This window comes from Pleurodeles waltl, chromosome 6, assembly GCF_031143425.1.
Source record: "Pleurodeles waltl isolate 20211129_DDA chromosome 6, aPleWal1.hap1.20221129, whole genome shotgun sequence".
Taxonomy (NCBI): domain Eukaryota; kingdom Metazoa; phylum Chordata; class Amphibia; order Caudata; family Salamandridae; genus Pleurodeles; species Pleurodeles waltl.
The window spans coordinates 558,344,715-558,478,943 of record NC_090445.1 but is presented as its reverse complement, the minus strand read 5'-3'; the positions used below and the strand labels follow the sequence as shown (position 1 = coordinate 558,478,943).

Sequence of the window (134,229 nt, the reverse complement as noted above, 5' to 3'; positions counted from 1 at the left end):
GCCCACCACCACCAGGGACACCCCTCGGGCCCCACAGACCACCACCTCAGTCACTGGCCAGGACCCCACTGTGGTTATCATCCTCAGGTTTTTCAGGGGCCAGTTGCCAATTAGGTCTACTCAGGATCCATCTCCTGCCATCAGAGGTCTCCAGGGCCTTCTCACAGGCCTACTCCCAAGCTGACTCCAGGCCGTTAATATCTCCAACATCCCATCCCCTTGACCTCCATTTGCAGTTGCTCTCGTCACATGGGCCTTGTCAATCTCTTGTCACAGGCCAACAGAGCTGATCCCCCAACCTGCACCAAGAGCAGGCCACCACCACCGCACCTCTAGGGGCCTCCATGGTCAGCCTGGCCTTCTTTGCCACCTGCCCCAAGGCCCAAGATGTTCCAGCTTAACCCACGGTCTGCCATTCGCTGGGGGGGGGGGCCTGCAGGATCCCTGCCTTCACAGGGTCATGCTCCAGAGCCGAGTGCTCATACGGCCATCTTGTCTGCTGCCAGGCCCCCCCTCCCCCGAGCTGTGAGTCTTGTGTGCTTGGTTGTCAGTGTTATACAGTTTCTAATAAGATAATAGGACTGTGTGTTAGGATGACAGAACTTCAGAATTTGGGGACTGAGTCTATTCACACCATCAGAACCTTTAGACCCAATTCCTGTCTAGCTCACTGTTGCCTCACCTGAACCCCTAACCTTACCGGAGTGAAAGGTGATTATGGCAACCTGAACATGACACTCTGATCCCCAGAGGGACCGTGAAAACAGATCTCACCCTTTTGTTGTCTTACTCATGCATGCCCAGGAAAAACACATTTTCAATACATTTATTTAAACAATCATAGTCATGCACAGAGAGAGTGAGCTGCGATAAATAGGAAGATGAAACAAAGCAACGTTACCAGCATTATGAAAATGGTGAAAAGAATAAACAGTCTGACCTTGGCAAAATATTTCTAGGTATTCCTATCTAACACTAACCCTATACTGAGAGCATAGTGAGTGTACCATCTGCCTTTGCCTGAACTAAGAAACCCCATACCTGGAAGACTGAACCAGGGAACCTGCCTGTAGTGTAGATGGCAATCATTCCCAGCAAACTAGAAAATCAGCGCCAGAAAAGCTTCATGTCAAACACAGCATTAATCCCCATACATTCATGGCTGCAGTGCTCCTCAGACCCCTATGGCTCAGTTCACCACTTACACAATCAAAGCCACAGTGTGTTAGAGGCACAGCTCTGATGCAATGCTATCTAGATGTTAGATGCTGTCTCCAAACAGGCAACGCAAGAGCTAAGATATCTTGTATTGTGTTACTAGCCTTAAATAGAGTGTACAGGTTACATGTCAAGAAGCTCTAAATAAAAAACAAGCAGGGTATACAATATGTTTTTGGAAAATTGTTGTGCAAGCCTAAGGCCCTCATTTTAAGAACGGCAGTAAAAACCGTCTACCACTGCAGCGATGGTCGCCAAAAGACCGTCGCCACGGCTACCAGCCGTCTGCCATATTATGACCACAGCCGGATTTCCACCACAAAAATGGCGGAAATCCAGCTGTGGCCATACTGGCAGATGGCGGTAAGGTGGCGCTGTTACCACCAGCAGCGCCATGCCAGTAGACCACCACCAGCTGTATTATGACAGATAATATAGTCTGGCGGTGTTCTGCTGGCGGGTGTAGGAAAGTACCATCTTGCCTGGCATGTTACCCCCATATTTCACTGTAAATATGTTGTTTTAGTTGTATGTGTCACTGGGACCCTGCCAGCCAGGGCCCTAGTGCTCATAAGTGTGCCCTATATGTGTTACCTGTGTGATGACTAACTGTCTCACTGAGGCTCTGCTAACCAGAACCTCAGTGGTTATGCTCTCTCATTTCTTTCCAAATTGTCACTAACAGGCTAGTGACCAATTTCACCAATTTACATTGGCATACTAGAACACCCTTATAATTCCCTAGTATATGGTACTGAGGTACCCAGGGTATTGGGGTTCCAGGAGATCCCTATGGGCTGCAGCATTTCTTTTGCCACCCATAGGGAGCTCTGACAATTCTTACACAGGCCTGCCATTGCAGCCTGAGTGAAATAACGTCCACGTTATTTCACAGCCATTTACCACTGCACTTAAGTAACTTATAAGTCACCTATATGTCTAACGTTTATCTGGTAAAGGTTGGGTGCTAAGTTACTTAGTGTGTGGGCACCCTGGCACTAGACAAGGTGCCCCCACATGGTTCAGGGCAAATTCCCCGGACTTTGTGAGTGCGGGGACACCATTACACACGTGCACTGTACATAGGTCACTACCTATGTACAGCGTCACAATGGTAACTCCGAACATGGCCATGTAACATGTCTAAGAGCATGGAATTGTCACCCCAATGCCAGAATGGCATTGGGGAGACAATTCCATGATCCCTTGAGTCCCTAGCACAGAAACTACCTTTCCCGGGGTTTCACTGCAGCTGCTGCTGCTGCCAACCCCTCAGACAGGTTTCTGCCCTCCTGGGGTCCAGCCAGGCTTGGCCCAGGAAGGCAGAGCAAAGGACTTCCTCAGATAGAGGGTGTTACACCCTCTCCCTTTGGAAAAAGGTGTCAGGGCTGGGGAGGAGTAGCCTCCCCCAGCCTCTGGAAATGCTTTGATGGGCACAGATGGTGCCCATCTCTGCATAAGCCAGTCTACACCGGTTCAGGGATCCCCCAGCCCTTCTCTGGCGTGAAACTGGACAAAGGAAGGGGGAGTGACCACTCCCCTGCACCTCCCCTGGGAGGTGCCCAGAGCTCCTCCAGTGTGATCCAGACCTCTGCCATCTTGGAAACAGAGGTGCTGCTGGCACACTGGACTGCTCTGAGTGGCCAGTGCCAGCAGGTGACGTCAGAGACTCCTTCTGATAGGCTCTTACCTGTGTTGCTAGCCTATCCTCCTTCCTAGGTAGCCAAACCTCCTTTTCTGGCTATTTAGGGTCTCTGCTTTGGGGAATTCTTTAGATAACGAATGCAAGAGCTCATCAGAGTTCCTCTGCATCTCTCTCTTCACCTTCTGCCAAGGAATCGACCGCTGACTGCTCTGAACGCCTGCAAAACTGCAACAAAGTAGCAAAGACGACTACTGCAACCTTGTATCGCTGATCCAGCCGCCTTCTCGTCTGCTTTCCTGGTGGTGCATGCTGTGGGGGTAGTCTGCCTCCTCTCTGCGCTAGAAGCTCCGAAGAAATCTCCCGTGGGTCAACGGAATCTTCCCCCTGCAACCGCAGGCACCAAAAGACTGCATCACCGGTCCTCTGGGTCCCCTCTCAGCACGACGAGCGTGGTCCCTGGAACTCAGCAAGGGTACTCACTGAGATGCTTTTGCCATATTGTCATAAAAATAAAGTACCTTTATTTTTAGTATATCTGTGTATTGTGTTTTCTTATGATATTGTGCATATGACACCAGTGGTATAGTGCGAGCTTTGCATGTCTCCTAGTTCAGCCTAAGCTGCTCTGCTAAGCTACCCTTTTCTATCAGCCAAAGCTGCTAGACACCTCTTCTACACTAATAAGGGATACCTGAACCTGGTGCAGAGTGTAAGTACCCCTTGGTACTCACTACAAACCAGGCCAGCCTCCTATAGCGGGTGCTGCGGGCAGTAGCAGCGCCCTGTCCCATCTCCTGCCGGAAGACCACCTGGATCCAGGTAAGTCGGGTCTCCGACAGGGGAGGGCAGTGTTGTGTGTGTGTGGGGGGGGTGTGCATGTATGTGTGTGCGTGTATGCGAGTGTGTGTTTAGTGCTGAATGCGTGTGTACATTTACAGACATGTGAGTGCATGTATGTTGTGAAATGTGAGTGCGTGGCTGTGTGTATGTTTGGAAGTGTGTGCGGATGTGTCTGCAATTGGATGTATGCATGCGTGTATGTAAATGTGAATGAGTGAGTGTATGTGTGTGTGTATGTGTGAAGGGTGTGTGGATCTGGGGGGGTGGGGGGCTTTGGAGAGGTGGGGTATTGGGGGTATCTGGAGAGGTAGGGGGGACTCCTATCAGTGACACGGAAGCAATTCCCTGTCACTGATATCGCCTACCGCCATGGTTTTCGTGGCGTTATGAACGCCACGAAAACCATGGCGGTAGGCAGCGTCTCTAATCCTGCAGGCAGCACAATGGCGGCCGCCGGGCTACCAACCCGCCAATGTCATAATGTGGGGTAAGTACCGCCAGCCTGTTGGCGGAACTTACCGACACATTATCGCCGACCGCCGGGGTCATAATGACCCCCCAAGTGTGTAAAATGTCACTGCTAAAGGTGATGTCAGCTAAAACATGTAAAATGTTAAATATAAAATGAAGCTAAAATGGAGAAACTATGTGGGTCCAAGAAAGCTTCATGACATCAGCAGCCTAACTGAAAGAATATTCAAGGAAGACAAAAGGCCAGACCTCACCTAAACACTCACCTAAACAGTCCCTTCCATCTTGCAAACAGAATGTCTGCAGTACTACTCCTACCATTTACCTTAGGGCAGTGATTCAGAAAGTCTAATTAGTGGGCCCTTGCTAACAAAGTTTTCATTCACCAGCCTTCTCATCCCAGTGCCATGTATCTGGATCTCCAACCTTAAGCCACAGAAGTGCAGACAATACACTCCCACTGTCTGAGAGAGCTGTTCACGCCCTCCATCTTTTACAAAGCTACACTGAGGGTGTCAAGAAAAATGCATCCCACTTTGCTTTGTAAATAATCCTGTGAGCCAAACTTGATGATTGCAATTAGAAGATATTCATTCCAGCACTTTCAGAATCCTCTTTTTAGTGTTTGCTTTATTCCACACATTTCCTCAAATTGCCATGATCTTGAGATTAATGGTTTCTTTGTGTAGGGAATGCACCTTTTCTGCATGGTCGCCCCTAATGTTTCACCTTTTGTAGCACCTTATTTTGTTTCTGGTTTTTAGGCTCTGTACACGGGGCACTTCTTTTCAGTGCCCTCTATATGTGCTCTGACCCCCAAAGCATGGAGAAATGTGCTAATCTCTAAATAGCATATTTAACTTTACTATAAGACCATAGTACTTAGTGCGAAATACACAAATGGCAAGAAAATGAACTGTCACTTGTAGAGTGTACAACCTATTCTGCCTTCCAGTAGTGAGAAAAGAAAACATGACTTCAGGCCTACCATTTTAGCTCAACTGCTGCAGTGTAAAACCTGCAGTGCAACCTGTTAAAATAACCCTTTTTGACAGGCAAAACCCTCTTAGCAAGTCACCCCATGTGCGTCTTATGTAGGCATCGTAGCCCACAAGGTAAGGTGCATGGTATTTATAAGGGGGACATGGATAAAATGAATGTTACCATGTCCCCATAGTGACAATGCCCGAAAAGCTAGTTTGTCCTAGTTGTCCTATGTAGAAATCCAGAGTGCAGATTGAAACACTAATGCTACATCTCAGGAATGGGGCCAGCTAGAATAATGATTAAACTATTATTTTTAATATTTATTCAAAATCCAATTCAGTGGTGTATTTGGATTATAATAAATGTGAAAAAATAACTTTTAAAAAGTGACCTTTTTTCTGCATTAGGTTCCTTGAGGCTAATTTGCATTAGCTATCCTGCTTCTCTCAGCCTTACTTGGCCCATACAATATGTGAATGAGGTGTGAAATGTACCCGAGGAGCAAACAATTGGCTAACCCGAATGGATAGAGATAACTATTCTAATCTCTACAGAATATTAAGGGTTTGACTGTAGATATCCTGTGATACCACGTGGTCAAATCCTGCTTGACAGGTCTGTTGAGCCCCATATAACACTTGGGGCACTCAGAAAGGGTGCAAATGTGATGCCAAGACAATTCTTGTGCATCCCTTGTCTGGTTGCCTGCTTTTATCGTACTAGAATTCTGTCTCTGGGTTTGCTGTGGGTACAATTCCTGCTTCTAACTGGACTTTAGTGTTAGATTTGGGAGAACAATGCTGATTTCCCTCTGACACCTCCACACACAAGCCAAGCCCTTAGAGCCCAGGTTTAATGTGCCCGAAGACTTAAGCAATCTTGTAGATGCCATGACACTGCATTATGGGCCTGTTTACAGTAAAGAGAAACCACTGAAAAAGTGGATAGGGTTGGTCCCCAGAAACTCTTACCTGTTTGATTATGAAATGCACAGGAGTCACTCTGCCCAATAGCTGGTGCCACGATTAATGTGGCACCTCCAGGCACTCATTTCCAAACACTTTCTGGGCCTGTGGAAGAACATCTGTTTGTGACCGAAGAGGATCCCTGAAGGACTAGAACTGCCCCCTCCCATACCCAGGACAAAGATGGACTCAATGGTATGTTGAACGACCTCCTGTGTGGCTGCAGGGACACAACAAGCTGCAAGAGGCTTTTTCCTTGGCATACGAGTGCTCAGCTGATCAGTATCAACTAGACCTAGCCTGGGCCTTGCTGGTGGCCTGTGCTGGAGTGAATCCTGGCCCCTAAGTGTTTCCCCTGAGGTCCAAGGAGCCTAAGAAAGGACACAGAGGAGCTACTCCAAAATACTGAAATGGGGGACTTGGAAGACTGAGGCCCTCATTATGACATTGACGGTCAGGCGACCGCCACGCTGGCGATGGCGGTGGTACTGTCGCCAGGCTGGTGGTAATAACCGCCAAATTATGACCATGGCAGTGATCTCTCCCGTAGACAGCCAATGTACCACCCCAACCGCCAGTGCAGTATGGTCACTGACCATGGCAGTAGCCACCTACAGGCTGGCGGAAGACAAGGATCCGTCCAACATATTATGACACAGCAGACTGCCATTATTTTTGGGGCGTTAGCATCGCCACTAAAAGCCGGGAGGAAAAACATCATATAAAAGGAGACACTCATCTCCAGGGACACAGAGGAGTCCGCGGCCGCTGTGGAACCCGAACTGGAAGTCTTCTCGGTGCTGTACCACGAGATGGCCGTCCAGGAGCACCAATGACGACGACGGTGAGTACAGCTGCCTAGCACATAAGGGAGGGAGGGGAGAGTGAAACACACACACACACACACCAAATACACATGCCACACACCCAGAACAATCTGCAAAGTAAATCAACAGCAACATAACCCAGGAGCAAAGAAAGGGTCTTGAGAGGGGGGTCTTTGGGCTTGGGTTTGGGAAGGCGCAGGTCCTTGCCCTTCTCGGTGGGGGGTGGAGGAGTGGCCGTGGGACGGGGGGCCAGAGTGCCACTCTTGTTCCCCTTAGTGTCGGGGGAACCCTTAGGGGGAAGAACAGGAGTCGAATGGGAGATGGAGGTACTGGGCTGGGGGGGGGGGGGGGACTTTCCTCTTATGGGCAGGATTGGGAATGGGGTAGGAAAGGGGTCAAGGCAGAAAAGGAAAAGCTTCTTAGGACCAGTGGGGTGGGTGTGGGACGAGAAATGGAAGTGGAGGTAGAGGGTGTGGTTGTAGGAGAAGGAGGTGTGATGGACTTGGGTGCAGGTGCATGGACAGTGTGCATGTCTGAGGTGGATGGCTGTTGGGGGTCTGAGTGGGAGTGTTTATGTGTCTTTGAATGGGGGCAGACAGGGTGGGGGAGGACAAACAGGATGTGTGGATGTATGTTGTGGTCGTATCTGCAAGTGAGGTGGGTGTGCTGCATGAGGTGGTGATGGTGGTGACTGCGCTTGTGGTGTGTGGCGTGCATGCCTGCGTGTCTGCTGCTGTGGTGACTGTGGGCAAGGCTGTACAGGTGGCAGGATCTGGGACTGACGATGCAGTGTATGCAGGTGTGAGTGCTGATGTGACTGTGAGGGAGGAGGAGGAGGGGGGACAGTGGAGGCAGTGGCTGTTGTTGTGTGTGTGCACCTGGGTGTTGGCTGTGTGTATGCTTGTGGTGTGAACTGTGGAGCTTGTGCTTGTCTTTGCGAGTCCTGTCTGTTGTTTTGGGTGCATGCTCGTCTGATTGTGTGCTTGGGAGGGTGGGGGGAGAGGAGACTGGGACCAGCAATAGGTAGTTGGAGGGGGGGACAGAAGAAACAGGGACGCTGGCTGCCATCAGAGAGGAGGCCAGAACCTGAAACGATCTCTGTAGAGCCGCCAAGCCAGCTTGAATGCCCTCCAGGAAGGCATTCAATTGCTGGAATTGGGATGCCAGCCCCTGGACGACATTCACTATCTACAGAGATGGATCTCAGGAGGTCAATAGCCTCCTCACTGAGGGCAGCAGGGCTGACTGGGGCAGGGCCTGAGGTGCCTGGGGCGAAGGAGACACCCACCCTGCTGGGGGAGCAGGCACGGGCAACTGGGTGGGGGGTTACTGGAAGGGCAGTGGTGGTATGGGGTGGCGGAAGAAGAAGAAGCTGGAGTGGTCCAGAGGAGTCCGCCACCACCAAGGAGCTTCCATTGGAGTAGGAATCAGGGTCTGTAGTTGTTGCACCAGTCTCCCCCTTGGTGCTCCCCTCGTCCTCCAACCCACTGGTCCCCTTGGCGTGGGTGGAGTCTGCCTCCTGGCTCCCATGGGCTGCAGCTCCCTCACTCGCTGGTGCCCCTGCTCCTTCCCCAGATTATGCTAATGCACACATCAACAGGATAACAAAAGGAGAGAGGGTGGGGGAGAAAGAAAGGGAGCACAGGATCAATGACAGCACCACAGCACAGATGGCATACACATCACAATCACTCCCTGGGACTTACATTGTACAGTATGGACCACAGTGGCAAACCATTGCCTAGGTACTACAGCAGGAAGGAACCCAAACGCTACCATCTGCACACCTACTGCGACCAACTAAGCCCTGTCTGCCATGGTATGCTAGCTACCAAACAATACCAAAAATGCATACCACCCTACATAGCTAAGCAGGACCATGCGGGAAAGGCTAAACCGGCATATTGGGGCATCCACTGACTAAAACCTTGCACCCAAACCCCACGGCAGGCAACATATACAAAATACCACACAGTCTGAACTCACCCCCTTGTGGCTGCTGTGCTGCCGCAAGCGCCCATCCAACGCAGGATTGGCCACCGCCAGTGTGCGGGCCATTAGTGGGGTCAGGCTCCGATGGGCACGCCTCCCTCGTTGGGAGACTATCCTCAGCTGGGCCTCCACGGTCTTCCGGGCCCAGCGCCTCAAGTCCTCCCACTGTTTTCCTGCAGCGGGTGCTCTGCCAGCTCTGGACCTCTAGGGTCCGCACGTCCTGGCGATGACATGCCACAACCCCTTCTTCTGATGAGTGCTGACCTACAGAGGATACACAGACAGAAGGACACTGTGAACCATACAATCCAGCCTGTCACACAAATGGCTTACATACTGCATGTGCTCCTCAAGTACACACATGACCTGTACCTCTGCATTCACATTGCCTGCAGCCATACCCCCAAATGACACACTGCTAGCACACACATACATCTACATGCAGCCATGTGGTATGCAATGTACCCATGATGTACTTACCTGTTGGTCTGCAGGCCCACAAAACTGCCCATAGAGTGGTAGGACCCCATCCACAAGCTTCTCAAACTCCTTTGATGTGAAGGCTGGGGCCCTTTCCTCCATAGCACAGGCCAAGCAGGTTCCAGACACAGGTGACAGCAGCACAAGCAGTGGCGATGTTGTTGAATGGAAAGTCAGGAATCAAGTGAAGTGGTAGAAAGAAAATGGCAATCACGTCCGCGGCGGTGAACACCGTCACTGCCGGCATTGATCATAATTGGTTCCTGTACTCTTTAGAGCCACATGTTAGCCAATGAGAAATAGCACAGTGGTGCAGACTGCCTCCCGCCATGACGCCTAATGCCGAAAGAGTGATGTCACTTCCACCTGTCCCTGCATACAGGACAGGCGGCTGCCATTTCCTACTGCTAGTACTCATGTTTTCAATTTATATGTGCATCATTGGTGTCGACTGTACACACCTAGACAATTCTAGTGTCCTACATACATACATGCTCTGCGTACTACGATGTTGTTTGTCCATAGGTCCAGATGTCACACCCATTTTACTTTTGGCTCATATAGATACCAACCACTGCGGAGGAATAGGAGCAGGAGGCAAGCACCCATGTACAGACCCCTTATGGACTTGGCTAAACTGGATGACCTGCACATCATACTCACCTATCGTCTGGACAGGACCACAATCACAGACCTGTGTGCACAATTGGAGCCTGATCTGATACCTGCTATCCATAGCACCACAACAATTCCCCCTCTTGTGCAGGTACTGTCAATGCTCCATTTCCTGGCAACTGGTTCTTTCCAGGTGACAGTGGGCTTGGCTGCAGGAATGTTACAGCAAATGTTCTTGATTGCGCTTGGAAGAGTTTTGGCTGCCTTGCTCAAACACATGAGCAGCGGCATCATATTTCCCCAGGTTGATGATTTGCCCACTGTGAAGGCTGGATTCTACGCAATGGGACACATAGCACATGTGATTGGGGCCATTGACAGGACCCATTTGACGGGACCCATATTGCCTTAGTCCCTCCCAGGGCAAATGAACAGGTGTACAGGAATAGAAAGAGTTTCCTCTGTCACAATGTCCAGATGGTGTGCCTTGATGATCAGTACATCTTCCACGTCACTGCTAAGTATTCTGATCTGTGCATGATGCCTGTGTCTTGAGGAATAGCAACATCCCACAGGTGATGGCACAAATACAGAGGCACAGAGTGTGGCTTACCAGTGAGCTTGAGTCCCCAACCAATGTATGTCAATGTATGCCTACTGGAGTCATACCCCATGCCATTGTGCATGGCTAATGTGTGTCCCTCACTTCTTCCAGGTGAGTCCGGCTACCCAAACCTGTCCTGGCTGTTGATCCCTGGTAGCATTCCAAGAACAGGGGCTGACAATTGGTACAATGATGCACATGGGCGTACCAGGAGGATTGTGGAACGCACTTTTTGTCTCCTGAAGCCAGGTTCCGTTGCCTCCATTTAACAGGTGGATCCCTATGCTGCTCCCCTGAGAAGGTCTGCCAGATTGTGGTGGTCTGCTGCATGCTGCACAATTTGGCCCATCATGTGCCCTATCTTGCAGGAGGAGGGGGTGACAATGCACCTGTGACAGCAGTGGACACTGAGAACAGTGAGGAGGAGGAAGAGGAAAAGGAGGAGGAAGAGGACAACAGGACACATATAATTCAGCAGAACTTCCAATGCCACTCAGGTAAAACTGTTGATCTATACATGTCTCCATTTTAGTAACGTGCTGTGTAGCTGTTGTGTTGTGCCCGTCACTACCCTTGCATCACAATTGATTGTCACCTATGCCTTCCTTTATTGCAGATGTTGGTGTGGTTACAACACTGATGTGATGACTACGGACTGCTGAGACATATTTGTTGGCTGGATTCACACATTACAGGACATTTGCACAGAATAATGCAGTTCAATACAGTTCAATACATTGCACATTTCTTTCTGATAAAGCACTATTACTCAAGTTGTGTTCAAGGGTGTTTATTTGAATAACAAAAAAACAATGGAAAGTGCAATAGAGTGGGGAGATGGTTAGGAATAGTCCAGTGTAGTGGCCCAGTTTGTTTGTAGCACAGGCCCAGTGTCCATGGGGCCATAGGAAGAGGAGCAATGGCAACCCTAAGTGAACAAGGTGAATCAGTGGAACATAAGGGGGCATTCTGGAGGCGCTCATTTCCTGGCAGTGGTCTTGGTCCTGGCAACTGTCTCTGGTGTCTGTCTGGGTTGCAGGGAATGTTTGTGGGGTGGTTCACCTTCTGCAGGGGTTAGGGTGCTGGTGGCCTGTGAGTCCTGTGGCAGGGCCTCCTGTCTACCAGCTGCAGCAGATGTGGAGGGCTGGTCAGTACACTGGCTAGTGGAAGTGGCCCGCTGGTGCTGTGTACTCACGCATGATGTTTGTCAAGTCACTCAGCACCCCTGCAATGGACGCCATGGTGATATTTAAAGCCTGCAAATGCTGCATGACCTCCTGGTGGTGTTCCCCATGCAGCCTCTGGTTCCCCTGCATGATGTTGATCACCTGACCCATCATGTCCTGGCATTGTTGGTATGCCCCCAAGACATTTGTGAGTGCCTCCTGGGCAGTCAGTTCCCTGAGCCTGGCCTCCCCTTGGCACACAGCTGTCCTACAACTATCCCTGGCCCCCTGTGCCTGTGTCCCCTGAACGGTGTGCCCACTCCCACTTACACCAAGACCTTCATCGTCTTGCCTGCATGCTGTCGACTCGGGTCCCTGTACAGGTGGTCACACTACTGATTGACGTGTCCTGGGGACAGACGTTTGGGGCATTGGCTGGCTGCTGTGGTGTTTGAGTCTGCGGGCGCCCTGTGGTGGACTGGCGGTGGGATGTGGTAGCCAACTGACCAGTGGCCCCAGATGGGCCAGGGAGTTCATCCAGATCAAGACCTCTAGAATTACTGTCATCAATGAGGGCATCTTCTGTTGGGGGACTGGGTTGCCGTGGCACCTCCTTGCCGCTGACATTGGCTGGGGTACTTGTGGGGATGTAAGTGATTTGTTAGGGTAGTTGTCTGTCACATATTCTGGATTTCTTTCCTAATGATATTGGTGTTGTCTTCCTACCTTTGGTAGTGTATGGTGATGGAATGTGGGATTGGTAGTTCTATATGCTGTCCATGCATTACTGGTGGGTGTGCATGCAGAGCTGGGAGGGATGTGTTTGCAGTGGGTATGGCATGCAGGTGTAGATATTTAGGTGTGGTAATTGGGGTGGTGCACTGTGTGGGATGAAGTGGGGTGAAGAGAGTCAGGGTGAGGGTGTGACATGGCATGCACGTATGGGTGGTGAAAGGTTGGTAATGATGACTCACCAGTGTCCAGTCCTCTGACTACTTCAGTTAGACCCTCAGGATGCAGAATCACCAAGACTTGCTCCTCCCATGCTGCCAACTGTGAGGGAGGATTTGGGGGTCCACCGCCAGTCCTCCTGATTGAGAGCTGGTGCCTTGCTGCAATGGAACGCACCTTCCACAGTAGGTCGTTCCACCTCTTCCGAATGCCGTCCCTTGTGCGTGGGTATTGTTCCACAGCATCCACCCTGTTGATGATCCTCCGCCATCGATCCATCTTCCTGGCAATGGAGCTCTGCAGGTACTTGTGCTCCAAAAAGCTGTGGCTCTACTCTGACTATTTTCTCCTCATCAGTGAAACGGGGGTGCCTTTGTGGGGACATGAGTGTTGTGTGGTGTGTGTGCTGTGCAGCGGGGGTTGAGTGATGTGGTGCTGTATGTGGTGCATGATGGATGAATGGGTAGTTGTGGTGTGTGCAGTTATCTCTGGGATTGGCCTGGCAAGGTGTAGCGGTCTTTTTGTGTTTGCAAAGGATTGTGAGTGATGTGGGGGGGGGGAGTTTATAGTGCTGTTACTGTGTGTATTTGTGTCAGGTGTGGGTTTTTTGGGCTGGCCAATGTTGGCTTGTTTTGGTTTTGGGTGGCCATTTCGCCGTGGCGGTGTGCACCGCAATTGATTACCACCGTTGAATGTCCGCTGTGGTGATTCGTAGGTCATTATTTGGAGGGCGTTGTTTTTCTGGTGTAACATATGGGTGCTAGTTCCGACAGTTTTTCACGTTCGTTTGGTCTGGCGGATTTGTGGTTGTGGCTAGTTTCTGTCAGTTTTGTGTGTGTGTGTCATAATCTGGCGGGCGCATGTTCGCCTCCGTATGGTATGTTAGCGGCTGTCACCACAGCCATATTCGCAAAATACCACCAATGCCATAATGAGGGCCTAAGTCATAAGGTAAAGTCTTTCATTAAGATTAACCTAGTTGGTGTATCCAACCCATGCTCCATCATTGTCAGGCTCACATTGTGCCTAAGTCATTGTCCACCAAGAGCTTAGACTATCATTGGTGCTTTTTTGCCCTATTTCTAATTACAACTTCAAAAGTTATTATCTCTGGTTCCCCTTATTAGATTTTTGTCCTTTTGCTGCAATTTTCTTTCTTAAATGTTCTCTATTTTCTCTATTTCGGATTGGGATTTTTATTATTTGGCATTTTTATTTCATTATTGCTTTGGTACTACATAAATACTTTACACATTGCCGTAACTTAAACCTGTGTCTGCTCTGTACCATAGCTACCTGGGGGTTGAGCTTATGTGAATTTAGTGACTGGGATGGTTCACCCTGACACGAGATGTGATTTTTCTTTGAAGTGGGCTGTCACCCACCCCAAATAATATTCCAATTTCTTGCACTCTGAGTGTAGCCTAAAACTCTTGTTATTTCCCTCTATATGCTTCTAGCCATTAAGTTATGCTTCCATCTCCTTTCTTGGCCAGATGTCCTTGCGGACAGAATGTACATCTGATTCTAGTTCATCAAAAGGGCCTTGTAGGAAAATGCCACTGTTGGCATGGTTACCCCCTCACTTTTTGCTAAGTGTTGATGCCAGCTTTGATTGGAAGTGTCCTGGGACTTGCTAACCAGGCCCCAGCACCAGTGTTCTTTCCCAAAACTGTATGTTTGTTACCCAATTGGCAAAGCCCTGGCACACAGTTAGGTCCCTTGTAAAAGGTACCCCTGGTACCAAGGGCCCAGTGGCCAGGGAAGGTCTCTAAGGGCTGTAGCATGTATTATGGCACCCTAAGGGACCCCTCACTCAGTACATGCACATTGCCTTGCAGCTTGTGTGTGCTAGTGGGGAGAAAAGTAAAAGTTGACATAGCACTCCCCTCAGAGTGCCATGCCCACAAACCACTGCCTGTGCCATAGGTAAGCCACCCCTCTAGCAGGCCTTACAGCCCTAAGGCAGGGTGCACTATGCCACAGGTGAAGGCATAGCTGCATGAGCACTATGCCCCTACAGTGTCTAAGTCAATTCTTAGACATTGTAAGTGCAGGGTAGCCATACTGAGTATATGGTCTGGGAGTTTGTCATTACGAACTCCACAGCACCATAATGGCTACACTGAATACTGGTAAGTTTGCTATCAAACTTCTCAGCACAATAAACCTACACTGATGCCAGTGTGGGATTTATTGAAAAACTCACACAGAGGTCATCTTAGAGATGCCACCTGTATTTCAGCCAGCCTGATAGTGTAGGACTGACCGGTCTATGCCAGCCTGCCTCTTCCAGACGAGTTTCAGACCACTTGGGGTGAGTGCCTTTGTGCACTTTGTGGTCAGAAACAAAGCCTGTCCTGGGTGGAGGTGCTTCACACCTCCCCTTGCAGGAACTGTAACACCTGGCTGTGAGCCTCAAAGGCTCAAGCCTGGTGTTTCAGCGCCCCAGGGCACTCCAGCTTGTGGCGGCAAGTCCAGAGGGATAATGAGAAAAACAAGGATGAGTCGCCCCCTCAGCCAGGACCACCCTTAAAGTGTCCAGGGCTGAAGTGACCCCCTCCTTGAGAAATCTTCCATCTTGCTTTGGAGGAGTAGGACCAGTAGGGAAAGGGATGTCCCCCCCTCCCCATAGGGAGTGGTCACAGGGAGGGTGTAGCCACCCTCAGGGACAGTAGCAATTTAGTATTTCGGGGAGACCCTGAACCCAGCTCTTCAGATTCCTGACGACCTCAAGAAAAAAGGACTGCTGAGCTGAAAACCCCACAGAGAAGAGAAGGAGACACCAAGTGACACGGCCCCAGCCCTACCAGCCCATCTCCTGCTTCAGAAAACTGCAAAAGAAGAAGCAACATGTTCTGCAGGACCAGCGACCCCTGAAAAGCCTCCAGGGGACTGCCTATGCAAGTTCTAAGTATTACTATGCAAAGTACCTTTCCCTTTCATTTGATGTACTTACCTGCTAAATGAATCTTGTGGTTCTAGAAATAAATCAAGAAAGAATATTTTTCTATATAAAAACCTATTGGTCTGGAGTTAAGTCACTGAGGGGGTCATTCTGACCTTGGCGGACGGCAGAGGCCGTCTGCCAAGGTACCGCCGTCAGAACACCGCACCGCGGTCGAAAGACCGCGGCGCTGATTCTGACATTTGCCCTGTGCTGGCGGGCAGCCACCAAAAGACCGCCCTCCAGCACAGGGCAAATCAACCTTCCCACTAGGATGCCGGCTCAGAATTGAGCCGGCGGAGTGGGAAGGTGCGACGGGTGCAGTTGCACCCGTCGCGTATTTCAGTGTCTGCTGGGCAGACACTAAAATACTTTTTGGGGCCCTCTTACGGGGGCCCCTGCCGTGCCCATGCCATTGGCATGGGCACGGCAGGGGCCCCCAGGGGCCCCGCGGCACCCCCTACCGCCATCCTGTTCATGGCGGGAGAGCCGCCATGAACAGGATGGCGGTAGGGGGTGTCAGAATCCCAATGGCGGCGGAGCGCGCTCCGCCGCCATGGAGGATTCAGACGGGCAGCGGAAAGTCGGCGGTACACCGCCGACTTTCCGTTTCTGGCCGCGGCTGAACCGCCGCGGTCAGAATGCCCAGCGGTGCACCGCCAGCCTGTTGGCGGTGCTACCGCCGACCTCCGCCATGGCGGTAATTACCGCCATGGTCAGAATGACCCCCTGAGTGTGTGTTTTCACTTATTACTTGTGTGTGTACAACAAATGCTTAACACTACCCTCTGATAAGCCTAACTGCTCGACCACTCTACCACAAATAGAGCATTACTATTATCTATTATTGCCTCTGTCATGCCTATTGGGGAACCCCTCGACTCTCTGCACACTATGGGGGTCATTCTAACTTTGGCGGGCGGCTGAGGCCGCCCGCCAAAGTAACCCTGTCGAAAGACCGCATCGCGGTCAAAGGACCGCAGGGGTCATTTCGACTTTCCCGCTGGGCCGGCGGGCGACCGCCAAAAGGGCGCCCGCCGGCCCAGCGGGAAAGACCCTGCAACAATGAAGCCGGCTCCGAATGGAGCCGGCGGAGTTACAGGGGTGCGACGGGTGCAGTAGCACCCGTCACGATTTTCACTGTCTGCATCGCAGACAGTGAAAATCTTAATGGGGCCCTGTTAGGGGGCCCCTGCACTGCCCATGCCAGTGGCATGGGCAGTGCAGGGGCCCCCAGGGGCCCCACGACACCCGTTCCCGCCATCCTGGTTCTGGCGGTGTAAACCGTCAGAAACAGGCTGGCGGGAAGGGGGTCGGAATCCCCATGGCGGCGCTGCATGCAGCGCCGCCATGGAGGATTCCCTGGGCCAGGGGAAAACCGGCGGGAAACCGCTGGTTCCCCTTTTCTGACCGCGGCTTTACCGCCGCGGTCAGAATGGCCCTGGAAGCACCGCCAGCCTGTTGGCGGTGCTTCCGTTGCCCTCCACCCTGGCGGTCATAGACCACCAGGGTTGGAATGAGGGCCTATATCTCATTTTGATATAGTATGTACAGAGCCAGTTTCCTATGTCCCTCGTGTAGCACTATTGCCACATGCAATAAACATGTTTATTCTGCAGTCTTGCATGCTCAAATTGCATGCTATCTCAAAAGACATCCTCAATATTCCTAAAATCCAGATTGAAAAACTGCCCTTTGCTTAGAAACTTCGGATTGTCACCTCTCCTTTTTCTTTTAAAAGCCCCCCTTTCATTGTGTGCATGCTTTCTCTCTGAGCACAACATACTTTAAGGCACGCATGTTTGCCTTACTCTATTAATGTATTACTGCAAACTGCATACAGAGTATTTCAAAGATTATAAACTCTCCTTTGAAAGACATACCCCTACAGCCTTACAATACCCTGTAGCTCATCTTGTGTAATGCCACAATCCTTCTGCATGAACTCTCATCCATCCACCCCCACTAAGGTTCACATTTAACTCCTCTTAATGTAATGTACTACAAAGAAACCAAAGTAAATGTATTGAAGGGTTTGCCTGAGCACAGAGACTAATGTCAATAACCATCAATTCAAATTACACTGGACTACCACTGACCTAGTGTTCCTGACCAGCATGTTGTCAAGCATGAAGCGCTTCCAAGCCTCACCAGGAATAGTAAGAACTATACAAATGCAGTTACAATTACAGTTAAAACATCTATCTACCCAGAAATGCCCTTGAAATCCAAGCCACGAAATTGGACTTTTAAAAGATTTCCAAATTTCAACAGGGTGTGTGGATGGTAAACATGTTGCCATATGCCCACCATCGCACCTGGAATATATATTCTGAAACCGCAAAACACACATCCACTTAATATACAAGTGGTGGATAACCCACGCAACATCAGCACTGAGATTGTATACCATTACACCAGAAGCACTCATGATTCCTTCATGTTCAGGTGGCATCTCCAGACAGCTAGAAAATGGGGAGTTTGATGATGAATATCTATTAGGTAATGTAGTGTACCACAATGTGTAAAGAGTTGTATTGTGACATTAATGTAGTGACCAGACACTTGTGCATGTCTTCCACAGGTGACAGTGAGTATGCCTTATGACCCAGGATACTAACACATACCTTTCACCAGATAACCCAGTTGAGCAGCGCTATAATGTTGCAGATAAACATACCAGAGGGGTAATTGAGCAGAAGTTTTGGCTATTGAAAAACAGATTGTGGTGTTTACATAAGAGTGGAGGAGCACTGCAGTATGCACCAGCAACATCATGCAAAATAATAGCACCTTTTGCAGTGCTGCATAACATTGCCACCAGGAGAGGACTGCACATCACTTTGTCAGACTCTGAGTCTGAAGATGACGATATTGCACCTCTACCACAGCAGCAAGCACAAAAAAGTAGTCCAGTGTAGGGACGACGACGATGGGACCACATTACCAACAATTATTTTGGAAGGTAAAGTCTACTGTAAAAATGTATTTGAAAATGTTTTTTTTTAAACTACAAATGTAGATGTTTGAAATCAAATTCCCTTTAATGGCAGGTATGAATATTAGTTTCTTCATTAACAAAGATTTATCAAAGTATGCAATGCTGGTTAATGCACCAGACAACCAATTTCAAATATGAGAAACATGACAAATAACACATCAATGCTTTCTGTCCCTGTGGCCTGACGGTGTCCTATCATGATGTGTGGCAGCATGTGTCCGGCTGCTGCTGCTGCGACTTTGGGATATGGCATCGATAGTGGACACGCTACTGATGCTAGAGTGTTCCTAGCTCCCCTGACCATCACCAGCTGTGCCACCTGCAATTCAGCCAGTTTGTATTCCCGCAATGGCTGTTTTGACGTCACCTCTGAATCACCTGTTTCAACATGAACATTAACTGTCCTCCTACAAAGGGTAGTTGTGGCATGTGCCAATTTGCCAATTGAACAGCTTAGATTGTCCATTCTGTTGGCAGTGTGCCTCTCCTGGTGCTTTTGGTTCATGTCAGTGTCAGCTAGTTGGATACACAACTGCAGCTGTCATGCTGTCCATCTTGATGTCCATTTATTTTTGATTTTCTGCCACACATTGGCAAATCCAAACAACATTGTTGGTTGCATGGTGTGTAAATTCATGTTCATGATTTTTATTTGTTTTTGTTGCAGGAGTTGAACTTATAACATGGAATGCCTTTAAACACCTGGGTGTTGTCATGTGCTGTTGGATCTGACAGAATTGGTTGTGTGACAGATCTTGGCCTACGCCATGGTCTACATTGTCCCAAAAGATGCTGCTGGTGTGGTCTCACTACAGGAGCTAAGGCTAAGTCTGTGCAACCTCCTGTCCTGATGCAGGCTACGGTATACATAAAGCAATGCTGGTGTGCCTATGTGATGTTAAGGGTCTACAGTATGTGTAATTTTGTTTGTCCTTCTCATTCATATGATTAGTGTCATATCCCTCTCTCTCAGTCGCTTTTGTGTGCTGTGCAGTGTTGTCTGTGATGCAGAAGAAATGTGCAATTACTTGTTTGTGTTTGATTTGTAAAGGCAGAACATTTATTATTTGTTTCTGCACAATAAAATGTATCTAAAACCTACAGAATGTTTAATGTACTACATGTCCCAGTTTGCTTTGAAAGGACATTGGGCAAGATGCACTTACTTGGGTTTGGTCCTGCTGTTAAGGTGTCTATGTGCCTGAATCCGCCAACTGCTCAAGGGTGCCTTCCACTAGTGTTCCTATGGCTGTGGGACACTAGTGCCTTCCACTAGTGTTCCCACAGCCATAGGAACACTAGTGGAAGGCACTAGTGTCCCACAGCCATAGGAACACGAGTGCCTTCCACTAGTGTTCCTATGGCTGTGGGTGGCTGTACTCTGGAAGGTCCTCCTCCTGTGGCATGACTCTCTGCCAGACCTAAGGTTATACCACAATTTGTGGATTTCATCCACTGACAGCTGTGCCACTCCAACAGCATTTATTAAGGCCTGCATGTTCAGTCAGATTTTTTTTGGGGGGCCCCATCATAGAGAACTTGCCAAAAGCTGCTCATGGTTATTGAAGCATTCATCAGTAATGATTTCTAACTCCTCTTCTGAAAACTTTAATTTTCTTTTTCTCCCCTCAGACTCCTTCTTAGCGTACTGGCCATACTTTCAACAAGGTGTGTCTTCTCTGCCTGCAAACACACAGCTTGCAGCAAAAGTCTGCACCACATCCTCTCAGTAGACTCAAAAGATGGCAATGATGAGTGCCTCCTGGTTTGAGGGTTATTCCTCTGAACTAGGAACTACTTTTCTGTATTTGTGGGGACATGTGCAATTTGGGAATGCATTCACAAATTGGGAATCGTAATTTGCAATCCCATTTGTAAATTTGGTAATCGCTAATTGTGACCTTTAAATATGAGATCGCATGATTTGTAAATCACAATTCGGGATGCATAACCGTATGGACATTCCCTTCTGCGATTTCATAACTGCGAGTTACTACATTTTGCAATTAGGAAAACCGCAAAATGGAGTGTTCGTGCATCTGGCTTTTTGCACTGGCTGAGGCCCATGCTGTACCATAGTTGTGCTTGTTAGTTCACAAAGTGTTCAGCCTTGCTGTAAACGTCAAGAAGGTGAAGATTCAACAGGCATTGAAGGCACAGGGCTGAAGCTGGAGTTTTCACTCCTCTTTCCCCCACTTTTCAAGAACGTCTATGGTTTTTCATAAGACACAACAATGCTGTGAAATACTGAAATTAAAGGCATTAACTAATCATACACAATCTAGCAAATCAAGAAACTATCCAAATATCACACAAAATCACATTTAATGCAGAGTTCCTTAACCCACAGGGTGCTATGAACGTGGCCTTCATGTCCGTATTGCTCCCAATTGCTCCCAAGGGGGCTCAATAGACTTGGAGTTTATGTCCAAGCACCAAAGCAGTATCTGTTGTGTGCTGCTCCAGTGTCTCTATTTGTCGCACACACCTGGGGTGGAGTGCAAGACCCTCCCACTCATGGCTAGGAAGGTGTGACTACCATCCAATGACGCAATTGCATCATTGACGGGATCATGTCTTTGGCAATGCTGGCATCCAAGAAACCACTTTCTTGTTTTCCTGGGAGCGCAGAGAGGCTGAAAATAACCCTTTTCTCCACGCTCCCAAGGAACTGTGTCAAAACTGAGGTATCTTCGGAAATCGCAGAAACTCAGCTTTCCAGCAATACCTCCCTTTTCCCGCAGATGCCCAAGGAGTAGGATATGAGGAGGGAATGGCCATTTGTCCAAGGGCTTGTGTTCCCCCACCCCTTAACAAAATCATCCCTTCTACCTCCCAGGAGCAGATGAGGTAATTACGCACAATCTGCCCCACTTCCCCAGGGGGCAGAAGGCTTTCTAGATACCAGGGATAAGTGAAAAAATGTATTCATTAAAAAAATTAAGGGGTGAGGACATCCCACTATGTGGAGGGCTGTGCCCCCACCCAAAAAGTACACAGCCCTCCTGGGGAGAAGATTGGGGGGGGGGGGTTAACCCCAAATTGCAACCCAAGGGGTAGAAAGTCTACTAGACACCTGGGATATTAAATTTTTAAAAAGGGGTGGGGGTGACCCACAATGCTCAGGGCCATGCAGCCACCCAATCTAACCCCCAGGTGGGTGCAGAATGCCCATTTGACACCAGGGATAATTTGTCCAAACAAATGTGGTGGGGCAGTCTGCCATGCTTATAGCCATGTCCATGTCCAAAAAGGAGCAATGTAGTCTTTTCGTTCCCCGTAAGGGAGTATATAGGGTGATTTCCCTCAATCTCAGAGTTGGGGGATGCAGAAAGAGCCCACTAGACAGCGGGTTTTTACATTTGACCAAAAGAAAAGGTGCAAGCGTCCCACCCTGGCATTGTGCCATAACCCCACCTCAAAAAACCCAAGCCACTCTTTCTGCCCCACTGGGAGCAGAGAGTGAGGGCTTGCTCCCAGGTTATCCCTGGTTGGGGGCAAAAGCCCACTAGACACCAGGTATTCCAAAGTGGTGCCAAATGTGTGGGCTGCCTACCCTGGTATGGATCCAAGCCAACCACCCTAGAAGGAGCAATACAATCTTTCAGCTCGTCTGAGGGAAGATAGGAGGTGTGTCCGGATTAGGAAAGTTGCCCCTAGTCTGCCCTAAGGTGTTAGAAAGCCCACTAGACACCACAGATTTTATGTGGGCAAAGCAATGTTGGTGGCCCACCCTGGCAACGGGCCATACTTCCACCCCAACAGGGGCAAACCAGTCTTTCTGCCCCTCCTTGAAGGCAGAGAGAATGAGCTTGCCACCAGGGATTTCAAAATGACATCAAAACAAACAAAAGGATGGAGGTGGCCTACCCCAGCATTGAGCCATACCCTCGCCCCAGAAGGGTAAGTACAGTGTTTCTGTCCCCCTCAGGATAGATAGAAGGTTTGTTTGATTGAGGAGGTTGCCCCTAATCTGCCCCTTGGAGGGTAGAAATGGCACTTCACACCAGGAGTTTACATTAGGGCAAAGCAGCAGGCCACAGGCGCCCCACTCTGGCATTGAGTCTACCCCACACCCCACTAGGGACAACCTCTTGTTTTGCCTCCTTCCCAGGAGCAAATATGGGGTTTGCCCCAATTTGCACCATGAGGGGAGGGAGGTTAAGATCCACTGGAATATTTTCCCATCCATTGGCCCATCCTGACATCAGTCTCCCTCTCCAACCCTAAAGCCTCAAGAGTATTTCTGCTGCCCTGGGGACTAAATACCCATCCTTAAGACAAGGAAGAGGACAATTGGATTCTTTTGGGAGCTGTTTATACATATGGGCCAGCAGAATGAGTCTACCGGGCCTAGGCTTTTCTGACAACTAGACACTGAGGGGAATGCAAAGTGATGAGCCTTGTGTGGACCCCACAAAGTTTTCTTACCCACAATGTCCTGCAACCCTCAAACTGTGCCTAACGTCCCAATAAACATTTTACCATACTTGTGTATCTGGGCCTAGTGATACCATAAGTGTAAAAAAGCCTTCTGAGATCCACAGAAGTAACACCAACCTGGACTTACCCCAATATATCGTTTTCATTAATGTCCAGCGTTAGAAATGGGTCTCTAGTTTGCAGTCGGTTTGCACCCTCTCCAAGTAGGGACCCTCACTCTAGTCAGGATAAGGGAGATACCAAGCTCTGATAACCCCTACTCACCCCCTTACTAGCTTGACATAAGCAGTCAGGCTTATATCAGATGCAATGTGTAAAGCATTTGCACCTAACACACAGTAACACAGTGAAAACACTACAAAAGACACCACACCAGTTTTAGACAAATAGTCAATATTTATCAGTGTAAAACAAGACCAAAATTAGAAAAATCCAACATACCGTGCTAAAGATATGAATTTTGTAAGGTTTAACTTAAAATACAGTTCCTTGAAGTCGATAGCTCCACCTGGGGCTATCATGGTGTCGTGATCAACAAAACCAACAGTTCAGGCCGGCTGCGGCATTGCAGGCCAGCAACGGTGCCGGGAAGATCCACAAACAGTACCTTTGGATTTGCAGGGTGTTGTGATTCTCGCATGAGCTCTGGAGAGCAGCATCGCTGGTGTCACGGTGTTGGTTCCAGAGTCGTTGCGGGGGTCATCGGGCACTTGAAGTCACTCGCATTGAGGATTGAACTCCGGGCTGATGAAGTCAAGAGCACTTGCATGTATGGCGTCGGGGCTACGGTGCGAATCGGGAAGATGCAACGTGCAGTGCCCACAGGTCACGGTGCAGGCAGCGGCTCGGTGACAGCCATCCAGCGGTGTCGGTGAGATCAGGGCTAGGGTGTGAATCAGGGTGGAGTGACGTACAGTGTCACCAGGTCACAGTGCAGGCAGCGTCGTTGTTGCTGAAGCGATGTCGTTGGTAGGCCCGAGTCAGCGGTGCGGCACGGGATGGGTTCCTTGCGGCATTCACAGGTCGTGGTGCAGACAGGGATGTCTGTTGACCACACTGAAGTTGATGGTGCTGGTGTCGGTCACAGGGTCTGCAGTGCGGGACGGGACGGTGCTTCATATTCCTCACAAGCAGTGTGCACAGGCCACAGTGCAGGCAGCGGCGCTGGGGTCAGTAGGAGCGGCAGCGTTATGGATGCCCAGGCTGCGGTGTGAGCAAGGCGGGAAATTCAATCTGTCCATGTTGCATTTTGGGCCCTTTCCTATCCTGGGTATGAGGGCCACACTTACAAATAGGGTAATGCTTTTATCGGGACTTGAATGGCAACTCTGGGTCGTAGGAAATCTGTGGGTCCACACAGACTTCAGAGTTGTTTTTCACAAAGGAAGTTTAGTTGGGTACCAATTTTATGAGGAGATGGGTGGGAATGCTGGGTAGTAGGACGTGTTTTGGGCTCTAGTGACAGAAGAATGGGGGGCTACCCTTTTTATTTTTTGGGTGTCTTTTGTCCAGTTACCCCAGAATCGAGTGATGCAGCCTGAGCAGGAACATGATTCCTTTTCCCGCATGTCCCCTGGTGAGGGCCCTTCTCACCGCACCCTACCCCCTGGGGTGGATGTGTTGCTTTCGCAGGCTACCGCCCAAGCTCTAGCTCCTATTAAGGAGAGCGTGGCGCAGCTTGCGGAGCAAGTATCCAAAGGGCCAGGCATGTATGGGACGACGGGTGTTGAGTCGAGGACAGCACCCAGGAAATCACGCAAGCGCAACACGGGGCACCTTGAGGACACCAAGCTCTCCGCCGATGTCCCCAGTAAGAGTGCGCGCGTGCAGAAGTGCATACCCTTCCGGGAGGGCTCTCTACCCAGCATAATGGGTGAAAAGCTTCACCAACAATTAGACCTCGATGTGGGGTCACCTAAAGGCATCGCAGGTGACTTAGAAGGGGATTCCTCCTTGGTGGAGGACGAAGAATCTGGCCGCACTTGGCGCCCTTGGCACCCTGGGGCCTCTCTACCGGAGCCACAAGATATGGGGAACTCGGACTCGGGCATGTTCGAGCCTGAGGGTATATATCATCCTCGCTCTTCGGAGTGGCGGCCTGAACAGAAAGTGGCCGATTATGTGGCAAGCAAAATTCGGCAACCTTTCGATAAAGAGGTTCGGGCCCGCCTGAAAACTGAATGCCCACACCCTACTTTACCTGATAAGGTAGCTGCTACCCCAGACATAGACCCCAAAATGTGTACTTTCTTTGCTAAGTATGTCAAAGACCCTAAGAAGGGTATTGATCGGTCCTGGGGGGCGTGTCAGGACAAACTCCTGGACATCTTGGGACCCTTGACTCAGATCATTCAACTGGCGGAACGTGGCAAGCAGTGTAACACGCCTCTACCAACGGACGTCGTAGCGGGGTAGGCCCAGAGGGCAGTTTGTCTCCTGGGCAATGTCAATTGTGCCAATTTGGCCGAGAGACGCCGATCCCTGGCCATCAAAATAGATCCCAAATTGGGAGAATTGTCTTCCTCGGAGGCAGGGGCGGTTGCCCAGGGCCACTTATTTGGGGACCCTTTCGTCAAAGAGTTAGGAAAGTTTGTTGCTACCTTCTCGGGCCTTTACAGGGCACAGTCTTGGATAAAGAAGATTTTTGCGGGCAAGGTTTTTGCGGGGGCTGGACGCCAGTACCAGCAAGGCCAAGGAATTTTCTTCCCAATAGGGGCAAAGGGAAATCCAGACCGAACAGGATCTCCCGGGGGGCAGCCAATGCCCCAGGAGGAACTTCGGGTAAGGATTGTCCCTTCTTCCCCTCAAAAACTTGGAGGGAGGTTGCGTCTTTTCAAACACAATTGGGAGCTCATATCCTCCGATGCTGGGGTGTTGCAGACAGTGTCTGGCTTTCACATCGAGTTTTGGGGAACTCCGATTCAGGAGAAACCTCCCACTCCTTTAGTTTTGTCAGCAGTGGATTCCGCCCTTATAGATTCAGAGGTTCAGGAGCTCCTTCGCAAAGGAGCTATATGTGCCTCGGCTCTCCACTCCAGAGGTTTTGTGAGTAATCTTTTCCTGGTGGAGAAGAAGGACAAGGGGTTTCACCCGATGATCATCCTTCGTTCGTTCAACGACTGGGTGGTCTACAGACATTGAAAAATGGAGGGTATACATCTGCTCCAGGATATCCTCCTGCAGGGAGATTGGATGGTCCGCCTGGACCTCAAGGATGCGTATCTCACTGTGCCGTTTTTCCCACCTCATCGCAGGTTCCTACAGTTTCTGTGGAAGGGGCAGGTGTTCGAGTTCACCTCTCTCCTCTTCGGTCTGTCGTTGGCTCCTTGGTGCTTTACCAAACTTCTCAAACCGGTGGTGGAATTCCTCCATTCTCGGGGGATCCGCCTCATCATTTACATGGATGATATCCTCCTGATGGATCAATCCAGGTCGCAACTTATATCCAATGTAAACATGAATATTGCTCTCTTTCAGGACCTTGGGTTTGTGATCAACCAACAGAAATCGGAGCTGCTTCCTTCGCAGTTGATGATTTTTTTGAGGTTCCTCATAGACTCCCAGTTGGCATCTCTCAGTCTCCCGACTCCAAAGATCTCCAAGATCAAGAAGGAGTTAAGGAAGGTATTGAGGCGAGACAGGATCTCACTTCTGCAACTTGCCAGAGTCATGGATCTGCTCTCATCGTCGATCCAGGGCATTTTTCCAGGCCCTCTTCACTATAGGGCTCTCCAGCTCCTCAAAGCTCATCACCTTCGACGTGGTCTGACATACTCCGAACTGATTTCTCTCACCAAGGAAGTGAGAACGGAGTTGTGGTGGTGGCTAGACCACATGGAGGCATGGAATGGCAGGGCCATTTTCGGGGCCTCCCCAGACCTGGTCATAGAGTCGGATGCCAGCCGACACGGATGGGGAGCCCGTTGCGGGGACATCTCGTTCAGAGGACGGTGGACTCCTCAGGAGCTCAACATGCACATTAACTGTCTAGCGCTCCTAGTGGGCTCGTTTGTGATCAGATCCATGACTCAGGACAGAATCTCCTGCATGGTCCTTCTTCGGATGGACAATGTGTCAGCTATGCAATACATAAACTGCTTTGGGGGTACTCGGTCGAAGGCCTTGGCGGAGCTGGTGAAAGACTTTTGGCATTTTTGCCTCGAGCATCAGATCTCGGTCACGGCGGAGTATCTCCCAGGTTCCCAGAACACTTTGGCGGACTGGAATTCCAGGTTCCTGTTGGACTCCAGCGATTGGCAGCTGGATCCAGTGATTTTTCGGGCGATCATGGAACGGTGGGGTCCGTGTTTAGTAGTACCTCTGTACTTCAGCTGGTGCCCGGATCCGGGAGCAGCGGCGGTGGATGCGTTTCTGCAGAACTGGGGCCCACACCGGGGTATGCGTTTCCCCCCTTCCTTCTGATTTGAAGAGTATCAGCCCAGGTACGTCGTCAGGAAGCGACAGTGGATTTAATAACCCCTCTGTGGCGTTCCTAGGTGTAGTTTCCGTCTCTTCTGGAGCTCTTGTGCGACTTTCCAATCTGTCTTCTGGATTGTCCATCAATTCTTCAGGATCCGACAGGACACTTCCATCCTCTGGTCCTTCAGGGCCATCTAAAGCTGGTGGCATGGAAGATTTCAGGACTCGCTGGCAGGATTGTCGACTTTCGCAAGAGGCTAAGGACTTCATTGCACAAGCCTGGGCTCCAGGGACTGGTAAGCAGTACAGGTCCGCATGGGCTAGATGGGCTCGCTGGTGTATGGACAGGCATACTAATCCCATGGGGGCCCACATTACCAATATCCTGAGTTTTGGGGCGGAACTGGCTGGCGCAGGTTTGTCTTATTGCACGGTGAATTCCTTTAGGTCCGCCATTTCGGCGGGTCACCCCCATCTCGACAACCACCCAATGGGGGAACATCCTTGGGTATGTAAACTCCTTAAGGGTATCAGACTTTCTAGACCTCCGGAGCCTAGGTACTCGGAGTTTTGGGATGTCAACCTAGTTCTTCGTCTGTTATCCTTGCGGTAGGACAATCACTATCTTTCTAGTAAAGAATTATCAGCTAAACTGGCTATGTTACTGTGTCTTATTTCATGCAAAAGGGTGTTGGATGTCCGAGTCTTAGACGTTTCGGATAGAGTGTTTTCTCTGGAAGGAGTAACTTTCACAATTTCTCGAAGGACCAAGTGCAATACCAGGTCGGTATCGTACCCTGCGTTTCCTCTCGCCCCTAAACTTTGTGTAGTGCGGTGCTTAAAGGCTTACGAGGAAATGTCAGCTGAGCTTCGTCCTCTGTGGGAGCGTCAGCTGTTAATTTCTTTGAAGAAGCCTTTCAAGGCAGTTTCCTCCCCTTCCATTGCTAGGTGGATCAGATGGATCTTGGCGGAAGCTGGTATCAATATACAGGTGTTCGGGGCACACTCGGTTCGAGGCGCCATGGCCTCCAAGGCCATTCACGTAGGCGGTAGGTTGGAAGACATCTTGAATGCGGCAGATTGGTCCTCTGAGTCGGTTTTGAAAAAGTTCTACTTTAAGCCGATACACCAGGCAGCCTCTTTGGTGGTGAGTAAGCTTTGAACTTGCATAATCCTCTCCTCCGGTCCTGACATAGAATGCAAAATTTCCTAGCTATCGTGAAGGAAAGTTTCAATTCTATTAAGGACACGACAGCGAGGATTATCCCACCTGTAGAAGGCTGGCCTGGCTTATAGTGGGTACCTGATGGTACTTACACCTTGTGCCAGGTCCAGTTATCCCTTATTAGTAGATTAGAAGAGTTCTAGCTGCTTAGGCTGATAGGCGCAGCTATAGCAGAGCAGCTTAGGCTGAACTAGGAGACAGGGAAAGCTCCTACTATACCACTTATATCATATAGCACTATATCATAAGAAAACACAATACTCAGAGTTACTAAAAATAAAGGTACTTTATTTTAGTGACAACATGCCAAAAGTATCTCAGAGGATATACTCCCTTAGGAGGTAAGTAAAATACACAAAATATACATACAAACCAAAAGCAGGTAAGTAAAACACTTAGAAAAGTAGTGCAAATATTGTAGAACACAATGGAATGCAATAGGAGACAATAGGTCTAGGGGCAACACAAACCATATACTCCAAAAGTGGAATGCGAACCACAAATGGACCCCAGACCTAGTGTAGTGTGTAGAGGGTCACTGGGAGTGTAAGAAAACACTAGGGGTGTCCAGGATACCCCACCCCAAGACCCTGAAAAGTAGGAGTAAGGTTACCCTACTAACCCAGAAAGACAGTAAAGTCAAGATAGGGGATTCTGCAAAGACAACAACTGACTACAAAGCACTGAAGACGGATTCCTGGACCTGAAGACCTGCAAAGGAAGGGGACCAAGTCCAAGAGTCACGCAAGTGTCCGGGGGGGGGGGGGCGCAGGAGCCCACTAAACCCCAGATTAAGGTGCAAAAGGGCTGCCTCTGGGTGAAAGAAGCCAAAGATTCTGCAACAACGGAGGGTACCAGGAACTTCTCTTTTGGTCAGAAGATGTCCCTCGGCATGCTGGAGGATGCAGAGTTGTTTCCACGCAGAAAGATTGCAAACAAGCCTTGCTAGCTGCAAGAGTCGCGGTTGAAGATTTTGGGTGCTGCCAGGGCCCAGGAAGGATCAGGAGGTCGCCCCTTGGAGGAGGAGACAGAGGGGGCACACAGCAACATAGAAAGCCCATGCAGAAGCAGGCAGCACCCGCAGAAGCACTTGATTAGGCATTCAAGAAATCTGAGCATGGCGGTCGTCTCAGCACAACAAAAGAGGGTCCCACGAAGACGGTGGTCAACTGAGTGAGTTGAGCAATGCAGGATGGAGTGCTGGGGCCCTGGGCTGTGCTGTGCACGAAGGAATCCTTGCAAAAGTGCACAGAAGCCCTAGCAGCTGCGGATCACGCAGTAAACAGGATTACTGTCTGGCGTGGGGAGGCAAGGACTTATCCCGACCAAATTTGGACAGATGGACCACTGGACTGTCGGGGTCACTTGGATCCAGCTCCTGTGTTCAAGGGACCATGCTCGTCAAGATGAGAGGGGACCCAGAGGACCGGTGATGCAGAAGTTTGGTGCCTGCATTAGCAGGGGGAAGATTCCGTTGACCCACTGGCGATTTCTTCTTGGCTTCCAGTGCAGGGTGAAGGCAGACAGCCCTCAGACCATGCACGACCAGGAAACAGTCGAGAAAGCTGGCAGGATTAGGCGCTACAATCTTGCTGGTAGTCGTCTTGCTACTTTGTTGCGGTTTTGCAGGCGTCCTGGAGCAGTCAGCGGTCGATCCTTGGCAGAAGTTGAAGAAAGAAGTGCAGAGGAACCCTGGAGAGCTCTTGCATTCGTTATCTGATGAGAAACCCACAGAAGAGACCCTAAATAGCCCTCAGAGGAGGATTGGCTACCTAACCAGGTAAGAGCCAATCAGGCGGGGTCTCTGATGTCACCTGCTGGCACTGGCCACTCAAAGGTCTCCATTGTGCCCTCACACCTCTGCATTCAAGATGGCAGAGGTCTGGGACACACTGGAGGAGCTCTGGGCACCACCCCTGGGGTGGTGATGGACAGGGGAGTGGTCACTCCCCTTTCCTTTGTCCAGTTTCGTGCCAGAGCAGGGGCTGGGGGATCCCTGAACCGGTGTAGACTGGTTTAAGCAAGGAGGGCACCATCTGTGCCCTTCAAAGCATTTCCAGAGGCCAGTAGAGGCTACTCCTCTCAGGCCCTTAACACCTATTTCCAAAGGGAGAGGGTGTAACACCCTCTCTCAGAGGAAATCCATTATTCTGCCTTCCTGGAACTGGGCTGCTCAGGCCCCAGGGGGGCAGAAGCCTGTCTGAGGATTGGCAGCGGCGGTAGCTGCAGAGAAAACCCCAGAGAGCTAGTTTGGCAGTACCCGGGGTCCATGCTGGAGCCCCTGGGATGCATGGGATTGGCACCCCAATACCAGATTTGGCTTGGGGGGACAATTCCACGATCTTAGACATGTTACAATGCCATGTTTGGAGTTACCATTGTGAAGCTACACATAGGTACTGACCTATATGTAGTTCACGCGTGCAATGGTGTCCCCGCACTCACAAAGTCCGGGGAAATTGCCCTGAACAATGTGGGGGCACCTCGGCTAGTGCCAGGGTGCCCTCACACTTAGTAACTTTGCATCTAACCTTCACTAAATGAGGGTTAGACATATAGGTGACTTATAAGTTACTTAAGTGCAGTGTAAAATGGCTGTGAAATAACATAGACGTTATTTCACCCAGGCTGCAGTGGCAGTCCTGTGTAAGAATTGTCTGAGCTCCCTATGGGTGGCAAAAGAAATGCTGCAGCCCATAGGGATCTCCTGGAACCCCAATACCCTGGGTACCTAAGTACCATATACTAGGGAATTATAAGGGTGTTCCAGTGTGCCAATCAGAATTGGTCAAATTAGTCACTAGCCTGCTGGGACAATTTTAAAAGCAGAGAGAGCAAAAATACTGAGGTTCTGGTTAGCAGAGCCTCAGTGATACAGTTAGGCACCACACAGGGAACACATACAGGGCACAACTTATGAGCACTGGGGTCCTGGCTAGCAGGATCCCAGTGACACAGGCAAAAACAAACATACATACATGTAAAAAATGGGGGTAACATGCCAGGCAAGATGGTACTTTCCTACACCACCCACCACATGTTACATGTTCTTCCCACCCGGAGGTCCTTTGGAGCTCGTACGGAGGTGGTATTCATTTGTTTATACTGACATGTGTATGCATGTGTTTCAAGACTGGTTATTGCTGTAAGTGATCATATCTGGAATACTCTACAATTGTCGTTTTTCCTGCCATTTTATGGTATAACACACTAGAAAATCTTTAATTCTACAGGTTTCTTTAAGTATTGTTTAATGACTCATCATGGGTATGACCAGATTAATATTTCATGTTTCTCTGTAGGATCTGAGGCAGCGGCCACTTGAGGAATCAAGGTTCTCTTCTGAAGTGAAGACGAGGAAGAGTGGCATGGTCGAGGGCATTTATACAGTTGACAGGATCGGAGTCTTATTGGAAAATGGTTGCTATGGAAGCAGACTCATGGGATTTGTAGTTAGTATGTGTTTTTGTTTGAACTTTGAACTTGCTATTTAATAAAGAGTGAAGAAAGAACTGCATAATCCTCGCCTCCGTGTTCTTAATAGAACTGAAACTTTCCTTCACGATAGCTAGGAAATTTCGCATTCACCTGAAGAATTGCTCAGCTGAGCACTCTGCCTGCAGTGGGCGCTGCAACAAGAAAACAAAACAAGTCAATTGTCTTATTGACACACTGTAAACTGGTCAGGTAGAAATCGTGAGCGTGGCACTGTTTTTTTTAAATATAGTAAGAAACAAAAAGTCAGACTTTCAGTTCCAATCAAGCTCTGACTGCTTCATTCTCCCTGATCACCTGTGGTGCTTAACCAATAACTACACCTCCTGGATAACGAGGAGGACAGGGCAGCCACACATGGGTGAATCTAGCGGGCCTTACCTTGTCTTATTTAATTTCAGACAAGGCACTCTGTCACCATCATGCACGCAGCATATAGGCCCAGAGCAGCAGCAGTTGCTTTGCGTTTTTCTGTGCAGTTGCCTGCCTCAAAGCGACCCTGAGTTCTCTGCCTCTTCGCTGTGCTGGTAGGAGGTTTCTTCCCCTCTGACTCCTGTCTCCAGTACATCAGAGTGGCACTATATGAGCAGCTGAGCAGCTGCCTGCTGGGAGTGTGGCTCCACATACTGCCACCAGCTCAAGGCAGCCCGATGCAGCAGGCGTTTTTCCACCCACTGACAGTGACTCTGAGTTAGTAAGTCAAAGACCTGCTGGAGAGAGATCAGTTTTGTCTAGTGGCAGTTTTGAGTTGTCTCATGATAAGTAGCACAGAGGGTTAATATGACTGCTGCAACTAACGTGTACCACAACACCATAGAACTGTATTTTATGTAGATAGCTCAGTGAGTTGCTGCTTTTGCAACAGAGATCCTTTTGTTACTTGTACCTGAGCTAGGAGGAGTGGTGCTGTGCTGAGTCATAACGTAGGGGTGTAAAAGCTCCTGCTGGAGAGTTATTTGTGTGTCCAGCAGTTTTCAGGCAGCAATAAAAACATCAAAGTTAACTGATTAATGTCCCTGCAGGAGAGGGCTCTCTTAGTCCATGGACTAGGAGTTAGCATTGTTGCCAGGATACGCAATCTCTTGTTGGAATATTTCTACTAGGGTCAGTTTGAAAGTACTTATATTTCCTGCACTTAATCGCTTGGCTGCTAGGAAATAAGAAACGAGCACTGGCAAAACCAATTGGTCTCGTCTACGCAAGAGCTATTTGCTTTGCCAATGTGTCATAAGTGCCAAGGTTTCAGATTGCTTATGTGTGACATTTTCATGGTTTCAGTGTACTTATGTGTGACATCTTATGACCAAATTTGTGACACTTCCAGTGACACTTTCTTGCAAGCAATATAGCCATTAAGTCCATGGAAAGGTTATGTCTCAGAAATTGCACCCATTTGAGCAAGGAGAGACTCTACAAAGATCTTGAAGCAGGTGAAAGCACCTATTCTTTGTAGCAGTCATTTTAACCCTCTGTACTACTTTCATAATGGTGTTTGCAGGCCTGACAAAGTAATGAAGAATAGCCATATTAGACTTTTAAACCGAAATGCAGCGAGGCTTTGCTACTTTAGAATGGACTACTAGTATTGGGAAACTCCGGACTTTCATAGAAAAGCGATCAGATAAAATCAATAATTCACTTAAGTACTTGAGAATTCAATTTGTATCACTGTACTTTGCACCAAACTGCGGCAAAATATATTTCTAAAATGTCGAGGTAGATTACGAAGAGTATGCGTGTAAATAGTGGTTTTAAAGTGAAATGAAATGAAACCAAGATGGCGGCTACATTTGCGACCTACAGCCTTCTGCCTTCAGCCATCTAGTCCTTTCTTTGTTTCCATTTCCCTCGTGCAGACCTTTAGTTGAGCAGTATCTCTTCTGATGTTGGCGGACTAGTCCGAGGCTTGAAAAAGACAGCCTTCTTTTATTTCAATGTCGGTACAGCACAAGTAGTTCTTATCTAAGTCAGGGGAGATGGCGGGCACGAGTTTGGTGGCTGGTGATGTAGTTGTGGATGCACTGCCCTATTTTGACCAGGGATATGATGCCCCAGGGGTCCGAGAGGCGGTGAGTTGAGCTATTCGTTTTATGTTAATGCATATCCTTAACTGGATTGTGAAGGCTGAAGATCAGGCCACTGAAGAGAGTAACCGGCGCTGCATCATGAGTCAATGTCCATACAAATAGGGAAATACCAGAATCTAATGTTTTTCATGGGTGTTCACTTCTGCGTGAAAACAGACAATATGACAGCTCGGTTACAGCACGGTTAGAAGTAAAGTGTACCTGCCAAACGTGAATATTTAGTCAATTTCGTTTTGTATTTTTTAATACATGGGTAGTGTTGCGTTTGCACGTTAAAATGCAGGACCGCAAATATCGGAATGCAAAAAAAAAGATGGCGAGAATAAGCTGCTAATGTCCGACCTAGTATAGCTTAAGATCTGTTATGAGTGAATTAAAGCAGTTTGAACGCTAGTACATTGTAATCTACTTTATAGATTGCTGTTGCCTGGTTAATTATGGCAGAGCACAATCCCTAAAAAAAAAAAAAAAACAAGCATTGCAATGGGTCTCGAGTTTGCTAGTGTTAGAACTGTTAACGCTGTGAATTACTAAGTGGACTTTTCTTTCCCCATAAATTGAAAATTAAAAGTAAAACAGTTGACATAAGCGAGCCGATTCAAAGTGCCACTGCCGCCAGGAGCGCGAAGGAGAGACACAAAAGAAAAAAGTTTGCTTGCGGTCAAATTAATCGCAATTATCACAGTAACAGGATTGATGTCCAAGGCGGTAACCAAACTGCCCCAACGAGGGACAAACGTAAAGCATTTACCAATGATAAGGGATTTTTGTAGGGCAAGGCCACTAATAAGTGATTGTGAGGGGTGTGTGTGGTTAAAAGCCCACAGATGTATTACAGCAGGTCAGCACGCTTGTGAGCTCGACCTAAAAAGAAGTGGCAGGACTTGCCAAGTTGGGTAGTATGTAAATGACATTGCGAGTGACATCACAGCGCAGATCGTGGACTTTGCCTTTGGGGTCAGATTATGCCCCAACGCAGACCTATCGCAGCACAGGCAAAGGAGAGGCACGCCAACACTTTGCGCTTTCTTCCCACAGCGTGGGACGTGCCCAAGCGAAGAGCGGACCCGCAGGTGCCCAGTGGAGGCTGTGCAATCCCGTTTACATTCACAGACTCATAACGAAAAATGTGCAAGTGAAAATCTTTACATCCTATTGGCCTAGCTGCCTAAGAGGGATCTCAGAAATTGCAGTCTATCATCTTGTTATTACTTCTGCAGTAGGGAGCCTAAATGGTGAGGTTCAGACTGTGGTACAAAAACTGGTACTGGTGGTGGATCACCTCAATTGTACCACTGCTCCCCAATCAAAGGAGAAAAAGAGCAGGGAAGACTCAGGCTCGGTTTGTGGAAATACACAGAGGGTCCTCCCTCTAAGGAAGGATGACCAAGTCGGGTCACAGTAGCAGAGAGCCATCATGACCTAGGTACTTCTGCCTTTAAACTGTTCTTGCCTGCCAAGAAAGAGGTAAAAGCAGAAGAGAGGAACTAGAAAGAAGACTAGCATTGGGAGGGTTAGCCCTAACAAAGATAATACTGCCCCCTTGGCTTTTGTGGCCACCTTAACTCAAGATGTGAATGGGGAATCTAACTTGAACATCGAGTAATTTAAAGACGCTTTTTGAAACTCTGATGGAACAATTTCTATGAACAAGCTTAAAACTGTTATGGAAGGATTTTATGAGAACATGTTCGCTATAGAATCTCTTATTAAGAATCTAGGCATGGCCATGGCAGAGAAAACAATATCTTTCACCCACCTCATGGTACGCATGCTTCTGAATGATTCCCTATTTAGTCCTTCTAGTACTGCCAATAGATCGGTGCAAATCGGGTAGAGGCAAGCATACTTGAATTGGAGCTTTAAGTAGGAGGTGTGCAATCTCTGAGATCGCCAAAATCCCTTCTCTCCGGGCCCCTGCTAAGCAACAGGACCAACCTATTTCAAGATCTGGAGAAGCGATGGGGTTCGGCAGCTCTCCATTCGCTACTTCTGACATATCCGTGATAAACAGACATTAGTTATGGCTTCCACCAAAATCCACACCTCTGCTAGCTATTTTAGCCAGAGTTACGCCAGTAAGAGAAGGAATGAAAGAAATGACTCTTCAACTAACACACAAAGTTAGGCATTGGTGTGATAAACTGATTGGCGGAGGGAATTACCTAACAGCCCATATCAATATGTTCAGAAGAACCGAGTGGGTGAGTAACAAGGAGAAATTCTGGGAAGGGTATTGTATTATTATTAATTTTGACCAGCTGGCTATCACAGGGTATCTAGTACAGCATGCATTCCAGATTCATTCCCCCTCAACAGGGATCAAGGTGTTTCCATTAGGCTTTTTCCACCCTCTAAATGTCACTTTAAATGACAGAAATTCTAAGAAATTGATAGGGAATCAGCAAGATAATTTGGATATGGATGTGCTCCTACAGCTGACAGATTTGTTTTCTTCATTTAACTGGATTGTAACAACCGACTGATCAGCCTGGATAGAAATTCTCCCCCGCCCCCCACAAGGAGGGGTTGATGGCTAAATTACTAATCCGAGTCAAACCCCTGTAATTGAATAATATTCTTTTAATTAGTTACTGAGTTGGAACGTTGCTGGTTGCGACAACAAGAGATTGAATGATAGTTGGTCCAACTTTATTAAAGGTCATCATTTAGTTAGGTTACCAGAAGAATGTGATACCAATAGGACTTTCTACATGGATGAGTATACTTACTTCTTTTTCCAACCATACCTGCTCTAGCGGGTAGAGCCAGGAGCAGTTTACTCACCATGGTTTCTTTAACTATGACTTTTAAAATGTCCCGAGTTGACTCCGGCTCTCAGTTTTTGCTTGTGGTTAAGTTACATTTTAAACCCCCCCGCATGTTAGTGCTTCATTTGTACAACTGATTTTCACAGAATGAGCCCTTTGAACTCCTAATGTCCCTAAATACTTTTTTAGATGCCTATGCTGAAAAGCAAAATTCTCCATACAAAGTGGTCTTACTATGAGATTTTAATATTCACCCTTGTCATTTTTTGTGTCAAGTCAGCGACGAGAGCTCTGTGGATGATCCTCGCCATTTTGAATACACAGGTCAAGGAGATTTGCTTAGTATAATTTTGGCCAACCATAACCTGGTATTTTTAGATCAGAACAACAAATATCCAGGATCTGCAAAATGTACATTCATTGGAAGAGGTTTTCATTTTATTATTTATTATCTATTTATCTCTGCCTATTTAGTACAGTTTGTTATGCAATTTGGAGTTCATTTGAACCAGTTCAGTTATTATAATCCATGACTCCTTTTTATATAGTGACGATTAGAGGAGGAAGCAGTGGCTAAAGAAGGGCGCATGTCTCTAGACATTGTCTATCGATCAGAGGTGTATATTGAGGTGAAATAAGGTGTCTCCTATGTTCTTCCTAATTAACTTATATACTGAATGTGGTCAGGACATTAGTATTTTTAAGAGGCTTCTACTCAACCTGAAGCATTATTGACAGCTTTAAATAGGATCTGTATGCACATCTTGAAGAATCTATCCCGAGGTGACGCGAAAATCAAGGTGTTAAATAATAAATGGCTTGACCACAACTGCTCGGTAGCTCATCAAAGATTGCTAACAGCCCTAGAACAAAAAGCTCCAACAAGTAATACAGAAGTCACTTTATGTAGGAAGAGATATTAGCTGACTGGAAAAATGCAATCAGAAGTGAAGCCTGGAATCGGTTCCTCCAGGTTACCATCTTAAATGTAGAGATAGATTTTGGGAAATAGTCTATCATTTTTACTTCACAGGAGATGGCATTGGAGCAGTGGAGTGCCACATATCCCCTGATTGCTGGGTGCAGCATTCTCAAGGGGTATATGGTTCAGATACTGGTGAAACTATAGCTTTCAATAGTGAAGGTCCTTATGAAAAATGTATTATGGAACTTTTTGAGGAGTAGACAAATGAGGCAGTTATCTATATGTCCAAAAACAAAGTGCCAGGCCCTGATGGAGTCCCTGCTGATTTGTACAAAATGAACTCCAGGAGCTGGGCAAAAAACTAACCAGTGTTTTAAATGCCACATTTAAAGTGGGTATTCCTCCATCATGGTCAAGGTCAATAGTTAACACCTGTGTTTAAAAAAGGGCAGAGAAACGATCCCTGATGTTACAGGCCCATATCACTTATAGGCTCAGTGGTTAAAGTCATGGGATGTGTCATTCTTACCAGGCTAACCACATGGCTGAGCGAAAATAATGTATTGTCTAACCTGGAGTATGGCTTTAGGTCCGGCAGGAGTACCCTAGATCAGTGCTTGAACCTCCAGATGATTATAGGGAAATAAACGTTTTCAAAAGGGAGGCTCACTACTCCTAGACTTAATGGATCTCACGTCTTCATTTGACAGAGTCAATAGGAATAAACTGTGGAAAAAAAACTCCTTAACATGGGTATTGATAAAAATATATTGAACTTCTTGCATGAGCTACACAAGGGTTTGTCTACTGTAATGAGATACAGACTGGGAGCCCTACCTCATCAGAGGGTAAGAGATTGGTACATTTTATCCCCACTACTGTTTACATTAAACGTAAATAGCCTGGGCACAACACTATCCACTGCCTGTAAAGACATCTCACCGGCAGGATTGCAGCTTATCCCGGCCCTACTATATGCTGATGATGCAGTGTTGTTAGCACAAATCACAGTGGGATTCCAGCAAAGTTTTAAAACTTATGTTAGCTTTATGAAGAATTAGGATCTGAGTACCAGCTATAACAAATTTCACACAATGGCTGTGGACTCTAAAAGTAAGGGGCATAGAAGATGTACCATGGAGGAATGTGATCTTATCAGAGTGAACTTTTTGTATCTAGGGGTCCTGTTAGCTGAGAAAAGATATTTGAGCCCTTTGGAGAGAGCTAAACTGAACTCACTGGCTAGAGTGGCTGCATCTGTATTTGACTTTACTTGTCATTTGGGAATGAAGCCAGTTAAGGCTTTGATTAAAATCTATCAGTTCAGATGTATTTCCATGGCAAGTTATGTAGGTGATATCTGGGGTTACAAGGAGGATAGGGAAGTACAAGTATTTGAAAAGAAATTTAGGAGGTGCTTATTATGCGTTCCCCAATCCAAGGTCTCCTACATTGTGCATGAAAAACGTGGGACGGGTTATATTTAAGATCTTTTAGCATTGCAACCTTTGCTCAGATGGGTTTCGATATGGCTAAATCCAGTCTCGGGATTAAATCAAACTAAACTGAAGGATTGCATGTTACACTTGAGCAGGAGGGGAGTATTCCTTGTCTTAATGTATCAAATCCTCATTTCAGAACTGGGACATCCTGATTTATACAGGCTGCCAGAAAGGATTGTCTGTGAGGATTTAGTTTGGGTCAAGAAACATTACGTATATGTAGCTCAGGCCAAGAGAGAAGAGAGGGAGGAGTGTAAACCCTCTGTGTAAGCTTGTATTACTCGGAACTCATGAATGCTTATAGAACCCAATTTTACAGTGGTTACAAATCCTCCTCATTGCTTTATATTAACAAGATTTATATTAAATCTACTGCATTTGGCTTTTGGTCGAGCCTCTGGAGTGGAAAAAAATATAAACCTATGTCCTTACAGTTGTGATTCCTTCTCAGATCAAGATACTATGCATTTTGCAATTTATTTGTATTATAATGCTCATCGACAACAATATAGTTTACCTTTACTGAGAAGGAAACAATTTACACAAGTTAAGCCTGCTGTAACCTTTTTACAGATGCTGCTTCATGAATTTATATGTTTTAATCTGGCAAATTATTTATTTGAGGCAGTGAGACTTAGACAAAAATGAGATCCATAGTCCTAACGATGAGAGGATTAGTGGCGATACATGATGCTCATTTAATGAATTTTAACAGTACCTTTTTATCTTTCTTTATCTGACCATATGTATGTGGGAAATTTATTTTTTAAGATTTTAGGATTGTTTGATTTTTATGATAAATATTATGCTAATTTAGTTTGACTGCTTGTATCATTTATAGTTTTAAGTAACCAAATAAAGAGTATTTGATGATGCCATCACAGCGTGTCATTACTGCACGTGACATTTCACATGGCATCACAGGAAATTATATTACAAGAAGTGACTTAAGACCTTGTACAAATGTTTGGCATGTCTATCATGATACATTCGAGCATATTATTATAATATTTAACAGGTGAGATTTTGCATCTGGGTTGTGCCTTGTATGGCTGCATTCACAATATGCTTAACCATTAATTGAATTGCAGCCTAAGTGGGGGCTACACTCCTTGATCCAGAATAATGAGATCCATAGGAACCAGGAACCTCATCAGCATGACTCTATCCCATTTTGTGGATTCATAATGGCAGAGTATTTAGTTTTCAGCTAACAGGAGAAGAGCAACATTACCTGAAACAAGCAAAAGGCTGAAGGTGTACAGCACCTCTTTTTTTAAATAGGTTTCCCCTGAAACCAATTATCATTTGTAAACAGTCAATGCCAGAACACCCTGGCTATTTAATTACTGCCGCTCTGGTCACCCATTTGACATAAAATATTTTGTCTTTTGGTGCAAGTTTACTTCAGACACCATACAGCAAAAGAAAGTATTCTCACATCATAATTTATGATCCATACTCTGCTGGAAGACCTCCGCCTTACCAGTAACATGTTGGCCCAGAACCATGTGTAGAGTTCAGGTAACACCGTTTGTTGTTCTTTAAGGACTGCTAGAGCAGGCGTATGCATGCATCATGTTTAATTAAAAACCTTTTATATAAGAACGCATTCCTCACGCTGGCTATAGCAGACCTGTGGGGTCACTTTTCAAGAGGACATTTGAAATCTAACCTTAATCTTTCAGGTTTGGGAAACAGTGGTCAAACGAAACATAATAAGCAAGTGCATTGTATGCACCACTATTTTTTTTTGTATACATTTCTTATTCGGGTGGCTTCTAATATTTCCTGAGAGTTACTATTGTTGGAAAGTCGCCTCTTTCTATCATGGTTACCCCCACTTTTGGCCTGTTTGTGAGTGTGTGTCTGTGTGCTTTTACTGTGTCACTTGGGATCCTTCTAGCCAGGACCCCTGTGCTCACAGATAAAAACCTATATGTCGGTGTGTTTTGCCTGTCTCACTGGGATCCTGCTAGCCAGGACCCCAGTGTTCATAGTTTGTGGCCTAATACGTATGTCTGTGTAGTGCCTACTGTGTCACTGAGGTTCTGCTAACCAGAACCTCAGTGCTTATGCTCTCTCTGCTTTTACGTTTATCACTGTAGGCCAGTGACTACACTTACCGATTTCAATTGGCATACTGGACCCCCCTTTAAGTCCCTAGTATATGGTACCTAGGTACCCAGGGCTTTGGGGTTCCAGGAGATCCATATGGGCTGCAGAAGTTCTTTTGCCACCCATAGGGAGCTCAGACAAACCCTTGCACAGGCCTGTCACTGCAGCCTGCGTGAAATAACGCACACGTTATTTCACAGCCATTTTCACTGCACTTAAGTAATTTATAAATCACCTATATGTCTAACCTTCACTTGCTGAAGGTTAGGTGCAAAGTTACTAAGTGTGAGGGCACCCTTGCACTAGCAAAGGTGCCCCAGATAGTTCAGGGCCATTTCCCCGGTCTTTGAGAGTGCGGGGACACCATTACACACATGCACTACATATAGGTCAATACCTATATGTAGCTTCACAATGTAGCCATGTAACATGTCTAAGATCATGGAATTGTCCCCCCCATTCCAAATCTAGTATTGGGGAGCCAATTCCATGCACCCTGGGGGCTCCACCATGGACCCCCAGTACTGCCAAACCAGCTCTCTGAGGCTTGCAGTGCAGCTACAGCTGCTGCCACCTCACAGACAGGGTTCTGCCCTCCTGGGGTCTGGGCAGCCCAGTACCATGAAGGCAGAACAAAGCATTTCCTCTGAGAGCAGGGTGTTACACCCTCTCCCTTTGGAAATAGGTGTTACAGGCTGGGGAGGGGTAGCCTCCCCAACCTCGGGAAATGCTTTGAACGGCACAGATGGTGCCCTCCTTGCATAAGCAAGTCTACACCGGTTCAGGGACCCCCTTCTCCCCTGCTCTGGTGGGAAACTAGACAAAGGAAAGGGGAGTGACCACTCCCCTTTCCTCGCCACCCCAGGGGTGGTGCCTAGAGTGCCTCCAATGTGTCTTAGACTTCAGCCATCTTGCTTTTCAAGGTGTGGGGGCACTCTGGAGGGCTCTGAGTGGCCAGTGCAAGCTGGTGACTTCAGAGACCCCTCCTGATAGGTCCATACCTGATGAGGTAGGCAATCCCTCTCTCTGGGCTAGTTAGGGTCTCTCCTCTGGGTTCTCTTCAGATTCTGCTTGCAAGTTTCCTTCAGGAATCCTCTGCAACAACTTCAGACTCTTCTGACCTCGGATCAACCGCAGCCTGCTCCAAGAAATGCTGTAGCTGCAACAAAGTCTCTACAAGAAACAATTTTCTTCAGCAACCTCAGCTCCAAGTCAGTAACTGCAACAGTTTCCACGGTGTGCACGCTCTTGGGACTCCCTGTCTTCATCCTGCACCAGAAGAACCGAAGAAATCTCCAGTGGAGTGACGGAGTCACTCCCCTGCTCCAAGCAGGCACCTTTCAAGATGACACACAAAAAAAGGGAGCACACTGCCTCACACTCCAGCATGAAATAGCCCCAATGCATTATGGCAAATGCAGTATTTTGATTTAAAGATAGAGACATTTTTCAAAATGTCTTTCAACTTAAGTAGGTGCAGCAAGTGCGTATCTCTGGACACGTGTTTCTGGCTTTCGGCCGTCATCAGCAGAGAGAAAGTATATCTGAAGGGGTTGCTTGAAATGCCGCCGAACGTCTTCACAGGTTTTTGTACCACTCAGTAGGCGAACAGGTGCCTCACCAGAGCTCGTTAGCTCGTAGGCTCACGGGAGCCGTCAATTAGACGCACAAAAAAAGGGAGCACATGGCCTCACACTCCAGCATAAAATAGCCCCAATGCATCATGGCAAATGCAGTCATTTGATTTAAAGATTGAGACATTTTTCAAAAAGTCTTTCACCTTAAGTAGGTGCCGCAAGTGCGTATCTCTGGAAACGTGTTTCTGGCTTCGGCCGTCATCAGTAGAGAGAAAATATATCTGAAGGGGTTGCTTGAAATGCCGCCGAACGTCTTCACAGGTTTTTGTACCACTCAGTAGGCGAACAGGTGCCTCACCAGAGCTTTCAAGATGACGACCGGTACCCTGGGACTCCTAGGACACAGAGGGTGGACATCATCGACATAGACTCCTGAGGTCCTGCTGACGCATTTCAGAGGAGGTAAATTGCCTTCCCCGAGAATGGCGGTACCCCTGTCTACTGTGTCTTCTTCACCTCCTGAGGCCTCTGTGCGCTCTTTGCAAAATTCCTTTGTGCACAGCCTGGCCCAGGTCCCCAGCACTCCATTCTGCAACGTTCAACTCGCTGAGTTGTTCTCCGATGCCGTGGGACCTTCTTTTGTTGTGCTGCATCAACTGCGTTTTGCACCTCCTTTGATCCTGGTTCCTGTGACTCCTGGGGGTGCTGGCTGGCATCCTGAGGGCTCTCTAAAGTGCTGAGAGCCCCCTCTTCTTCATCCTCACACAGAGTTGAGGCCCCCAGGTCCCTCCTGGGTCCATCCAGCGACATTTTGATGAAAAATGCACTTTTGTCGTAGCCAAGGCTTGTTGGCGCCTTCCAACACGAAATCTCATCTGCAACGATCTTCACGCTGTGGGACATCTTTTGCATCACACAGGAACCCGCTGGCATCTTCCTAGGGTGCATTTCTGCAGTCTTCGACTAACCGGGGACTCTTCTTTTGCACCCTCTTCTGTGTTGGCAACGGCTCCTGTCCTTCCTGGAACTTCTTTCGACTTCTGGACTTGGTCCCCTTCCTTTGCAGGTCTTCAGGTCCAATAATCCAGCAGTTGTTCTTTGCAGACTTGGTTGGCTGCTGCAATATCCCAAAAACGAGGTGCAGTGTGTCTTAAGGAAACTTGCAGTACCTTACTCATGCTTTTCTGGGCTCTGGGGTGGGGTAATTTACTTACCTTTACTGTATTCTTACTCTCCCAGCGATTCTGCACACTTGTCTAGGGGGGAATTCGTGATTCACATTCCACTTTTTTAGTATATGGCTTGTGTTGCCCCAGACCTATTTCCTCCCATTGCATTATATAGGATTTCCTACTGTTTGCATTGTTCTGTGTCTATTTACCTGTCTAATTTTGCTGTCTAGTGTATATATTGTGTATAATACTTACCTCCAGAAGGAGTATTGCCTCTAAGATATTTTTGGTACAGTCACCCCAAATAAATACCTTTTATTTTTAGTATCACTGAGTATTGTCTTTACTTGTCTATAAGTACTATGTAACTATAAGTGGTATTGCATGAGCTTTGCATGTCTCCTAGTTCAGCCTAAGCTGCTCTGCTATAGCTACCTTTATCAGCCTAAGCTGCTAGAATGCTACTACTTCACTAATAAGAGATACCTGGACCTGGTATAAGGTGTAAGTACCCAAGGTACCCACTACAAACCAGGCCATCCTCCTACAGCTATCATCTTTAGTTTGTTTAACGTAGCTGGTAAACCATTTCTGTCGCCAAGGCTAAAGCCTTGTGGTCTTTGGGCTGGGCTGGGGAAGACAAGAAAGGAGATAAGGGCTCTCTTTTCTGCAGGTTTCTTAGTGGACAACCAGACTAGAGGATGTTTTTTGCTGTCAAAAAGTTACTACTGGCAGACCTGAGCAACACCTTCTTGGGTGTCTCTGATCTCTCTGTCCCGCAATCTACACTTTCACTCCCTGTACGATCCCCGATCTACTCTCACTTTCTGTAGTCTATTGTTGTTCATTTATCCTCTTGTATTACATTGTATTTCCAGTTAATTGTAAAGCAACATTTTCCCCAAATTGCAAGGTCTGTGTTATATAAATATGTTTAATAAGTAAAAATGGTAGGAGATATAATTTCTGTAATGAGAAAGAAAACCACTGTGAGTATTGGAAAACCAAAGTATTACCTCCTTTTTCCATCTTGTTCTATTCATTGCTATTTTGAGTAATACCTAAGGTGTACCTTACACAGGTCTGATTGACTTGTTTAACATAAATGCATTAAAACAGAACTGAGTATGGTAGAATGCATTGAAAATGCACCAAAAAATAAAAGGTGTGCCGACCTGCTGGTAGAAGCTTGGAGTTAGCATTGTGGAGACTTAGGGCCAGATCTATCAAAGGATTTTACCCATTCTGTGTCTATGGGAAAAAGCTTTAGTACATATGGCCCTTAATCCCCATTTTCTGCCATTGTCTACAGGATCATAGTGTGTATCTAGAACCGATCCAGCACTCACCTTCACACACACAGGTATGGATTTTATCAGAATACTTACTTGTCCATGGGACAGGCTATGTTATAAAACAAAATCCACTTGTCCCTTTGGTACCAATTAGTGCGGCGAAAAATTAAGACAGCGACTTCATTATATTAGAGCTCTGATAATAGCTTCTTTGTTTATGCTAGGGTTCATAATATAGTACGGGTTGAATACTAGCAATTTCCTTCTTTTGCCACCTTTCCAAAGATTATGTACTAGGGCTGGATCAATAGTTCCAGGGATGTAATGCCCTTTTTAAGTCCGTGCAAACCTACTAACTTGCATATTTTAGGGGTTGTCACCAGCTCTTTTCTAATTTTATCCCAAACTGAGAAATGTTTGAAATTTACTCCTGACAAGGACATAAGTAAAACTTCTTCCAGAGTTGGGGAAAAAAAGTGGTTGGAGGAAAGTGAACTTGTAAACGCTCAACAGATATTCGCATGAGCAGACCTACGCATATGTTTTTTTTGTACCAAAATGCAGTTCACAGATATTTTCTAGAAGTATGATTTGCTGGCCTACTTCTGTAAATTGTTGTGAATTCATAAAAGCCATAAATCTGCACAAATACAAGGGCATATACCATGGGTGCACTTTTGTGACTTTCTTTAAGAATTCGGCTCAGTTAGGTCTGACGTTAACCAAGACCTTTTGTTTTTATTAAAATTCTATCGGCTGGCTTCAGCATGAGTAACAGAATTCTGCTCTTTCACAAGGAGCATATTTGCACACAAAGTAGGTTTGTTCAATGCCAGGGAGTGAGGGGCAATGTGTGTTTTTTTAAGACCAAAAATATTTTTTTAGTTTTTCCATAATGGTGTAGACCTAGCAGCTCCCTCAACAATACGTTTTACAAAAATTATGTCAGAACAAGATACGCTTTGACAAACCAAAACCAAAAGGCTGACTACCAATGTCGAACTAGTTTATTTCATAGTAGTTTAACAAAACGTTTTTTTCGTTGTTGAACTTTTTATCTTGAAAACAAAGAATCAAACTTGCTTTCAAGTTTCTTCAAATATTTGCATATGATCAGAGAGCATTATGTTAGCGTTATGTTGCTTGGTGTTGTTAAACTTTGCAAACATGTGTCCAGATTTTTATAATGGAACTCTCAGTAGTGCATTCTAAGCTTACAACATTTCCTTTGAGCGCAGACCTAAATAATAAAGCCTTTGCATTAATGAGCCATAAATACAAGTTTGAACAGCATTAACCCATGGACACAGATATTCCCTTAACTGCAGACAATGTCCTTTCCTGATCCATAATGTGGTACTGTAAACGGGCAGCCAAATGGTTTGTGCTGCAGGGGGTTGGGTCTGCTTGTCCTAAATACAAAATAAACATGAACACCTGTCGTCCTTGACCTCAAATGTGTCCTGGGCATCAGGCTATAGAAGTTCCACACTCGTAGAACCAGTGCTGTTTGTAAAATAGATTAATTGCTGCTGCTTGTGCTACTCTTTTTTTGTGAGAGAAACATTTGCAGTATTAATGCTTATGTTTTGTGTGGAAGTCTCTGCATGTGCTGCGTACATAAGGCAACTGGTGTTTGTGTAAAGGTTTCACTTCTATTACTAGTGTGTCTTATGTAATGCAGTTTGAAGTAATTGTCCCTTTATATAATCTGAATTTGGGTTATTGGTACAATTCATTCCTCTAATTGGATGCATGTTAAAATGGATGAATAATTATTTTGGAATCCAATCATTTGCAGTAATATTTGGTAATCTTCTGTAATCAATGACCTGGTAAACTAATGAGCATATTCTCTTAAATGTTGTGACTACTAAACAAATCCACTTTAATAGAGCAAATTAATTTTATAATTTAATTCAGATCAAATTAATGCCGGATGAGCTATTCTTTTGTAATCTAATACAAAACATACTAGTACAAATAAAATTGACTATTTCTAATATGGTAAACGAATGATAGAAATCTTATTGTTTTTGACAAAGTACTTGGACACCTTTATGTGTTTCTTGCTGCAACCTCTGTAACTATCACTCAGTCACAGAGACATTTCCTTTGTGCCTGAAAACTTATTAAATGTAAGATATATAGGGATCTCACATAAATGTGAATTTTTTTTTTGAGTTTTTGTCGAGAAATGTGGAAAGTCAATTAAAGCCCACTCATTAACAATCTTAAGAAATTACTATAGACCTACTGGTTGACCCAGAAAAGAGGAGCTACAGCATGATGTTTACAAGTATTGAAGAGCAACCTGCCCTCAACGTTGTGGCCCATTAAAAGGGTTGGCGATGCTTTGAGACAGCACATACTGTAGTGTTGCCGGTATTTGTCTCTTTGATATGAGGCAGGACAATATTTTATGTAACATGTTTACATGCAAGAAGCTAACACTACTGATATTTCATACTTCTTTGATCTAAGACAAGGTAAAGAAAACATAATCTGTGTTCTTGTATAAAGGTGTAGTAACCAGAGGATTATAATGACCTGACCTCAAGCAGTCAAATACAGGGTGATGTAAACCGTGTAATCTCCCTTAATCTAATGTATGATACTAGGAAACAATTATACATTTTAATGTGTCAGGAAACCTACTCAGCGTTTGTTTCTCAGCATAATTGTTATAATGATACTTATGTTTGCATATAGTAAAATATTGAATTGTAATATTTCGGTAGAGCTTACTGCCTGTAATGATATCTGTATTTAATCACTGCTCCATCTTGACCACTGACCCCACTTTGTACTTCGCCTAGCTGCACACAGTTACATTGGCGACCACCAGATCCATTTTGATTACAGACTTCATTTTGTACGTAACTGAGCTTTAAACACCATGCAAGAATTTTTCTGTGCACATATTATCCAATGTGTTCTTCGCTCATGTTTTCACTCTGCGTGCTCTGTTGCTGGCAAAGAGATGAAGTGAATTCAAGTTTGCCCTTTGGTGATGAATTTTTAACTTTATTTTCTGCTTTGCATTGTGCATGGATACACTTTTAATCTTCTTATGCGGGCCTTGCAGAGTGCCGTAATAAATGTAATTCTCAGACCAAGTGTCATATTTCATAAATTCCTTTCTGTGTTTGCGTATTTCCTCTTGGTCTGTAGTGAAGCAAAACACTGCCCCTACGTGGCGCATGGAAGCTCTTGCTTACATATGTAGCACACTACACCGTGCAGTGAAAGTGTGTTGTGCTTGTTTTGATCCTCTGTGTTTCCATGCAATGCGTGAGTTCCACCGAGGCGCAGTTATTGCGTAATGGGATGCAGTGCTTAATGGTGTGATGGATAATGAAGTGTGAGAGACAGGTGTGCAGTTTATTCAGTAGGCTGACAGCTGGGAGCATCACTGCAGATCCCTTTATGATATTTCTTATGTTCATAGTCCACTTAGCTAGCTTTGGAATAGAGTTGTGCTTAAACTTTAAAAAAAGTTAGAGATCCTGAGTAGCATAGGTTATAGGGAGAAATGGTAGGGAGGTCTGCTGGGATCGACATTAATATCATACCATATTTGATTGTCATTGTGAGATGTCAAGAAGCGGTTGTATGTAGCTAGCAGGGACCTGCAGAGGTGGACTAAATCAAAATCCTCTGCAGGCATATAAATAGAATAAAATATTATTTCCTAAAAGGTAATTATTTTTTCATAATTTGACTTTATACTAAGACCCTTGTAACACTGTAGAGAGATGTTGAGTCACATAGGATGAACATCTCTACCTGACTGTTTCAGTAAACCACAGGGAGCAGGAACACGTTAACCATGTGAATGAAATTTTGATGGTAAAGTAGACTCTTTTCCATAGAAGGCTCAGTGCAACTGGACTGTGCCCTGTGGTAGTTTCTGTCGCACGTTTTGCCTTTGATCAATCAAGTTCATACCAGCATCGCAAGTGCCTCCTTCACCCCCTCTCTGTCTCTCTTGCAGTACTCAAAAAGACCACAGCACCTTAAAGAGACCTAGGCCTCATGTTGTTCCAGTGCATGGCTTGAACACAACCACTATGGCTCTTGCTTAGAAGGCCCCTCTCATCGATTGCTACATTAGTGGTGGGAGTGTGGCTAGCTCTGTGTGTAACTAGCTTGCTGAGACACAAGTGTACTGCTAATGTGTTTGCTGTAACTGTTAGATGTGTGTGATGGAAACTTGTACTGCCTGTGCTTGCGATATACCTATTGATTTCTATTATGTTAATGTTCTGTATGCTTGAGAAGCCTGCATGGATAATGCGTATTTAGTAGCTTTTCTGACTGTTACTGAAACTTGACAACATTTTCGCTGTACCAAAGTCAAAACAGCTGTTGGCAATACCAATAGGTCTGTCTTTAAGAGAATATTGTATGGTAATGTGAAGTGATAAACAGCATGTGTATTGGTATGGAAGCATAGAATTGTAGAATATTGATGTTGGTTAAAAGTTGCACTTGTCAAGCCAGACCTACCAATCCATGTATGTTTGACTGCCCTCCTTCCATCTGTACTGCTGCCAGAGAAAGACAAACACCATAAATTATCTAGTTATCTAAAACACTTTTACAGCATTACCTCATGTGAGTGCCCCTAAATATTCAAGCCCAGCCACCTGGTTAAGTAAACCAAAACATCACTGCTGATGTAAAGCAAGCGCTTTTTTGTGTGGAAGTAAAACAAACTTCTGCCTGATCAAAACCTGTACTCCTGGCTCCCAACATGTGGGCGGAGCCAAAGCCTGACTCTTGTCTTACCATGTAATTGTGCTGTCAAGTCAGACCATAATGACTGGCATTGTCAGCACTTGGCAATTTAAAAAAAAAATATTATAGTCCACTTCAGTGGTGGCCTTTGTCTGATGGAGCAAGCTTTTGTTGTTTTCTAATAATTTATTTCCATTAATTTCATTTCGTAAGTGCTGAATTCAATTAAGCATCATCTTATACTGTGAATAATGCAGATTTGTTGTCTTATATTCCATAATTAGGCCGCTGCATTGGTGGAAGAAGAAACCAGACGATATCGCCCAACCAAGAATTACCTGAGTTACTTACCAACTCCGGACTACACGGCATTTGAAGTAAAAATATTCAATTCTTTTAAACGTCCAATAGCTTGCATCTTAAAAGATTTGTGCTATATGAAATACACAACCCAGAAACTGTAAAATAAATTGTTTTTGCTTTGCAATGCTTAATTTAGTTGTGCTAGCTGTGGTGTGTCGTGTTGTTAGTCTGTCTTTCCTTGGATGGTGTGGACAGGCATTTTAGTTTGGTTCTTGAAAGTTGCTTATTTACAGGGATTTGTATTTACAGCAGCTAAGCAATGTATTAGAATAGGTGACACTGACTCTATGTGAACATAACATCCTGTCATCCTGTTTTGTAAAGTCTAAGCCTGTTTCTTGGGTGTTTAGAAACGCTTCATCCTGCTTCCAAGAGACTCTGTTAAAAACCCACTCTAAATTGTGGCAGCACAAAATTAGTTTTGCATTAACTTTCCAATTTATAGGTCACCGGTTTTCAAACAAAAGCATCCGATGTCTCAAGTATTTTTAAACCTTTTCATTTTTGTTTTTTATTCCTAATGTATTCAAAAAGTTCGGCTATAACCAACACGTTTTGTTCCTTTTTTTAGAAACTGTCTCATTTTGTTATCAACTACAGCCTTTTAATTTTCAATAAACAAACTTGCCTTCTCCAAAGCAAAAGGTTGTAGTTTCCCGGAAAAACATATTTTGCTCTGAAATATCAGTGTTCTTTTTAAGTATATCTACATTTGGTCCCCAAACATCAGCTTCTCTTTTCTTCAAGTACTTAAGTATACAGCAGCTCCAAATGGACAGCTTCTGCCTCATGTCCCTGTGCAACAAAATCACATGCCAAAGATGGCGTTTTTAATGCCAGTGACTCAGTGCAAACACTGCCCACAATAATGACCAGCACAATGCCGGAGCTACCAGTGCCGGGCTGTATAATGCCAGGAATTTCCACAAAATGTCAATATTGGCCATTATTATGGTAAGGAATTCCACCAATATGCCATGGAAGCCTTTGATTAGGCTAGAAAGCCACAATATGAAACATATGCACACACCTATGCCACAGTCACTATTATGCCATGACCGGACAGCATAATGCCTTGGAAGCCAATGGAAAATTGCAGTTGGACATCAGTATGTCAATCCTTGTGTTTTTCTGCTTATTACCCCCCACTTCATGTTCTATATTTCATTTCTGTAGTGCACGCTTTCGTTTTTGAATGTGTGCTTGTTAGATTCATTAGTGATTGCACATGTATAGTATATAACATTTGCTTTTATAATAGTCTGGAGTACATCAGTTATTCATGTATATGTATTCATATGGTTTATAGCATGTGACTAAATTCAGTAAAGGTACAAAGTGATGAATATATTAATTGCTGCATTTTACATCATTTTGCAAGAGCCCGAGTTTTTTCAGAATAACCAGAAAATGTATTTAAACTTTGTACAGACAATTATTAGGAGAGGGGAATCTCTGACTTCCTGTGAGACTTGTGGGACTTTGTTCATGCAAGCTGTCCTCAGTGAAGGCCCTAGGCTTCTTGGATCCAACCTGGCCTTATTGGCATACCCGGGAACACCATTATTACAATGCTGAGACAGAAAACAACCGTCTGAAATCACAGAACAGGTATCTTGTTCAGCAAAGCTATGTAGGAAAATAATCTACTGTGCTGTACTAGGCTAAAAAGGCTTGCTTTGTGCTCAGTTATCTCTGTTAAAAGACATGGAGTCCTCACCCAAACTAGGTGGCATGCTTCATGATAGGGTTCACACTTAAGCTGGTAAACAGACTCATCCCGAGGTCTTTTTTTGTGAGTGGTTTTGGATATATGTATCCTAAACTGGCCTATGTGAATATTAAAATTATATATTTGGTCGTGCTACCATCTTATTGTTCCCCTGTTAAGCCCTCTAATACATGTTTAAAACAGAAAGGTTGAGGTAAAAGTTAAGCTGTGAAACCTCCCTGATCACTTTGTTCATGGTCGACCTGCTTCTGCCACTGTTGTTTTGCCAAATTGGCAAAGCGCATTCCTCAAGGACCTTCCTAGCTGATCTCCTTTATCCCTGTGGTGTAATTAGTGTGTTGTAATGGTAGTGAAAAGGTAAACCTTTTTGCCAGGATTCAACAGGCTTCTGTGAATCTCCTTAATTAAGGGGCACACCTTAGAAGATTTTGGTGGAGCATTTTCATCCTTCGCAGGAATCAATACCCTTTGAGGTTGATGGATCTTTGGACCCAGCAAAGGGTGTGGTAGAACCACTAACACAAATTCAGATGTAGCTAATTTAGTGACACACCTTGACCAATGTAGCCATGGAAAGAAAACTCCAAATATGAAATTAAGTTAAGAGATTTATTACAAACCCAAGCTCATTCATGTAGACCAGTGGTTCCCAACCTTTTGATTTCTGTGGACCCCCACTTTATTATTAATGGAACCCGGAGACCCCCACTGAATCATTATTGGAATCTGGGGACCCCTCCACTGAGTCATTACTGAAAGCTGGGGACATAATGTGTTAATAATATTTACTTTTCTAAGCAGTTGCGGATGCCCTTAGGAGGCCTTCCGGACCTCCAGGGGTCCCTGATCCCCGGTTGGGAGCCACTGATGGAGACAGTTCACAAGACCAAGTTATAAAGATACAAAATCACCAAGGGTTGCCCAAGGCAACAAAATAATTAAAGCGGACTAACACTAATAAGACTAAGCATTCAAGAAGAATAATACAAAATATTAAGGAAATTTGCGATACAGAAATGAAACATTTCTCAGGTTCAGCAAGCATCATTCAGTTCAGCAGAGTTACACATCTAGCTGGACACCGGGAATACCGTACAGTTACCAAAATCACAGGAAAACGTGTGGGACGGAACTAATTTAGACAAAAAGATCAAAAAAGTCTGAAAGAATTTGGAAAAAGGAAATCTCTGGCAAAAGGCTACTAGCTAAGGTGGGCAAAAATATGTAAAAACTGAAAGTGTTAGCATGTCAGAAGCTCGATCAAGAGTTTTCTGAAGGGAATTCGAAGAAAGGTTCCTATGTCTCAAGAGGGCATCTCAAAGGGACAAAGGCAGAGAGGAAGATACCTCTCAAAGGGGCACAACGTGTGGGATTCTTATCTGCAGGGGCCTGGAGAATCTGAAAATCTGACTAAAGTCCAACTGTTCATCGTTATAATAAAGTTCATACTGCACTCTGAGTTGTCAAAGGTGACAATCCATATTACTTTGAAGTGGCATCATCCAATGGAAAATGATCATGCGACTCAAAACTGCGACATCAATAAATCTTCCCAGGCCTGTCATGGGACCATCTTCCATCCATGAAGCTCCACACAAGTTTGGAACAAATGTATATAATAACAGTCCATGTCTCAGAATGTTCCACACTCAAGGACGTTGTTGTGTTGCTCTTTGTCTAAAACAATAGAGGTCTGTTACCAAAGCTTGTCTTTTCATGGGAACGAAGTCTGTAAGAAAGTTCCCTTTAATTAAATGAATCAGCGTTCCCCTGCACAGTTACGAAATACAACTTAATAGGCCTTCCTTAGGCTAAGGCAATTAAATACAGCAGATTAATACCTCAAATAAAACACATTTAATATGCAAGCTATCATTTCTACATTAATTTTTCTTTATTAGCATTTAGATTCCTGCAACTTTAAATGAATAACTCAGTGCATTCAGACAGTGTAAAGTGGAACTACATTTCTTCTATTTTTGCGCACATTTGTTTAAATATATTCTGTTAATCTAGAGTCTACATTACACCATAATCTGAGTTTAGTCCATCTAACATTTAGTTTAATTCAAACAGCACCTATGTTGAACTCTACATTATAAACAAATGCACATTAATAAAGACGTGTCTGTGCAGCTTCTATATTCAAATTATTAGTACTTTGGTTAACATAAAGTGTACACTGTCACATATAGATGACTTTTGTGACATGAGGGACAACATTAAGATCTCAACTACATTGATTTCCTTAGCCCCCCACCCCCCAAAGGAAATCTTAATGCACCCCCTTCAGATGAAAGGGAAACAGACTGGTGTATCTCACCCTTACGTATGATGTAAGACTTGTCTGGATCCAGAATGTTTTTGAATTGGATACCCCTGCCAGCGAAGCTGTTATCTGCAGGGGTTATATGTAGCTGCACGAACCTTCACCTTGGCCCCTGAAACAATAGACACTGTAGGCAAGTACCCTCTTTTTGGCATGGTTACCCCCACTTTGTGCCTGCTATCAATGTGTTTTGACTGTGTTCACTGGTATCCTGCTAACCAGGACCCCAGTGACACTGCTCTCTCCCTCTAAATTTGAATGCTTAGGACTTAGCACACCCCACAACTGGCATACTGGTGCCCCATGTAAGTCCTTCGTATATGGTACCTAGGTACCCAGGGCATTAGGGCACCAGAGGTTCCCCATGGACAGCACCACGTATTATGCCACCCATGGGAGCCCATGCAAAATGTGTCTGAAGGCCTGCCTTTGCAGCCTGCGTGAAAAGGTGCATGCACCCTTTCACTACAGGTCACTGTAAATCACCCCTATGTCAGGCCCTCCTAGCCCAGAGGGCAGGGTGCAGGTACCTGGCTTTGAGGGCAATCCTGCATGAGCAGAGATGCCCCTACGAACTCCAGCTCCATTTTCCTGGACATCCTAAGTGCGGGGAAGCCATTTGACCCGTGTACTGGACACAGGCCACAAACTGTGTCCTGCTACATAATGGTAACTCCATACCTGGGTATGTTTGGTATCAAACATGTCAGAATCGTACCCCAGTACTGTTGCTAGTATTGGTTGTATGATTCCATGCAGTCGGGGGCTCCTTAGAAGACCCCCAGCATTGCTCCTATCAGTCTTCTGGGGCTTTCTGGGCAGCCTGCGTTTCTGCCACCCCACAGACATGTTTTTGCCCTCCTGCTGCTTGGCCTGCTCAGGCAGAAGAAGACAGAACAAAGGATTTCCTTTGGGAGAGGAAGGCAACTCCCTCTCCCTTTGGAAATAGGTGTTACATGGCTTGGGAGGGTTAGCCTCCCCAAGCCCACTGGTATGCTTTGAAGGGCACACTTGGGGCCCTCCTTGCATAAAGCGGTTTGCACCGGTCCAGGGACCCCCGGTTCCTTCTCGGGCGTTAAACTGGAGAATGGAAAGGGGAGTAACCACTCCCCTGTCTGTCACCACCCCAGGGGTGGTGCCCAGAGCACCCTCAGGTGGCCACTTGATTCTGCTATCTTGAATCCAAGGTGGGCAGAGGTCCCTGAGAGCATCTGAGTGGCCAGGTCAGGCAGGTGACGTCACAGCCCCCTCCTGGTAGGTGGTCACCCTACTAGGTGACCAATCCCTCTTCCTGGGCTATTTATGGTCTCCCTTCAGGGTGGGTCTCCAGATATGACGTACAAGATTCCAGCAGGACTCCTCTGCATCGTTCAGTTCATCTTCTGACGACCAGGACTGCAACTGGACCCTCCAGGAACAGACATCTGCTACTCCAGCGACAACTCTGCTCTGCAACATTGTTCCTCCGGCTACTTCCAGCAGTTTTAACATTTCCCTGGCTGTGCATCCTCTGAGGGCGACAAGTCTTCAACCTGCACAAGAAATAAGGAATTTCCCTTGGAGTGAAGGAGTCACTCCCCTGCATATACAGGCACCAACTGCAGCAACATCCGGCTGTGTGGAACTTCTCTGCTGGAAAACTGCCTGGATCCTGCAATGCAGGTGGTGGTCTGGAGTGGTCCCCTTGGTCCTCTGTACCAGCTGTCCAACTTGGGAGATGGTGAGATCATGCCTGTCCTTTCAGGACAGTACTCCTGTGCACCACGACTCTCGCATCTACCAAGGCTTGTGTGTTCCTCCTCCAATGGATTTTCAGGTTCCGTGTAGCCCTGGCCTCCAGCACTCTTCCCTACAAAAGCACAGTCTCCTGCCTGCTGCTCCAGCGACATGGGACTCTGAGTGGGCCTTACTGCACCTCCTGTGCCTGCTTCCTGTGAGTTGCCTGTGGGGGCTGCTTCCTCGTCTTCCGACTTCTCACTGCTGAGGGTCACCTGGGACTCCCTTCCTTGGATTCAGTCCCCCTGGACCTTGCTGGTCCCCTGCAGCTCTGCAAATCTTAAACTGCGACGTTTGTCTCTGCCAAGGCTTGTTGGGAGTTTTCCAACACCACTGACTGCCGCTCTTGTTCCGTCGTGGGACATCGACTTCATCGCTTCTGGGACTCTTCTCCTGCTCGAGTGCTGCACAGCTGATTCCTTGTCTCCATCGTCGACCTGGTCCTGCATCTCCAGAAGGGCGATAGTGGCTCCTGCCACAACTGAACACTCCAAATTGAACTGGACCTGGTCCCTTTCTTTTGTAGGTCCTCTTCTGTCAGGATCCACCTTTTGGTTTCTTCAAGTCTTGCTAGGGTCTTGCACAGTCCTTTTCCAAGGTTTACCTGTGGGCTTGAAGAAAAACCAGCTACTTACCTCTTCTGTCCTAGTCGTTGGAGGGCACTCTGCTACTTACCTTTTGGGGTTCTTAGTTCCTCCAGCTCCCTTATACAGATTGCACTTCCTTGGGTGGGGGACTGCCTTTTGCATTCCACTTACTTAGTATATGGTTTGGTCTCCCCCAGGGCCTTCACTATTTTCTATTATTTTACTGTGTGCTATTGCATTCTATGCTAAACACTGACTTCTAATGTGTATATAATAGTGTGTTTACTTACATCCTAGTGGAGTATTGCCTATACAGTATTCTAGTATTTGTGTTACCATAATAGAGTACCTTTATTTTTGTAACACTGTGTGGTTCTTTCATGTTTGTAAGTGCTGTGTATCTGTAGTGGTATTCCATAAGCGTTGCATGTCTCCTGGATAAGTCTTGGCTGCTTATCCACAGCTACCTCTAGAGAGCCTGGTCTTCCTAGATGCTGTCTACACCTCACTAATAGAGGAGACCTGGACCTGGTATAAGATAACACCATAGGTGCTCACCACACACCAGGCCAGCTTCCCTCACACAACTGTTGGTGTTTTAAATTAAAATATTAATTATTATGGACAATTAGCACATAGACCTTTTATATTAGAAAAACTGAAATTTTTATGGCAATCTCAGCAGTCCTAGAATATTGTAAACAGAAAATCTCAAATCATTTTACATCACACATCTCTCCAATTTGTAATTAATTAGTCTGAAGCTTACCTAATATCTATGTATATTTTATTCTCACCCTCAACCATGGTTGCTTAATTTGATGAGTAATTTAGTATTTTCCTTATCTAAACTATGCCCTGCCACATACTTTTCCCTGCATACCTAGGAAATCCTTGGTCCTGCAGTCGGATAATGGTGCTCCAGCATTTCTCCTCAATAATAAGGGTCTGGTGGGTGGCCCCTCTCAACTCTGTTTTCTGAACACCTTCTTACTAATAATGTATTGAGATGTGAGCTGGAGGTTTTGTGCTACCTTTCATATCGACAATGCTTCATCCAGAGTCACATTGAAAAAGCAAGCATATGAATCAGTTGCATTGAAAAGTTAAGTGAATGTATCCAACCTTGCTTCCTTACACATTTTTTCTCTGCAAGACTGAATGACCTTCCAGTGTTACCACATGAAGCTCTCCAAGCTGCAGAATGGAAGTTTTCTCTCCGCTGCATTTCACTTTTTTTGTTAGTGTGCCTAATACTTACCTGCTTCTAAAATAATATTGCACACTGTGCTAGCTATTATATCCATTAAAAGTATTAGTGTTCTGTGCCCTAGATCTTGCACGTTGCGCACTCTAAAGAGTTGGTGCATCTCGTTTTTGCCATGCAATTAGGCCTGACTTGTATGCATGTGCCATAGGGAAACCCATACCACTTAAATGCATCAGGCTTCATGATTAGGATCAAGTCATGTAGGAAATAATCATAAAACAGTATTAGTAAATACAAGCCTACAGGACACAAGTTATTTGAAGTTCATTACAGTATCGTACACTGATATGTGTGGAGAAACCTCTCTGAAGTGTATGTACTCATCTTTAACACCAGCCACTGGTACAGTATTCCACAGCTGGTGAAATCAAACAAATGTCACTTGTTATGTGACATTACAGTAGTACACTTGTTTGTACCCATCACATTGTAGTTTTTCAGTTATTTTACAAAGTATCAGACTAGCTGTGTGTTGTTTCTCCGAGAAGTGTGTGACTAATTTTATTGTAACTCTGTTTGATTTATCTTCAAGCACCCTGGTTTTGATTTTCCCCTCTTATCATATCCACATTGCTTAAACTGAAAGGGTAGGATATGAGGTACAATATGTTCTGGCTGTTACAGTTCATAAAAAGTTTGTGCTCTTTTCTGGATCTACGGACCATCTCAGGAATCTGTGATCATGTGGTATGTGTACAAACCTTATTTGGACAACTTCGTGTCTAATATCGATTCCCCGTTTTAAGGAAATCAAGGGTTTATGTAAATCAGATGTCTATAGTAAGAAGGCAGAAGCTAATCAATCAGCATTTGAATAGTGCAGTACTGTCACCCCTAGGGGTATCTGGGCTCTGTGGGTGTGGCATCTTTGATGAAAGAGCCAGGTCTTGAGTCTCTTTCTGAAAGCCGGCCAGTGACGGAGCCTTTCGAAGATGAAGGGGAAGGTCATTTCAGGTCTTAGCGGTTATGTAGGAGAAGGAGCTGCCTCTGCTGCGACAGATGCAGGAGGTGTCGCACGGCAAGAGAGGAGGAGCGCAGGTGTCTTACAGGTAGATGGAAGTTAAGTTGGTGGTTGATGTAGGTCGGTCCTTGGTCGTGTGGAGCTTTGTAAGTGTGCATGAGTATCTTGAACTGGCATCTCTTCTGGATGGGGAGCCATTGAAGGTTTCTGAGGTAGGGGGTGATGTGGGTGCGTTTGAGGAAGTCCAGGATGAGTCTGGCTGCAATATTCTGTATGGTCTGGAGTCTTCTGAGGAGCTGGGGTGGAGATTCTAACGTAGAGAGCGTTGTTGTAATCGAGGCGGCTGGTGTTGAGGTCTTGGGTGATGGACTTTCTGGTGTTGACTGGGATCCATCTGAAGATTCTGTAGAGCATTCAAAGGGTGTGGAAGCAGAAGGAGACGACTCCTTTTGACATGTCGTTTCATGGTCAGTTCATTGTCGAGGAAGATGTCTGGGTTCCTCGCATGGTCTGTATCTGTGGGTGTTGGTCCGAGTTCTGCTGGCCACCTGCTGTTATACCAACTGGAAGTGTTCTTCACAAAGATCAGTGCTTGTGTCTTGTTGGAATTGAGTTTGAGGCAGTTGTGTCTCATCCAGTTGGCTACCTTGGACATGGCATCGTAGACGTTAGTACTCGTGGTGGAGAGGACTTCGTGAGTGAGAGGATAAATTGAGTGTCGTCTGCGTAGGAAATTATGTTGAGGTTCTGGGATCTGATGATGTCTACGAGGGAGGTCATGTAGGCGTTGAACAATGTGGGGCTAAGGGGTGATCCTTGGGGTACGACCCATATGATGTCCTTGGGTTCACAGATAAAGGGAGGCAGCCGGATGCTCTTTGTGAATTCTATAAGGAAGTAGGCGATCCACTTGAGTGTTTGCTGTATGCTGTTTGCTGTATGCTGATGTTGTAGAGCCTGTTAATGTGGGTTATGGTTTTGAACTCATTAGAGAGGTCATGGAGGAACAGTGCCCCTGTGTCGCCACAGTCGAGGAGGGTTTTGATGTTGTCTATGGCCGTGATCAGCGCGGGCTCAGTGCTGTGGTTTGCACAGAATCCAGATTGGCGAGGTATCAAGTAGGTGATTGAATTCCAGGTTTTGATGGCCTTTTCGAGTACTTTGGCAGGATAGGGGAGCAAGCAGATAAGTTGATAATTTTTCAGTTTGTTGGGGTCGGCGGAGGGTTTCTTTAGGAGGGGTCTGAGATCTGTGTGTTTCCATCTGTCCGGGAAGGCTGCCGTGGTGTTGATGATGCTGGTGACTTCTGTGCTGATCGGGTTGGGTCCAAGGTTGAAGAGATGGTGGGGGGAGGAGTCAGTGGTTACCCCGGAGTGGATGGATGACATGATGGCCATGGTGGTCTGAGTGGTGAACAGAGACCAGGTGGTGATCAATCACTGGTGTGCGCTTGTTGGTAGAGGCAGCTGGTGTTGAAATCAGTGGGGTGGAGGTCGAGGTTGTTGTAGATGGCGTCAATCTTGCTGTGGAAGTAGTCCTAGATGGTGTCCAGAGTTCATATGAGGGGTGGATTGTGTTCTCTGTGGCTGCTGGGTTGGATAATTCCTTAGCCATTTTGAAGAGTTCTTGCGTGTGGTTGGCTCTGTGTCGATGTGGCTTTGATGGCTGCTCTTGGCTTCTTTGATGCATAGGTGGTAGGCTGCTTTGTGCGTGACTCGGTCGGAGGGGTTCTTTGTGGCACGCCATCATTTCTCAAAGCGGTATCAGTTGCATTTGGTGGCTCTGAGCTCTGGCATGTACCAGCTGGCTTGTTTTGAGATTTTGTTGGTTTTTGCTGGTTTCATTGGGGTGACTGTGTTGGCACATTTGGTGATCGATGCAGAGAAGTTCTGGACGGCCAGGTCAAGGTCTGATGAAGCTTCCCGTTGGGTGGTGCTGAGGGCCTGTGGTTCTCAGTTACCTTACCCTAGCTGTGGTGGCAGGAGCTGTAATGCGTGATGATGGTGTGCTCAGCATTGGAAATGGACGATGGCGTGGCGGTCCAGGGGAGCTCTGTGACTTTGCTGAATTTGATTTTGTCGCTTGAGGTGAAAATGGAGTCGAGTGTGTGTCCGGCTTTGTGAGGGGGTTCGGTGACCTGTTAAGTGGGGCGGATGTTGTACAGGTTTTCCAGGAGGGTGGTAGTGTTGACGCCATTGGTGGTGTCGGCGTGGAAATTGAGGTTGCTGAATAGGACATAGTGGTAGGAGTCAACGGCTGGGGGGGGCTATGAGACTGGAGATGGTGTCTCAGAAAACCACTCTGGGTCCCAGGGTCTGTATACAAGGATGCCTGTTATCGTGGTCAATAAATCAATCAAATAATTTCTTAAGCACACTACTCACCCGGTAGGGTCTCAAGGCGCGGGGGGGCAGTTACTGCTTGAAAAGCCATGTTTTTGGGTGCTTTCTGAAGGTTAGGAGTTCCTGGGTCTTGCATAGGTTGGTGGGGAGGGAGTTCCAGGTCTTGGCGACGAGGTGGGAGAAGGATCTGCCGCCGGAGGAGGTGCGTTGGATGCGGGGGACTGTAGCGAGGGTGAGGTCGGCGGAGCTGCCTAGTTGGTATGTGGAAGTTGACTCGTTCGTTGAGGTAGCCCCTAACCCATTATTCTTTTTGTGTACTTTCAGACTACAATTATGAGGAATGAATTTGAAAGACTGGCAGCTCGACAGCCTCTGGAACTTCTTAGCATGAAACGGTAAGTTGCATTCACTGATGTGCTACAATATTTCTTTACAAATTGTCAGTCTTGGCCTGGGAAAGCTATAAAGCTGACCACAAGCACAAGTCTTGAAATAAAAAAATAATCATGCATATCATTGTTCCGTACTATAAGATCAGTTCTCCATGGCCTTCACAACTCAGGACAGGTAGGCAATCCTTGTATTACGTTTGACCATTGACCCTGGAAATGAAGAAACCAGTTGCTACTGCGAGCTCAGTGAATTGCTAAGAACCTCCTTTTTATGCTTTATCTTCTTGGGGTACCAGTGTGAACAGTCAAAGGTTGCCCTTGGATGATATTGTAGGATAAAACCTCTAACTAGATGTGAATACTTAACCCTTGCAATAGAATGACCAAATAATGTTTACCTTTTAGGAAAAGATGACTTATATTCTTAGTAGGAGAGTATACCTAGAACTATAATTTTTTCTGTGACATAGTAGTATGGTTTGACTGCTTAACTGAACGTTTTTATACACTTGCACACATGAACAAGGGCTAAGTTCATAGCGATCATCTCCACTTAATTGCTAAGAACTGAGGCTGCTTTGGAGAACTTTACTTTTTGCAGTTTAATACTTAATAGTCTCTGTTATTGTCGTCAAGAGGCAGTGGGGGCTTTGCACAGGGACTTTGCTGGAGGGCAGCAGTCACACAGTGACTCGGTGTGGCAGTGATTGAAGACCATGCTGGAAACTGGGCAGTGGACACATGTGCCCATCTGTGTAATCGGTTGCTCGTAAGTGGAAGCAGGGGTGAGTGCAGGGAGGCACGCTGCCCTCACGTGCTAATCTTTCACTTAAAGATGTGCAGTGTTTGAAGACTATGGCTCACAGACCACACGTAGTACTCATTTGCCTGTAGAAATGATTTATTGAATGCTGGTGAATGTTGCGATGCAGGGTGCAACGCACATCGAGCCCACAGTATCTGCGCACTTATGGATCAAATCTGTTTATTGGCTTTTTCAATTGTAAAACATCGCATACGCAACACATCAGAATGATACAATTACATTGATATATAGCTTACTCCATGTGCAGCGACAGAAAACCTAAATACAACTTCAACTTTGTTCCCCCGCGGCTGGCATACCATACAACAATCAAGCGATCCCAGGCCTCGTTCTAGTGCAATCCCGGCCCTATGTATACATCTCTACTTCAAGTTCGGCCCCATTCGCTCAATTCAAATTCAGAACCCTCAAATAGGTCGGACATGTCAATTCTGAAAACTCCCCAGACAGTATTTGTAAGAATGGTTGCCAAAGTTCTTTAAAGTCCCCACTTGGCTGCTGTGAAGTCAAAGTAAGCTTTTCCATAGCGAGGATAAACCAAAGCTTATGTAGCCGTGAAGTTGCTGTCGGGATCTGGTCAGTCCCCCACACGGTTAGTAACAGCTGTAGTGCCGCATTTAAAGCCAAGGCCATCTGCCGTCCCTTCAATGATCTCAGGGGGAAAGTGAGAGGGTTGGGAAGGCCAAGCAAAATGTACGCAGGGAATCTAGGGATCTGAGTATCAAACGCCGTGTCAATAATGTCTATTATGTTCTCCCAGTACCAATGAAGCTTAGGGCAGTGCCATAGTAAATGGACAAGCGACCCCACACCCCCTCCAACAGAATCCTTGCTGGGGTGTAGTACCAAGAGGAGGCCACTTTATAAGCTGTCTCTGTACCTGCTGCGTTCTAAGCTGTGTGATGTGCCCTGTAAAAGATGCTCTCCCACTCCTCATCTGAGAGCTCCCTCTCCAGTTCCCTCTCCCACCTCAGCTGGCCCTTAGTCTTAGGCGAACGGCCTCCCCCCGCAGGAGAGCGTAAAGCTCCGAGATCACACGCTTATCGTCCTTTTTCATTAGAATACATTTTTCAAACGGTGTTAACGGCCTATCTATTAATGTTCTGTTGGCTGGTAGCAGGGCACAGTGTCGTATTTGATAATACATCATCCTGTCAGCCTCGGTTAGGCCGTATGTCTCCCTCAGTTGGTCAAAGGGGATCACCCCCTGCTCATCAAAAAGATATCCTACCCTTTTACAGCCCCCTTCGTGCCAGCGACGCAGTGCCTCCGATTGAAGACCCGGACCAAAATCAGGGTTCACACCCAGGGGGGTCATTGGGGACTGGAAAGTCATCAAGCCCACCCTGCTGGCCACCTGATCCCACACCCTCATCTACGCCTCCGTGACCGGTGATACGTACAACCCCCTCGCTCTGTGACGGCGCCTAAGCCAGGGCTCCTTCCATATGTGAGAGCCAACCACCGCCTGGTCCATGAAGCACCAGTGTTTCTCGGAAGCCGGGCGGCTCCATTCCAAGAGGAAACGCAACTGTGCTGCCTGAAAATATCGCAGAAGGGGACCGCAAGTCCACCCTCCTGCTTAGGGCGGTACAACACCCGTCGTGGTAGCCGCGTCGCTTTCCCTTCCCATATAAATCTTAGAACCGCTGTTTGGAGGGTTGCTATCGTTCATGGTGGGGGTTCTACCGGAAGTGCCTGAAACACATACAATACGTGTGGTAGGATGGTCATCTTCACTGCCGCCACCCTGCCCAAGCAAGACAGTTTAAGTGTCCCCCAGGTCTCTAAATCTCGCTGCACCTCCCGGATTAATTTTGTGTAGTTCAACATTGCCGTACGAGCGACCGTGGACCCTAACTCGACCCCCAAGTACGGAAGCTTTGAGGAAGACCATATAAAATGGAATCGGGCCTTCAGATCCCTTTCATGCTCGGCACTGTTAAACCTGCCCATAGCTTGCGACTTTAGCATATTTATCCGGAATCCCGAGACCCGTCCAAATTCCTCTAATACACCCATTAGTGCAGGCAGTGAGGTCGCAGGTTCTGCCAAAGTAAGAATCACGTCATCCGCATATAATGATATGATATGCTCATCTCCCCCAAACTTCACGCCCGTGATCCGGGCGTTGTCCCGGAGCCTCTGCGCCATAGGCTCCATATAAAGCTCGAACAAGAGGGGCGAAATCGGGCACCCCTGCCGGGTCCCTCTTTGAACTGAGAATGGCAAGGAGAGCGTCCCGTTAACTCGGACCGCCGCCCGAGGCCCCTGATAGATGCAGCTAATCCATGCCATAAAACCCGGGCCCAGCCCGAAGCACTCTAGCACCTTGAACAGGTATGGCCAATTATTCCTATCGAACGCCTTTTCAGCATCAATAGAGAGAAAGAGCGCCTCACTGCGCGAGCGATCAGTTTTATCCAATAGATGAAGCAGTCGCTTGGTATTATCACTACACTGCCTATGCGGTATAAATCGCGCTTGGTCGGGATCCACAAGCTCCGGCATATAATAGTTGAGGCAATGTGCCAAAATGCCAGTGAATAATTTGGCATCAATATTCAAGAGGGAGATCGGCCTGTATGAGGCACATTCCTTGGGGTTCTTCCCCGGCTTCGGGATAACCACGATAGTAGCATCTAACATGCTAGACGTAAGAGCCCCCGTGAGTCGAAAGGAGTTAAAGAGTCGCACTAAAACGGGTACAAGTTCCATACAGAAGGTCTTATAAAAAAAGCGCACCCAGGTGACTTCCCGGTCTGTAAGCGCGCAATTGCTGATATAACCTCCTCTTCCCTTATAGGTTGATCTAACGAAGTCGCCTCCCTCTCATTCAAGGGTGTAATTGCTGTACCCTCTAGTAAGGCCTCCGGAGTTGAATTACCGGGTTCCTCAGCCCCATATAGTCCCCGATAGAATTCCGCGAAGGCCTCCGCAATTTGGTCGCTCGTACGCGCTTCCGCTCCCGAGGGAGAGCAAACCATTTTTATCGTTGACGCCACGCTCTCAACCTATGTGCCAGTAGCTTTCCACATTTATTACTTCCCGTATAGTACTTATGTTTAAGGCGGAGTACCGCATACTGTGCCCTGTCCCAGTCCAACCTCCTCAGCTGCTTCCTTACTTTCTCAAGCTCTCGCCATAATCCCGGTGCACCGGTGTGCTTATGTGAGCGCTCCAACACCCTCACTTGATGTTCTGAGTCGTCTCCTTGCCTTGTTGTCCCTAGCAGAGAGCGACATCACCTCACCCCTCAATACAGCCTTCAGTACCTCCCACAGCGTCGCAATGCTAGTTGTCCCGTCATCATTAAGGCTAAGATAGTCTATTATTGCCCTACGAATCGCCTGTAATGTTGCACCATTCTGAAGCATCGAGTCCCTAAATCGCCACCCCGAAGCGCCCACGCACTCCATATTCATGTGAACCTCAACTGTAACCGGGGCGTGATCTGATATGGCTCGAGGCTCAATCACTGACTCCCTAACTCGGGGAAGAAACTCCTGCGAGGCCAAGAAAAGGTCCAACCTAGCATATGTCTTAGTTGCTGCTGAATAAAAGGAATAATCTCTTAACGTGGGGTGCGCACTCCTCCACACATCCACCAGACCACACTCACCCTGCCACTGACGACCAGCCACCGTCATAGACCCTGTCTGCCCATACCGGTGACCTGAACGGTCCAGGTCACCGTCCATCACCAGGTTAAAATCACCCCCACCAGGAGATTGCAGCAGCGGGGTCAAAGCCTGTTTTAGGAAGATTTCCTGCTGGGAGTTAGGCGCATATAGGGAAGCAATAGTGAAGGAAAAAAACCCCAGTCTCAATCACATGGCTAGAAGCCTCCCTTGCACCTCATGCAGTTTTGATAGCACTTCCCCAGGGAATGAGCGCGCTAAAAGTATCGCCACCCCTGCATGCTTTGATGGTGCCGAAGACCAGAACTGCCTGGGGAACCATTTCGAGCGCATACGATAAGTATCTTTTGGGACAAGGTGTGTCTCCTGCAGAAGGCATATATGACTCCCCGATCTCTCTAAGGAAGACATGATGGCTAGCCTCTTGTTAGGGTTATTGAGCCCCCGGACATTCAAGCTTGTACATTTAATAATCATATCCTATAATGAGGGCGGCATGCAAGAAGGAAGGGAGCTCGCAGGGAGACCACCCCCGTGTCAAGATCTAGACCAGCTATGACACCAGGGCCTGAGAAGATCTCCACACGAAAGCCAGCATCGCAGGGAAACCCAACAACATTCAACCAATACGCACAACAGGTGCATAGAACACAGAAGTCCTCGAACGTCCATCTTCACGAGGTAAAATCTCCACGGGGCAGTATATCCATCCATGTTTGGTAACCAGGTCCGTCGCCCCCGCCCCTCTTCAACGGTCAACATGCCGTTAGCAGCAAGGCCAAAAGCTATCCGGGACACCCCGCCCCCCTTCTCTAAGCTGAAGTTCCGGCGGCCACACTGTTCAAAACAGATTCCCTACCTGACCTCCGCTCCGAGGCCGTTGGGTGCTGCAACTTTCTTCTTTTCTCCTTCTGCCGCCAACACGGAGGACCCCTCACAGGCAAGGGTTGCCTTCTCGCTCGCCTCCTGGCCTATATCCTCCAGACCCAGGATACGGCTTGCTTCCAAAACGGATTTCACCTGCCGGAGCTGCTCCTCCCAGCAGAAGACCAGGCGGAACGGGTGGCCCCAGGAGTAGGACACATTGTGCGCTCGCAAGTGATCCGTCTAAATTCTCTCCGCCTCTGCAGGGTCCGCACAGAGAGGTTGTGAAATAGTTGGAGTTCATGCCCTCGAAAAAGTACCTGCTGAAGATTGCGAGCCCGCTGTAGGATCTTTTCTTTAAGAACAAAATTATGGAGACAGGCTAGAATGTCCGGAGGGCGGTCTCCAGGGCCACCAGCGCGGCCGACACGATGAACTCTATCCAGGACTATCTCTTGTGTCTCGTCCGGGCCAAGCAGAGAGCGAAACAGGTCCGCCACATAGTCCCCAATGTCTTCCTTTTCAGCACCCACCGGAGCCCCTCTGATGCGAATATTTTGGCTCCTCGAGTGGTTCTCCAAATCCTCGACCGCTATCTGGAGGAGATCCTGCTGCTCTCGGAGGCGAACTACCTCTTGTTGCAGGCCCGCCACCTCTTCACCACGGGGGATCTCACCATCTTCCAGCTGCGAGACTCGCTCTCCCAAGGAGGTAACCTCTCCCGCAACTCCTTCACCTCCTGCGATGTGTCCCTACGCAGCTCTTGAATGTCGCTCCGAAGCGAATCAAACAGGGAGGTCAAAAAGCCCTTCGTAACCGGTGAACCCTCTGGGTCGATCTCCATCCGACCCTCCAGGGGTCTCGTCGCCGGTGAGTCCTCGGCCATACCCCCCGATGTCAGGCGGGCCCCTGTCAGCATTTCTCTCACTGAGCACTCTCGCTTGGATTTAGCCGTCGCCATGGCTCTCCGGCCTACTCTCAGTTCGCCGGATCAGCCCCTCAAGTCTCTCCAGAAGCTCCGCCTGAGAAAGATCACCAGATGTCGCCGTGTCAGAGACTGTGCCTGGACCTAGCACATGGTAGCCACCTCTTGGAAAGCTCTGCTTTTATAGCCTCTACCTCCGAAAGCACGGGCCCGCACTTACTTGAACTCCCGGTGGGTGAGTGTAGCAATCTTGGGGCAAAGCGACAGAGCCCCCGTCTTCGCTCGGGGCCTCAGTCTTCTTCTCCGTCCCGCATAGGGGCGCTAGGGTGGGGGGGTGCCAATTTCCAGCTCCCGATCCAGTCCTGTGTGCGGGGGCGCGCCCCGCGCCCAAGGCGCTCGTGCGTCTCGGGGTCCAAGCCCCCACTGCTGTCCCGCTGCTCACAGGGCCCCAACCAAGCCCTCCAGGCCCTAGGCCCCTCCGGCGCCAAGCTCAGAAGGTCGCCGAAGGAGGGCCCAGGCCGCCGCCCACGCCGCTCCGCGGCCCGATCGTGTTTCGGGGCCGACCGCTCCTCTCACCACGAGAGCAGCGCAGCTCAACTCAGAGCCCTCACCGGGCAGCGAACAGCCCACGGGGGCGCTCCTCACTTCGGGGGGGCCCAGAGGCGTCCCCCCGCCGGGCCAGGGCAGCGGAGCTCGGACGGGCACGTCCTATCGTGCCGCCATCTTGGACACGCCCCCCATCTGCACACTTATGAACATGTTTTCATTCACATTGCGGGAGAGAAAGTATTCTAGCTTGAGACCGCACACAAAAGAGAATACAGGTCGACATTCTCAGCTCCTCAATTTCTGATCTCCAAACTCAGCCATGTATTAATAGACGTTTATGCTCCATGTGGGGCATCTACCTCCTGTTTCAATCTGAACTAGCAGCAGCAGAGTTCCCATCTCTGGTATTGGCCTTTCTCTTCAGTGATGTGCATAGCCTCTAGAAGTAAAAGATCAACAGTGGATTTGCTGCAGAGGCCAGCTTATAACCCAGTCAGGGAAAGAGTTAGCTTAGGCTCAGTTCTCCTGTGAAGTTAAAAGTTTGCATCACATTCTTGGGGAAATGCATTGCATTGTAAGTGAATTTGCTTATCCACTTTGCCAAGCCACCGTCCCTTTTTTTTAGTGGGTTCCAGATATATAGTTCCTGCATAATGCAAAACACAAGATACATGGGATGGGCAGGAACCACTAGTAGTTCTGTGGACTGGGGGGGAAAGGCTAGGAGGTAATGTTCATTGACATTTTTCCAACCCACACTCCTTGTCAAACATTGGTGTCTGGCCATACCAATACTCCAACACCTTTCAGAGTCTAGCGCATCTCTGGTGCAACTCTGTATAATCATGTAGGGACCACAATGAAGTAGCCTGTGGTTTTATAAAGAATCAATGTAGATTTGTAACATAAATCTCCTGCACCAGAAGACGTACCAGGTCTGCCAAAACTTTAAAAAGAACAGCTGGTTGTCAGGCGTGCACTGCCAAGAGACTTTCTATCCTTCACATGTCTTGCCTGTATAAAAATACAGAAAAATTCGGACAGCACAAGATGTCTTATGAAAGATAAATGTTCATAGTCTTGCCATCGAAAAGCAGTCGGTAATCCTGAATACATGGAGCTATAGGTCCCTGGTTACCGTTTCAGTTAAAGGACAAACAGATGAGCACACATATTTGGAATTGGTATTAAAAGAAAGGGTTAGGGCACTACAACAAGTTTTTAAATGGTCACTACCATCATTAAAAAATATCCCCCTACCTACTCAGCTGGAAGCTACCAACCTACCACCGCTCAGTAAGGCAATAGAAACAAATTGCTGGAAACCAACGTATTACTGACAGTTGTCTGCTGGCCAACTACCACTTTGGTTTCGACCTGCCAGTAGCATTGAAACAGCAACTTTGATGGTCCTACTCAATGTGCACATGTCCTTGATAAAGTACAAAGGACCTCAAGAACCTCCGGCCTATCTCCATGCTCTCCTTCCTGGCAAAAGTCATCAGGAAGGCTGTCAAAAGACAACCCGCTTTCTCGAGGAGAACTGCACCCTGGACCCTTTCCAATCCGGATACCGCAGCAACCACAGCACCGAAACTGCCCTCATTGCCACCACCGACATCAGATCCATACTGGACAGCGGCCCTCATCCTCCTGGACCTCTCAGCCTCGTTCAACACTGTCTGCCACCCCACCATACGCTCACACCTCAGCAATGCTGGAATCTGCGACAGAGCCCTGGACTGGGTCACCTCCTTTCTGACTGGCAGAACCCAGAGAGTCCGCCTCCCCCCCATGCCGCTCGGAGGCCACCAAAGTCATCTGCGGTGTACCCCAGGGCTCGTCCCTCAGCCCGACCCTCTTCAATGTCTATGTGGCTGCCCTCGCTAACATCACCCGATCGCACAACCTCACCATCATCTCATACGCCGACGACACCCAGCTGATCCTCTCCCTCCCCAAAGACTCCGCCAAGACCTACCTCCATGAAGGAATGAAGGCCATCGCCGAATGGATAAAGAGCAGCTGCCTCAAACTCCATTCCAACAAGACAGAAGTCTTCATCTTCGGCTCCACCCCTCCGCATGGGATGACTCCTGGTGGCCTGCCACTCTCAGAACCACTCCAACTCCCACAGACCACGCACGGAACCTAGGATTCATCTTGGGCTCTTCACTTTCTATGATCCAGCAAGTCAACTCCATCTCCTCCTCCTGCTTCAACACCCCTCCGCATGCTCTGAAAGATCTACAAATGGATACACCGAAACCAGAAGTACAGACACCCAAGCCCTCGTAAGCAGCAAGCTGGACTACGGCAATGCCCTCTATGCAGGAACCACAGCTAAACTCAAGAAGAGGCTGCAACGCATCCAGAACGCCTCCGCACGCCTCATTCTGGACATCCCCTGCCACTGCCACATCACAGACAACCTGAAAAACCTGCACTGGCTCCCAGTGAACAAGAGAATCACTTTCAAACTCCTCACCTATGCTCACAAAGCACTGCACAACACTGGACCAGACTACCTCAACAGACGAGACTCCTTCTACACCCCAACCCAGAATCTCCACTCTGCCGACCTTGCCCTCGCAACCGTCCCATGCGTCTGCAGAACTACAACTGGCGGTAGATCATTCTCTCACCTCACCGCCAAAACGTGGAACACTCTTCCCACCCACCTGCACCAGACCACAGACCTCCTTACTTTCAGAAAACTTCTCAAGAGCTGGCTGTTCTAGCAAGTAGCAGCACCTCACCCCACCCCTTCTCCCCCTTCTCCTCCTCTCCCCTCCCCAGCGCCTTGAGACCCTCACGGGTGAGTAGTGCACTTTACAAATTCCTGATTGATTGATTGATAAGAGCAACTTCCACTTAATTTTTCTTCTGGACCTCTCATGTGCGTTTGATACAGTTGGCCAAAAAAGACTGAACCAGATTCTCAAACTGCATGGGATTCAGAGGCAATTTACTAAGTTGATTTGAATCGCTCCTAACTGGCAGAGATCTGCTGCTGTAAATAAGTGACCACTCTTCTGCCGTCCCCCTCTACCAATATATGTTGGTGGGTTCCAAAAGTGCCCTTAATAGCACCCACCTTATTTAATCTCTTCATGAAGCCACTAAGCCTGGTCATTCAACACTGAAAGCTTCACAGTGTAGAACTTCACCAGTATGTGGATAACACTACCTAAGACTTCAACAGTAGATGGCATCCTCTTCCTCAGACTGTATCTCAGGGGAAGTCATGGATGCACCAGATATTCCTTCTTCTCTGCTCTTCTCAAAAGTGAGTTCCAATTCTTTGCTTCTACCAAAAACAGATTTGATCCAATGCTCATTGTCTCTCTGGAGCTCAAATTCTAAGCCCACACACAAGCTTCGGCCAAATCTTGTGCCAAAGTCTGTTGTGCATTCATCATTTGAAACCTGACTTTCGCTACTGGCTGGAATGCTCAGTCTTCTCTGCTCCCTCTTAAAGCAGTGCTTCTTTCAGCACTGTCCTGGTAAATTCAGTCACTTTTCACCTATGGTTTGAGAGTTGAATTAGCTACGCATTTGAACTAGAATCAAATTCCAGATCTGCTGCCATGACCACAAGACCCTGCGTCGTAACAATCCACTTTACCTGGCCTGCGTGTATAATACCTCCTGTGATTGAATAGGACTAGGGAACTAAGACCCCGTCTTCTTGAAACCAACAAGGTTAGAACCTCTTCTCAAATGCAATCCTTCCACAGAATGACTCTGCAGTCTTGAACTGTCCCTCCAGAACTCTTGACACCAATCACTATATACTGGAAACACCTGAAGGCTTTCCTCTTTGGACCATACTTAATCTAACTGTATTCCATAATCTCTATCTTTAATTTTGACTACAGTTGTAAGGAAATGCCTCCTTGGCATGGTTACCCCCTGACTTTTTGCCTTTGCTGATGCTATGTTTTGATTTGAAAGTGTGCTGAGGCCTGCTAACCAGGCCCCAGCACCAGTGTTCTTTCCCTAACCTGTACTTTTGTTTACACAATTGGCACACCCTGGCATCCAGGTAAGTCCCTTGTAACTGGTACCCCTGGTACTAAGGGCCCTGATGCCAGGGAAGGTCTCTAAGGGCTGCAGCATATCTTATGCCACGCTGGGGACCCCTCACTCAGCACAGACACACTGCTTGTCAGCTTGTGTGTGCTGGTGAGGACAAAACGAGCAAGTTGACATGGAACTCCCCTCAGGGTGCCATGCCAACCTCACACTGCCTATGCAGTATAGATAAGTCACCCCTCTAGCAGGCCTTACAGCCCTAAGGCAGGGTGCACTATACCATAGGTGAGGGCCCCAGTGCATGAGCACTGTGCCCCTACAGTGTCTAAGCAAAACCTTAGACATTGTAAGTGCAGGGTAGCCATAAGAGTATATGGTCTGGGAGTCTGTCAAACACGAACTCCATAGCACCATAATGGCTACACTGAAAACTGGGAAGTTTGGTATCAAACTTCTCAGCACAATAAATGCACACTGATGCCAGTGTACATTTTATTGTAAAATACACCCCAGAGGGCACCTTAGAGGTGCCCCCTGAAACCTTAACCAACTACTCGTGTAGGCTGACTGGTTTTAGCAGCCTGCCACACTCGAGACATGTTGCTGGCCACATGGGGAGAGTGCCTTTGTCACTCTGTGGCTAGTAACAAAGCCTGCACTGGGTGGAGATGCTTATCACCTCCCCCTTGCAGGAGCTGTAACACCTGGCGATGAGCCTCAAAGGCTCACCCCCTTTGTTACAGCACCACAGGGCATTCCAGCTAGTGGAGTTGCCCGCCCCCTCCGGCCACGGCCCCACTTTTGGCGGCAAGGCCGGAGGAGATAATGAGAAAAACAAGGAGGAGTCACTGGCCAGTCAGGAGAGCCCCTAAGGCAACCTGAGCTGAAGTGACTCTGACTTTTAGGAATCCTCCATCTTGCAGATGGACGATCCCCCCAATAGGATTAGGGATGTGCCCCCCTCCCCTCAGGGAGGAGGCACAAAGAGGGTGTAGCCACCCTCAGGGCTAGTAGCCATTGGCTACTAACCCCCACAGACCTAAACACACCCCTAAATTGAGTATTTAGGGGCTCCCAGAACACAGCAAGGGAGATTCCTGCAACCTAAGAAGAAGAGGACTGCTGAGCTGAAAAACCCTGCAGAGAAGACGGAGACACCAACTGCTTTGGCCCCAGCTCTACCGGCCTGTCTCCCTCCCTTCTAAGGACACTGCTCCAGCGACGCTTTCCCCAGGGACCAGCGACCTCTGAATCCTCAGAGGACTGCCCTGCTCTAGAAGGACCAAGAACTCCCGAGGACAGCGGCTCTGTTCACCTAAGACTGCAACTTTGTTTCCAAAGAAGCAACTTTAAAGACAACTGCATTTCCCGCCAGAAGCGTGAGACTTGCAACTCTGCACCCGACGCCCCCGGCTCGACTAGTGGAGAACAAACACTTCAGGGAGGACTCCCCGGCGACTACGAGACCGTGAGTAACCAGAGTTGCCCCCCTTAGCCCCCACAGCGACGCCTGCAGTGGGAATCCCGAGGCTCCCCCTGACCGCGACTGCCTGACTCCCAGATCCCAACGCCTGGAAAAGACCCTGCACCCGCAGCCCCCAGGACCTGAAAGATCGGAACTCCAGTGCAGGAGTGACCCCCAGGAGGCCCTCTCCCTTGCCCAGGTGTTGGCTACCCCGAGGAGCCCCCCCTTGCCTGCCTGCATCGCTGAAGAGACCCCTTGGTCTCCCATTGATTTCACTTACAAACCTGACGTGTGTTTGCACACTGCACCTGGCCGCCCCCCCTGCTGCTGAGGGTGTACTTTCTGTGCTAACTTGTGTCTCCCCCGGTGCCCTACAAAACCCCCCTGGTCTGCCCTCCGAAGACGCGGGTACTTACCTGCTGGCAGACTGGAACCAGGGCACCCCCTTCTCCATTGAAGCCTATGCGTTTTGGGCACCACTTTGAACTCTGCACCTGACCGGCCCTGAGCTGCTGGTGTGGTAACTTTGGGGTTGCTCTGAACACCCAACGGTGGGCTACCTTGGACCCAAATTTGAACCCCGTAGGTGGTTTACTTACCTACAAGAACTAACAATTACTTACCTCCCCTAGGAACTGTGAAAATTGCACTGTCTAGTTTTAAAATAGCTATATGTGTTTTATTTGAAAAGTATATATGCTATTGTGATTATTCAAAGTTCCTAAAGTACTTACCTGCAATACCTTTCATGCAAAGTATTACATGTAGAATTTGAACCTGTGGTTCTTAAAATAAACTAAGAAAATATATTTTTCTATACAAAAACCTATTGGCCTGGAATTGTCTCTGAGTGTGTGTTCCTCATTTATTGCCTGTGTGTATGTACAACAAATGCTTAACACTACTCCTTTGATAAGCCTACTGCTCGACCACACTACCACAAAATAGAGCATTGGTATTATCTCTTTTTGCCACTATCTTACCTCTGAGGGGAACCCTTGGACTCTGTGCATACTATTCCTTACTTTGAAATAGTACATACAGATCCAACTTCCTACAACAGTTGTTCTTGATTTTAATTTTATTTTTTTCTTCTCTTCCATCTTGATGCACTGGTTAGTTCGTTTTTAGGTTGAGCCTAGGCAGAGCTCATGCGCTGTCTCTCGACATGCTGTATTTCCTCTGTGGGCTTAGACCACGCCCATTGCTTTCTATTTGTCCCTTTGTGTGCCTTTGAAAATCCTTGCTTTTCAATGGTTAGGCACATAAATTTGTCCCTCCTCTTGGGGTGTTGCACTTGCCGATAGCTACTGGCCCTATTACCTGTGTGCTTTCAGTACACAATAAAGTTTTTTATTTTTTTATTTTTAAAGGAGCCAACTTCCAAAGTCAGCTGCTGTCATGGTTTCCTTCTGCTTGTCTCTAACTTCGGTGGCTGTTGCTGCTCGCAATTCCCTTTTTATTAAGTTGACTGCTGTTATGGTTTCTTAATGCTTGCTTCGGTGCCCGTCGCTGCTCACAGTTCACTTTTAATTTAGCCTTTGTATGTTTGGATGTCGTCCGCATGAAGTCGACCCTCTGAATCCCTTCTCATCGGAGCAGTTCTATGTGAGCTGCTCATTGGTTTGACACAACAGGATACAGAAAAGTAATAATATGCAGACGGGCACCGCTTATAGGCAGAATTTAAGGCTCTAGTTCTGTGTAGGGAGTGGTAGAACACTTTTAGGTAAAACCATTCTTGGACTTAAAAAAAAAATACCTGCCATTTAATGATGGATTGCTAAACAAATCCCAAATGTCTTTTGAGGCTGTAAGCAGGCAAGTACCAAAGTGAAGCAGGAACATTATACCCTAAAGGTTTCTACTGCTTTTCTACTGCTTGAAAAATGTAATACAAACTTCCATGGTACTCTTGACACAACATAACCCGGTGAAGAGGGGGATCAGTTGCAGAAGCAGCTTGGTGTGTGCATCTCAGGACTTTGCGCAACTCCCAATGTAGCTTGCTGCTTAGAGAGATAGATTGGCTGATAGCTTAACAATTGTCATATCTCCTGTGATCACTAACATCCTAACAAGCACTATCTCTTTCCCTTTGCTCAGATTTGCTAATTTTCTCTCTCACTTCCTCAACCTCTCTCCACAACACACAGATCGATTATATTCATTACACACAATATATTTTCACATCTCATAATAACATGCCACACAATTCAACTGCACACATTTCCGCACTACATAATTCCACTCAATGCCACATAATTACACACCAATTAAGTAAACTCCACATAATTCAGCTCCGCTTCATGCCACAAAATTGCACTTCACATAATAACACTCCAAACTATATAATTGCAATCCACACATTTCAACTCAAGGTAATTCCCCTAAACATAATTACACTTCAACCTACATTTCATGCCATGTATTTAAACTCCACACAGATCCACTCAAATTCAAAACAAATAATTATGCTCCCCAAAATAAATTAAACTTCACAAAATGACACATAATTAGGCACCATATAATACTACTCCACCATGCCACATAATTCCACACACCACACAGTTCCGCACCACACAACATAAGTACACTCCACATAATACCACTAAGTGCCACATATTAACACACCACATAATTACACTCTACTCAGTACAACATAAATACACCCCACATAAATACACTCTGCCACATACCACCAATCCACATAAATACACTCCATACCATAACACATATTTCCAATAAACATAATTTTGCACAGTGCCACACAATTCATCACCACACATTTCAAAAACACACCACATAATTCCACACTAAACCACATATTTCAACTACACAAGACAATCCCACAACACACCACATACCTCGAATACACATCACAAAATTTCACATCATGCCACAAAAACAGCACACTGCACAATTCAACTCCACAACATGCTGATCCACAAAACACAATACCATTCCACATAATTCACTACATAACACACAATCTCACTCTACATAATTACAGTACACTTCATACCATTCAATTACTATCAACATAATTGTACAGCACGCCATGCCACACATTTCCACTACACAACTCCACACCATTCCACAACACACATTTCCAATACAACCTGTCTCTCCCTAACCCTGTCATCTAATCCCAACACACACACACTGCCCGTCACCACTCCCTCACACTCCTACTACCCCTCTCATCCCTCCTCACACTTACTATCTCGTCTCTATCCTGCCTCCTCACCCATGCTACCTTCCTGTACCTCCCCACACTATGCATTGGTCCACCTCGCACCTGTCTCCCCCAGGCACTCCTCCCTGCTCTCCCCTTCTTTTTTTCTCACACACTTTCTCCTTTTCTATCTGGAGTTCATTCACCACTTCACGCGCACACTGCCTATCCCTCTCTATCTTCATTTTAAACTATTCTGTGCAGCTCTCACCCCCACCTATACACCATGGCACACACTTCCACTACACAAATACGCTACACTTCACACAATTCCACCACACCCAGTTGCACAACTAACAGTTCCAATCTGACCCACACAATTCTGCTCCACACCACATACATCCACTTAAACCCAAAACACATGGGTAAAAGACTGTAAAGCATCCTAATACTAGTGGGTTCCAGACATGCTAAATACATGTTAAAAATCAAATAAATCGGATGACCATGAACTGTTTGGACCAAGCAAAGAGGTCTCCTCCATCCAGTAAATAATCACAGTGAATAATATTTCTATTCTAAGTAACCTTGTGAATTGTGTAAATAATCACAGGGAATAATATTTCTATTCTAAGATACCTTGTGAAATTGGAGGTGCATTTCTTGATATTATTTGTTAGATGATGCATTTCTTCATGCTACAGCACAGGTAAAAGGTGACCTGATGCATATTTGTTACTTTTTTATTGAATAAACTGCTGTTTCTGTTTTAGTGTAGCATGGCTTTTCTATTGAAATGTATGTGTGTGAACGAGGGTCTGTCTAAACAAAGGAGCGTATGAAAAGGGAAATAACCAATTTTATTCAAAATTTAAATCACATTTTGTGGTACTGCATTCATTTTGGTATTGTGAATATTAAGGTGATTTCAGCCTGTGGAAAATTTTAATCCCCCTTCTAGCTTTGTAGGCGTCTTCTTTGAAAGGAAGCCATTATCTGTCATGATTTGTTCTTGGAAATTATGGTTAGTGGCCCAGAAGCGAGGGCAAGTGTTCTGTAAATTCCTCAACCATCTCCGAAATAAAGCCCGATTGAAACATATATTAAAACATATATTTCCAAAAGCTTTTGTGTTACCTCTGCATTATTGAGGTTCCATCCATATTTATAACTATGACATTTTCAGAGAAAAGGAAGTCTGGTAGGTCTCTCTCATTCTTTCACTGCTAAATTATGCACAGGAAGGTGACAGTGTTAGATGCCAGACTCATCCTGATGGAAACTCATCTGCAGGTGGCCTACAGAGCCTCACCCCACTCTTCTAAGTCTGATGAGTTGGTATTTTACATTATGTGGTTTGCATCTATGTGGTATTTCTATAGTGCAAATCTAGCCAAAAGTCAGCCAAAGGCCTTCAGTGTCCAAGATCAGCATAAAGTCAACTAGTTCTTTGAGCAAGAAGGTTTCAGCTGATACTTGCTCATATGTTGTTAAACAAGATGATGAACAATACTGCTTGTTCGAAGTGTAGTTGCTTGCTGCTACTTTTCTACCTTCTTTCCTACATGATGGAACTGAGAGGGTCATTTTGATTGTAGCCACAGTTCAGCTGTATTATTATATAGATGAGTAAGATTACTTTTACTTCTTGCGTGTGCACTCCAGTGTCGTAATACATTTAACAGACACTGACCATGTTTACACACGACCAGATTTGTAAATTATGTTACATTAAGAAATACAAATGGAAGCCCTGCAGCAAGCCTCAGAAGTCTGTCGGTCTGTTCCAAGGTGTTCTGTAATTTCACTGGTAATCCGATAATCATCTGAATTACTAATGTCCTATGTTCATGACAGAAGTGGTGCACACTTATCAACCAGTAACTGGAATAGATCCCTTTCATTTACATCCTGTCCAGTGGAGTAGGTTTAAGAACTCAGGAGAAAAAAGGTTTAATGTATATTTCAAATAGTCTGTTTGCGAAAGTGCATGTAGAATTATGACATTTATTCATTTATCATTTGAACTATCTTTAGAGGGACAACATAGTAAAATGAAAACCTACTCACCTGCATCTGCTTACTACATATGTTTATTTATCCTATCCATTCTTCATGTCACTTAACACCTCCTTAATGTTAGTCTGCAAATGAAAACCTTTAGTAGACTTAACAGTTTTTTAGTATTCCTTTCTATTGTGTATATGAGGAGATTCTTTTTTTCTTTATGGATGTGAAATTTATTTGAATACAGATCTCATGCCCAACAAACATATTTGTCCTTGTGTGGGTGCTAGAAATCAATCCAACTCCCCCAGTATCATCCTGCACCCTACCCCCTGAACTAGACACTAGCCGACAGGTCACCTTAACCATTCTTAAAGTTATCCCATACAATTGTGGAGAAAAGATGCCAGGTCATTTCAAACCATTGAAAACGCGAAATCTGTGATTGAGTAGTCGCCATACATGAGGGGTTTCCAACCATTTGACATCCGTGGACCCCCACTTTATCATTACTGGGACCAGGGGATCCCCCCCGAATCATTATTGAACTCCAGGGACCCCCCCACTTAGTCATTACTGAAAGCTGGGGACCTAATATGTTAATATTATTTAATTTTCTATGCAGTCGCGGACTCTCTGAGGAGGCTTTTTGCAGACCCCCAGGGAGTCCCCGGACCACAAGTTGGGAACCACTGCCCTACACTAACTACATCCGTTCAAAATAATTGTTAGAAGGGGGTTGTATGCAGAAAGTAAAGATGACTGGAAAAGAATTTGGGGCACGCGGGGGGGGGGTGATTGTTAATATTTGAATTTTGCCCAAGGCTCTGTCCTAGCTTGGTGAGATTTCCTTGTGCTGTGTGTCACATACCCTGCCACAGAGTAAACACCAAGAACTACAGGGAGTGCAGAATTATTAGGCAAATGAGTATTTTGACCACATCATCCTCTTTATGCATGTTGTCTTACTCCAAGCTGTATAGGCTCGAAAGCCTACTACCAATTAAGCATATTAGGTGATGTGCATCTCTGTAATGAGAAGGGGTGTGGTCTAATGACATCAACACCCTATATCAGGTGTGCATAATTATTAGGCAACTTCCTTTCCTTTGGCAAAATGGGTCAAAAGAAGGACTTGACAGGCTCAGAAAAGTCAAAAATAGTGAGATATCTTGCAGAGCGATGCAGCACTCTTAAAATTGCAAAGCTTCTGAAGCGTGATCATCGAACAATCAAGCGTTTCATTCAAAATAGTCAACAGGGTCGCAAGAAGCGTGTGGAAAAACCAAGGCGCAAAATAACTGCCCATGAACTGAGAAAAGTCAAGCGTGCAGCTGCCACGATGCCACTTGCCACCAGTTTGGCCATATTTCAGAGCTGCAACATCACTGGAGTGCCCAAAAGCACAAGGTGTGCAATACTCAGAGACATGGCCAAGGTAAGAAAGGCTGAAAGACGACCACCACTGAACAAGACTCACAAGCTGAAACGTCAAGACTGGGCCAAGAAATATCTCAAGACTGATTTTTATAAGGTTTTATGGACTGATGAAATGAGAGTGAGTCTTGATGGGCCAGATGGATGGGCCCGTGGCTGGATTGGTAAAGGGCAGAGAGCTCCAGTCCGACTCAGACGCCAGCAAGGTGGAGGTGGAGTACTGGTTTGGGCTGGTATCATCAAAGATGAGCTTGTGGGGCCTTTTCGGGTTGAGGATGGAGTCAAGCTCAACTCCCTGTCCTACTGCCAGTTCCTGGAAGACACCTTCTTCAAGCAGTGTACAGGAAGAAGTCTGCATCCTTCAAGAAAAACATGATTTTCATGCAGGACAATGCTCCATCACACGCGTCCAAGTACTCCACAGCGTGGCTGGCAAGAAAGGGTATAAAAGAAGGAAATCTAATGACATGGCCTCCTTGTTCACCTGATCTGAACCCCATTGAGAACCTGTGGTCCATCATCAAATGTGAGATTTACAAGGAGGGAAAACAGTACACCTCTCTGAACAGTGTCTGGGAGGCTGTGGTTGCTGCTGCACGCAATGTTGATGGTGAACAGATCAAAACACTGACAGAATCCATGGATGGCAGGCTTTTGAGTGTCCTTGCAAAGAAAGGTGGCTATATTGGTCACTGATTTGTTTTTGTTTTGTTTTTGAATGTCAGAAATGTATATTTGTGAATGTTGAGATGTTATATTGGTTTCACTGGTAATGATAAATAATTGAAATGGGTATATATTTTTTTTTGTTAAGTTGCCTAATAATTATGCACAGTGATAGTCACCTGCACACACAGATATCCCCTAACATAGCTAAAACTAAAAACAAACTAAAAACTACTTCCAAAAATATTCAGTTTTGATATTAATGAGTTTTTTGGGTTCATTGAGAACATGGTTGTTGTTCAATAATAAAATTAATCCTCAAAAATACAACTTGCCCAATAATTCTGCACTCCCTGTAGTATCATCTTCAACTTTCCGTCAGTCATCTTGTTATACTAGTTGAACTAGAACATGCCAGGAAATCATACCGACTAGATGAATCACTGACTCTACCTCAGATCCATGATGCAAATGTGCTCTAAATTAGGTGCTTGCTTTCAGATCCCACTCAGTTCAAGACTGTCTTAAGAAGACCTGAAAAAGTTAGTGGTTGACAAACGGAATGAACATCTCCGATTGGACTTGCATCTGAAAAGAAACTGCACAGGCCTGCTATCAAACTGACCACCAACAAGTCAGTCAATCCAGAAAATTATTTCCTAATCAGCAAGCCGTTAAAAAAAATAATAATAATAATAATTAAAAAAAATGAAGTCAGTGGACTCATGAGCTGGTAGCGTGATAATGTCGTTCACCCCTCCCCAAACATACACAATAAAGTACATATAGATCTTGACCCAAATATATTGCTTCTGAGTTGTCTGAGCTTGTGTAGTGGTGCCCTGCGTTTTAACACCCTTAGACAGTAAATCCCAGCATATCTTACCGACTAACAGTTTTGAAGTCCCATTAGAGAAAAACATTAATGAACAAAGGTCCCATCACTTTAGCCAAATCAAATCGGGGGTACAGGGAGTATGTAACAAGAAAAATAGATGCCAGCTATCCATGTATTGGAGGTGACAGTCTAATTAGCAGACTAGTCATAAGCGAAACCTTGTCATCACTTTCTTCCTCAGAACTGCAGGTAATGAAAAGTGGGAAGTCTTCTCAAATTAAACCTTTCCAGTTAAAGAAAAGTTGCTCTACGAGTGATCGGGGCAATAAATGAGTGAACATCGTTGTATGTGATTCATGAAACTTATCTAGATGCTTGCAGTGCCGTTTAGAGTTGGGCAGAAAGAATTCCTACCGCAAACTCTTCTTTAAAACGTGTCTTTGACTTCTTCCTTGTTTCCCTTACATGCAGTACCATAAATATTAATATTACCTGCCATAAAAAAACTTGTAATATTTGAAATTATTGTTTTTCTTGCCATAAAGTGTGTCCTGAGAGAAACTTTATTACCTCATATGTTATATTTTTTAAGTCTGGGACTTCACAGAGTAGTCGTAGACATTTTTATCAGTGTACATAAAGTGGGGTTTTGGTTTATGCTTTGTCCCCATTGGTTGTCTTTGAAGAGCATCTTTCAGCTATTGGCCTGAGACTTTGAAAACCACATCGGGGTTTAGCGCATTGGGGTGTTTATCTCCTATCTATTACTGTTGGCTATCCGAGTTTATCTTTTCACCTCCACTCCAGTGCTTACATTAAACTGCCTCACGGATTACTTTACAACTGTAGCCATAAATGTCCTCTCCTGCTGGCTTCCTTCTGCATGTCACACTCAAATGTGCTTAACGCTGCATGCATTAGCGCACTAAACCCAGACCTACTGCCAGTGCTTAATTCGCTTTCTTTCCTGTTTTCCCCTTTTGAACACTTGCTTTGTTGCAGTTGTTTCAGCACAACATTTTTCCTGTAAAGTTTATAGGTATTTTAATTGCTGAATTGTAACGTTTCTATTTCCTGACATACAACTTGTATGCAGTTGAAAGTGTATATTACGTACTGATTTGTTGTACTTCTTCCCTATGCGAAGTGGTGATAGCAGTGGGTTAGCAGATTAAAATGGATGTCCTTTTTAGTGCATTTCCGGAACATTGGAGCTGAATCTCATGATACGCAAGGGTTGGTGCCCATGCTTGTGACACCTCTGAGCTCTCTTAATACGTTTCTCTGTATGGGGTATTCTGCCTTGCACAGACTCCCTTTAATATTATTATTTTGAACATCTTGAGTTGTGCATTTCCAGTTGTATAGCTCCTGCAAAATTGTTCCAATCTTTCTCCCAGGTGTGCTTTTCTTTGGCCATGTTGGTTGTTATTTTTTGTGGTGTGAAATGTGTTCACCTTACATTGCTAAAAGATCAGTAGCCACATCCTTGGTGTGGGACGTCTCCAAGAGTAAAATTACAATTGGAGCACCACACAGAAATATGGCATATGAGAGGGTTGGGTTACAGGAGAGAGAGCATTCTCTTTAGCACTGTCAAGTCTGCCCTGATGCGAGATGTAAAATGTGTGTGTTGTATACATATAGTGTTTATTTAACAATTACGGATGCATAAGCTGTTGTGATCCCTGTTTGACAGGTATGAGCTTCCTGCCCCCTCTGCAGGACAGAAGAATGACATAACTGCATGGCAGGAATGTGTTAACAACTCCATGGCGCAGTTGGAGCATCAGGCTGTTCGGATTGAGAACCTGGAGATCATGTCGCAGCATGGCCCGAATGCTTGGAAAGTTTATAATGAGTAAGCCACTGATGTGTTACTCGATCACCTTACGCACATTTCTTTCAGTTTTACACAATGTTTAAGCGATCATTCATGTAAATGTGCTTGCAACAAAAAGGCACTTTGTAGGCCTTGTTATGTTATGCCTATTTGTATAACATGCTAATTAACAGTGAATGTATCGCGCAATTCGATTTTTAGGTCCCAAGTTTCTGTAAACTCTGAACATGAAAAGGAGGATTTTAAACAAATTTATTTTGCAGATTGGCAGCCAGTGCAACACTTTCATGGTAGATGCTGACGACTGGCGAGGCAGGTTCAAAACCAGTCTGGCTGCCACATGTTGGGCAGTCTGGAATTATTGAACGGTTCGCTTTGCTGAACCTGCATACAGTGTTGCAATAGTCTAACCTAGATGATATTGGTGCCACTGTAACTGTTTTCAAAGTAGATAAAAAAAAAACTTTTAAGGGATTTGTTGAATCTAAAACATGTACCCGCTACTGTGAATGCTTGTAGATGGAAAGAAAAGGTGTTGTCAAATTTGGCTCTGAGGTTTCTAGCAACCTGGACTGCAGGCAGAGGGGTAGGAGTGGAGGAAGTCCACCATACCAGGGGGTCAAAGGCGTTTGACTTCCCATGTAGCATAACTTATGTTTTATCGGTGTTGCACTGTCTTTCTTGAAGCAGGGCAGTCCTCTGAGGATTCAGAGGTCGCTGGTCCTTTGGAAAGCGTCGCTGGAGCAGGTTTCTTTGGAAGGCAGGAGACAGGCCGGTAGGACTGGGGCCAAAGCAGTTGGTGTCTTCTGTTCTTCCTCTGCAGGGGTTTTTCAGCTCAGCAGTCCTCTTCTTCTTGTAGTTTCAGGAATCTAATTCTTTAGGTTCAGGGAAGCCCTTAAATACTAAATTTAAGGGCGGGTTTAGGTCTGGGGGGTTAGTAGCCAATGGCTACTAGCCCTGAGGGTGGGTACACCCTCTTTGTGCCTCCTCCCAAGGGGAGGGGGTCACATTCCTATCCCTATTGCTCAAAGTTAGTCACTTCAGCTCAGGACACCTTGTAAATGTAAATGTAAATTAGCACTTGTATAGCGCACTACTCACCCGTTAGGGTCTCAAGGCGCTGTACTCATACCGCTATGGAACCCCTCCTGGCTTTTCCCTGTGAGGCGCCCACTCCTGAGCACCCCCAGGGTGAAGCCAGGCATCCAAGCGCTGTTGGGGCCGTTGTGGAGATTAAGCAAGCTATTGCCCAGAGTTGCAGAGTGGGACCCATGAATTAGATTAGGCACTGAGGCGAGAATTATCTGGTCAAGGGGAATTGAGCCCAAGACCTGCCGAAGCGGGACTTGAACCCTGGTCTTGAGCCAGATCTCTGCTTCAGGGTCTGCCGCTCTAACCATTGAGCCACACTTCTCCACACTTAGGGGCTGTCCTGACTGGCCAGTGACTCCTCCTTGTTATTCTCATTATCTCCTCCGGCCTTGCCGCCAAAAGTGGGGCCGTGACCGGAGGGGGCGGGCAACTCCACTAGCTGGAGTGCCCTGTGGTGCTGGAACAAAGGGGGTAAGCCTTTGAGGCTCACCGCCAGGTGTGACAGCGCCTGCCTGGGGGAGGTGTTAGCATCTCCACCCAGTGCAGGCTTTGTTACTGGCCTCAGAGTGACAAAGGCACTCTCCCCATGGGGCCAGCAACATGTCTCGGTTGTGGCAGGCTGCTGGAACCAGTCAGCCTACACAGATAGTCGGTTAAGGTTTCAGGGGGCACCTCTAAGGTGCCCTCTGGGGTGTATTTCACAATAAAATGTACAATGGCATCAGTGTGCATTTATTGTGCTGAGAAGTTTGATACCAAACTTCCCAGTTTTCAGTGTAGCCATTATGGTGCTGTGGAGTCCGTGTTTGACAGACTCCCAGACCATATACTCTTATGGCTACCCTGCACTTACAATGTCTAAGGTTTGGCTTAGACACTGTAGGGGCACAGTACTCATGCACTGGTGCCCTCACCTATGGTATAGTGCACCCTTCCTTAGGGCTGTAAGGCCTACTAGAGGGGTGACTTATCTATACTGCATAGGCAGTGTGAGGTTGGCATGGCACTCCCCTCAGGGTGCCATGCCAGTCGACTTACTCGTTTTGTTCTCACCAGCACACACAAGCTGGCAAGCAGTGTGTCTGTGCTGAGTGAGGGGTCCCCAGGGTGGCATAAGATATGCTGCAGCCCTTAGAGACCTTCCCTGGCATCAGGGCCCTTGGTACCAGGGGTACCAGTTACAAGGGACTTACCTGGATGCCAGGGTTTGCCAATTGTGGAATCAAAAGTACAGGTTAGGGAAAGAACACTGGTGCTGGGGCCTGGTTAGCAGGCCTCCGCACACTTTCAATTTAAAACATCAGCAAAGGCAAAAAGTCAGGGGGTAACCATGCCAAGGAGGCATTTCCTTACACTTTGGCACTCTTAATGTTTGCATGATATGTTTTGAAAGCCTGTCCAAATCTTCCTCAGTGTAGGTCTTCCACCATATCCTCTCTAGGTGTTTGCAATTACTAAGCTGCTCATCCAAAGGTGATGAGTAGCAGGCTTTAGCAGGATCAATGGTATTAGTGAGCCAAGTGTTTCAGATATGTTCAAAATAAATATAAAGGTGCATTTCATTAGTGAAAGCCAAAAGTACAACTAGGCTATAGAGCAATCCACTGGCATTGTATTAAAGGCAAATGTGGTACTTTCCGGGTTGCTTCCCTTTTTATTGCCCCCGTGCTGTTAATCTGAACAACTGTTCTAGTAGCCAGTGAAAAGACCACCGTCCTATTTTTCCCTTAAAAAATGTGTTTCAGTCTGAATGTGATAACGTCTATGAAAAAAATATTACATCGGGAGCTTTATGCTTAATGTAGATAGTGAAGTGAGTCTTTCAATGCATGAAGGTTGTCTATGGCCCGCTTAGTGGCATCGTTTTACCAAGTATTTTAATACATGTAACTATATTTAGTGCCATTTAGGAACACTGCAGCAGCCAAAGAAAATCGAAGGCTAGAGTTTTCATTTAACCCTTCGCTGTCCGGCCTTTTTTTGCCTATTTGGAGCAGTTCACGCTTAGGCCCTCATAACGTTTTGTCCACATAAACTACCCACGTCAAATTTGCATCCTTTTTTCCAACATTCTAACGATTCTAGAGGTACCCAGTGTTTGTGGGCTTCCCTGAAGGAGACCAATAAATTAGCCAAAATACAGCAAAAAAGATATTTTTTTTTCTCCAAAAAATGGGAAAAAGGGGTGCAGAAGAAGGCTTGTGTTTTGTTTCCCTAAAAATGGCATCAACAAAGGGTTTGCAGTGCTAAAATCACCAGCTATTTTTGTGCTTTCAGCCTCATTCCAGTTAGTGACAGAAATGGGTGTGAAACCAATGCTGGATCCCAGAAAGCTAAACATTTCTGAAAAGAAGACAAAATTCTAAATTCAGCAAGGGGTAATTTGTGTAGATCCTACAAGGTTTTCCTACAGAAAATAACAGCTGATATTAAAAAATATTAAAATTGAGGTGAAAAAACAGCCATTTTTCTCAACGTTTTACTCTGTAACTTTTTCCTGCGATGGCAGATATTTGAAAGCAATATTACCGGTACGTTTGCTGGGCTCTTCTCGTTGCGGGGATATATAGGGCTTGTAGGTTCATCAAGAACCCTAGGAACTCAGAGCCAATAAATGGGCTGCACCTTGCAGTGGGTTTTCATTCTATACCAGGTAGACAGCAATTCATTTGCTGAAATATAAAGAGTGAAAAATAGGTATCAAGAAAACCTTTGTATTTCCAAAATGGGCACAAGATAAGGTGTTGAGAAGCAGTGGTTATTTGCACATCTCTGAATTGTGGGGTGCCCATACTAGCATTACAGGGCATTTCTCACATAGACGTCTTTTTTACACACTGTCTTACATTTGGAAGGAAAGAAATGTAGAGAAAGACAAGGGTTAATAACACTGTGCCCCCATGGGGAGCGACCCTTGCCCAAGGGGCTGCCCCACCAAACAAAACACACACATACACACCAACTCCTAGTGCCTAAGTGGTTTGCAATTTGTCTAACCAAGGGGAGCAGAAATGGCCTAAAATAAATTTGTTCCCCCCCCCTCCCCCACGCGGGGAGCGACCCTTGCCTGAGGGGTCGCTCCGGTTGCATGAAATTAACACAAAAAATAAAAATCCCTGCTGTCTAGTGGTTTCTGCCCCCCTCTCCCCCCCCCCCCCCCCCCACTTTTGGGGGCAGATTGGCCTAATGAAAATAGGCCGATCTGCTCCAAGGGGGGCTGAAATGGCCTAAAGTCAATTTGTGCCCCAGGGGAACGACCCTTGCCTAAAGGGTCACTTCCCACATATAAAAAAAAAAAAGAAAATCCCTGGTGTCTAGTGTTTTCTGCCGCCCCTGAGGGCAGATCGGCCTAATTACAATAGGCCGATCTGCCCCCAAGGGGGGCAGAAATGGCCTACAATAAATGGGCCCCTCCAAGGGAGCAACCCTTGCCTAAGGGGTTGCTCACCTCATGTGAAACTGACAAAAACAAATCCTTGGTGTCTAGTGGTTTCTGACCCCCTTGAGGGCAGATTGGCCTAATAAAAATACAATAAATTTGTGGTTCCCCTTCCATCCCTTACGGGGGGGGGCAGGGGGGAGTCCCAAGGGGAAGCAGTCCCCCCACCTCCCCCCACCCCTTGGGCTGGGTGCAGGACGAGCTGGTCTCCTTCTCGGCACACAAGCGCCGTGGCCGGGGGAGAGACCAGCTTGTCCAAGGCACCCAAGGGGTTAAGGAAAAATTAGTGTTTGTTTATAAACACAAATTTACAATCAGTTTGATCTTTTTTTAATGCCTTCTTGGAATACACAAAGATTTCTGGAGGATGTAATAGTTCTATGAGTGGAGACATCCCTTTCCAATCCTGGAGATGGTCAGAAATTTACTGCACCCTGGCGCTGGATCAACTGTTCTTTCAGGATGGGATGGCGAACAGATCACCCCCACATTTGTTGTGGATGTATGGGAAGTACTTTCTCCAGGGGGGGAAACCTTTTCCCCACAGACCAAGAAAAATTGCTTTTACACATGGGGCTCTTTTTGTCCTCTGCTCACTTCTCTGCTACGAGGAACTCAGCACCTGCAGGAAGATACTATTGGGAATATTGATCAATACCAAAATGTAGTGATTCTGCACTTGCATGTAGACTTTAAAGGTGTGTATTTACTACATAGTGCCTCTGCCCACTAAAGGATCCCGTTTGCAGAGGTTTGCTCCACTGGTTGAATTTATATTCTGTTAACATTTTATTTGTAATCTTTATTTTTTATGGTTAAAGTTTTTTTTTTTCTACTGTGAAATTGACGTACCTCGGTATTTTTTTAAGAGGTGTAAAATGCACAGGATACTTTATGTAGAATTGGTAGTGGTGAAGATTGTACTATATGTGTACAAATAATCCCATTTAACTCCAGATAAGCGAGGAAAGCACATTTTAATATGCAGTTTGCTCTTGAATCTTGATGTAAGTATCTAAGTGAAAATACCCTTTTATAGTGATTTGTAGATATGCATTTTAATGATTAAATTGGCTTGCTTTTCTTTCCCCATTTATTAGTAACTTGGTTCATATGATCGAAAACTCCCAGAAAGAACTTCAGAAGCTGAGGTATGATACTTGTCTCATAGTCTTTGTGTCCTAGTTCATATTAACTAAAACTTTATATAGAATGCAGCGTTTTGTAGACTTAAAATGCTGTAATTTAGTACATTATACTGTGTGACACCGAGTGACTGCTTCTCTGGTAATCAATTTTGTGTTGATGGTTGTCTTTAGCCCTGCCAAGTACCACGCATCATAGGTTAGACTTAACACAGTTTCATGCTGGTGTCCCCAACACTGCACCTAAATACTAATATCACACACAGTCTACCGCCTAATGCTTGACAAGACATTGTAGGTAGTTTTGAGGATTATGGAAATAAACAGAGCAGCCAGCCAGCTTCATGTTTCTATTCACTGCTGCCCCAGGCAATAATGAGCCAAGACAAGGAGTTTAGTTCCTATGGTGACTGCCTGCCGAGGCCACGCTAAGTTGTTACTTTGTAATAGTTCCTGCTTTCAGTGACAAACAAATTAACCTTCGCCCTTACATGACTCTCTATGTGGGTGCCAGCGACACTGGAAAACATAAATCATTGGCTCCAGTCCCACCGTCATGTAAGTCCAGCGCCTTCTGTTCACTTTTCTGGGCTTGCAGTTGTTGATGAAGCTCTACAGTACTTAATTGTTGTGCTCTACTCTTCGTTCAGACCCCCAACCACCCAACAGTCTCCAGGACATAGATTTCTCCAGATGTTTTTGACTGTCATTAACTGCGTGTTATCAGTCTCTCTGACCACCCAAGTCTGGTCACAAAACTCATGTGGGTCCTAGTCTGGTCTGGGCCAGGGCAGACTTTGAAACGCTATACCAGCAGCAGCCTGAATACTGGGGCAGAGGCAGCTGACAACTGAGCATTTTAAACACATGAAAGGTGGTAGGAGGAATGCTTGCAATTTGTCTAACCACTGGCAATCATCTGGGGTAGCATTACAACCCATTGTTCCTTTGCCCACTATGTCTCCTCAGTTTGGACCCATGCATATGCAAATTAGCCTTGACCCTGCTGTTCATGGGAACTGTCCAGCTCGAACCAGAACACGAGCAACCTAGGACTGTCTTTTCCCTGATAAGGACTCATTAGACAGGTATAGCTTGGTTCCAGTGGCACAGTGAGCGTGGGGCCCACGTCTGGGAATACCCTTGCCACTTAAAATGGTGCATCAAACATTCAAAAGTTAATGGGAGGAATGCTTGCAATTTGTCTAACCACTGGCAGTTGCTCGAGGTAGCATCCCAACCCATTGTTCTTTTGCCCACCCTGCAATCTCAGATTGGACCTCAGCTAAATGGGTGTGCAAAAAATAATGTTGATTTGGGTAAAAAGCCTTAATTTTCTTTGAGCATGAGTAAGAACATTATGTAATGCGATATACATGAAAACTTGTTCTGTATAAGTAACTGTTAGAAATATGGACTCTGGTTGGCAGTTGGTTTGCACTCTAAGTAGGGACCCTCACTCTAGTCAGTGTAGGGAGATACACACCCCTGCTCACCCCCTTGGTGGCTTGACACAAGCAGTCAGGCTTATCTCAGAGTCAATGTGTAAAGTACTTATACCAACACACACAGTGAAAACACCACAAAATGACTCCTTACCAGTGTAGAAAAATAGGCAATATTTAACTAAATTAAACAAGACAAAAATCCAATATGCACACACGGAGATATACATGTTTAAAGTGATCCATAGAAATCAATGGATATTTTGTTTTAGCACAAAGTACCTCGTATGCATCAAAAATAAAGCACTCGCAAGTGATGCCATTCATCGTTTTTTTTTTTTTTTTCTCCGCTGGGTAAGCGATGTGTTGACTCTTTCATCGCAGGGAAGGGATGCGTCGATTTCTGGACAAGCAGCCTCAGGTCTGTGCAGTAATGTTGAAGATTTTGACACCCAGGGTCGATGCGTTGGCAATCCAGACACATGGAAGCAATATGTCCGCTCTGAGTTGGGGATGCGTTCATATGTCAGCCACGGTGTAGGCGCTGCATGGAGTTTTCTGACGCTCACATAGTGGTGTAAGGATTTCCCCCCACAGGTTACCGGCTTCCACTTCTAAGGGCCCCGGGACTAGATTTGGCACCACTTAGTAAGTCAGGACTCTTAGCAGAAGAGCCCTGGCACTGGTAGATGAAGTCTCTGATGTCCCTGAGACTTCAGAACAGGGGTCAAGCCCAGTCCAAGCCCTTGGAGAAACGTTGCAAGCAGGATTTCAGAAAGCAAAGTCCAGTCCTTTCCCTCACAAGGCAGAAGTAGCAGCAGAGCACAGGCAGAGTGGCAGGTCTTCCTCAAGCATCGAGCTCTTCTGCTTGGCAGAGCCCTTTCAGGTGCAGGTGTCAGCTCCTTCCTCCCCTCTCTAGCCCAGGGGACATATCAGGATATGCAAGACACGATTCAGCTCCCTTTGTGTCCCTGTCTAGAGGGAATTCACAAATAGCCTGACTATCAGTCTGACCCAGACGTGGATTCCACAGGCAGGCAGAGGCACAGAATGGTTAAGCAAGAAAATGCCCACTTTCTAAACTTGGCATTTTCAAACAGACTATCTAAAAACCAACTCTACCACACAATGTACTTTTAGATTCTGACTTCAGAACTCCAAACTCCAAATCTCTATCTGTTCCCAATGGGAAACTGCTATTAAAAGGCATTTAAAATCAGCCTCTGTGTTAACTTATGGGAGAGATCGTCCTTGCAATATTGAAAACCCAATTTGGCAGTATTTCACAGGACATGTAAAACACACCAATACATGTCCTACCTTTTAAATACACTGCACCTTCCCATGGGGCTACCTAGGGCCTACCTTAGGTGTGACTTACATGTACTAAAAGGGAAGGTTTGTGCCTGGTAAGTGGGTACACTTGCCAGGTCTATTTGATAGTGCAAAACTGAACAGACATACACTACAGTGGCACATTTATGATGTTTGGAACATATGTAAAATAAAAATGGACCTAAAACATTAGTGGGTTAAAGACATTCATTAGAAATCCTATGTAGTGTCTGCGAAGTGTTAGAATGTTATATAGTGCACTGACTTAACAAACATTATAGTATTTCTCTACAGGATGTGTATAATATGCATTTATGTTACTGGGTACAGTTTTTTTAAATCAAATAATTTTTTTTTCCAGGAAGAATATTCAGGATCTTAATTGGCAACGAAAGAACATACAGCTAAATGCCGGAGCAAAACTGCGAGAAATGGAGTCCACGTTAGTACATTATATAAACTGATTTCTGTGATTTTTTATTTTTTTTTCTGTGCGAGACACACGGGTCTTTTTAAATCTCACTGTATTAGTCACTTGTTATATTTGGCTGGTTTCATCCTATGTCTTGGAACACAAAAGTATCAGACCAGGTTGTGTGATGTACCAGGTACTAGTACAGTTTTAAATACAGAAGCCTCTATTCAAGACCTGCAATAAATGTGGTACAACAGTACTGCACCATGTGTTAGAGTCTCCCTGTGTAATTATAGGATGCTGTTTTACCAGGAGATCACAAGGTGTCCCTATTGATCACCTAGAGAATAGGGAGTAACATGGCAAAATGGTGTTACTGCACTACTTTCCACATAGCATCCAGCTTGTTCCTTGGATAACCTCCCCATGGCTGCCAAACCTCATCTGTTTTAGCAGAGACATCTATTTCAATCCCAGTTGATATCATAGTAAAACTAATTGGGGCATACATGAAAATCACTAACCTACCCTTTCCACCCACGTCTCGCATTGTCTAATTATACAAAATAATTTTGGAGCTACGAAAGGCATAGCAGAATAAGCGGAATCTGCAAATCATGGGGCCTGAACTTCCCCAGCCCCAAGCATATACTCTGAAATCATCCATTATTATTTTGGGAAGATTTGTCTTTAAATATCAAGCAAGCTAGCTGGCCATTTCAAGTATGTTGAATTCGTTAGCCATTAAGGCTCTGTTTTGCTCATTGCTGACAGATTGAACATTTCAGCAGTTGGGGGCATGCTTTGGATTCCAAAGGTAAACACTCATTGGACGATTCAATACTGAATGGCTTTTAATCAACATTGAAATTACAAAAGGATGTAGACAATTAGGAGACTAAATAGCTAGTAATCAGTGAGACTTACCCCTTTCATTGGCCCAGGGATGTACATCTAATTCTGTTTGTTAAGTGAGCTGGGGGCATGCAATAAATGAAACTGGGACTCCATTTCTTATATCCCATTCTACTTTTCGAGGATTTTATTTCTTCAGATCAAATTAGTCACTGATTCTTACTTTCTGATATTGTCAATTGGTACGGGAGCCTGAACACTATTGTGCATTAATGTAAAGACTGAGGTGAAATGTGCGTTGAACGGATGGGAATAGATACTCCATCACATCCTTTCTGTATCATGAAAAAATCCTCTTCCAAAAGGATATTTTTGCACCGTTAATCTTTTCTGCATTCACGTGCTGTGCCTTATTATGCCACCTAGTGGTTAAGTCCATTATTTCTTGTATATAATAGTCCTTCTCTCTTTTTTTTTGTTGTTTTTTTTTGTTGGGCGTTAACGGTCTCCACCATTTGGTGCTTGCTCCGTCCTTCCCTGAAGCCTCACTCTTGGTTGCCATCTTCAGATTCTTTTTTTCTGCCATTGTTCTGGAAGCTTTGAGTAGACGTCCAAACTTCATGAATGTTTAAAAGAAGTACAGGAGTTTTCTTGTTGCAGGGAAGGGGAGAAAAACTCTGAACAATCAAAGGAAGTGATATGTGCGAACTTCAAGCAAGACCAAAGTAGGTGGAACTTTTTGTCATCTAAAGATAGAGAATGCGTGAACAGGATGAACCCTGCTCATCGTGAAATGGAGAACACTCCGTTCCTGGCCACAGAGCTGCCACAAGTTTGTGCAGAGTGACAGCCAGCAGGTCTGCAATCTGTGCTTAAATATTGACCATGACTCAGGATTCTGTGTGGCCTGTGCAGAGTTTGAGGCGAACAGGCTGAAGACCCTAGACAACAAAGGCATGTAGTCCACACTATGCATGGCCAAAGGGACAGTACCTTGCTCAGAGGCATTTGGGGCCCTTCGAGAGAGGAGGGAGATAATGGCACCAAAACATTGGACTTCGATGACCGAAAGAAAAACACAGACGGGTAACACCAAGACCGATGGTGATGGTCGAGTGGAAAACGGACTACAGAAAACTAAAGTCAGTCTTGATGACTGAAGGCAAACCAAAGCACAAAGAACCCCTTGAATCCCATCCAAAGGTGTAGGAAAAAATGTGATGTCATAGCAAGATTGAAGCTGAGAAAAAGAAAAGAAACTGGCAGCTAGTACAACAGCAGCTCAATCTTCGATGTTGAAAAAGAGAACACCACCTACCCTCGACGGCGAGGAATGTATATTCAAAACAGAGTGCAAGAAAAGGCTTAAATCCAGAATGGTGACCATATTGCAAAAGAAGAAAGAATTTAATGCCTTTTTTTACAGACAGTCAGAATTCCATTGAAAGCTTTGACAGTAGAGACTAGAGAAGGCAAGGATATAGGGGAACTAGAACCACCCTTCACCCCAGGAAGAAGAGGAACAAGAGCTCTTCTACAAATTAGAGAAGACGGAGGGACAGAGTGTGTATCACAATGTTGAGAAATCGGAAGGCATCGAAGACCAATGGCAGGATCTCAAGGCATATTCCCCCATGTAAGCCATCAACACCTATCCTTGGAGGCCTTCACCTCCGTATGATGTGACCATGTATAACAAACTGGTTAAAAAAGCAGCTGAAGGATATGGTGTCCGGATGCAAATAATTGGCATTTTGCATTCTGTGGTGTTGCAAATAGGTCTATTTGTTCCCCATTCTGGAACACTTTCACCAATATTGTCTGATACATTGTCTACTCCTGGTAGATGTATCACTGTTATTATTTGCCTGTGAATGGCCCATCTCCATATCTGTTGTGCCATCTTTGATAGGGGAACAGACTTTGGTTATCCTACCCCCCTCCCCCTTGTTGAGAAAAAACATTGTTGTAGTGTCTGTATTTGTATAGACTTGCTCCCCAAAGTCTGTTGAAAGGCTTTTAGGGATAGGAACACAGTTTATAACTTCAGCAGGTTTATATACCCTACTGCTTCCTGAGGATCCCATATTCCTCTCACATTGAGGTTCCCCATGCGTGCTCCCAATCTGGTATGTGAGATGTCTGTGGTAATGGTCACTGTTGGAGCTGTAACCATAAGTGATCGTCTTGCTGTTACATTTGTCTTATTCCACCAATGCATCTCCTCTTGTATTTTTTGCGTGACAACCACTAGGTCCTCCCAGCTTCCTGTTACTTGTGACCATTGACTCCTTATCCATTCTTGGATTGGTCTCATGTGGAGCCTCACATGTGGTTTTAGTGTTATGCACGAAACCATCTTTATTAATAATTTTCCTACTGCCAGAAACTAACCCGCCTGGTATCGAGAGCTTCTTGTGTTGCAGCTTGAAGAAAACCGCTACAAAATCAATGCACCACATGGAAATCCAGGAAAGATTCACGCTGCAAAACAAAATGATTACATACCAGTAGGAGAAGTTTTGCAGCTTAAATTCACAGCCGTCTACCCAGGTAATGAGGTAACACAAGTAAATTGAGGACATTAATACATAACACTAACAGGAAGCTTAGGGTGGGAAAAAAAGAATCTAACAATGCCGACCAAAACTGAGGATTCCAGGCAGGGGAGGGCGTCTGACGTCACAGGAGGACAAAACAAGCACCAAATGGTGGAGACCAACGCCCAACAAAAAAAGAGGACTACTACTATATACAAGAAATTGCAGACCCAAACTCTAGATAGCAGAATAATGCACATCATGTGATGACAGAAAATTCTTCAAGTTGCAAAACTACCCCTACTGGTAAATAACTATTTTGTTCCTTTAATTTTCACCGCAACATTAAAAGGATTGCAGAGGTTTGAGAGAAAGAGTAATCAAATCCATAGACACTACATTGTTGGATAACACTCTTCATAAGTGGTCCTAGAAAAACAAAGTTCTCCACCTTTTGTTTATCTATTTTATTTACAAGTAGTATAATTTTGCTTGTGCTCAGTACTCGATTGCAGAGACCAAAGAAGTTTTATTTAAACTGTGCTTTTCACCTTGTGCATAATAGAACATAGTTTTGTTGCTCGGGCTTTTTAGCCGGGACATCCGAGTTCTATTTTCAGACTCCAGCAGAATTGTAACTTGTGATCTGGTCAAATTATTTCTCTTTTTCTTAGTTTCTTTACCTGTCCTAATTTGAAGCCTTTGTAGGCAGTGTAAATATTGGAATACAAACACCACATTAATAAGTGTAAATTGCTTTTACAAAGATCAGAGAAGAAGAGCCTGGCCAAAGACAAGATGGTCACTGTCAACTGACCTCATGAAGCCTGCCAGGTCTGGGCCCACCATATGACATCTATGGTGTGGAAGTTCAACCTCTGCCCCCTCTACGGTCCAGTTACTCTTCATTAAGTGATAGACAGTAAATCACCAACTTTTCATGCCACCCTGCCTCCTCACCTGACAGTCGGCACATTGTGAGCAGTACTGGAAGCGGTCACGTCTTGTGTGCTAATAGAACGGCTCAATAGCCGGAGCCCAATGATAGATAAACACTAAAGATAAGTACTGGGCCTAAGTCTACAATGACTGACACATTAAATGTGAATAATGGCCTGTGTTTTACATTTGTTTGCTAATGAGTACATGTTTCTCTTAGAGCACTGTTCTACTATTCTGCCTACGTGGAGACATTATTTTAATAACTGAGCAGTACTGATTGACTACCCAAAAATATACCGAAATTGGCACATTGTGCATTGAATATTCATATCTTTTATGTTTTCTAATACCACTCACAGAAAATTGTTATGCTGTTAAAAAACATTCATAGCAGAGTCCCTATTAGTTTGGACACTCTTTTCTCATAAGTGACCACAACCAAAAGTTGTCTCACCTAGTATACCTCAAAGTTAACATTTCCCACATGACTGTAGATGTACATCCAAGCAGCTGCTTTTTTTTTGGAGACTAGCATTGATTATAATGGCGCCACAACTCTTGAATACGATGAGTAATGTGATATCGGCCATAAGCTCACTATAAATTAAGCTGATGCATAAATGTAGTTCCACTTTTCATGCTTCTTAATACAATTGAAAAAAGATTAGATGAAATGGAAATGGCTTGCTTTGTTTTTGGCTGGGACTGGGACTGGGACTGGGACTGAGACCCATGACTAAGATGCTTGCACCCTTGAATGAATTACCAAAGTCAATCCAATACAGGTACGAGGGCTATAATCTAATTATTACTGCAGAATTTTCTTCAGAAACCAATTTCACATTAACCAAATTCCTGGACCTTTGTCCGCAACTTCAGCTCTGGGACATCAGGTATGGACTCTTAGACTCTAAGATAATGTGATCACCGTTGATGGGAGGACCAAGGAATTGCATTAACTTGTAGACCTAGAATACTTTCTTGGTTCTCTAGGTACTCATATATTACTTCATCTAAAAAATAAAAAAAAACTTCCCTTAGAAAAACCCAAATGTTACGAGGACATTATATTTAGGTTTGCGTTTTACCCACACAAAACCATATAAATTCAGCAATTTGTTAGAGTTCTCTAAATAAAATATAACTCATGCTGGAAAGAAACTTTAGGCTTTGAGTTATCGTTTTCTAACATAAGTATAACTAGAAGTATAACTGCTCAATTTCTGTGGTGTGTGTTTGTGTGTGTGTGTTCTCTGCATTCATTCAACCTCCTCCCGGAGTGCAGTGGCACCCAGTGTGTCCCTTCGAACCATTCTTTAAAAAAAGAAAAATCACTGAGGACTCTTCTGTGGCATCAATACCTATTTTATTTTATTTTGATACCTTAGTGCGGGTTTTGGCGAATGCCTTTGACTGGGCCAACACCGCCAAATATTAGTGGAACTTATTTATACACAGTCCTTCCTCCATGGTCACATGAAGAATAACACGTCAGCCCTCTCAACGTTTTCGGCTGTCCAAAAACCATTTTGTTTTATCATTCAATACAAAGTCATGAAAATAACTTTCTCATCAAAATAGTGGTAAAAATGCTTTTTACTTGCATAATCATTATTGTTTTACAATACTCAGAATTGAGGATGTCCATTACATACCTGCTCATATATCCATCCATATTTAGAAGGGAAAAAAACAAGATGATATGATATATTGCTTCTAAAGGAAATTAAGTTCTCTCACTAAAAATATATTATTTTAAAATGTGCATTCGTGCACATGATGAGAACCTTGCCCACTCTTAATATTGTCCATTATATACATTTTGTGGCTTAAATAAGCAATTGGTTAATTAATTCTATGTATCAGACTTTTAAAAATAGCAGTCCCACACTTCAACTATATTGTACAGTGGGCATACATATACTCGATTCTGGACAATTCATCTTAATCAGATTATTAGATTTTATAAAGTGACCAGTGCTAAAATGTGAAGATAAAAACATGTGCAGTTAAATCTTAAAATAATCACTCAATTAGATAGATATTTGCCACTGTCCTCAATTTCTCTGGGAATGCTGGAAATTACTCTGGTGTTCTACTTTTTCATCTTTTATCTGTATGGAAAAAATGGATGACACAGCAAGAACATCCATACACTTTTAGGAACAGTTTCAATCTCAAATGGTGATTCAAAAATAAATAACACAGCAGAGATGCTCAGACCATCTATGTACACCTAAGACAAATCTCAAATCGTCAGATAGTTTGTATATATAGGTCAGGCATAATTTAGTGAGGATACAAAGTGTAATGTTGTTTCATATGTAACTCTGTCCTGTTGAGAGATAGTTACCAGTGTTAGCGTGCCCTTGGCTTATCTATTTTGTCATAACAATAGTAAGCAAACGCAACTATAAGGTCGATGGACCTTTTGACTTGTTTAAATTATTATTATTAGGTGTCATATAACACAACAGTATTATTAAACAATAACAATCAGCAAAGAGTTAGTAAAGAACGCACTATGGCCCATTTGGTCACAAATAACCACACGCTAGTACCAGTTAAAATGTCTATTTCCCTATATTAACAATGCTAAGGTCACGAAGATTAGTCTCAACACCAAATGGTACAAGTAAAGCAACATCACAGGCTGACCAAATTGCCTAAAAAATCTTAACTTAAAGCAATAAGAACAACAATTTAAGTAGCGAAAACACGAATTGATAACAGCAATATCTGAGCAAGAAAGATGACATACATTGGTTCAGCAATAAAATAACATCAAGCCATAGGTATAGAGAAAACGCCTCCATAACTTGTAAACTGAGATTAGCATTGGCGTGTTGAGCTTCATTCAAAAGTTTTAGTAACATTAATTTAGAAAACATCCAGCTATGGCGCTATCAAAATAGCAGCAGTGTCAAGAGTACTAGTTGGTACCTGAAAATTAAAGATAAACAACAATACACAGATCATACACTTGCCTGTCCCAAAGGAATATCAGCAGTACAGCTTCAACTTCATCAGGGGGACAGCAGCGTCAGCATCAGGACAGGAGCAGGGTAATTGGACGGTTTAGAATTTGGACTATAGGATCACTAAACCATCAGATCATTAGTTCAGCAATGAACAGGCAGAGTAAAGTCAGAAAATAATAAAGTACCAGAATGTCAGTAGACTATCTGGCAAAGCATGAAGTGTCAAAGTGAATGGTCACATCAAGAAAGAGCAGTGTAATCTCTGAGAATTTAAAAGCAATGAATCCCCTGTTTCAAAAAATTAATTTTCACACACATTTGCTATTGGTCAGAAACATCAGGCGAAGAAAGAACATCCAATTACAAAAACATTAGATATCGGTAGTACATTAGAAAGTTACACTTGTGAATTTGCAACGTGTCGATTGGATCTTCCTCCTTTTACATAACTCTAAACTATACTAAACGTATCTTCCCTGTCTTCTTCTGACTGCGATCTGTAGACCCTTTTGTTCGGCATATTCCAAATATGCTGTTAGACAGGTGTTACAGAAAACTCAGCATTGACATCTTATCCTCGAGAGAAAAACATGAGTAAGAAAACGCTTCAGACAAATATGCAAATCAGTGAATGGAGTCTGTTATACAACGGTCGTTAAAACATAAAAATGTAACCGCTAGAATACCAGAGATTAGATAACTTCTCACAGTGGCCTTGTCTGCTTGAGGCCGAGCAGAAAACAAGAAATAGTCATATTATTTCAGCATATAATTTAGCAGAGAAAATGGTCCTAAAGAGACCGGTTTCTCATTTCAACATTAGTACATTTATTTATAAACGCATGTGCAGGCCTTGCACTCGGTGGTGGGCAATAGTAAAGGCACATTTTGTGTCAACATTAGTTTAATTTTTAAATATTTCACATATCAGTACATAAGTATGATTACATAAAAGATGATTATTAATGTTAATTTTCAGCGCTCACACCAGTCAAATCTTTGTTTTGGTTGTCAGCCTTACAGTTAATACATATAATATTCCCATAACTATAAATATCTTATATATATATATATATATATATCTTTGAAACACATAGGAACAACATCCACAGACCCAGGAACGTGCAAGTGCTTCATAAATATTACCATAAAATAACATGATTTAGTCTAGATCAAAATTCATTACTAGCATGATTTAGTCTACATCAGAATTCATTAGCGATAACTTGAAATTTGACCTTATAAGTGGACATGAATTTCTGCATCCAACTTAAGTTCTGCTGTTTTTCTATATCAAGTAAGAGAACCATCTTAGATTCACATCTCCTTAATTCCAGTTCCTGATTGCCACCTCATGAATGTGGTTTGATGTGTTTTATCCCATTGTATTAAAGGCCTGTAAGATCTCCAGTTTGTACATTCCATGGGTTATGTTCTGTCCTGATAGCTCTCCAGTTTTGAAAATCCTCATTTTAACCATATTGGTCGTCCTCCCAACATATTTCCTCTTATGTGCAGTGTGGCACACATAAAACATATTCAAAGTTATACAGAATTACTTCAAGGTTGGTTCATGCTGTTCTTACAGATGTCTTAAATTCCTTTGTGTTAACACCTTAGGAGCATGCTTTGCATTTTCCACACTTCCGTTATTATTTTTGTCAACCAGTTGCCTTTCTTATGAGAGTTGATGAAAGCTCCATGCAAGTATATCACTCAGAGACCTCATTTTGCAATATGTAATCCTGGGGTGGGATCCCACTTTTAATTTCAGATACTCATTATGTTGGAGGATGCACCCATTCCTTTCAAGTATTGATCTTATATTCTCATCTTACATTCTCATGGTCATTATTGTACTCCATGAAAAAAAAAAATTTTAGAAACCTCTTTATTGTGTTTGTGTTCTCAAAGGTTGTTTTCTTTCTGTTCTCTTTAATTTAGTAGTAGTCAGTCAGCCAGACCAAAATTCGGCAATTTGCCATAAAAGCACAAATCCATTTTATGCAGAATTAAGAATAATTAAAATACATTGCAGAGTATATGGATCATTAATAGCAAGAATTTTTTATAGACATGTCCCAAGTCCACACTAATTAGGTTTACTTATATCAGCAAATTTGTATTCATTCATAATAATAATAGAGAACTAGCAACATTTTTAAAACCGTTATAGATATGCAAAAGGATAAAAATAGGACAAAGGGTTACATATGTTAAGGATCACAAATTCAGTTTAAAATCTTATCCATTACCAAATTAAACTATTATACAACTTTATCAACCAATTTATATAGTTTCCTGATAGCAATAGTAGACCTAATAAAATGTAATACAGAAAGACAAATTTGAATTGTTGGCAGTTTTTGGACGTAAATCAGTGCATTTTTGTGGTGTATGATTTTTAATTTACGTAAAAGGGGCAGTATAAAAGCATTTCTAGGGACAGTATATAGTGTGCAAAATAGAAGAAAGTGGCATGCGCTCTTCTTAGAACTGGCATCACAGGGGCAATTTGGAAGCACTTTTTGCCAAGTGCATTGCTTAGGAAAGGCCACTTTGAAATGTATCAAAATTAATCTAAATAATGATAGGAGTAGGTATGATAATGGCTCGAGAACCAAGTTAGATAAGGATCCATAGTAACCATTGTTGAAATCTGGACATAGGGGTCTAAAGTTTTCAATTTCAGAGCCCGATGAAGTCTAAGATCCAAAATGTACTCGTATGCTATTTTTTCACCAGTTCCTTTGCATTTGTAGGTAGGGACTCTGGATGAGTGAACATGTTCTCCAGGTCCAAATTTCGAAAAGATGTTTGCAGATATGAGAGCCAAGGAATTTGATTTGTTTTGGCCAATTGTATACAGTTAGTCATACAATCTTGTACCAAACTAGCCACAGGGTTACTCCATGATCTAAGCCACAGCAAAAGTGGGGCAACAGCGATCAAGTCCTCTATATGCCGTAAACCCAATTCCTCATGGCAGATGATATCTGCTACGTTCTTGGGTACGAGCAATAATCTATGAGCAAACTTGTTCCAAACACATGGAAGAAAGTCTACTTTAGCATAACCCCACAGACCCGCTCCATATATGGCTGCTGATACACATTTAGAATTATAAAGCATAATGATCTGGTGTACTGGTCTATGGCCTAATTTGAGAGCGAAACAAAATATTGCTTCTATATTTCTCACCATTTGTTGAGCCTTGATTTTAAAATGGGAATTCCATGACACAGAGAAACTTACATGCAAACCTAAATAACAAAAGTCTCACACTTTGTTAATAGTATTTCCTCCCATGGTAAATCATTTAGACCTTGTATTTTGAGGGCCACAGGTCATAATGTACGTCTTTGTGAAATTTACTTTCAAATCAAGGTCGTGCATAAAAGTTAGAAAAAGGTCCAACAAACCTTGAAGACCATTGGCTGTGTGCGCAATTAAAACCGCATCATCAGCGTAAAATAGAACTGGGAGCTGTCTCTGTCACATCCTAGGAAAATCGTTCCCATTTTTTACTAGGGAGCCATAAAGCCCATTAATATATAACAAGAATAAGAATGGTGCTAGGATACAGCCCTGCCTTACTCCTTGCCGTGGTGGAAAAGGGGGGGGTCCTCCCACCATGCAGGACATACTGCACTATGACCATTAGGTCAGTATGTAAATGCTTTATTAACTCCAGCAAGTTCAGATCGATCCCCAAGGATTCCATGATTTGCCAACGATTTCTCTGTTTACCAGATCTAAGGCACTTGAGAGATCAATAAAAGCCATTTGAATTGATTCTTACAGTTACATATTTGCTAAGATTTAGGTGCAAGTTTGTGCTTGTTCTACTGTACCTAAGCCAGGTCTAAAACCATATTGAATTGGGGAGAGAATCTTTGCCTCCATCACCCATCCTCCAGCCGTGACAGGCTCATACTTCCCAAAATCAGTAGAGTCTATAAGGGAAATTGGCCTATAGCAGGTTGGATCTTGTCTATTACCCTTTTTAAAAATAGGGATAATTATGGCCAATTTCCATGAGGAAGGAATATGGCTCTTTACTACACTTCTTAGAATGTTTGTAACGAGAGGACCCCAGAGATTTGGCATAGGTTTAAAAAGATCGCCAGGAACCCCCACCGGATCTGGTGCCTTTCCTGATCTTGAACGGTTAATTGCTGTAATGACCTCATGATACTCAAAAGATGTATCTATTATGTTCGAGTTAGATTCTACGGGCTTCTGGTTAATACTGTCATCCCCCTCCAGTTGTAAATTACTTCCAGGCTGAAAAGCCCTCGTAAAGTGATTCACCCAAATGGCTTCTGAGATCAGGCAATCGTCATTTTTGGTGTCAAGTTCAAAGAAATATGGGTGATTTACCACCCTCCAAAATGTTTATGTATCCTTCAATTCAGTGGCTACCAAAAGCTCTTCCCAAGCTTTAATTCTAATTTCTGTTTTCCTCTCTTCCAATGTTGCCTTATACTGTTCCCTTGCCAATTTAACTAGATCAAGGGTAAAGGGAATAGACGTAAGAGCTTCTTTAAAATTTTTATGAGTAGCTGTACACGCGGAATTAAACCAACGATGAACCTCTAGACTCCGAGAAATCCTGTCACTCACCAATGCCTCAGAGATAGCGTAGCTTAAATGTTCAAATTCTGTACTAAGAGGTCATGAGTTGGTTGTTGCAACAGGCAACTTGTTTTTGTTCAATAATTTTCCAGTTAAATATCTTTGGATCTACCCTTTCCCATTTCATACGTAAACCGAAGTTTTTATTAAATACGGATTTTCCTCTCCGTTCCCTATTCATTGTGGCCGGTTTGGTGTTGAAGGCTAGATTAATACATAGGGGCTTGTGATCACTAGCACAATGTGGTCTTATCTTAAAATAAAAAATTAAATGAAAATCTGAAAAACTAATAAGAATAAAGTCAATAATACTCCCTTTAAAATTCCCTGTAAATGTAGGGATTTTTTAGATATTTGCCGGGGCTTTCTCCCTTGCATATACAAGATCAAACTTGTAAATAAAAGAATTTAGGACTTCACTTTGGTTTGTATGAGTAAAATGAGTTATCATCTCTCTGCCCTCAATGGAGGTACTGCACACATGTGAAGCTTCCTGATGGCATAAGGGCGTATTAAAATCTCCTACCCATATCATGATTAGATCATTATCCTGGAGCTTATCAAATGAGTCAAGAAAATCTATTTCCTCAAGGCTTCCCTTCAGGAGACCACGTGGAATATTATTGTAAAAATGTATTAATAAAAAGCCCTTACTCCCCTCGATCAACAAGAGGACGATCATAAAATAGGATGAAGACCAGATTGAAATTGCCTCAATTTTTGGGGGTTGTAATGAGACCAGAACCATAAGACTCCCTCTTGCCATTCCCGCTATGGAGGTTATTGCTGGTTGATGTAAAGATAAATAACCATCCAGTAGAAAAGGGTCCCTTGATCAAGTCTCCTGCAGACACATTATATCATATGTAGATATAATTTTCAACCAATCTGGATTATTTTTATTTTACACCGAAGCTCCACAATATTCCAACTGATTAATGTTAAAGGTTTGAAGCCTAACCCTGTGACCAATTCTTCCCTTGTGATAGTAGCTACCAAAACATTAGGGGAAGTACAGGTCCTTTCTTTGACGAGGGTATATCATACCCATGTTCTTCCATTGCCCCCTCCAGGTCGTCCCTCGAAAGCCTGTCCATATCTGTAAGTCAGTCATTCTCATCTAAGGGGTTGACGTCCTGGCAACGATTGGTGATGGTAACATTTGTCCGGGCTTGTGCCATAACCGACCCTGTATTACGTTCACACTGAGCTACTGTAGGACAAGCAAGTGAAATGTTTGGGTCATAAAAGTGACTTAATGGGTAAGTCTGAATCCCTTCTTTGGTCCTGGCACAATAGTCCAGGTCAGCCAGTCGGCGCTTGACTAGGCAGGGGTTAGCAAAATTAGTTACAGCACAATCACCCTCATATACTTTCTTTAAATGGCCGACCCATTTCACTCTACGTGCCATGAGAATCTCATTATTTAAGTCTCCTTGACATCTAGATTTAGTCCTCGGCCAATGGGCAGACTTCCTTATTAAGGCTTGGGGGTCTTCATTATAGCAGGCGTCCAAGGGGGGGTACATTTGCTAGAACCAGAACATACGACATACAGTTGAAGAATGGGTTAGTTATAGAGTCAATTATATAAGTAGGATCATTCGAAAGAGCTCCCTTCTCTATGCATTCAATTGTCGTATCGGGGGCTAGCAGATTTTCCCAAATGTATATAACTTTTCCTCTTAATCCCTGAAACTCGCTTTGTGTTTTTAACCCTTCCTCCCTCTTTTCTCTTTTTCAGGAGAAACCACCAGGGAACAATCTATATTTAGTTCCTTAAGTTCACTTGAGACTTGCACGGGAGAAGCACAAATTCCAGACTGTAAAATATCAGAATTGTGGGCCTTCAGGGATATCTGATCCCCTTGCATGGGCTTTATATAAACGGTAGGCTCCAGGGGTGGTCTCTGAGTGAACGGCCCCAATTCTTTTCTCTACTTGCTCTAGTTCGGACTCTATGGCTCCTATGACAGATGATAAATTGCAAGTAATTGTTGAATGGGCTAAGCATTCTACATATAGCAAGGCAAATATCCCCCCTAAAAAAGAGGGGGAGAGGGGAGGCCGGTCTTGGACCGGTCTTAGCCTGGGCTTCACCCGGGCGCTGCGGAAATAAGGAGACCGTTAATGGAAGGGCCGATGTCTGCCAATACCTGGCTCCTCCTCCGCACCGCTCGTTTCAGCCTGGGGCCTAGAGTCCGTCTCCACCAATTCGGCTTACCTCCCGTTCCCCTGCTATACCAGTTCTCAGAGGGGTGGCCCGGCCTCTTCCGGTCACTGACTGGCAAAGGACGGGCCCGCACTTGGCCCGGGCTTTGTCTAGGCACGTCACGCATTGCGGGGAGTTCTTGTGCGTTTTTAAGCTCTCTGGTGCCTGGCTCCGCCCCCTTGGTCCGGCGAGGTTTCTGGGGGACAGAGTCCCCCAACAAATCAGCGTCTTTCCCGCGTTGTGGGGAGCCCTTGTGCGCTTTCAAGCGCTCGGGTGCCGGGCTCCCCGCCTCCCCAGTCTGGTGAGGTTTCTGGGATACAGAGTCCCCCAGCAAAGCAGCGTCTATAGTTGTGCATGTCTTTTCTTATTACACGCTTGATTAAATGCTTCTTGCAGTACTTTCTTAAGTTAACCTCTATTCAGAAATTTCATAATCCTCAAATATGATACTTTTATAAAGTCCACATCCGTTGAGAATAATCTGTGTGTTCTTAATAACTAGCTATAGTTACTAAGAGCACATAGTGCCTTTGGCTGACAATTGATAGCATGTATTAGGAAACTACTTTCTGTCTTTTACCAATATATTTTTGTTTTTGAAACATTGCTTTCAACATACAGTGTAACATCCAAAAAGTCAGTTTTCATTTTGGTCCAGACTGAGGTGAGTTGGATATTAAATTCATTCCCAGTTACCTCACCAAGGTACATCTTTAATGTGATTTCTCAACATCCCAGATTACAAATGTTATCATAAAAGCGTACCAGTAGTACTACTCATTCCATGTAGCCATCTTATTTGTCTGCCTGGTGACTTCCTTCTCCCACTATCCCACAAATAAATTTGCATATATTGGAGCAGAGTATTCCTTATTACACAGGAAGACATTATCTTTTAGACAGAATTTTAGCATGGGCATGATCATTTGTGTGTGTTGTAATTAATTAATCTAGATCTCAAAATGAACATGCATGCGTGCATCCAATCCAAGGTTATGTCTAATCAGTTTGTAAAAGGAAACCACACCCATTGTTATAATATATGATTTCTTTTAGCAAATTATGTTAATTTTTCCTAGGAAGTCATTGATATCTTTCATAAACGATGGTAACGTGGTAATGTATTCACACACAAAATTCAAGATATCTCAATGTGTTTTTCATTAATTATTCACGGGAACTCACAATGAGCCTACCAGGTGACTTGTGTTTGTCTTTACAGATTTTCAGTAGAAAATATATTGTTAGAATTATCAGATGATCTATTTTAAGATGTACATGGTCCTCATGATCTAGCAGGCCAGTCTTGTGCCAGTACTGCAACAAAAGATGATATTTTCATTGCATTTCCTTCACAGGACTGATTTCTTAATCTTAGTGCTGCTTCCTTTATAATTGTCTGTGGGCATCCAACAAGTACTTTTCGCCATGCATAACAATAATGTGTATTCTCTATCACAGAGGTGAAAAGCTGTAGGTTACTGCATCCCGATCTTGACTTTCATGGTCACCCTATACCAATTTTAGAAGAGATACATGGTCGATACCTGTCCCTTTCATGACTCGAACACCATAACACTCCACCAACAACCGTTTTAATCCTTTGTTGTGGCTGTGAACAGAGAGGTGCCCCAGGACTAGAGAGAGTATCGGGCCTGACAAACTTTGATAAACCCTTATTTGTCTTCAGTAGCACCCTATTCCTACTTCTACTATCATTACTCTACCAGGTTAGCACCACAACCAAAAAGATAAAGTTAAACTTGCCCTATCGAATACTCCAGTATCACACCACGCATCCTGCTTTGCTGCATCTTCAGTTATTTCCTCTAATTGTGGCCTAGAGACAATATATGCAAACTGAACACTTTTTTCTGAATATCACTCAGCCACCAATCTTACCCGTACCTTTATTGACTTAAGATTCTTGTTGTTTGACTGACTTCATGCCAGCCATATACAGAGACCACTAATCAGGACCTCTCTCGGTGTTAACTGATTATATCACTTTATCAAACAAAAGAAAATATTCAATTATCTTGCTTCCAGATGGGAAGACTTTGCTAATCTGTTATAGAAACACCTTTCGAACGCAGAAACCGATGAGCACAGTAGTGAACCCTGGCTACTGATGATCAGCAAACCTCTTTTGCCAACTCATCCAGCTCAAAGAAAGGGGGAGGAGCAAGACTATTAAAAAAAATTGCTGCCACTGAATATCCTTAAAACCTGGACTGATTGCAATTGCAGATATGACTTTGCTAAGATCCATACCATGGCTGAGACCTGATTGTGGGTTCGATGTATGTGAACAGTAGCGTAAAATTGCAATTTTCTCCATAGTTTAAGGATTATTCACAGAATTCAGAAAAAACTCCTTACTAGTTGAGGGGGAGTGCAGCCCAGCTCTGAATTCTCTACTGTGCAAACCTTAGACATCGAAAAAGTTCAGTAACTCGGATGGAGTTGTCTTCTGAGATTTACTGGGAGACTGCTAGCTACAGGACCCATGGAGACTTCTACCCACTAGATAAGAGTAGACCCACGTCTTGTGTACACTGTGGACAGAATGTGGCAAAATCCTTTGTCAGTATTGTTCGTAATAAGGCTTTCCCAGCTAACAACTAATTTCACTCTTATGGAAAGTTGAGATTCTGACTAGTGAATATAATAAATGCCCTAATGACTTCCCTTTGAGAGAGCTAGAAAAAAAGCATGAGCTTCGCTCCTACTTCTCAAAGCAGGCTGAATATTGACAAGTAAGTTGAGAATCTCAATTTTCTATTTCAGCAATTTACAACATTGTGGGACAATTACTGTCCTATCCAGTCGATATCACATTACTCTTTGAATCATTATATAGGAACTAATACACTTATTATCATTCAGGCGCAAGACTTGCAGAAAAGGGGTTCCAATGAGACAGATCCCTATGAAACTTGCCATCCAAGACTCTCACTCTGCGAGGACCAGCTTAGACACTGACATTTCTTACGATGCGATTCCTGCAGGCACCATGTTTTCCTCTAGGAAATTGCAGAAGAAAGACTACTTCCCACTCATATTCTACACAACAAACTAACACTGCTTTTTTAAACCACTTATTCACAATCTCCAAACAAGCTGAATCTTTGGGCTCCTAGCATGAAAGATTTGGGAAATCATTGACCTTATTAATACCAAAAGCAGGCAGAGACCACCTTGACTATGCCAGTTACGGACTGTCAGTTCAGTTATCATCCACTCCTCCCAAGACAGATTTCCAGAGATAATATAAGCACATTTATGCACTTGTTATGGTACTTCAGGATGAATTTAACAATTTCATAGCTATTTCTTTAGATGCAAAAAAAGCATTTGATCACTTTGAGTGGGGATATGTGCTCAGGATTGTGGAGGGCTTTAGAATTGAAGATTTTATTTCAAACGTGAGAACGCTGTATTCCTGTATGATTGTGTCAGTGAACCCCATGCAAGTTTTGAAGGAATGGAGTAGTGCTAAATGGGTTTTGCTGAAGAAGGCTGTAGAGAAGTTTGAGTAGGACCACAACACAAGGGTGTTTATTTTAATTTTAATTTTATTTTTTACTAAGAAAAAAGTGTGTGTCGACTACTTGGAGCATATCTGTTTCCATACTGCAGCATGGTGTGAACCCTGATTGATAGCCCTGAAGAAGGGTACTCTTGCTGATATGCTCTTGTTGCTGCGGAGCAACTTTCTTCTCAACGATGTTTCAGTAAAGAGGGTGGGAGATTAAAGGATAAAACAAAGTCAGCTGGCTGTAGTGTTGACTTCTGTTTAGCAGGGAAGGATTGATCTGTCAGGGTTTGGCGCTGTCCGGGAATGTGCTCTGGGTTACTAACGCATTGACAGTGTGGTTAATGGGTGTAAGAGCTTCCCCCTTCAGAGTCTTGATGATGAGGGAAGCCTGTCAAATTTGTAGGAGAAGGTTTTGAGGGTCCCGACGGCTGAGACTTGGAGGCATACTTTTACATTAATTTGCTTACACTATTGGCATAGGCAAACATAAGCTATTTAAACTGCAATAATTAGTCTTCACAAACCGCACGTTCCCCGCTGCTTTAAGATTGGAGACCAGACAGCACTTCTTTCTTCATTGCATTGCTTGAATGATAAATCTCAATGGGATAGCTATGCAGCCCTGTCTAACAGTTCTGCCCTGGTGATGTAATGGTGAGGTTATGGAATGCAATCACTTAGCTTCTATAATTTGTTCCATGTATTCTAGATCTTTGCAGCTTTGTTTACTTGAGAGTGTAGGGAGTTCCACATGTGGTGTCACCATTATGTGCAAATAACCAATTGCTCTTTTTCTTTTAGATGGGTGTCCCTTGTTAGCAAGAACTATGAGATCGAAAGAGCAATTGTTCAACTGGAAATTGACATCCATCATATAAAACAGCAGCAAGGAGATGAGAACAAAGAAAACATTAAGCAGGAGAATTAACTCATAAATCTCTGATATAGTCTTCACTGTTTCAATGGCTGACAACTACAACTTAGGAGAGCATTGAGAAGACATTCACAGTATGGTGTAGCATCTTGAGCGTGACATGCTTCTGACTGAATAGTTGGCTGCATTGAAAAGCACCAAGTTAAAGTCTGCAGTAGAAGTTTTTCCTCCTCTGGAAATTCCAGTATGGCTAAACAACCCTCCAAACGTCAGTCTACTGGGAAAGACCAGACTTATGTTTTTAATTTCACAGTGTGCATATGGTAATGGATTATTAATTTAAACTATGTCTACTTTCAGTGATCATAATAAAATCTCCAGTGTTTTATCTTGGCGTACAAACATACTAAAAATAGATGTTGTTATTGCTCAATTTTCTCAATGTACCTGCTTTTTATTTGCCAGCCCTACTTCAGCAATGCACTGGTGTCAAAAAATGTTTTGAAACTAACTATTTTTTATCACCAGAAAAGTTCAATGCTTTTAGCATCATATGTGTCTTGAACCAAATTCCACATGAGTGTCCTAAAAGTAAACAAAAAAAAAAAAAAAAAAAAACTGAAATTGAAAGCTTTTTTTGATAACCACTGTCAATGTTTGGGTAAGATTTTTTATGTGTTGCTTGTTAAATTGAGTTGACATTGCGAGTGCTTGTCCTTACTATGGAATTTGTTTAGTGCGTTTTTCTGTTCATTAGAGCTTGCTAGCTTCCCATGTCTATCACACTACAGATTTAGTACAAAGATCAGGTCTCCTCTAACCTTCATCTTTCTTGGATTCTGGCACTGGGTCAAGAAACGAAAGACTTGAATGCCAGGGGTGTACTTGATGAGAAGTTGAATAAGGGGCTAAACAAAAAAATCCCCAAAACGACTCCACATACTCATCACTAATAATAAATCATGTGGCCTGTGTATTCTAGCAATTATATGAAGTTACCTCTTCTTCCAAGCATAACCCATCCTATAATGATAAGGCTGCCAGTGCTTGTCCCCAGCTATTGATCAGGAAGAGTAAAGTCAGTAGTCCAACACGACCCTTGTGGCCAAGGAAGGGCTGCTCGCTTTATAGCATTTTCCTAAAAAGTCTGTCAACAAATGAATGTAGTAGACAAAACTGTAGTATCACTTTGAAATGTATTCGTATTGCAGCAACTGACTTCTTATTTAACATAAGCATAATCTCATAACTTGATTTGACAGTCTATACAAAGTGTACAAATGTGTGGTCAGTTGCTCAACCCTCCCTATCCTACAATTCATGTTTAATTGTTTAACAAATATGTCTTGTCGATTTACAACGGTATTATTGACTACACTTTAAATGTATTGAAAATGTTCTCACATGAGTAAGATATTTTTTTTGCCCCTCCCCATGTCCACCCATAGGAAAACTCTTAAATGTCCTGAAACAAGTCTATAAATGTTGTATGTCTTGTCGATAGAACCCTTCTGCTTCACCATGTTTATCTATGTGTCACCCAGAAAAAGGGACTGTGACATTATTAAATGTGATAATGGTTAGGCATGTAAATATCCAAGACCCACATGCAATGACTGTAATGTTTCATGAGTTTTCTACATGGCAAGCACATGGGTGTGTGTGCATGCATGGAGTTAAGGTAAGAAACCGGAAGTTGGATGGACGTTGAGATGCTGAGATTCATAGTTTCAGTGGGGCAGTAGTTTGTACATCATAGGGACAGGTTCTTTGTTGTAATGTATATTTGAGTCACTGTTGATCAGTCAATCATAGCATTTGTAAAGCGCACCACTATCACTCCTAAGGGTATCTGGGCCCTCAGGGTGCTGTGTCTTTGTTGAAAAGCCATGTCTTGAGTCTTGTTCTGAAATCCGCCGGGGAGGGAGCCGTTCAGAGGTGGAGGGGCAGGCTGTTCCAGGACTTGGCTACTGTGTAAGAGGAGTGGCCTCTGCTGAGGCTGCGATGGATGTAGAGGGTGTGTGCGAGGTTTAGGGAGGCAGAGCGCAGTTGACTTGCTGGGACGTAGAAGCTCAGACGATGGTTGATGTAGGACAGCCCTAGGTTGTGGGAGCCTTGTATGCAAGCTTGAGCATTTTGAATTGCCATCTCTTCTGGACTGGGAGCCAGTGGAGGTTCCTGATGTGTGGGGTGATGCTTGAGCTGAGCACTTGGGGAGGTTGAGGATGAGTCTGACTGCAGTAACTTTTAAGTAGCTGGGAGGACTCTGCGGAATAGAGAATGTTGCCATAGTCGACCAGGGCGTGCATGACTATCTTTCTGGTGTTGATAGGGATCCATTTGAAAATTCAGTGAAGCATAAGGAGAATGTAGAAGCAGGAGGAGGCATCTGAGTTTACTTGTCGATTCATGGGTAGTTGGCAGTCGGCATTGATGGTTTGTTTAGTTAAGTAGTATGTGTTGCAATATCTCACTTAAAGCGGGGAATGTGGCGAAATGTTTTTAGTTTGTCACTTAGCTACCCCAGCCTCACTACCAGTACCGTATTGTGTCTTTGCAATGAAGTTCCTTTGGGCTACTGCATATTTATCTGATAGAGATGTCTAGTTGCAGGTTCCTTACTTTAGAGTTTACCTCAGGCGTCAGTCTGGAATCGAAGATTTTTCTTCGACAGTACCCTTGCGCACGCCGTTAGGTGGCATCGGTCGACTCCGTGTCCATTGTTCGCATTGTGGTCACTGGATATGATTTCACGGGTCATATATAGGCGCCTGCCCAGCGTGCCAACGTCAGTTCTTTTCTTTCAATTCCAGCATATTCACAGTTCCGGAGAGAACTACCCTTACAGTCACCTTTTGACTGTCCTTTCCACTTTTTGTTGAAGGTTTTTGTACTTCTGGCGCATCGAGATGTGATCTCATAAGTCTGGCTTTAAGCTATGGAACCGCATGATGTTGGTGACGTTGTGGTGCTTGGAGCGCGACGACAACCCAAAGTTGTGCTCTGTCTCCTGGCCCCTGAACCTGAAGGCCTTTTAGGGAGCGGTCCCTAAAGCTGCTTGCGGTCCGGTTTCGCATCGCTCCCGGTCTCATGGAGAGGGAGGTCCAGAGACTGCTTGCGGAGCCATCACCACTTCTCGTCCCACTCCAGATCCTTGAGGCATTCGGGTAAGAAGAAGTTGAAGCACAAGTGTTCTTTGACTTCAGCCTGTCGGTCAGATGAAACAATGCAGAAGGAGTGTCCCTGCTCCAGGCCTCTGTCCCCAGAGCCTGTTTCTGGGTCGGCTCATCATGGGTCATGGGTCACCTCATCTTTGGACAGTCCAGTCCTGTATGAAAGACTTTGGGCCATGCAGTATTGGAAGGGCCCTTTCGGGTTCCGTGCCAGCAGCCTCGACTCCGAGGGGCAACCAAGGATCCGCTTCCCTATCCGGACCAGCGCCTGTCATACCCTTGCTACCTTCCCTGATGATGGTCCGACGTCAACACTGCCGACCTCGCCTGGGCCCGCAGGCGGCATCAATCCAATACTCATCGCCGACTCCAAACACCGAGCTGGAGTGGTGCACTCAATGCCTATGCCAGCTTCGGCGACGACTCTGGTCCCTAGATCGGAGGTACCTCATACCTACGAGTACAGCCTCGGTAAGGGTATGGAGGGGTAGCTTTCAGTTGTGTTTGACTGAATTGGAATAAGAGGAACAGTTTTAAAATGATGTCAGTTATTTCTCTCCTTAAGATCTCAAGGCGTACAATTGGATTCTTTTGAATCAGCTAAACTTCCAGTAATACTTGGCCTTTCACAAAGTTGCATCCTCACCCTACCTATTTAATGTGCACATGGAACCTTTGTCTACTATAAGTCAAATGTATCCACCTACGCCAATGATATCCAACTGTACCTTCACTCCCTATAAGCTAACAACCTAAATTACATGTATTGTCCTATTTTCTAATTGCTTTAAACATCCAGTGCCGAAATGGTTTGATACCCTGCATCCACTTCATATTTACTGTCCCCTTGTCCCATACGCTTCATCTTAAGCAGAATCTCATTCTGAATTATCACATCACAAAAATAAAATCTGCCTCCTATCGACTACATATACTTAGGGAAACTAAAGCGTCAATTCCACAGTTAATTAAGTAACGCAGTGCAGCCATATTTTCCTTTCAAATCTTGCAAATGTTAGCAGTCCTTTCTAGTTCCTCTACTGGCTGTCACAGAGCTACATTTCATTTCACTGCCCAGCTGTTTACAGGAGCCAAACAATTGGAACACATATATAACACATCATAAAACAGCTTCATTGGCTCTACTTTGATATGTTCATAGATTCAAGAACATTTTCAGAAACTGCAAAACAATTCACAATGGCTTACTTTCCTACTTGAGCAATCTCCAACTCGGGTTGGGGGCAGGCAAAAGAAATAGAAGAAACAGACTAATTCTAAAAGGAAAGTATCAGAGCAAGCCCTTTCATGCCTTGCTTCTAGACCGTAGAGCTCCATCCCGGACCACATTTGGCTAAATCCTGATCTGTGGCATTTTACAAAGACCTAAAAACACAATTCTTCAGACTCTACCTCTCTGAATAAATCATCCACCTGTTTTCTCTTTCTTTCCAATTTTCTTGTAGTCAAAACTATTACTTTTGAAGGGCTCGCCTACCTCCTTGCCTGGTTCTGCAATGCAGAAATAAAACTAAGAAGTTAATTATTAAAATCCATTAGCGCTTAGAGCACAGAAGAATTTGTCATTACCGGGCCAGTCCTGCCACAGAGGCACCAAAACTCTCTTCAGCACTGAAGAGAGTGCAAATGGCCCTTTCTGCAGGGTCATTCCCATAGTTTTTGGCTTTCTCCTCATTTTCTGACCTTGTTTTTGTTGTTTTTATGATTTTGGGTACTTTAGCACTGCTGATCAGTGCTAAAATGCAGGTACTCTGTACTCCTAAAAAAGTTAACATTGGCTTCTCCACAATTTGCATGTTTAATTTACTTGTAAGCCACTAGTAAAGTGCACTATATGTGCCTAGGGCCTGTAAATTAAATGCCACTAGTGGGCCTGCAGCACTAATTATGCCAACAATTACAGTAGCCTTTCAAACATGATTTAGGACTGCCAAAGCAGAGCCTTCATGTGCAGTTTTAAACTTCCATTTTGACTTGGTAAGTGCACCCCCTTGCCATGCCCAAATCTTCCTTTTTATTACGTATGTCACCCCTAAGTTAAGCTCTAGTTAACACCATGGGCAAGGTGCAGTGTATTTAAAAAGTTGGGTATGTGAATAACTATTACATTTGTTTGTCACTACTGCAAGGCCTCTCTCTTCCATAAGTTAACATTAGATTTATCTTGAAGCAGCATTCCAGTAACTTCTGATTGGGAATATAGAAATTTGGAGTTTGGTGTCTCTGGACTCACAATCTTAAATCCCAGTTTATTGTGAATTTTTCAATTGTTGGTCTGAAAATGGCACTTTTAGAAAGTTTACATTTTCTTACTTTAGCCATTTTGTGCCTGTCTCTGAATATAAGTCTGGGGTTGATGACAGCTGGGCTTTGTGCATTCCTTCTACACAGTCGCACACAATGGGAGCTTAGGTGTGACTTAATGGGCCAAAATGGCCCATTAACTGGCTTGATGGGGGAGGGGGAGATTAACACTGCCTCGTACCTGAATAGAGCTGTGCCTCTCCCCACACAAAGGGTAGAATAACCCCCTGTAGAGTGTATGTAGCCAGTGAAGGAAGCGCAGGGACTTTGTGATCTTCAAAAGCCTCGTTGTAGTCTCCCCACTTCAAAGGCACCTTTTGGTATAAGTACTAGACCCCAAACCCCACCAGATGAGAACTCTACTGGAACCAAGGACACTGCCAGGAAGGACTGCTGTGTTGCCTGGAGGGACTGCTGCTTTGCTAATTGCTTTGCTACTTGCTTTGCTGTGGTGGCCTGATGCTTGAAGTGTACTGTCCTGTAGTAGGGACTGCAGCTTTGCTATGTTGGCCTGCTGCTTCATGCCTTTAGTGAGGAGGACTGGACTTGTTTTCTACATCCTTGCACCCAAGAGTCTCCAAGGACTTGTTGGCTTGCCCCTGTTCTGCAGTCTCTGGGACATTTAACACTGCCTGCAACTTTCCTGGTGTTGCTGTACTCTACCAACTGTGAGTCCTACCCTTACCTGAGTTGCCCCCTCCAGTCCTGGATCTCAGAACTGGGTTGTGGAACCGATTTTGTGCAAATACTGACACATTGCCTCAAGCGAGGGGGACATTCTGACTCGTCGCTCCCTCAATGCCAATGCAGAGGCTGTGCAACAACAGTGGATTCGCAGCCTGCGTGGCTTGACGAACTGTGTGGCTCAACAACTTTGCCCCACATTCACTTCAGTGGAGCCTGACAAGGCAGTGACCTGACAGCGTGGAAAATACTGACTTATCATGCCCTCAACATCGACGCTTTGCTGCATCAAAGGTATTGTTTCAGCAGACCATGCATGAGTTATGTTGCTGGCCTTCCCTCCATTGCGTTCAGCCTGGATTTTTGATTTGCACTGGTCCCTCATGACCTCAAATAACATTTTGACCGCTAGGGGCTTCTAAGCACTGTTTTACCAATTAATCTTTAAAAATTCATAACCTGACTTCTACTAATTACATTTTTGTTGATTTGGTCTTGTTCTACTCATATAGATATTCTCTATTTTTCCAAACTGGTGTGGAGTCTTCTTGTGGTGTTATCATTGTTTTACTGCAATTTAGCTGTTGTACAAATGCTTTACACATTGCCCATTTAGTTAAGCCGGACTGCTCTGTGTCAGTCTACCTGAAGGTGAGCACAGGTTAATTTAGAGTGTGTGTCTGACTTTACCTGACTAAGATTGTGGTCCCTGCTTGGACAGGGTGCCTACGTTTGGCAACTAGAGACCCAATTTCTAACAAGCACCCCCTGATTACCTGGCAGGTCTTCTTCACTTAGCAACACAAACATCTTGTTACTGATGGATATGGTCACTGCCAGAACACTACTCACCACCATTGATGCCTCCCCTTTCTAAATTATGTTCTCAGACTGTTTCAGGACCAGTTATTCCTTCTCCTCATGAGAATTTGCATTCTTTTGATGACAGAAATTACTCTCTAGTCATCCAACTGTTTTTGGAAAAGATTGTCAGAAAGGCTATCACCGGCCATCTACATGAGAAGATCAGGATCAAAGTACTAGTGCACTGACTGCAGCACAAATACGGTAAATATTCAACATAGCACTTCAGATCACCAGCAACTGCAAACCCTGCTTCCTTGAAGCGTTCAACACACTATCAGAACTTGATAGCGTTCAACACACTATCAGAACTTGACAGACAACATCTCCTTTAAATTTGGCTTCATGGCACCATTATGCAATGGTTTACATCCCACAGTAAAAAAAAAGTACCTTCACTCATTCAGATGAGTTTGTAACATAAGGCATGTTATTTTTGCAGTCATTCTTTATTTTATGCGGACAGCGAAACATGTATAACTGAATATTATCTATTAAATATTAGTTGGCACAACGCAGTGAGACGCTATGCAATATATAATTTTATCTTCAAACATTTGCAACATCAAGATCTATTCACTTATGACTCATTGTCTAACCAATTCAGATTAAATAACGCTTTCTCCAGCAAAGTGTCAGTGTTGGCCCACTTAATATAGAACTTTTACACTGAGCCTATCTCTATATATATCCCCCATTTATCACTTCTAATGTTGCTGTCTTTCTACTATCCCTCTAACTTTAATATTATTTCAACCATGCATATGTGAACTCTTATTGTGTAAATTTCAATCATAGACGTGTAATGTTTACTACCATCTCAATGTATTCAGATTTAAAGTGGGTTTACAGTGACACCAAGTATGCAGACTAAACTCGTTTTAATGTATCAATTTGGTAAGTAACAGTATATATTATTTACTTGCAGGAGGCTACCCAGCACATTTCCTTACGCCATTCTTCACATGCCTGTTCCAATTTTGATCACGAGTGTCTTAATATACAGATCTTGGGTGTTATCAAAGCGTTGCCAGCAATCTGCTACTATGTGCGGTCAAACCTGCTACATCTATCATATGTATAATCCTTAAGGGCACCAAAGGTGGTACGGGAGAGCTCAGGGTCTGCAATATGTTTCTATATATCTGCCCACTTTTTGTTTTATGTTTGACCAATGCCATAAGATATGTAGTGCCACTGACTTCCCATCACACTGCCAACAGCGACTGTGGGTAAAGTCCTGCTTAAGTGACGAAAAACCAATTATTCAATATTTTAACATATAGAAAATTAACCTGGCTTCCCTTATGAGTTTGTCATATGTTTTGGATGACCATTCTTCTGAGAATATTCTTTCCCAGGTGGATGTTTTTGTGCGAGTAGTTAAAATATCTGTTCAATTATTAGAACATAATAAGATATAATGGGAGCTGCAAACACTTAATAAAAACTAATTTTAATCTGCTTTACATTTCTATATTTATCTTTACAGTGTTTGGCAAAAGAGTAACTTGCACCAGTTTCCTTTTGCCCTGATGTATTCCCTGTATATATTCTTGTTAAATGGAGACACAGGCAGACCAAGAAAAATTTCTAATAAGTAAATGTAGGCAGCTATCAGCGCACACCAACAGCTCGGCACCACTCCCAGCGACCGTCTGCCGGTTGTCCTGTTGCCTTAATGGAACACTGGCATCAACATTCCATGAAGCTACAGATGTCACGAGCAACACCCTGCAGCGCCGTCAAAAGCCATGTAGGGCCACATATTAAGTAACACACACCTCTCCTGTTTCCACCCCATATAACAAAATACCAACAGCATACATTTAAAGGAAACAGAAAAAAGAGGAAATAAATAAAACATAATACCGAACAGATAATAACTTGGCCCAGACGGAGAACCCTGCTTGAAGAGTTTGTGGAATTTGGGCACTCCGCAGAGTTCCTAAATTCCACAATCCGGAGCAGAGTTTGTACATGCACCATTTGGTTTTGGAGCTCTCTCGCAAGCGCCATGATACTCAAGGGCTGCTAGCAAGCACACAGACTGCGTTCACTCACTTAGGGCCAGATGTAGCAAAGGGTTTTACCCATTTTGTGTCTATGGGAAAATGTGTTCCTACATATGGGCCTTAGTGTTTATCTGCACTGCTTCAGGCTGCTAAGGCAGCCAAAATAGTCCTGCTTGCGAGCTCAAATGCACTTGGAGTAGATTTTTTACTTGAGGCACATCTAAATCCAGTCAAAGAGTAGTTTTTGAGTGGATTTTCTTTTCCAATGGACACTTTGAGATTTTTTTTAGATTGAGAAGTCTTTTTTTAATATTTTCAAACAGAAAGGAAGTGCTCCAGAGACTTCAACTTCCTGTCCCTGTCCAGCAGGCTCCTCCCAGTGCTTTGTCCATCTCTTGGTCACTTTTCACTTGGATTTCGAGGTGGAAGGATCACTTCCTTTTATGTAAGGACTTTGTTTTTGTGAAATCACACAAGTAAGTTTCAAAACCATTGAAGAAGGGTGTTGTTTGTTTGCTTGGGCATGCACCAATATTTGTTTGTACTGTCTTTTGATTCTTAAAATTTATAGTGGTGGGTGGCCTTGAGTTTAAGTATGGGCCTAGGCATTTATTTTGCATTTCATTGAATGTTATCTTTTGTAAAGGAAAATTGTTGCACATCTCAGTCCCTGTCCTTTTCTACATGTTTGTAACATTTGCAATATTATCTTACTACGTGGCCTAGATTTCCAAAGGGACATCTAGCCATTTGGCCCAATACTAGTAGTCATCAGTGCATGAAATAAATATTTCAGTGGTATATGTTTTTAAAACTTAATTTAGGAGAGGGATAGCATTTAGTTAAATTACAAATGTTGGCTATTGTTTGCATTTCATTTGTTTTGTTTTTTTGCAAAAAGTGTACATGTCGTGGGTAATATTTGATGGCATGGGAGGATGTGTACTGTTGTGAAATGTTTATAGCTCAATTAATTTTCTTATTTTGCATTGCTTAATTAATGTTAGTGTTTTCTTCAGTGTTACCACCATGCCTCCTTATGACAAGTGTGTGTGGGTGTGTTTGTCCTCGTCTACTATTTGTCTTTGTTCTCCGTGCTGTGTGGCCAGGGGTAATTTTGTATAGTCTATGTCTATAGGCTTGCATGTGTTCTTTGTTCTCCATGCCTCTTTCTTGTTTGCATTTTTTTTTTTTACCATTTAGCTGGTGGCCATTTTCTGCATCCAGCCAGTGCCCCTTTGCCATAGGCTTGCATGTGTTCTTTTTTTGCCATGCCTCCTTGCTCCTTGTTCTTGTTTTACCATTTTACCATTTTGTTGGCAATAATTTTTTGCATCTACCCAGCGTGTCTTTGCCATAGGTTTGTTTGGGTTCTTCTTTGTTCTCCTTGCCTCCTTGTAGTTGTTGTTTTACCATGTTGCTGGCCGGCCACTTTGTCCATCCAGTCAGTGTTCCTTTGCCATACGCTTGCATGAGTTCTTTGTTTGCCATGCCTCCTTGCACCTTGTTGTTTTACCATGTGGCTGGCAGCCATTTTGTGCATCCAGCCAGTGTGTCTTTAACATAGGCTTACATGCAAACATTGTTAATTATTGATCATTTGTTTATTTTACATTTATATTTTAATTTTGTATTTCCGTTTTTTATTTCATTTTTATTTTAATGTTTTATTTAAAAAAAATATGTATTTTTATTTTAATTTTTTTAAAAAAAATTATTTCATTTTTTTATTTAAATTAATTTTTTATTTCATTTAATTAAGCATTTTGCCTTGATCCATCTATCCACATTCATTCGTCCATCCATCAAAGGCGCACAGCCGCACTACAGCATTCAGTTTCTTTAGGTGAATAATAATTCCATCTCCTCCTGGACACCTTGACTGTGCTGCACTGCGGACAAGTCAGCAGCATAGTTCATTTTTTAATGATTATTCCATTTCCCCTGGATCATCTTGCCGCCATAGGTTTTTTAAGGATTATTCTATTTACCCATGCACCTCTCTCGGACTACCACAGGTGTCTCCGTTAAAACAGGTGGAGATAAGCACATAGCTATATCTGCATGTTGTGCAGCCTGATTTGAAATGACATTTTATGGTGTGGATGTGGTTTGACTTTACAATGTTTGATTAAATTGGTATTTATTACATAAGTAACCAACCGCACTAATATTGCATTTGTCTGTACTATTTCAATCTGCAACAATGCCACGTTTCACTAACTACGTTTTTCTTGCTTGGTTGCTTTTAGGTGCACAAGAGAAGAGGCGTCACATCACCAAAGAGAAGGCCTGTGCAGTTAAGTGTTCTTATCTTTTCCGCTTGTACAGTTTTGTGCCACTATCAACTGAGAGCTTTAAGATGGCCCCAAAGATAGTTCCTCCCAAGAAAGTGGTCAGTGAGAAAAAAGGCTTTTCACAAGTGGTGTGTGGTCCGCAACCTCTTTTGGGAGACGTGTACCTTCCACACCGACCTCCGGGGAGGAACCTGGGAGCAGCACTCCCGCATCTAGTGCACCACATCAACCTAAGCCCAAGACCATGTCTGTCAGTGAGGCAGCCACTTCAATTATGGCAATACGCACAAGCAGTGACATTGAATTGGATTTGTTCCTTTCGCAGCATAGTACCCAGTCATTTCAGGATACAGAGCTAAGTGGACAGCAGCTGCAGCCAGCAATTGTAGATCTTCCCAAGTTGGTGCAGAACAGGAGGTTGAGCTTCCTGCTGAGCAAGAATCTCCTCTTTTAGAATCAATGGCTCCCACATCTCCAGCAAGAAAAAGAAAGGGTAGTACTCCACCATTGTCTCCAAGCACCACTTCTGATGACGATGATAGGGACATGAAGTGGAACCAGGCAGAGTACCGGAGACAGCCGGAGGGACAAGGGGAAAAAAAAAAAAAGTTTCAGAAAGCCTTAGAAATATGGAAGGAGATGATTGTGAAGAGGATGTTGACAACGAGCCAGTAGTTGTGGAAGCTGACACCGAGGCGTCCGACCTTACTATTCAACCTGCTCCGAGTGATGTGGCACAGGCAGCACTGCCAGCTCACATATTTATAAGGCCTCAGCGGACACCTGCATCAACCCGTACCTCGCTAGAAGTATGCACTGCAGAGAGGCAATCAACAAACCGAGGAAAACATTAAATACGGTCCATTTGCCAGGCGAGTGTTCTTTGAGGTAAGCCTTGTTCACATTATGATACTGGAGGCCAGACGTATATGAAAAAAAATCACACAATCGGGTGGGAGGAGCACCTTAAAAAAAATGGCTGAACGTTGTTGCGGTAGTGATAGAGGTGAGGATAGCCAGGAAACATCAGCTAAAACTGGTCAAAATACTGTGCAAGGTGAGGAAGAAGAGGATGACATCCTTACGTAAAGCATCCCTGACCCCAGCAGTGCACTAGAATCACCTGCTACTATTATGAGCATGTTTTGGCAGGAGGCGCCCTACACCTGCAACCACCCAATGGTATCTTTGTACAATGGGAACCTGGCAAAAATGTTAGCACTGGACCTCCTCTCTTTTTCTTTTGTGGAAGGAGTGTGATTCTTAGAATTTGTGGGAGGGGGATCGAACAAATTTGTACACTTGATTTAGATAATTTGCAGTGTTTGGGCTGATGGGTGATCGTTTTTTCCTGAAAGTGATTGGCCTTTCAAGCTTAATGAAATTTACCTGCAGGATCCACTCCCTTTTTATGGTTTCTCAGAGACCAGACCAGTCACTTTAGTTACCAAACACAAATCTGCACAAAATACTCAAATTCTGTTTCTCTATTTGTTCTTCAACAGCAGTACACTACACCGGTCTACCTTGCTTGGTTTGGGATGGGAACGGAGTTACTCAGAATCAGGAGGAGGAGTACAGAAGGACTCAGGGTGGGACTACCTCAACAGCTAGAAGGAGAAAGTTATCGACTTCAAAGAGAAACCATTATGATGTCAGACTCTCGGGCCTAGTACTCACTCAGCTCTGTGGAGTAGAGAGAGGTGCTTTGATTTGGGAAATGCAGCAGGGTGTGTGTTTGCTGCATTGCTGTCTCAAACTTGAAAATCCTCTTTATTTTCTTGCTCTGCCTCCGAGTCTTCTTGGTACACTCCTGATTCTTCATGAAGCTTACCTTGCTTCCTTGTGGCCTTCTCCTTTATGTTATAATACAGTTATTTTTTTCAATATGCAGGCCTTCTTCTAGCCCTCTCCTGCATGTACAAAACTGTGTAGAAGCTCAACGCTCCAGCTTACCTACCATACAGGTTTAGCCAGGCCCCCAAGAGTGACAGACATTCCAAGAAGAATGGCGATGCACCGCCCAATTTTGCAATACAGTATAATTTTCCTTTTAACAATCATAATTTTAAGAACAGGGTCGGTTAACTTTAATCTTCCATAATTTTTATTTCTTAAACCTAGAAGACATAACGTTTAAAGATGTACTATCTACGGTCTCTCTGGGGCAGAAGGACTGTTTGCAATGCATTTAACTGAGCTGCGTTATACTTATCCCTTCATAGTTTCCTTCCAGAACAGATTTATGATGATGTGCAGCTCAGTGCACCTATGAATATTGTTGTGATTTCTTTTGTGTAGCTTTTTTTGGTCACACCTTTCCCCAAATCTCCTTTCCCATCCATTCATCGAGCCCCTAATCCTATTCCCGGGGGCAGTATGATTATATGAGGTGGGACTTAATTTTACACCATAAATGGGTCACACATTTCCTGGGGCAAATGTGGTGAAAGCAACACCAACTCACTGCATGACCTTCTATTACCTGAGTAATATTCCACACGAGCCCCATCATCATCATCATCATAATTAAGGCTGTGTTTTGTGTGCTGAGTAAATGCTTAACCTTGTCCAACTACTCCTGACTCAGTGTCCACTTCTCCTGACTCAAGGATTTCATTTGCTAAGTTTAGTTTTTAAATACTAGCACCCCATTGCTCAGAAGAAGTTGATATTTATATATATATTTTTTTTATCACATCAGGTCTTCTTTGTGTGTCAAGTACTGTCATTGTGGTAGTCTAGTCTGTCTTTCTAAAGTTATGATATAATATATAATATATGACCCACTAACTCTATTTTCTTTCTAGTTGATAGTTATGGATAACCCTTTGATTAATCCTGCAATTGGAGTTGGCATAGGTGGGAGTGGCACCTTGTGCCTTCCCTGTTAGCCCGCTACTACTACTACTGCTACTACCACCACCCCTTAAGATGCCATCTTGGGAAAACCCCTGCAGTAAAAAGAATGATATATCAGCCCTCGCTTCATCTATTCACATACGAGAAGAACAATGGATTGAAGTGAACTTGTTTAGTTAGTGTTCAACTTTTACTCTGTCTCGTTTTTTGTAGGCAAAATAGGCAGTTGCAACCATCCCCTAGTGGTGAAACTTGTTACAGAGGGAAGTAGAGCAAGGGTATAAGTAAATGACATACACTTTGTTAGCAGAATTAAAAAAAAAAACAGGCTTCCATAAAAAGCAGCAGTGCAAACAAAAACACCCAAATAAACATTTGAGGCATAAATTAAGTAAAATATCCCCTTTTATTTTAAACAAATACAAAACCTACCCTTTCCATCTACAACAGGCCTGTCCCTCTTCCCAAACAAATAGCCCCATCCCCAAAAAGTCCAACAACAGTCCAAAGTGAAACCCGATCCAAACTCCCTCTCCACCTACAACAAGTCCCCCCCACCAAAACAATTTAAAAAACAAAAAGTGCTTAGAATAGGACTTTGTCTATTTGGGTCCAGAGCTAGGCCAGGTTCTGCTTGATCCTGGTGAGCCGGCACTTGATACAATCTATTGGCTGTAGGATGTGCTGGAGTAATGACCTGTCAGAGCGGGAGGGGTGCACCGGTATTCAGCCTGAATAGTCTCCGGCCTCTGACGCTGCACATGGGCCTTTATGTCCTGCCAGGTGGGTAGTAGTGGTCGACCAGTAGGAGTAGCTATATCAAGAAAAACAAAATTTAAAAAGACACATTTTTAACAATGCTCTGAGCAAACACTTCTTTGAAAGTAAGTAGTGGGTGGCACAGTAGCAGTACATTGTTGGTCTCCTAGGGACATTAGAATTTGATGTGATTATGATTAGGACAGTCACAGTGCTAATTTTATTTGTTGACCCGCATGTCCCTCATATAAAAAGCACGGACTGTGGTAGAAAAGAAATAGGGCAGAATAACACCTATGTTAAACTCATTTGATTTTTGTTTTCTTCTTTTAAAGGCTTTTCTAGTTACTAAACATACACTGTCGTAGTTTGGACCCTTGCTCTGGGCAAGACTACTGGTTAAAGGATAACAGTACTTTTGCTTGTAGGCGACTACGCCTTTCCTACAAGAAGTTGCAACTGCTGTCCCAACCTTACCGGCTCACTAGCAGCACCTCACCAGAAACACAATAGTAAAAGGTGATTTGTGGCAGCCTTTACGCATGGACTCAAGAATAAGACATCTCAGGGAGTGTTGTGGTTGAACGGAGATTACCCCTTTCTCACAGATATATCATAACTCATACAAACACAGGTTTCAATAGTTTTATTTAACATAACTGCGATTTGCGATAAGTTGCATGGGCTGCAATGATTAGGATAAAGAATAATGCAAGGACCAGAATTGTGAAGACGAGAGTCATTATTACGAAGACCCCCACCATCTTGCAATGCATCGAAGAGACATACGAGATGTAATATGCCCTACTGCCCTAATGTGAGAGGCCTAACCTCCCTAATGGAGAGCTTGGTTTGCTAAACCTAATCTGCCAATGCTATGTCCATGAGAGGAGCCGCCAACCCTAGTTACCTTGGAATGAGGTCTCGTCTCAGACTCCGCAGGGACACGAAGACTGGGTCAGCGTCAAGACGACTGCAGCATCGATGTCAGCGATGGTGGCGATGCCCTCTGGTCGGAATCCCTCTGATTATCTGTCTAAAGTGCGATGTATTTATACAGATCTACAGGGACCCCTGAAGTAGGTGTGTTCCCAAACAATAGATAACAGACATGCTTGGAACGGCAATTAATATAAACAATCCCTCGAAAGTATAGAGAGGGAAAATCCCTAAGTGTGAACACCTACTGTTTGTTTGTCTTTGTTGCTTGATCTTGACGCCTTAGCGCAGTGACACTGATAATGTAACTCATAACAAGTGGCCTAACTATAAACAAGGCAGCCATCTTAGAAGAATTAAATAATTAAATGGGCTAAGACAGAGCAAGCTAAGTAGGTTAAAAGTCACTAGGTGACAGGGGCACGAGTATGCAAGCCAGAGGCTAAGCTAACTCCTGCTATCCCATTAAAAACGAACTGGGATTCACTACAACACTTTCAGTGGAAAAATAAAAAACAATTACCTTTCATTTCTGAGTAAGACACTATGGAGTACAAGTTGTTGTGCTAAATTAATGAAGGCATGCTGCCAGTGCTTTGGGCACTTTGTTACTATCTGCAACTGTGGCAGCTGTAGTTAACAATTGTCTATCTTTGGCCCTGTTCTTCTCCAAAAGTCTTTCACTTCGTTCGTAGACTGACTCCAAAGGGGCAGATGAATAATAAATAAGATGCATCACACAAGTCATGTATAAAATGAGGATATATTATATTATCCTGTCTGCTGTAAGTAAATAGTTGGGAAAATGATGCACTACAGAGGAAGGAACAGATTATATAGATTGTATTTGGCACGTTAGTCACAGAGTATCCATTATGCCAAACTTGAAATCAAATCAGGCACTTACTAGTCCCACTTTGCTCACTGGCCTTACCCACCACCACAAGTTATTTACAGCAAATTAATTTGCTGGACAGTAAGGAAAGGAAATTTGACTTACTTTACTGCAGGGTAGGGTGGAGGGATTAGGCGGGTAGGTAGAGTTTTTGCTATAGAATAGAGGGGTGACATTGATCATCCATTTATGATGTGCCTAAACTTTGGCTTATTCAGTCACTGTATAGATGAGTCTAAAGGGAAAAATCTATTTGCAGGCTTAAAATCTGTTATGGGAAACCATGAAATATATTTTGGAAACACTTCACATGCCATAATAATGTGACAGATGGCAAGAATTGATTTTTTTTCATTTTGTTTGGTAGGCTGGGATGGAAGAACTTAGGAAAGAATAAAGGAGTGAAGTTATAAGAGGTGATTGAGTAGGCAAAGGAAACATTGTTTGTTTAGTTTGTAATGCATTGAAAATGTAGTAAAATGCCCCATTAACTGAAGCACGTGCACATTGCACAGCCGATACTACAATTAATAATCTAACCATACTGCTATACTGCACTTCTTCGGTCATGAATGGCGAAATGCTATGGGCAGGAGAGGGGTTGATGAATGATGATGGGTGGGATACATTTCTGCCTTGCTTAACAAATGCAGTGAGTCAAAAGGATTAGAACACAAATTAAAACACCCCACTTTGAACCACAGCTTTGATAACCATAAAACAAAGTAAGTGTAAGTGAAGTAGGTGAGCAAATGCTCCTCTCCAGAAAAGCTCTCTTTTTACTCATCCAAGCAATTATTCATTCATCCTTTCGTTCTTCCTACTATATTCACCCATAGCCACCATGATATAAGCTTTACTTTCTCTTATCCAGCCTTTCACCTAAATTTCAAATCCATTCAGTATTCACCCTTTTCTTTCAATTATCCTTTCTCCCATCCATCCATTAATTTAACCAGTACTCACCAACGGGTCCTTTCACCCACCCACACATCCTTCACTTTTACTCATTTCACCCATCCTTTTTAACCTTGTGTTCTTTTCCATTTCCATCAAGCCATCATATTTAGCGTACATTATGTGAGCTTTTGCTAAGTTGCAGTTAGAAGAGCCTGTAGCTGGTAACGTGAGGGGTTCATGATCACAACGACGGCCTTGTAGCTAGTGAGTATAATAGTAATTGTCAATAAGTAAGCAATGTGACTTAACACCGCCTCTCCCTACTGCTGCTTCTCCCCCTCCAACTAACTCTCCTCCTCTAGCGTCACTTGGTGGTTGGTGTAGCTAGAAAAAACATACATTTTTTAGATGCAAGATACAACTCTCCTTATTTTTTAAATAAAAAAATGCAACTGCAATAGATTGCTAAAGTTAGGGTAGCACTGGAGAATCTTTTATCAAAAATATCATACTGGGAATTTTGTTCGTTCAGTGTTAGAAAAGCCAGATTGCCAAACCAACCAAAAACCTTTCATAATAGAGGGGAAGAGCTATAGCTTATGATGATGATAACTCACAATCATAGAAGCGCAATGAAGGGGTGGAATAATAATGGTCAGTGAAAGACCGAATAAAAGGTAATGCAGGGATCACTGGAATTAAACAAAAGTTGCAGAGGGGAGTTGGAAAAGAAAAGGAGACCGTATAAAAAAAATAAACAAGGCAAAACTAAAAGTACTATAATAGTGGGCCAAAGTAAAAGTTAGGGAAATAATAAATAATAGGACTTACAAGGATGAGCACAGACCTATGCAGTGGCGCTGGTGGTCAGCGCTTCCTTCTTCTCAGCTCTTCCTCGACCCATCTCGGACTGCCCCTCTTCTTGCCCTTGTGTGCTGATGTAGGAAATAAAGAAGATTTATAAAATAAAAAAAAGATTTGTGGTACAGTTAATCTCCACAAAATTATTAACGAATGCTGTAACATTTTACTTATCTAAATCAGATCACCTGTGCTACTAGTATCAACTATCGTAGAGTTGGCTAAACTAATCCTAAAATCTCTATTCCAAATTTCCTTAACAAAAGCTACATTTGGAACCAATGCATTGCAATGAATAATCTTTGATTCTATTTTCATTTCTCAACCCACTTGATGGACCAACACAGGCTCGCTTTTTTTTTTGCAATGCATAGATGCATACTAGAACTACACAGTGTGAAATTGCTTGGGACTGTACGAGCAAGATAGATAAAAGTCGCAGAGAATGCTAACTCTCTAATGTCACTAATTCACTATGGTGAAAGGAGTACAGAGAAATCTGCATTGCAGTAGCTTCTTAAATAATCAGCCAAAGCGAGCACTGATCAGTACGATTGGGTAGCTCTGAGCACCTACCAAGCTCAAACTGAATCACACAATATCCTTCTTGATGTAATCTAAACATAACTTACCTCTTAGTGTGAGCAGCATGCTATTCGGAAGAAAAAGTTAGCATTGCATAACAAATAATACAATTTATACTCGGCAAACCCTAGAATCTCGACGCCTAGCAGATATCCACCTAGCAGTGCATCAGCTGCTGGGTGGTATGTTGGACCTGGCTGGTGTGCAGTACACAGGAATTATACATTGCCAGCATGGAGGGGAGGTGACACTGCCCATAAAAAACAGTGCTGCCACCTCCACCTTACAAGAGATGGGCCGGGGCTGCACACCTTGGCGGCACTGCCACCCATAAGGTAGGTGTAGGAAAATGGCTCCCTGTTGCAGTTACCCCCCACCTTTTGCCTGATATTGATGCTGACTTGACTGAGAAGTGTGCTGAGAGACCCGCTAACCATTCCCCAGCACCAGTGTTCTTTCACTAAAATGTACCATTGTTTCCACAATTGGCACACCCCTGTCACACAGATAAGTCCCTTGTAAAATGTACCAGTGGTACCAAGGGCCCTGTGACCAGGGAAGGTCCCTAAGGGCTGCAGCATGTGTTGTGCCACCCTAAGAGACCCCTCACCCAACACAGTACAGAGTGGCCTTATTAAGTATATGGTCTGGGAGTTTGTCAAAACGAACTCCACAGCTCCATAATGGCTACACTGAATACTGGGAAGTTTGGTATGAAACTTCTTAGAATAATAAACCCGCATTGATGCCAGTGCTGGATTTATTAATAAATGCACACAGAGCGCATCTTAGAGATGCCCCCTGCATTTACCCAATCCTTCAGTGCAAGACTGACTGGTCTGTGCCAGCCTTCCACTGAGACGAGTTTCTGACCCTTGGGGTGAGAGCCTTTGTGCTCTCTGAGGCCAGAAACAAAGAAACAATGCCTGCACTGGGTGGAGGTGCTTAACACCTCCCCCCTGCAGGAACTGTAACACCTGGCAGTGAGCCTCAAAGGCTCAGGCTTCATGTTACAATGCCCCAGGGGACTCCAGCTAGTGGAGATGCCAGCCCCTGGACACAGCCCCCACTTTTGGTGGGAAGTCCAGACGAGATAATGAGAAAAACAAAGAGGAGTCACCTACCAGTCAGGACAGCCCGTAAGATGCCCTGAGCTGAGGTGACCCCTGCCTTTAGAAATCCTCCATCTTGGTTTTGGAGGATTCCCCCAATGGGAATAGGGAAGTGCCCCCCTCCCCTCAGGGAGGAGGCACAAGGAGAGTGTAGCCACCCTCAAGGACAGTAGCCATTGGCTACTGCCCCAAGACCTAAACACACCCCTAAATTCAATATTTAGGGGCGACCCTGAACCCAGTAAATCAGATTCCTGCAACCTGAAGAAAGAAGGACTGCTGACCTGAAAGCCCTGCAGAGACAACGGAGACACCAACTGACTTGGCCCCATCCCTACCGGTCTGTCTCCAGACTCAAAGAATCTGCACAGCAACGCATCCGACAGGGACCAGTGACCTTTGAGAACTTGGAGGACTGCCCTGAACCTGAAGGACCAAGAAACTCCAGAGAACAGAGGCACTGTTCAAAAACAGCTACAACTTTAAAGCAACTTTGAAAGAACTCTCCCTTCCTGCTGGAAGCGTGAGACTTCTCACTCTGCACCTCAATCCCCCGGCTCGAGCTCCAGAGAACAAACACCGCAGAGAGGACTCCCAGGTGACTGTGACTACGTGAGTGACCTAAGTCGACCCCCCTGCATCCCCACAGTGATGCCTGCAGAGAGGATCCAGAGGCTCCTCCTGACTGCGACTGCCTGGTAGCAAGGAACCCAACACCTGGACCAAGCACTGCAACCGCAGCCCCCAGGACCGAGAGGAACCAACCTCCAGTGCAGGAGTGACCATCAGGCGGTCCTCTTCCTAGCCCAGTTGGTGTCTGGCCTGAGAAGCCCCACTGTGCCCTGCCTGCATTGCCTAAGTGACCCCCGGGTCCCTCCATTACTTTCTATAGCAAAGCCAACACCTACTTTGCATACTGCACCGTGCTGCCCCTGTGCCGCTGAGGGTGTGTTTTGTGTGCCTGTTTGTGGCCCCCCCACTGCTCTACAAAACCCCCCTGGTCTGCTCCCCGAGGACGCAGGTACGTACCTGCCAGCAGACCGGAACCAGAGTACCCCTGTTCTCCATAGGCACCTATGTGTTTTGGGCCCTCCTTTAACCTCTGCACCTGACCGGCACTGTGTTGCTGGTGCATGACATTGGGGCTGCCTTGAACCCCCAACGGTGGGCTGCCTATGCCCAGGAGACTGACTGTGTAAGTGCTTTACTTACCTGAAAAACTTAACCAAACTTACCTCCCCCAGGATCTGTAGATTTTTGCAGTGTCCACTTTTAAAATAGCTTATTGCCATTTTAACCTAAACTGTGTGTACTACTGTTTTAAATCAAAGTTCTCTACTTACCTGGGTGAAGTACCTTGCATTTTATGTTTTTACTTCAAATCTTGAACTTGTGGTTCTAAAAATAAATTAAGAAAATATATTTTTCTATATAGAAACTAGTGGCCTGGAGTTAAGTCTTTGAGTGTGTGTTCCTCATTTGTTGCCTGTGTGTGTACAACAAATGCTTAACACTGCCCTCTGATAAGACTACTGCTCAACCACACTACCAAAAAATAGAGCATTAGAATTATCAAATTTTGCCACTATCTTACCTCTAAGGGTAACCCTTGGACTCTGTGCACACTATCTCTTACTTTGAGATAGTATATACAGAGCCAACTTCCTCCAACGCCCATCTCTGCCACATCCTCCACCTGAAAAGCCGAGCCAAATCTTGCTCATCCTTTTGCACACACTGACTCTGGCAGTTTCACATGCACCGAATCATCTTTTCCAAAATACATTTCATCCTTGCTTTTCCTTTGACTTTCACAAATTTTGTTTCTGATTTCTCCATTGTCATGATACAATATACTGCCTGATTTGACCTTCGATAGATTGCTCAACCATGCCGACCTCAAAAGATCTCATGTGACCCTACCCCTCAAAGCCACAATAGGAGAAATTCCATTCCACTGTGAGGAGTGTTACAATATAATGACAACATAGCAC

The 134,229-nt window shown here is 44.7% G+C and overlaps 1 protein-coding gene across 1 annotated transcript; it reads left to right on the top strand.

The window, feature by feature from the left end:
- Window positions 1–34,162: 34,162 nt before the first annotated feature.
- Window positions 34,163–112,352, top strand: BCAS2 (BCAS2 pre-mRNA processing factor). Its single transcript, XM_069238732.1, has 7 exons — window positions 34,163–34,360; window positions 50,766–50,858; window positions 62,166–62,236; window positions 84,367–84,528; window positions 90,142–90,192; window positions 93,328–93,408; window positions 111,892–112,352. Exons 1-7 carry the CDS (start codon window positions 34,268–34,270, stop codon window positions 112,016–112,018), a joined length of 678 nt encoding a protein of 225 aa, XP_069094833.1. The 5' UTR covers window positions 34,163–34,267; the 3' UTR covers window positions 112,019–112,352.
- The last annotated feature ends 21,877 nt before the right edge of the window (window positions 112,353–134,229 follow it).

Coding starts and splice junctions, on each gene's coding strand:
- BCAS2 (XM_069238732.1), top strand. CDS start 34,268: ATGGCGGGCACGAGTTTGGTGGCTGGTGATGTAGTTGTGGATGCACTG. Junction 50,859..62,165: donor CGGACTACACGGCATTTGAA/GTAAAAATATTC, acceptor GTGTACTTTCAG/ACTACAATTATGAGGAATGA. Junction 84,529..90,141: donor GCTTGGAAAGTTTATAATGA/GTAAGCCACTGA, acceptor CCCATTTATTAG/TAACTTGGTTCATATGATCG.